This window comes from Phaethon aethereus, assembly GCF_964289735.1.
Source record: "Phaethon aethereus genome assembly, chromosome: 4".
In the NCBI taxonomy this organism is placed as follows: Eukaryota; Metazoa; Chordata; class Aves; order Phaethontiformes; family Phaethontidae; genus Phaethon; species Phaethon aethereus.
The window spans coordinates 45,563,232-45,707,410 of NC_138578.1; the positions used below are offsets into that span (position 1 = coordinate 45,563,232).

At 38.2% G+C, this 144,179-nt stretch overlaps 1 protein-coding gene across 1 annotated transcript; it reads right to left on the minus strand.

Moving 5' to 3' along the window:
* Positions 1-1,107: 1,107 nt before the first annotated feature.
* On the minus strand, positions 1,108-83,002 carry VEGFC (vascular endothelial growth factor C; the record flags this gene model as incomplete). Its single annotated transcript, XM_081999456.1, is given in 12 exon segments — positions 1,108-1,955; positions 6,271-6,601; positions 6,859-6,968; positions 11,022-11,173; positions 23,108-23,298; positions 24,682-24,895; positions 82,320-82,551; positions 82,553-82,637; positions 82,640-82,742; positions 82,746-82,794; positions 82,796-82,863; positions 82,865-83,002. Coding segments are annotated over 12 exon segments (1,788 nt in total). The 3' UTR covers positions 1,108-1,840.
* Between the last annotated feature and the right edge of the window lie 61,177 nt (positions 83,003-144,179).

The window sequence follows — 144,179 nt, forward strand, 5'->3', positions numbered from 1 at the left end:
TTCAGAGTTAGTGCAGAATAACTTGTATATAGAATTATCACCTATATTTTTAGGTCTTCTTTTAAGTGTGTTGTTATACTGGCATAAAGTTGTATTTCAATGTTAAATCATCACCCGTAGTTCTACCTGTGTTTGGTTGCTGAGGCAATATAGTAATAAAGACATTCCTCAGTATTCGTATGCCTAAACTTCACCCTATTATCTTATTTGGATAATAAATAGCTGGCCTCTTAGGAGGAACATTGAGGACAGCAGACAGACACTGGAAAATGTGAACTTTCAAACCACCTCTCATCCTGCCTGCTTTGTTAGACCGCCTCAACTCATGATGGGGGCTGAGAAATCAAAAGTAGTTTTCACTCAGTTTTAGGAACTCTGATATCTAAGGGTCAAAAATATTTATTCTAAAGTCTAAAAAAGCAACTCCCCAGCACCAACCTCCTAGGAAATAATCAGGAATAATACTATTTAATTAATAACTCTTAAGAACAGCTGCTTAGAACCAGCACTTTAGAATAATGACGTCTAAAATTATTCTTGCAGCTCTGCCTGCTCCTGTTACAAAAATCTTGCTTTTTAGCTTTGCGTGTTTCACTTCTGCACACAATAAAATTTCCATAATTTAACAACTTCCTTCCAACTCCTGAAACATTGCAAATTTGAATAAATTGTTCTATGCATATTGCTCTTCCCATGCAAGTTAAAACTCTTACCTCTCTTTAGAGTTGTAGATATTCTATTTTGCATTCTCTTTAATAAAGAGAAGTCCTGACCACTTTTTATGTGGAGATGATGCCAATCCATGCTGGACTGGTGGAAGTCCTTTCATGTCCCCATTGGAATGTAAAATGTATTATTTTCCTTCAAAATATTTTTGCACATGCATACATTTTTGACCAAGATAGCTGATTGACTACATGAAAGAGTAAAAGTGCATTAGAGCATTCTGAATTATGTAGTTGTAACTTTTCCAATATAGCCTGTAATACTAAGTAAAAAGCATAGTTGGCATTTCCACTTCCCTACTAATAACCTTCAATAAAGATTATTTTATATTATTCTTTAGGAATGCTAACAAGTAATAAAATAAAAGGTGAATATATTGGAATGTGAGTAGTTGCTGCTGTCCTTTAAACGTAGTCCTATATCCTTGGGCAACGTACAGGATCTCCAACGTTTTCATTAGTTATTAATTGTACTTGCTTTACTAGTTTCATTCTAGAGACAGAAATATCACTGGCTCTTGACACACTAAATATAACTCTCTATAATGCAAATGTCATATAAAACAGATACAAGAAAATGTCTGTAGCCTTCCTTTCATAAAAGTGCTTTCTCTAAACCACTTTGCCCCTTTTTAAGTACTCCGAAAATAAAGCAAAATGGTAGTTCCTTTCTATAGGCAGATGATTAAACATTCTCACCATTATATAATACAATTTCTGTTTTATTTTAAACATACTTTGCATGATATAAAAATATTGATCACAGTGAGCTTTAACAATTGTTACTGCTATAAACAGAAATGCTGCACAATGGTTTTAGTGGAAATAAATTATATAGTCATTATCTCTTTAAAAAAAAAAAATCACAAGAAGGAGAACCTAGGCTGTTTGGTCATTGGCAGAAAATAAGTCCTTACTGAGTTCTTTACAAAACATGAACCCCAGTTATTTTCTACATTTGCTTTCCACATCTTGAGAAAAGCACAATGTGTCTGTCTCTGAAAGCCCCACAGGGTCTCTGGTGAACATTTCATTCCAAATATTAGCAAAGTTTCTGTCGTTCCTTTGTTCTAATGGAAAGATGTACACCAAAATAGCAAGTAGTGCTCTCTTCACTAATTCATAAGTGGTCTTTTCCAATATGTGGGTACACAGCGGCACACTTCTTCACTAAAATAAAATCCAGCATCACAGCGTTTCGTTCGGACTGTACACGGCGGTCTGTAACAACTAAAGAAGAGAAAAAGCAGGCATTAGTGAAACGTGATAATTTGTATTAACCTGAAGTAGAATCTGTGCACGTCTAGATTGCCATTTCTCAATGGCATATTTAATTCATATCTTTTAACTTCTGTTTATGTCCTTGCAATCACTTTCAACTGCACTAGTCTTCACAAAAGACAATGAAAAGAATAATGAATGTTATTGAAGAGAAACAATTCTATTGCAATAGATACTCATGGATATTTTTAATATATTGCCTGGCAGTAGTCGCATTCTAATCTTGAGTAGTACTCTTTAAAGTTTAATTTTGAAAATACAGTAATATTTTTCTGTACTCAGATTGGCTTGTTATGACCTGCTGCCAGCTTAAGGTGGCAATCCCGAATCAGGTGATAATCAAATCTGCCACCTTCTTACCCAGGACTGTTTCTCACATTATTCACTAATGCAATAAGCCTAAGAGCAATTTGTCTATATATGTTACACTGTGACTGATCATGAAAATGAGAACATACTTCCTTCAAGTTGCAGACTCCTCTAGCCACTCTCTGAGGCCAGTGGGGATATATCTACAGCTCATATTGCACCTATGTGCATTCTGAAGATCAGAGCCTGCATGTTTATGATAAATCTTAAAGGACAAAGAACAGAAATAGTCCCCATTTGATTAAAATAATTTACCAGAAATAGAGCATTACACCACACGTCACATCTACCTAAGAAGCATCAGGTTTTTTTTTTCACAGATTCCTTGACTGAAAAATATACCTTATACAAAGATAGTATCTGTACTTGTCCCTGAACTCTTCCTTTTCCTATTTTCTTTTTCTATTAAAACAAGAACTTGACCTAAAATAACCTTACAATAACAATGCTAAATACTTTCTGGTGTATAATTGAGACAAAGTACAAGTCTGGGGTTTTTTTCAGATGCTGGCAATGAGTCAAAAGACAAAAGTATATGTTTGGAATTTCAACACAGTTCTACTTAAAACTTGTATTTAAATAATGTGTGCCTCTTCGTGAAACACTGATATTATGATCTATTATTATAATTCATACTTACTTCAGTTCAGAGACACTACGGTACACTATATTAAGGCAATGTCACTATCCTCTTCCCTAGGCAATTCTTGTTTCAGGCCTGTGGCTACTCTTATTATTGTTGCAGATAAGTTAATACGTTGTGTGCTTGTTTTGGATACCAAGTTACTACTTTGCAATAATTTGTTTATGATATTGAGGTCTGGATCACAGTTACATTAATTCAAGCCAGCTAGTTCAACCAAGGAACCTGGCTATGAGGAAAACAATAAGGAATGAGGAAGACTGCAAACATGACAAGTTATTATCTAGTCACATCTTGTTCGGTGTTTTCAATGTCATTAATCATAGATTATTTCACCAGTGTGGTCTCTGTAATTAAGGGAGCGACATAATTTTGTGCCACTTGATATATTGGAGATCAGTGTAACAGCTCATGGGAATCTCTCAAAGCCCTACTGATCTTTTGCCCAATAAGGTTTGGAAACAGTGGTAAAAGGCAACAAAAATCAGTGTCACTTGAGAAAGCGAGTGAACGTCACTGTCTTGCATGTTTGCCAAAGGATCTAATACTCTGAGCAAATGGGCCACCAGCAGTAGGTTCGTGCTGGGAAAAAGGTACTCTGTAGAGATGCAATGGATGGACCACTGAGCTCACCTGCCTCTTTGCCTACCTCCGCCATGAAAGTTATACCATTTCATGTACTGAATGCCTGTAAAATGAAGTAAGAGAAGGGGGCAGGGGCACAAAGCCAAACTCTTCCACCCACCTATGACATGTTGCACAAAATGAAATGCACCTATGTAATCATTAAATATGAGTTCACTTTGTTTAGGATTCGTGCCTCCTAGTGAACTGTGAACTTCAACTTAACTTACAGTCAACAGTGCTATAAAGCATGTCTCCCGTGTGAGTTTGTGACTAGCAGCAGCGAAGGTCGGGTTACTGCAGTCTTATCCTCATTTGGGACATTTCAACAGAGCGAGAAAGCCCCTCTCCTCCCCGAAAATGCTTTGCAGCTGAGGTGCCTAGCTGTCTGGCCCTGCCAAAACTGACCAAAATAAATTTTTGAGGTGATAGCACAGGGTGAATACTAGCAGAGTCATTGTAACTATATAAATGTGGTTTCCTTAGGAAACTCTGCTGAACAGTAAGACCAGGTCTTTCAAAAGATTGGGGCTGAATGCTGTTTACAGGGTGCTTTCGTGTGACAGATGTCTGGTTTGATGAGACCAATCTGAGCATGCTGGAGTGAAGATAGATGTTCAGTCAATATGTATAGTGCTGGGTGAGTCAGTGACAACTTTTTATGGTCAGTAATTGTGATTTTTTTTGCTACTGAATGCCCAGGTTTGTCATTTTGGACAGCCTAACAACTCCACAGATGAAACTGAAGTAGAAATGCTATTTTTAGTGGTGGTAACAGCACGATCACCTTAAAAGCCAATATGCTTTACAGTGGGTTTTTTCTCTTTTTCTTCCTTCCTATCCCGTGCTTTGTAAATGGCTTTGTATTCCTTTCCTCTGGAGCAGCGTATAGCATTAGAGGCAGAGGCGTTTTAGGCACAGCACATAAAAATGTTGGTGCTGCAAAACCAGAACCTACAAGGACTACTTCTCTGCAAGGGAACCGCCTAGGAAATGGCTACAGGATTCTGCTCATGTCTGGGTCTCGGGCATCTTGCGCAAAGTTATAGAGCGATACCTCAATTTATGTGGTCTCATAACAGCAATGGATCTTTCTTTCAAAGACAAACTGGATGTTGCAGGGTTTTTATTCCTTTTAGAGAAAGTTTGTGATGGACAGAGCCAAAATATGAGAAACCTATGCTCCTTTCTTAAGGAGGAGGAGAGATTGCATCAGATGTTTTCCTTGACAGGGATAACATCTACAGGGATATTGGTTGCAGAGCTACCGAGTAACATCATGTACAAATCTTTGTTTCTCCACACAAAGTGCTTAGAAAAGAGAAACAGCTAAAAGCACCCTATATCACATTGTTCCTTTAAAATACACACGGCTTCTATGTGCAGCACTGCTGGAAGTGTACACTAGAGTAGTACTAAAGCTTTGTAACGTGCTAGTGCTCATGTAGTCAGGTTGGTTTCTTTTCCTCTGCAAACATAAAAATGAAATAAAAGCTGAATGATAGAGAAGAAATGATTTCTTAGGTTTCTAGCAACTCTTGCATCCACTCAAAAGGCCAAACATAGGAAAACAGGTAATGCCAGTTATTATTAATCTTTTAGAGACTTCAACACAGGTCTCATTCCTAATATTAGAAATGTTTTCTTTATTCAAGATGAACTAATATATATCCATATCTGGCAATATATTTATGCCAACTAATTACATGTTATATTAAAAAAATACATAAGGTTCACTTTTGATAAGCAACAAATCACCACAGACATTTAAATGTCCTAAATTTCTATTTTCCATTTCCAGTGCCTGAACATTTCTGGAATTGTTATTTGCCATTTCTGTAATAGAAATAATTCCTATATATTAATAAGTGGTCTTTGTGCTCCAAATGGCATTTTTTTCTGTTTTAACAAACTCACTTTACACAAAAACTTTCCTCACAAGATATTGTTTGTTTCTCAGAACCTAAAGTCACTCACATTTTTATATATAGACTGCTACCACTACGGGTGTAGCAGTGGTGGAAGGAAAAGCTCCTGTGACATATAAAGAAATTGCAGAGTTTTCTGCCTGACCAAATCCCATTTTAAAGGATGGGTGTGGGCGGTCTGTTTTATAGTTGTATACGTCTATTTTTCACAGAAATCACACAGAGCTAAAAGAGTTTTTGTACACTCATAAATCTTCAGTATCAGTTGAGGGAAATGAAGGCTATGCAAAAATTTAGGAAGTGAAAATGAATGATGGTATCTCCAGAACTAATGCCTGAAATCTAATTAGGGATATTTGAGTTATTTGAATTGCAATATCCAGTTCCTGGGAAAAAGAGAGTGTGATTTTAAGTAGCATAAACAAAACAGGGAATTTGAACTTACAACTCATTTTCATTAAAAGAAAAAAAAACACATGAAGTAGTAGTAAGAGTATGAGAAACTAAACATGTTTTAAAATACTTACTCTGCCTAGTAGTTTCCTCTCAGAGATGATAAAAGTCATAGAAGATAAAACTGAATTGAAGAGAGGCTTTCTGTTTACTTAAGACTATAAAGCAATTCAACGAGACAGCTAATGACACAACCCAAAATTTTATACTTTAAACACAACGAAAGGGCTAAAGACAGAGTTCTTACCTGCATGTCTGGTGATGGAACCTTTTTCCTTTTAAGAAGCATTTATTGGGAGATTCTATACATTCACAGATGCATTTTGCAGGATTTAGCGGCTGATGTTTAGGACAGGTCTTTTTACATACACACTGGCACTTATCTTCATCAAATTCCTTGTTGGGCCCACAGGAAGCAGGGAGAAGTTTCTTTTTGCACATGCACTGACATGATGATCTGTCTAATTCTTTGTGAGGTCCACAGCTTGAGGGCCGCATGCCTCCTTTGCAGACGCATTGGCAGGTTTCTTCATCCAGCTCCTTGTTGGGTCCACAAATATGGAATCCTTCAGACGTGTCTAGAAATTCAGCAGAGAAGTTGCACAATTATCAGAATTTTGTCTCTACCCATCCTATATTTTTAAGGGAAGAAACGGTATTGAATTTGTACATTTTAAGGTGTTTTAAGAACAAACATATGTCCGAAGACAGGCAACAACCAGTAATAGTATCCATAAAGAAAAAGATTGGCTATTTACTTTTCATGTTTTTAATTTCTCCTTCAGGTAAATCAAAACACAGAACTACATTTAACCGTTTAGGCCAAACTGCTTACCAGAATCTCCAAGGTGAGAAGAGAAACCAAAATCATGCTGTGCCAAACATCTGCAAATTTGATTATTCCAGATATGATTTTTTGGACAGGTCTTGTTTGCCACGTGGCATCTGTGGAATGAAATATCCTGTTGATTTACTACCATAAAAACTCAAGGAAAAAAACCCACAACTTTTTTAGGTGCTAATTGTTTTTGTTTCACTCAGTTTCAAAAACCTTTCAAACAGCTTCAGCTCACTCAGTCTTATTTTTAACTCCTATCAAATCTGTTACTAATTAAGCTTCTCCCACTACAGGCGTGTTCAACCACTGGTTGAAGATACCTTCTCACATTTCAAGTTTTAGCTCTAACTTCTAGAAACTGGTATTTGTACTTTCCTAATGTAGTTTGGAAACAGATCTAACCCTTGAATGTAAGCCTCATATGAAAAATAGACCAGTATAAAAAAATTGCATGCCAAATACCTCATAGGTGATAACAGGCATAATTTTCTACGTTGATTTTTGCAGTATAAAAAAATTTTCATACATATAGACATCAAAATACAACTGATAATAGTTTCTGAATAAAGGCTGTAGACCAAATTCTAATTTCTAAAACAAAAGCAGATTATCAGGTTCCTTTCCCCTTTAACGTGAAAGTTATGTCACATTAACTGAGTCTTTCTCATCAGCCACTCCAATCCCAGAGAGCTTTCTTGAATCTAAAGATTTGGAGTTCAGCAGTGATGCTTCTTCACTTTTGAAATGAAAGACAATAAGCAAAGTAACCGTTTAATGCTCTTTACCTGCTGGAGTTTTGCAGCCAAGGTAGTGGTAAGCAAAGAAAGCAAAAAATCCTAACAGCAGGTGGTCTTTTTAAAGGACGACTGGACTGAACTTCACTAGTAGGTACACCACATAGAGAATATTTGTGTATTATTTGATCTTCCTTGCTTGCAATTTCTTTGTCACCACAGGTGACGTTACGACTTACAAGTCATGCCTAACTTTATGCACCCAGGCTGTGTCATTTATTCATTGTTTCTGTGGTATTTCTAAAATCCTCATCTGTTAAGACAGCACATACATTAGATGTTTTAAGCACTTTTCATTCCCCTGAGCACCATTACTCAAGCATTCAAAAATGCAGGTGCCGGGACACTCTTCCGTGATCATCATGCAAGTATACCGCTCCCCTTCACCACATTAAACGACTCTTTGCTTGTAAAGACGGCTGTAGTTTAACATCGCCCTGCATCGCCTCATGTTTTATCAAGCTGGTGTTTCCTGATTTCATTCTGCTAATGATCTCACTTTTGCTCCCTTCACTTGGCACATACGTCCTTCCGCCCGCCTCCTGATTCTGCTTCAGAAATAGTACGGACAATTTATGGACATACTTTTGTTTGCTTGTTTGTTTGTTTGTTTTTAAAACAGAATACAACTCACACCTGGAGCAGCCTGGCTTTAGCCAGAAGCATTTAAAACTAACTACAAAGGAAGCCAGGGTGACAGTATGAAGAAAACACCAAGTGCACATGAACCCATAAGATGACAAAGCTGACACAAAACGTAAGTTACCAGAACATGAAGAGAACAATATGTATTTCAGCGTGAGGGTTGGAGACACCCAGCAAAATGAACTGGAACTGCTTGCTTACAAATTCTATCTTGGTTGCTAGTACAGAAAATTACTGGGAGATATGGTTGAAATTTTAAAATTACTTATTATAATTTTTTAGGAAAGTTCAGGAAGCTAGAAAAAATAATCAGAGGCAAAACCACTTTGCAGAAAACTTCACTACCTCTTTCCAAATCATTGTCGACTCAACTAAAAAAATAAAAAATTTCAGCATGCTCATTTTGTTACCTGTCTGTGTCAGGACAGATTATCCCCAAGATGGGGAAACATTTAATGTGTACACCATACATCCAAAGTGCATCTAAAGCATGCTCATCAGCTCTGTAAGTGCTTACCTACAAACCATGACTGGATCTGAATTAAGTATACTGAAGGCCCCTCTGCTCCACCCCCACCCCAAATTGCTAAACTTCTAAAATAGAGTGACAATTTTCTCACTCAGTTGCATGTCTTGATGACATCCTATGTGAACAGAGAAGAGTACAACTGAAGATACCATAAATCCAAGAGGTATTCTGAAAGACTGGTTAACATGAAACGACATGCCTCAGTTCTGCAAGTACGTACAGGTAGCTACTACTTTTTAGAAGGAAAAAAAGGAAAAAAGTAGGAGGACAAGCAAAGCCCTAGACGTTAGTCATCAGAAAATATATTTTGTGCAGAAAATATATTTTGTATAAACAAAGATTGACTATTTGTATTCTATCTTACATGTCATTTCTCTCTTCTCTATAACACGTGCCTGTACATCGTGGCATAATCCAGCCTTGAATTCTTATTAGATCCCAAGTGTTACTACCCTAAAACCAGAGACTGTACTCTTAGGCTTTTCTTTTCAGTATACCTAAGAAAGTCATTACCATATTTCTGTCAAAATGAGCACGTAGACAAATACATGCACATATGCAGATCTGCCACTGTGACAAGAAAGTACATCGCCAAGTTTTACCTTTACAACAGTTTCACTAGCATTCAAACTTATAAATAAAAATATTGAGAACACTAGTACAAATTAAAAAAAAATCCAGTGGGATTCTGAAGAGCATTCAGGCACCCACCAGAAACATGTAAGTATCTTTCCTTTCCTTTCTAGAACGCAGAAGCACTGTGCTTGGGTTTTTTTGGTTGGTTGGTTGGTTTGGTTTTGTGGGTTTTGTTTTTTTAATTTATTTTCTTGTAAAAAGCCATAGATTTTTTTAAACTTAAAGACAGTACTTAACAGTAGATAAGGCCCATATATATTCTGTTCCAGTACTACTCAGTCTTACCTTTGTTGCAGCATGATTTCTTAATTCCCAGGACAGCCAGCTACCTGTGGGTACTGCTCAAAGTCTTGTAGCCGAATGCTTACTTCCCTCTAACTACAGGTAGCTGTTTCCTGGCTAGAATAAACTTTTGCACTGGTAATTACAACTGCTCTTAATCTGGGCACACTGAGAAGCTGCCAGCAGTCAGCATAATTTGACCTCATTATTGGCTCTTGGGTTTTGATTTTTTTATTTGTTAATTATGCAATTAATTAAACTATTAATAGTTTCTTTCCTAATATTTTTCTAATCTACTGTCTATGACCCATGTTTTGATGAACAAATTCAATAATTTGAATTCAAATAGAAGATAATCTGCATTTAGGTGGAACATGTCAGAAAGACATGAAAACACAGAGAAAACGACCGAGCTTACATCTCGGGGCATTTTGCACTATTCACTTGCCTTATTAAAAAGGTCTATAATTAATTCCAGTTTACCTTCTAGTCACTAGTTCTTCCATAAATCAGCTGTTAGTCTGTTATGTATTTTTGGCCTCCTAAATATTTATACATGAAATCATCACTCAGTCCTCTAAAATGAAGGGAAGGAGTTCTTCAAGCGTTTTAATAACACTTGCTTTGGAACCAGATCTCCTCTGTGACTTTTTTCATCCAAAATTGCCAAACAAATCAATATGCTATTTCTGTGGACTGTCAATTAACCTTTATTTTCCCTTCCCATTCTGTTTTGTTTTCACCTCTGGTATATGAAGACGTCCAAAAAGATTTGTAGTTAAAGGTTCCCTAAAAACAGGCCTTTTTTAAACAGTGTTTTAAATAAGAAAATATGGTTTGAGAGAGAAATGTGGTCTGCTACTTATTTGCAAAAGTAAGTATTTTTAAGTTTTCTTGATCACTGTTTGTTTGGTTTTTTGGGGTTTTGTTTGTTGTTTTTGTTTGTTTGTTTGTTTTTTTAAGAAGTTGATTTTACTGATGTTCCCTTTAGGCCTCAATTGCATTGTAGCCCTTTCCATGAAACAAACCCCGCAACCAACATTGTTCTTCATTTTTAAATCATCTAGCCCCGGTTTATCCACGGGGCAAAAATGTAATGTTACTTTAGTAACATTCTCTTCACGTAAAACAATATTGTCTCCTTTGCAAAATGCGATCTGCTACTACTACTGTGTAGTTCACCCACCTTAATTGTGAACGCTTCCAGCAATACTTTAAATCGAATTATATAGCCTTGCCCGTAATGCGAAAGGAAAGAAGAGTCTCATACTTACTGAGTTTGTGTTGCTGGCAAGGAGCGTCTTATGATAGAATGAACTTGTCTGTAAACATCCAACTTCGACATGCATCGGCAGGACGTGTGATTGGCAAAACTGACGGTTACGGGTTTGGGGCCATGAGAAAGAGGCACCGTGATCTCAAACAGCTATAAAAGAGAAAGCAAAGCAAAGAACTTTTTTTTTATAGATCAGTAACAGTACAACTAAAAATAATACAAGGACATGCAAAAAAAGCTGTAAGGAATTTAAGTTCAGGTTTTTGTTCTCTAGCATCATTCAGTGGCATATTCAATTATACTGCTAAATGATCATTATGTGCAAAACGAATACAATAGCTATGGTATGGCAATTAGCATTTTTAGTGTTGAACCCTGTTATGTGCTTGTTTGCTTACTATAACATTTAAACTAACATAAAAGAGGAAAATGTACAAAGAACTCATTTTTCTAAAGGAAATGACTTCAAATTGGCAGCCTTTTAAAAAATCTAAATCGGAACATTTGGAAGGTGCTTTAAAAAGTTGGGAAACAAGAGTAATTTAAAAAAGGGGTAAGCTACAACCTAATACATCAGTTGCACAATTACAAAAGATAGTGTAAAACAGCAATATATTGGACTTAGATCAAAACATTTTTGGGTGAACAAGTTTTGAACTGCAGCATACTATATATTTGACTTTCCAGAATTTGTATCAATGCAAATTATATGGTTACCCTAATGGAATGCATCTTGAACTATTGATTTTTTTCCAAGATATTAAGAAATAGCCACTATGAATAAAATAATCATGTATGTGAATGACTAAAATCCTAATTTTAGTGGGAAATGTAGCTCAACGGTGGAAGAGGACAACTTCAGCCATACCTTGTGGAAAAAACTGAACATGTGTTAAGAGACAAACAGTGAGACTCATTTCAGTATTCAGTTCAGGGCATCTCCTTTATCAAATTAAGAAGGCTTCACTGTAAGGCTCAAATCTCAATACTCTCCTGAAAAGTTAGTTAGGACAAATACTTTAGGTCAAAGCCTTAAAACAATTTTTTGGTAGTATTTTTCATAGGATAATAGTGCATTGTTGCCTTTTAGGCATTTAGTCACTTTCCAAAATATATTTAAGACTATTTCTGCATCTTCTGGGGACTTCGCTACCTTTAAAAACATGGTCATTAGTTATTATTCCAGTTTCAGCTGATGAGACTGTATAACAAGACTTTAATTTTTAGCCGAGATCTATTTGCAACGCTTTTTTATCATTAACAACTTTATAGTATGGCATATAGGCATGATGCAAATGTAATGAAAATATTGGTAATTTTAAATGATTCAAAACACAAAGTACATCTACAGGATGTCCTGGAAACAGTACCTTGCACTGAAGTAGGCAGGTGAGCCTGAGTACTGACAAGCAGGTAGGATGTATTCACCAAGTACCCGCAAGGTAAAAGGGCGCTTGTGTGGCCAGCAACAAAGTTCATGCTATTGATATACCTGAACTGTGCAACTTAAATCTAAACTGTATCAAGCATCAGCAACTCCAATAGATATTATCTATCTTACAAAACACATGGTGACATTATTTAGTCACTGTATCTTTAAAATTGGGAGTGCCATCATACAAGAACTGAAATGGCAGAAGTGTATTTGCAATTTATTCTGTTACAGAAAATTACAATGCTATTATTTTTGCTGCTAAAAGTACCGCATCCCTAGAATTAGTTTTAAATGTTTTTTTTTTTTTTTCCCCCCCACTAGAATCTAAAAATGCAAACTGGTATATATTTACTTCTGTAGAAGGAAAACCAAAACAGAAAATAGTTTCCTGCATCTTCCAAATACAATGAAAAAAACCTATTTGCCTAGGGAGCTACCATGGAAAGAGTTTCTCTTGTTAGACAGACTTCTAGCCAAAGCATATTAACATTTGGATTCTTGCTCCAGAGGCAAAATAAACAACACTTCTTAAAATTTTGGTCTTGAGTCATTAATAAGATTAAGGCTACAAGTCCACGCCTAGTTTAAAGTTTGGTATCAATAAAATTAATGCCTAAATCAATGTCTGCTTCTCTCGAACATAACTATCAGCAGATATACATCCAGGGTTTTCACTAAGTTCAACACAGACTTCTGGAAACAGACCTTCCAATCAATTTTTTTTAGACTTACAAACCTTTTTGGCTTCCAAACCCATATTGGCTCCTTTACCCTTATCTATTATAAAAGTTCCTTTAAATTAATCACAAAAGACATTCTTACCATGATGCCTCATCCAAAAAGAGCAATAATCATAACACAGAGCAATCATTTTCATACTAATATTTTATATGAAAATCGCTTTATGTACTTATTCATAAGAAAGATGGGGACAGACTTTTTAGCAGGGCCTGTTGCAATAGGACAAGGGGTAATGGTTTTTAATTAAAGAGGGTGGATTTCAATTGGATAAAAGGAAGATGTTTTTTCCCAATGAGGGTGGTGAAACACTGGCACAGGTTGCCCAGAGAGGTGGTAGATGCCCCATCCCTGGAAACATTCCAGGTCAGGTTGGATGGGGCTCTGAGTAACCTGATCTAGTTGAAGATGTCCCTGCTCACTGCAGGGGGGTTGGACTAGATGACCTTTAAAGGTCCCTTCCGACCCAAAGATTCTATGATTTCTTTTTAAAATATCCATCTGTTCGAAGGCCATCGTAGGTTTTGTAATAAGCACAATCTAAACAGGAAATCGGAGAGGAGGAAGGTGGTGGTGTAGATAGGAGACAGAAAGGACCACGTTTATGAAAAACAGCTTTCATTTCTGCATACAGTACATATTTGAGAAAATATATGCCGAGTTCTTTGGGTATGTGTTTTTTAAATATGGATCTTTAAACAGCTGGCAAAATTCACCTACATATGCAGGACTTGTATTTTTTTTTTTTTTTTTAAGAAGTTGTGCTTTTGGAAGGACAGCACAACTGTTGAGACCTCTGAAAATCTGGACAGCTAAGAATCTACAGCTAAGAAAGCCTTTACCATATTAAGTATCTTGTAAGAAAACCGATTCCTAAAACACATATATGAATTGAGGGACAGAACAGAGTATGGGCTTAACTACACCATTAGACATGTAGAGAGAATCTTCTGTTTTCTCCGCTCTCTTATAAGACAGTATGAACTTAACCTCATGAAATTTAACAAGGACAAGTGTAGAGTTCTGCCCCTGGGGAGGAACAACCCCATGCACCAGTACAGGTGAGGGGCTGACCTGTTGGAAAGCAGCTCCATGGAGAAGGACCTTGGAGTCCTGGTAGACAGTAAGTTATCCATGGGACAGCAATGTGCCCTGGTGGCCAAGAGGGACAAGGGTATCCTGGGGTGCATTAAGAAGAGTGTGACCAGCAGGTCAAGAGAGGTTATCCTCCCCCTCTGCACTGGTGAGGCCTCCTCTGGAGTATTGTGTCCAGTTCTGGGCTCCCCAGTTCAAGAGAGACAGGGAACTTTTGGAGAGAGTCCAACGAAGGACTATGAGGATGATTAAGGGACCGGAACATCTCTTGTATGAGGAAAGGCTGAGAGACCTGGGGCTGTTTAGCCTGGAGAAGAGAAGGCTGAGAGGGGACCTTATCAATGTCTATAAATATCTGAAGGGTGGCTGTCAGGAGGATGGAGCCAGTCTCTTTTCAGTAGTGCCCAGTGATAGGATGAGGGGCTATGGACATAAACTGCAGCACAGGAAGTTCCACCTCAACATGAGGAAAAACTTTACTGTGAGGGTGACGGAGCACTGAACAGGCTGCCCAGAGAGGTTGTGGAGTCTCCTTCTCTGGAGACCTTCAAAACCCGACTGGACGCATTCCTGTGCACCCTGCTGTAGGTGATCCTGCCTTGGCAGGGGGGTTGGACTAGATGATCTTCAGAGGTCCCTTCCAGCCCCTAACATTCTGTGATTCTGTGATAGAACTTGCTTTTCGAAAGCTGAAGTGAAAACCCACTATAGGGAGAACCGATAAAACTTAGTAACTGAAGATAAGTGTGATTCTTTGCATGGACCAAACTGCAGCTGACTAGAAAAAAGGGTATGTTCTCTTCCTCTGTTCTTGGAGTAGATTGATTTTCCATACTGCAAAGCGTAGCAGACTCCAGACCACTAGAGGTGGCAGTGTAGGACTATTGCTACAATTCCAAACCACCTGAAAGAGGTTCCTATCAGCCCAGCTGTCCTCCTGTTCAGCCTCAGGAGTACACCAAGAGAAATTTCACTAAAACACCTAAGACGTACCAATTTGTGAGCGGAAATGATGGTGAACATGAATTATCTTAGTCTACATTTATCCTTCCATTTAAACTGTGAAAGGTATTGGTTTAGACGTGAATATTGCTAACAACTCTTCCCATAAACACTTTACTGGTGCAATGCAAAAAAAGCCTAAACAATGTAAAGGTAGACTAGTTTCATTGACCTCACTGAATTACCTTCAGTTTGTTCAGGTAAATTCTCTTAATAGGAACATGTTTTACATCACCCACTAGTAGCTACTGTTTATACATAAAGTAAAACAAAGCCAACTATTTATGTTAGAGATTATATTATATTAGGTATTACATTTCTAGCCCTCACTTTTGAGAAGTGCTTAAAATGATACATGAACTAGCATTTTGAAAAAGAATGCAAACCGTTTCCTTAATGGAAGTGATGGAAGTGAAATACTGTGGTTGGAATTACTGATTTGTTCTTCCTACACTTTTTATTCCTCTGCACATGTTATTAGAATACTATATTCTGATGCATACTGAAAAAGGAGATATTTACTCTCTTCTGAAAATAAAAATATATCAAGAAGGGATTTCACAAGAAATAAATTCTTGAAAAGTAGTCTTTTACAAAAAACGTATTTAATACTCAGAATAATTCTGTTTAAATAATCTCTGGCATTTTGAAATAAGATTTATTCTAAAGAAAACCTACATTCTCCTCCCAGCTATGATAGCATCATCTCTAAATCCAATGAAGCTATTTAAATATGAGTAAACTCTCAATATACATAAGTTGGGTTTGAATTATCATCTTAATAAATCATTTCAAATTAGGTAAGATCTGACCTTCTTGAATGGTTTCTAGGTTTGTTAGCATCGCTAATTTATTTCTTGCTCATTTTCCTCATCCAATGGAACAATAAGCTCAACATCTGTTGTCACTACAGGGTATGTTTGGCAACATGTAAAAGCTAAATATCAATTGAGAAATCCACCATAAGATCTCTGTATGAGGCTGGTTCTTGACTCCCTTCTTTTCTGGCAACATTGCTAGTTGTGGGTACCATTGCTGGTACCCACATTGCCATATGGGTACCTCTTCTTGGAGATCAGATGGCTTATATTTCTGTTTGATACCTCATTCAGTAAAGGATTGATTTTACTGTATTTTGAGAGGCCCAAATCTTCTTTCCCTTCCCAACTTCAAATCAGTAGAAATTGGACTAATTCATCACAGATTCATTAAGGTTGGAAAAGACCTTTAAGATCATCAAGTCCAACCATCAACCCAACACCACCATGCCCACTAAACCATATACTGAAGCAAAATGCTATAGTCAAAAGGGAAAAGACATGTCTTTCAGGTCTGCCCAAGGGCCAATGCCTAAAGACAGACATTCAGGACTAAAGACTGCAAAGAACAAGCTTCAGTCCCCTGAAGAACATGAGATCCAACAGTAGTAGGAATTAGGGCAATTTTTTCAAAGTGGAAACCTTCTATGGGTTGTACTTTTGAGAAAAATGTTAGTAATTATGCTACATTAAACAGCAAATGAAAGTACATTAAATGAACATTGCTAGAGTTAGAGGCAAGTACTCAAAAGTTCGTAGAAAAATTCAGACTCAACTTGCCCATGCTGTCCTGTATATTTGTGCTAGCAACACTGCACTGAGGTCAGGAAACCAGTGAAAAACAACCAAAGCAATATGGGATAGCATAATTTAAGACTATTACATATAATAAAACAAAACAAATCCCAAAATTGCAGCCAAAGCTCTGCCCTAACCTCTTCCGTATGAGCTAATATCATAAATAACATACTATTAATCTCAGCATATAACACACTAATGAAAGCTTTACGTAACTGAACAGCAGAAAAACTTACATAGTTAATGCATTTCAAACAACTTAACATGTGCCACTCAGCCAGTCTAAGGCTGTTTTGTCACAGACACCCAGCTTGCAAGTCCTGCAGTCCTCCTCACCATTTCTAATATTTTTTTTTCAAAGCACTGTGTTCAGCCCTTGTTTCCTTAGGTCTTCGCCCACTATGATGATTGTCCATACCAACTTCCCCTCATTTCAGCCTAGCCAAAGTTTCCCTTTCAGCCAATCAGCCCATGAAGCTTGATTTCCCTTCCCTCTTTTTGGGCTCCTTAGCATAATTTTTAGCATTCTGGCACACAGACATCTTGTCCCATTTACTTTTGGATCAACCAGGTTCCTTCCTTCCCAACATGATAAAAGTGGGAGTATCAATGACAGGCTCTCCCTAGAAGATGGGATTTAGGTGCCCAGATCTGAAACTGCATCAGATTTTTCTTCAGCTCCAAGTTATAAAATGTTCTAGTTACAAACATATCCAAGTTCCATTTGCTTCCGAGGTCTTTTTTTAAACACTTAAAAGTATGCAGACTGTCTCAAAGATAACAAAACACACATTCCTAACGCAAACAAACAAGTACCATATCCTTTACCTAAAAGAAGGGAACACAAAATTTTTTTTCAGAGAAAAAAAAAATCCCAATTTTTTTTTTAACTGTAAAGCCATATACACTTTGCTCTCACTCTGGTCTACGGAAAAGCAGAACCACCATTTTTGCTGAAGTTTTAAAGCAAAAAGCTAAAAAGTAAGACCACCACATCAAGCTGAGTCAGATATCTGGCAGACAAAATTTCAACCCCCACTGTTTAAAGAATAGCGAAGTTAGGCTGAGAATGACAATAAAGTTTATAATGGAATATGTTGGATAATCTTTCTGTTAGGCTGCTTCAGCTAGAGTTGCTTACTATTGAACAAGACTATGTGTGACTATAAATGTTTTTTCCCCGCTTTTTTGTGTAATGAAAAAATTCAAGAGCCTTGTACAGCAAATGGCTTAAATGGAAATTTTGTGCTAAAAACATGACAGTCATTGGTACTATATGGATTTTTTAAAAAATAGTTTTGGTTGCAGGACATTTTTTTTATTATTATTTTTTAAAGGATATGTATTTCCTGTAGTTGCCATTGACAATTATCAAGACGACTTCATATCTGTCTTTCAACCTAGCCAAACTTGAAATGCTCATCTTCAAAAATGAAGGATGGCAATTTTTCTTCATACGTTTTGACTACACAATTTGTAATAAGGTGTATTTTAGGCTTAATACTTAACCTTCATTCCACTGCACCAGCCAAAATTAAATGGCAGCATATCCTACAGACCCAAATGCCAGCTTCTTATGCTTGTATTTTCTGTCTCCCAGTACAGACAGGTATTATAATTAAAGAACTTTTCAGACTAACACAAAGGTAAATTAATAATTAGATCACTTCTGCAATCATGTGCGCAACTACTACAAACCTTTTTTTTTTCCTGATTGTCATTCTTTTACACATCCATTTTTTAAATCCTTGGAGATCAGCGCATATTCTCTGTACTGTACTTCTCAGGTGAGAAGCACAGCAACAGGACACTGGGCAAAGGTGTCTCTGACTTGCTCTACCCAATCAGACTTGGCCTTTGGCAGTCCACAACCTGCAATTACTGTGATGCCAAGTGCACCAGTCCCCTTCTTCCCAACCTTGTTATTTCTTTGGCTATCCTTGCCAGAGCTGCGTGGTCCCACAGACCACGCCACATAGTAGGCTCTTTTCAGTTCCCACACGGGCAGTGCTCTTCTTTTATCCATTTATAGAGCTACAGTGGAGAACAGAAACAAGGGTAGGGCCAGAGTTTGGTCCACAACGTACAGCTCAGCATGATTTTAACCTTAAAAAAAAACCAAAACAGATATATGTGTGTGTGTGTGTGTGATTGTGTGTGTATATAAATAAATAGTCTAAGAGCAGCCAGGAATCTCTGAATGCTTGACCAAAAGCACTATCAGAATTCCTGTAAAAAAATTTTCCCATATATTTCTTCTCACTGATCCTTAGGAATGCATGTATTTTTGATTCATTGCATTGATAGCTCCTGCCTTTAGACTAGAAGAACTTCCTGCCATACTTCCCAGAAAAACTGTGGATTTCTATACAAAGTAATTCTTTGCTTCAAGTGGCTAAATTAATTTATTCAGTACTATCATCACATGTGCCAATATCCATTGTATCAGCACACATGAAATTATTATGATGACCACTAACTTCTGAAATATAATCAGAACTTCTATTTTCATATCAGGCTGAGGGAAACTTATCATTCTAGATACTTTTGAAATAGAGGATTTATGTATGTTTTTTTCCCCAGATTTACATTAACTACACGATGTTCTTCTGATAGAATGTGATTTATTTTGGCAGGTTTCCCGTAAATTGATTGACTCTCAGTTTCCGTTGCTTGTTATCTTTGCAATTCCTAAAGTGTCAGCCAAATATAACCAGCGTAACAGAGTGCAATGTGTCTAGAGAGATTTTCAAGCTAAAGATGTAAGACTGTTTGATTTCAAAACTCTAAACATCTCTATACTGGAAAAAATGAAAATAAGCTATTTGAGAAATGGTACATCATGATTATTTAGCTATCTAAGTTTATGAAAAAAATGGTATTTCAAGGCTTACGTATGATACAAGAACAGGTAACTTATCTAATGCATTACATATCTATTTAATATGCTTGGGTTCCTTATTCTATCTTTTTATATTTGAATAACTTTTTTTTCAGAAATTTTAACAAAAAACATTTAAAATTTATACTGCTGTATCTCCCACTATCAATAGTACCTACTATATCATTACAATCATCAGTTTAAAATAGGAGAATGCATGGGAAAAGGCATAATGGTAAAGCTGAAAACAACCGAAAATTCTTGTGACATATGAGTCTCCAAATTGTGTAAAGGAACACCATGTACATCTCAAATATGGCAAACAATTTCAAGCTGTGAACTTGTTTCCTGTGAGAAAAGCTCGTCTAAATCTAATTTCAAACCGCTTGGAAAGATGTTTTCCCTTGAGGGACTATGACTGTAACCATGAAACAAGAAGATTTAGGACCTTTACATCAAATGATCTGAAAGAAGCCAAAAAACTGTCCATCCTGCCAGCCAAGAAGGAGAATGGAATGAGATGGCTCTTTGACATCTGCTCGCTGCCTCTCTTCAACCTATATGCAAGTATCTATAGGTGAGGCATAAAAAAGTACAGCTGAGGGACAGGCCGTTGCTACACCATGTAGTTCCGATCTTTGTAACCGCTGTTGAATTACTCATGTCATGGAAACACAGAATAGCTGTTTGATTAATAACAAATTAGAGGAAAAGACCCAACACAACCACACCACAAAACCAAAACCCAACCAACCACCTTCCCCATAGACCTTTATCAGACAAGCCACCACTTACAAAGTTGGGCTATTGCAGTGTCACGGATCAAGGAGAAGAAAAAAATTTACTGCATTTTATGAATTAGCCTAGGGGGTCCTCAAATGTTTTCATAGACCTTGTACGACATCTAAATTAAGAAACTGTCTCATACCCAATCATGATTGTATAAACACCCTTTAGCAACTACAGAAACAGGTTTTGTGGAAAAAATGGTCTTAAAAGCAAAGCAGAATATTTTTCTATTTTTCTCTTAATAAAGTTAAGTAGCTAGAAAGGAGGAACACAGCCCAAACTAGAGAACTATTGACCTCTCTCTGGAACATCCCAGTGTTCCACATGCCAATCTGAGAACATCTGACCTAGTCCATTTTCCTAGCAATCAATGACTTGCTCCCCATAAAAATAATTTCTATGCTTAGCTCTTTTCTTTTTAATTAATTTTGATGAAAGCGGATATCAGCTTTCTTTAGATTTTGATATCTGGAACCAATGTTAAAGCTTGCCCTCACAGTAAGACCTCCAGCTGAAAAGTTAATTTCCCATTAAGCACTTTTTCTGCAGGGTGAACAGTATCAAGCTTATCTTATAGACTTTATGCACCAAAAATAAAGCTACAAAAATGGTGACTTACAAAAAATCAAAAGATGCCTGATTACTAACCATTTGTTCTCGTTTAACTCAGGATAATAAAAGGAAAACAGTAGTGAAAATAGGTGTGTAGGGTACCTGAATTCCACAGAAGGGTCTTGAATCCAATACTTTTTTCCTCCTAATTCTCATCTGATATAGGGCAAGCTGTGGTCACATAACTTTAAAAAGATTTGAGATGATGAAGAGATATAGCTATAGCTCTCTTCCTTTTTAAGGTTTTTTTTTTTTAAACTGCATTCTGTCAAGGACCAGATAAAACTGGAAAGCAGAAGCAAGATAGAAAACTCAGAGATTAAATTGCTTGCTTTTACAAAATAGGTAAGAAAACAAAACAGTGTTATTGCTGCTTTCTTCTTTCTTATAAGTCCTTTAACATTTTTCTTTTCAGAGGACTCTCAAATCTTTAACTACTCCTATAACATACCATCAGCAATGACATCAAGAACTTAAAAAAAGAAACTAAGTACTAGTGTAAAGAATTTCTACTAGGCAAAAAAATTACTTCACTCAATACATACGAACAGAAAACTGAACAGAAAGGGATTATTTACCCCAAACTGACATGGTGCTCAAAGACCAGAAAATCTGTGCTAAACGCAACAACTCTCTCTGTAACTAGACCATCCTTTATTGAAGTAAGTTAAACTTTATAAATACTTTAAAAAAAAAAAACACAAAAAGTACATTTGCATCTTTAAAGCAACTGGAATTAGGACAGTTGTTTGTGGGACCAACTACAGGCTTGAACAAAACCAATGTTGTGGTTTTCCTCATTTATGCTATTTGAGTTACATTATTCCTGTGCTCTGTGGCTGTCTACCACTAGCTCACACTTAGGATTGAAAATTCAGACAGACAGATTTGGTGAGAAATGAGGACAGAAAACGTATTTTTTTTTAAAAATAGGTTTTTTCTGTTTTCTTCACGTCCCCTTTTCCTAATCCCCTCTCAAGAAGGCTCAGAGCACGAAGAAGTTTCATGATAAAGAAATGACATTTCCATGGGCTACAATTTTACAGCTTTGCAGTTGCGTGTCTACCTTATAAACACGTACTGCATCTTCAGCTAGATGAATCTACTTGAAAAAGGAAGCAAGATTTACGCTAAAATTAGTTCTCTTCGAAGTATCATAAAGACGAGATAAAAAGAGAAAAAGCCCACAACCAACAAAAAACCTACCAAATACTGTAACAAAACCAAAATACCCAAAGCAAACGTTTTGAAGCATGACTATTTTCACATTTTGGCGGGAAATATTGTTGTAATATAATGTGATAATTGTTATAGCTACATAAAATAGAATAACGCATATATGCTTTTCCTTCAAAGGCAGCTCACAGGCTTAATGCATAATCTCTGCATACTCCTACCTGATCACTAGCCCTGAACTGGAAGAATAAAGAACATACATACACCTGAGGAAGATGCATTAGAACAAAGCAAATGGGTACATTATACTAATATCCCTTAATACAGTAAAGTTCAGTTCCTAAAAGGCTTTATTTGCATCATGTATCCTGTCTGCATATGTCCTAAAAGAGCCTTTGCTAATAAAATTACAGGCTACTTTTCCAGGGAGTGCTTGCCTCATACAGTAGGCAAATGGTACATGCCAAAAAAAGGCTAGAATTTAGTTTCATGGAGAATCTGAAAACTGAGAACGGGACAATTTTTTTTTTTTTCCCATATATATTTGAGGGGAAAAAAGTGTTAAACGTTTTCTTCCAGGCAGTAGTCTCCTCAGCTGTTTTTCCTATGTATTTCCGATTTCCAACTCTGGAACGTACTTATTTTCCTTCCTCACAGTAGCAATAAGAAGGTTTAAAATATGCATGATCATAAATGAATTTGCAACGAGCATTTGGACTATAAGAAGTGTGAGAACTTACTGTCTTGCTGATGTAATTTGTGCTGATATTCATACACTGGAGTCCTTCGCTATTGCAGCAGCCTCCACATCTGTAGATGGATACACATGGGGGTTTAAAGAAGGTGTTTGTAGTTGCTCCAAACTCTTTTCCCACATCCACACACACTTCACGTGGCATGCACTGAGTTTTTCTCCATTCAGTATCAATACCTGCCAAGTTATAGGGAATTTCACGTGTTATATAGTAACTGTTCAAAAACAATACTCTCCTGCAGTAAATTAGTAGGATTTTTTTTTTTAAGTTTAGAACCAGAATGTCCATTGCTAGTCACACCCTTTATTCAGTGAAACACACATCTCTGTGTGCTAACTTCTAGCTACTTTTTCTTCTTCATAGGGATGTGACATACTGTCATGAAGCAGAAAAGTCACAGTGGAGCTAAAGGGAACCTAACAAAGTTGGGCAGATCTTAGGACATCCATAGCTAAAGCTGCACGTGTCCTTTCTCCTATGCCTGGGGTGAGCCCCACTTTGAATGAAGTCTAAAAGTACTGCACATCTCTGCAAAGTAATCTTAACCAGTCCCACACAGTACTTCACTTGGATACTATATATGAAAAACATTAAATTTGATGCCTACACACTTAATGTGAAATTAGTTTGAATACATGTTTACTTTGTTAACTACAAGAGTATAATTTAAAGCAAAAGGTTATTATTTAGCAATTATGTAGACCATATGATTTAATCTGAAAGGTGGTATTTTTTGTGCCCAGATCTCACACACAAATTTGGGTAAACGTTTTACACAGTGTTACAGAGCCTTTTGCCAAATGCAATCTTACACTAAACAGCCCTGAGACTTGCAGCTGTACAGGCCCTTTATTATCTCCTGGAGCTAGTTTTTGTTAGGCAACCCAGTGAAAATGGAAATTTCACCTCCCTTAACATCTCCATTAGGGTACATGATTTTCAATATCATGTCAAAAAATACACCTCCTGCTATAAACCCTGTGTTCCTCTACCTGCAAACGCTTGCTTAAACTGAAAGCTAATTATATTTTTATCCAGGCCCTCTGAAACACTAGGGGGTTTTGACATATTTGTTTCAAAGCTGTTTTTTTCCGATTTCAGCGTAACATCATGACAACTGCCCTCTTGTAACAGGAAAAAGCTACACGTGGATTATTTGGCCTCCTAAAGCAGTAACATGAGAGAAGAAAGCATTACCAGCTGTGACGTAATTGCAGAAAAAGAGCAGAAGCAGTTCAATGAATCCAACTATTAGTACCCTCCTCGCTTTCTGCAAAATCATTATAGCCTCTACAAAGCAGGATTCCTTATAACCTGAAGACAAACACTTAACTTCTTATATCTGCTGAGCTAGGAAAGTAGTTTGTACCCTTCCTACAATGGATGTACCAAAACCAGCTCTGGGGAGCGATTTATTTCATTAGGCATTACATCAAATGGAACTGCTGAAGGTGGTTTAACTGACGATGCTTAGAGTCTAAAATATTTTTGACACAACTGACAAGGCTTTGGATTTTAATTTATGATGCGTTAGAACGTGTTTTGTGTCCTGTACTTACTTTTCAGGATCTCTGCATTATAGTGTGCTGCGGCAAATTTCAGGGAATCATCTGATCTTGTGTCAAAGCTGGAGTGTTCCCTGTTGTGTTGCCAACCTCCTTTCCTCAATTGACATTTGAACATTTTCCAGTATTCTGGGTAAAGTACTGTCATGAGTTCATCCACACTGGACACAGACCGCAACTGCTCTTCCAGGTCTTTGCTTGCATGAGCCTGTCAAAGTAACATGCAAGATTAATTACTTTCTCTATTACACAAGGTTTGCTGGAAACTAGCCTGAAAAACAACTCAAACATTGTAAAATAAAGTTGTGCTCAAAGGGGTCCTCATTACAAAAACTGCTTTTGTCAGTCAATGCCAACAGTACCATAACAAATACTGAAATATTTTGCTTCTGCTACTGATTCTTTATCATACTTGGAGTTGAAAACGTGCAAAAAAGGAGCTATAGAATTAAGCCTATACTAGTACAGTTTGCAGATTGAACGAAAAAAAAAAAAGGCATTTTTATTGTGGAAAGAAAAGTTTTCATGATGGCTTCCTTGGGCAGCCTGTTCCAATGCTTGACAACCCTTTCAGTGAAGAAATTTTTCCTAATCTTCAATCTAAACCTCCCCTGGCACAACCTGAGGCCATTTCCTCTCATCCTATCACTAGTTATTTGGGAGAAGAGGCCAACACCCACCTCGCCACAACCCCCTTTCAGGTAGTTGTAGAGAGCAATAAGGTCTCCCCTCAGCCTCCTCCAGACTGAACAACCCCAGTTCCCTCAGTATCGCATACTCTTGAAGTAACACCAAATTTTTGCCCATTTTCCCTTAGTCCACGAAAATTGAAACACCCAGAAATGCAAAACCAGTGAAATTAGAAAAAAAGAAGAAAATAATTCATGTTATTTTGTACCTTTTCAGTGAAAACCTTAATAAGCAAATTCTATTATAAAGCACTAATCCTTAAGTCAGTAGGAGTCAAGGATTTTGGTACCTTTAAGAATCCAAACTGCACACTCCCTCATGCTAAGAGTTTTAGCTGAAACTCTTCAGGGCTCTAAGCACTACACTGCTTAAATTGTTGTTTCAAGAGTAGCCTCAAACGCTGTGAGCCCGCTTTCTTATTTGCTGGCTCATACACAAACTCACTGCAATTGCATTTTCCTAAAAGACTCAGATTTCCATTCTAATTTCTCAATTATCTGGAAGATTCCTTTATTCTCTTAGATAAAACAACATATTGAACCAAAAGACTGCTGCTGTTCCCTGCCCAGCCTTCTCATCCAGGAATTGCTGACTTTCCAAAGGGAAGGGCAGGAAGGAGAAAGAAAAGTACTGAAGAACCTTTAGCCACCTTCTCAGCTTCCGTGACCCTTAGATGGCAGTGTGAGACACAAAATACAGAGGTGCGCTTTGTAAAAGGTGTCCAGCAACTGGCTGCAGACTCTCTACTGGTTAATACAAAACTGTTGCCCCTGTCCAAATAACACCAGGCTGTAACAGTGTAAAACGTGTGTCTAAAACTAGAAATACGAAACTATAGAAAATAAAATGTAAGATTCCTTATCAAACTCCACTATTAACAAAGAAGTCGTTCTTTTAATTCAGTGATTTTGAACATTACGTAAAACAACTAGTTGTGAACTAGCTCACCTGAACCAAAACTGCTCCTTGCCTCGCAATAAACTAAAAGCGTACAAAATGGCACATGCTGTTGCATCCACTTCCTTATCGGGTACCAAATCCATGAGAAACACCCCAGTAAGGCAGATTCACAGACCTCGTTTCTGCAACTACAGAAGCCAAAGCTAATGCAGATTTCAAAGTCACTTTATATGTCAAAGCGTTATGGAGTAAAAATAAAAACCCAATGTTTTCACTAAAGCCTGGCTAACAACAGTATCACGACAGACTACTTTGTCATGGGAGGTTTCATCAGTCAAGATATCAGTCTCAGAAACGCACTCATTCAGGACTTCATCTCTTTCCCTGCCTGCCTAGGAAGGGTCATCTATGACCCAAGCCACCCAGCAAGCAGTATCTTGGGGCCTTGCCTTCAAACGCGTCAGAAACACAGAGCATTTTGCACCCCACCACCACCGCTCTCGTTGCGGGATGCCGCACAGGTTCTCAATCAGTGGGTCACAGACAACAGTCCAAGCTGAAGAAACAACCAGTTTGGTCACCGTCTGCTCGCTTTCACCTCTCTCCAGAGGTGAAAAGAGGTTTCCTGAAAGCTGCTTGAGTAATGGGAAGTGGGTCGCTGCACCAGCGCGGTAAATGCCGGCATCGCTGATGCGTGCCTGCCACGCGATGGGAACACGCATGGCACAGTAGATCACAGCATGGAGGCAGCATGTCACAAGGCTAGATCCCAGCCTGTTATGTAAAAGGCTGATGATTTCCAGAAATGGAAACTCTGTTTAGCCATCTAGCATCTGATCCTAGGAGGTCCTAGCAAGCCATGGGGTGACGTGGAAAAAGAATCCAACCAAAGGTTCACCAACCTTTGATGAATCCCTCAAAAAGCCGTGCAGCTCACTGTAGACAAAATGTTGGCTATTGCTGTTTCAAGATATTCAAGGTAGAGGCCTAGATCATCAGGAAAGTAAGTATTGGAACTCAAAATTACTTAGTTGGTAAGAAGCTGGGGTATGGAGCAGAAAACAGGTTATGTTTGTTAGAAATAATGTGTGTTGATGAAATCCTCTTCGGTCAGGAAATCAAGTCATGTCATTTCCAGCTGGACAGAAAATTTGGTATACATGTATAAGATATGTATGAATAAAAGTGAAAACATGAAGAAACTAGTGGCTTTAATAAAGTATTGTATCAAATTTAATAAAGTATTATTTTCAAATGCATTTCTTCCTGGACACTCCATGGGCCAGTGTGCCATGTACCTACAACATGAAGTGCTCACTTAATATGAATAAAAGGAAAACAATTTCTGGAGCAGATATATAAAATTACTTTTTTTTTCTCCTAAAAGGTGAATCATCATTATTGTCTCTGCATTATTTTGTGCTTACTTTAATAAAGCCATTTGCTTGTAAAGATGGCTTCAATTCAAACTTAAAAATACACTGTGGGAAACCAACTTGATCACTAGAGGGCTTTTGTTCTCCCCCTTCTCCAGATTTAGCAAGAAAGGGAGAAGGAAATCCATACATGTATACTAAATACAGTACACACAATGCCCGGAGTTAGGGAAAAAAAGCATAGAAAATATATGTTGATTTTTCAATATGTTTCCAATTTTACCTTGACACACAGATCAATGATCTCTTCCTGGTATATTCACTGTAAGTCTATGAAAGGCATGTATTTTTTAACTGCAGCAAATTACTCTCATCTGTGTCAAACTGCTTAAAGGAACATATGTGTAAGGAGCTTGTGGAGTGATTTCATTTTGTACAACAGTCAAACTTTATTGTTGACATGAACATAAAACGAAATCTTCTATTCTGGTTGATTAGAAGAGTATGTCGTGCATACAGCAAATGCATCAGATCATTAAGGATTGTCAAAAAGAGTTTCTAAATGTTTAAGAGAGGAATACAACTACTTCTGTAAATATAATAGTTGTCTGGCAACATTTTTTATTTTGTCCAAATTTTGGTTAATTTCACAAAAATATACTGTCTCAGTCCCTACCTTCTATTCCAAATTCTTTACTCTTTCTTAATTGTGCATTGGCTTTTAGTGTAGGACACTGAAAAAAATTTAAAACCTCAAAATGGTTTTGCAATGGAAATCTAGACTTCAACACCGATTTAGAATTTATGACAAGACACAAAGAAAGTAACATCAACAAAAAGGTGCTACAAATCAGAGGAGCTATAAGTTTTCATTAATCCTATGCAAGTCCAGAATAGCGAAGTTTAGAGAGAAACAGTGTTTGTAGATGCAATTACTGTCACCAAGCTAGTTATTCCCAAATGTAATTTTGAGCTTAAACAAACAAAAACTCCCAAATAATTGTTCTATTGTCTGAAAGTAATATAACATTAACAAATGTTGCGATAAGAGAAATTCTACAACTTTCAGCACCAAAGTAATCTTTTGATAAATGTAAACAGTCCACTGATTTTCATATAATCATTTGCAGTGCACTCCACATGAAATCCTGAAAACAACTGCTTTATACAAAAGTCAAATTTTTTTTTCTAAAATGAGTTTTCCACATGAAAACCAACTGCTTTAATGTTTTACTGGCAAGACATACTGGGATCTATATTCTACTTCGAGAAAGAAGCAGCAAATCAGTATTGTCAGTGCCTGCAGAGCAAGGAGTTTTCTCTGTCCCACGTTTTCTATTTTCATTGTTCTTTTAAGTCAGTTAAGGGACTGGGGTTTATGCCTCCCCCCCCCTTTTTTTTTTTTTAAATACCACCACTGCCTTCATCAGTGTTTATCTCTGTCCTTTGGTTTGCCATTCTACTGGTTTTGTCATTTTTAGGTATTATCAACGTTGACCTACATGATCACCTAAAAACACTACAAGCTATATTCTGGAGAAAGACTAAACCTTTGACTAGCCAATCTCTACAAAATGATAGATACTATTGAGGAAAATAACAACTTAAAAATACAAGAACAAATGGAGAACACAGTAAAGACAAGCTTGCTTCATTTCACGTCTTCCATGTTATTTCCCGAGGAACAGGGGAAATGTCAAATACACATATAAATAAAACAGTAAAGCTTGATGACAAGCACAGTCTCCTCACTATTATTTATTTAACTTAGGAACATTTTATCCTTTATTTATGTTTTTCACAATGTGGCTTTCCATTACATGGTATGTCCAGTTTTTCATAAAATTATAGTTTTCAAGGGGAGGGTCAGAATACCAAATAAGCTCTGTATCCATTAACAAAATCAAATCTATAATAGATTTTCCACGCATTACATTTGTCTTTCACATGTCCCCAGTGTCTGCCTCCATTATTAATAACAAAGGTCAGAACACTTAATATTTGGCAGCACACTTGACACATAATTGATGGCGCAATGTACTATAATGGTACTATATGCATCTGCTCCAGTTCTAGTTGTCAGCGCATTTCATTTTCAAGCATTTTCTTAACAATTCTTAATAGAAAAATGCTGTCTATAAACCTCTCCACTTTAATATGCTTATATTCTGTATTTACTGACTGAAATGTATTAAAAATCAAGTAGTTCAATCCAAATGTCGAAACAGTGCGCAAACAAATGTGTATTAATATGCAAGAAAAGTATGTATAAACAATTCACATATTTTATTGTGTTTTTAATGTACTTCAGTGCTAGTTTTTCAGAAGCGAATGCCAGTAAAAAAAGAAAGTATCCTAATATCTCAGCCATACTTAATAATAAATTCAACCTTTTTGTCCCCCTCTACAATCATGCTTAGAATAGCTCTGATTTTGATCTTATATGCACCAGTTTGTCACTAGTAAAATTGAATGACTGTCTGCAGTTGCAAACTTTTAAGTTACCATTGAATATAGTAACAAAACAGTGCCTTACAGAATTGAAACGGTAACAGTGAGCATGATTTTTTGTTTCACGTTACTTTAAAGAAGTCATAAGGTCAGTGCAGTTAATTTGAACTAAATCAAAACATCATGAGAACAGCAGAGAGAGTGGAATTGGTCTCTGTTCCAAAGAGCTTACAAAGCACAGCAGACAAAGATAAAAAGTAAGAATGAAAGTATAAAATAAATAAAATGGTCTGAATTATATTATACTTTAAGTGACCTCTATTCATTCTGGCATTTTAAATACCAAGAATAACATCAGGCAAAGAAAACAAATAAATGGGGGGAAAGGGGGTGTGGGGAATGTACAAAGCAGATTGGCAAGGAAAGATAAACAAGTTTGAGGAGAGATTTGAAAGAGAATTTGTTAAAAAGGAAAAAAACCCCACACATTGGGTACGAGGATAAGCTTAAGATTGCAGAAGTTTCAGTTCTATATTATACATTACATTTTTATCCAGAACACTTTTGGAGAGGAAGATGTATGAACTGCCAGAAAATCATCCTAGGCTTATATTATTTAATATTGCTCTCCTGTTTATGAGTACAAGTATTTAAGCTGAAGTAGGTAGTGCAAAATTTCCATTTTTTTGTGTGTCAGCATTTTCCAAGTAATATTTAGATATTCTTAGAAAATGCTGAAAAGCATATCTAAGATTATACATTTGCACAAAGGCACTTATGTTATGTCCTTCAGTCAAACATTTAGCTGCTGCTGAGGTTCTTAAACACTCTTCTTAGCTGTGCTTATTCCTCAAGTACCTGCATTCCTGAATGGTTCTCAACCTTCCCTAATAAAATGCCAGTACTTTCATGCATTCAATGGGAATTACTTATGAAAATAGCCTTTTTTGATCTGAGTCTGATTTCCTTAGGAAGCAGAGAGAGAGGAAAAGTCATTCTAGTTGCTTTCTAGAACAACTCCCTGCTCTGCTGCCTGGTTTCTTTAGAAGGTCATCTTAGATGGCCAGTTCTCCCTGGTTTCTATGAGCTTGGGCAATTAAGACTCTGCTGTAGGTAATAGGGTATCTGATACAATTACAAGATGGTAATGCCAGTGCCATGACAGAAATCCATACCATCTAGACAGTCATGCACATGTAAATAAAAAAAGGAAAAGTTGTCAAATACCATTCCTGACCATAATAGAAAGCAAGCAGTTTTGAGAAAAAGCATTGGTAGCACCTTAGCCAGACATGGAATATCTGCTACTTTTTTTGAAGAAATTTTACAAGTAGATTATAGTAACAGAAAAGGCTTTGTTCTCACACACTTCAGCCTGATCTTTGAAATTTGCATTGTTCCACAGCAATAGTCTTCAATTTGTGGTCATAAATCCCTGCAGACTATTTCTAAGAATACAGCAAGCCATAATTGCAAAATAAAATACAAAAATCAAGCCGGTTATCAATAGACTCAATTCACTATTCAGGAGCTCGCACTAGATGAGCCCACAAAGTAAAGGTCAAAGGCTACAGAGCAGTCATGGAAATTTGTGGGATAACCATTTGCTGTTTAAGTGCAGCTGCATCTGGATGCTTTAATTGGTTCAGAGACTCATAGTGAATCTTCCAGCTAGCATTATAAATAGATGGGGAATCAATAAGGATTTGGATTATTGCTGGTGAAAGGCTTACATCTGATTAAGTCTTGGAGACACCAGGCAGTGCAATCTGTACCAGAGGAGATTTGTGTATTATTTTCTTGGTCACCCGCAGCTACAGCAATCAGTGGTGACAAATGTGAGGATGACTGTGACTAGGTGCATGACCAGAAGAAAGAAAGGGTTAACCATTTGTAAGTAAAAACCATTTGTAAAGTAAAAATAGAGGACAACATTTTGATGATTGCTTGGTTATCAAGGCGGCTAACAGACACGGCGATCCGATGGAAAGGAGACGTCTAGCAGCACGAGAACATCAGTGTCCTCCTGCAGCTGGCGAGGCTCTGGGGCCAGTTGTGTGTGCCCTGGCTGTGAGGCATCTGGGTTGATGCCACACTGCAGTTCTGAAGAATCTGACACATTATAAAAACTATGTGTTCATTTTGAAGACTTTTAAGCAATGAACACTGAGGAAAGCCAACCAGGCGATAATGAAAAAAAAAAAAAAAACAAACCAAAAACCTTAAATACTTAGAAATTGAACTCCAACTAAAAATTCTGGTTAACAGATCTTACTCTCTCAGAAAATGATGAAACACCAGTTAAGCAGTTTTTTAAAAATAGTTTGAATATTGCTCTTTTTTAAAAAATACTCTGCAACTTTTTTTTTTTTTCCTTCTAACAGTCAGACATATCTCATCAAACTTAGTACACAAGAATAAACTACCAGGTCTTTGTAAGATGATTGTTTATTTTCAGTCTTTACTGAGCTTTCATTAGTATTATCATTACTTTTATTAGCAACTGCCATTAGCTTTGTCAGTAAAAGCAAACAAATATGGTGACAGTTTTTGAAGAAAACTATTAACATGGTAACACTGCAATTATCTGTCATCACTTCAGCAGATGTAACAAATGCAGTGAGAATTAGAAAAGCTTGTCAGTAACAAGTAGAGATTTACTAAGCCGAAAGGTAAGGTACAACCCCTTTATTTTAACGTGAATGCCAGTCCATCCTGAGCTACTGCTTGAGCACAGTACATGTGCTGTGCAAAGACATCCTAGACCCTAATTAGTTAGTAAGAAGTAAAAGTTCTGGCCATGTATGAAGTGATGGCCTTCAAAGAAGCAGTAGGTACAGTTTTTAAGTTATGTTTTCCATTCTATGGGTCAATGGTACATACAAAAAGGTTTCACTATAAGAGCTGCAATAAGAAATTGCACATGCTTAAGAACATTTCTGAGTTATGCTGAACACACAGGCTACAGCATATGGGGCATTCTCACTGTGATGAGAGCATTTAGTTTTCAATTCAACACTCTTGTTTATTCTTTAATTTTTAACAATGTGGCTATTCATAGGACAGAAATACATGAACATGTCATCTCTTATCATTGTTGTATAATTTCTCTCACTACTAAGTAACTTTCCTTTTCACCAAGTTTTTAAAATCACTATTTGAAGCCCTGAGCAAATGTAATTAATCTGTGGTCTAAATATTTAGCAACAGATCACAGAAATTGCTTGAATTAATTATAGTTTTAAAACAGTTCTTAAAATAAATAATTTCACAGGCCATGAAACAAGATCAATTGAATTTCAAAGAAAAAGTTGAACTTTATTCCTAAACAAATGTCTTAATCTAATAGGACATTGCTGTATTGTTAAACAAGCTTTGCACAGTTTACAGATCTGTACAGAAATATTAATTAGAAGACCACCTACCTTGTCACATTGCCTATTTCAATGAATATTCCAGCTATAAACACAATACGCTACTTAAAACTCAACAAAATATTAAAGAACAATGAGCAAGTTATAATACAGCAATTCCAGTTGGAAAAAAATCTTTGGTTTAAATTATTAAAAACAGGTTTTGTGTACACGAAAAAGGAAACGTAAAGGCTTTTAGAAATCTGTGCGTTTTATTAAATTTTAAAGTTTCTAAGCGTATGCCACAAAAATTACATCGTTATCCCATTATTTTATTTAGCATCATGTTTCTTCAGTTCATTTTACAGAAGCCATAAATATCTCTATTTGATAACTCCAAGTAACAAGCCAGACTAAAGCATCACACAGCTAAGTTACTAAGCCTTTAGTAACTAAGGCATTGAATTTTGAGATTTCGTTAATTAAAAAAAAAATACCAGAAGAAGCTTTTATTTTTATTGTCAAAGTATTGTTTTATGTAAAGGTTCTTTGCTAATATAGGCAAAATAAAGATACCGTCTGTATTTTGTTAGCCTGAGGCAGGCACAGAATGCAAAGGACCTGCTACCCACTGCCCACTTGTGCCCACCCTGATAATCTGGGTTTGAAACTTGTTCCATCCTAAATTCTGTGTGGAACATTCTTTGGATCACTGTTTGACATCTGTTAGAGAATAGTTACACAGAAACAAAAACACTTGTTCAGACATTGAGCCTGTAATATTTTCTTTCCTTGCCCTTTGATGCTGCAGGAAAAAATAGCCAGACAACAGAGAAAAGCACTATCCAATCTTAATCCCAAAATTCCAAATGGATTAGAACAGTACAAAGAGAAGAAGATTTATTTTCAAGCTTTTAAGTACAACACTGAAAGCATTTTAAAAACAGAAGACAATAACAAAACCCCTCATGCACACACAAAGCCATAATCTTCCATTAAAAGCAAATTATTTAAACCCAAGAAAATACAGTACTTCAACACGTCAATATTTGAGAATGATAGAATAGTGTGGCTTGGAAGAAGGTAATTTTATTCTTCCTACGTTTGAATAGCTTGTACCAGCTGCACACTTCCAGGGATTGCAATCAGCAGCTGAAGTATTCCTCTCTACAGAAAGGGTAAAATGACGTAAGGCACACTTTTGCTTCCCCTGATGGGGTAACTTCATTGCCAGCTATGATACAAAAGATCAGTAGTTCTGTGGAGCTGTCACATCTCTTCTGAACTATGGGGAGGAAAAAAATAAGAAAACAACAAGGGTTTTTGATCACAAAAAGAGAAGTAATGCCTGTGTATCACTCAAGGAAAAAGCTTATTGCACCGTGTAAAACCTGACAGGTATTAAGAGATTTGCCAGCAAGGCATGAGAGATGGGGAAAGGCAGAAGTATCCTTGAGAACGGCAAATCCAAGAACCAGATTGAGACTTGGTCACAATTCCCTTTCATGCAACCACATCAAGAGAAATATATGTTGCCCATTATTTTTGGCTTAAATTATTCTGAATAGTGTAATTGTACTGTAATGTTTCTTAAAAAGGGTCAGGGACTGTCAGCAGTATTAAACTAGATCCTAATTGATACTGACAGGACACAAAGTAATCCAATGCCGAACACAGTATGTTATCAGAAGACTTTTTGAAGAAGGCTCGACTGCAGAATGTAGTTTTGCAAGAACAGATTTACAAAGTATGCCCTCAGCTATCAATTTCCACTGAATCGCAAGCATACATATAATCTCTGATGGAAGCTGTAGTATTGCATCTTGAAATGCATGACTATGCCATTTGTTGAAACTTTCCCTATACCACCTTGCTGAGATGCCTACATTCTTACCCAGGCCCAGAAACTAATGAAAAAAAGAAAAGAAAAAGAAAACGGATTTATAGGGATTATATATATTAAAAGGAGGCATACAGAGAGCAGAAGAAAAGGGAACAGAGGTTCTAGTTATTCAAGGCTTGTGGAATGAGGTAAGGAAGATGTTTAAAATTAAGCTAAGCACATGCATAAATCTTACCATTATATTGAAATATTTCTCATGTTAAGCTTATCTGCTCTTAGAAGTAAACAATCATTTTATGAAAAAAAATGGGTTTGTATCACTGCGTTTTGTTTTCACCTGGTCACAGAGTGTTGAACAGAAAAACTTTAAGTAAGTAAACCCAGGTATCAGGTTTGTGAGGTGAAAATGGGAGTGAGGGTGGAAAGAGATAAGAGAGTAAAAGTCAGTTAGTACCAGGATAGTGCAGCCTAACACCCCGTCTCAGGCTCAGAGCACCCTGGGATTTTATTCTTCAGAAGTAATGGTACACATCTGAAGATGACAGATTTGAGTACAAAAGGAAGAAATAATTAAATCCAAGTAAAGGCCTCCAGGCTTTCTGAATAAAATAGATCCTATCATAATAACCAGTTTCTTTAAAATAAAAGGTTCCAGAGTTTTTTTAGATCTTAGCAGATGAACGTGTCAAGAGAAATTTCAAATTCTCTAGCAATACCAGCAATCCTTGAGGAAGCGCTTTTTCAAGCATAAGAAACCACTTCCCAAAGTCAATCTGCAAAGTTCATTTATAACGATTTGCATCTAAAAGGATGATGGAGTTATGTGCACACAAAATTAATGTAGTAGAAGGATTCCTTCGACTTTTTTCCCCAGCAGCTTATTGTTAGTACCATGAAGCACACACAAATCTTTGCAGGATCGCAGACCTGGAAATTGCAATTTTGGACATACACTTGTTAATACTAAAAGCCCACTGTAGTCACTGGGGTTACCATTTACAGGACCAGGCCAGCAAACAATTTCTGTCTGTTCCTGCACATGTTTCGAGCATTTATTCTACTGAGAACTGCGATTTCCGCAATGCTGTGCGACAGCAGCTCTTTTCAAACAAAGTGGATTCAGACGCAGAGAACACATGTCGTATTAGCGTAACTGGCAGTGAGAATGACATTTCTGGTATGCTGCATTAAATTTTGTTTCAAATGAAAGTGTTTTGTTTATTTTCAATTTTATTTGAACTAGGATCACAAAAGAGGGAAAAATGTAAATGAATTAACTTTAAGAACATTTTGTTTCATATCAAAATAGTTTTAAAACAATTTGGAGAGCAATTATTAATGTAGCTTTACAAACATGTACGGCAGATGCTGGTATATATTTTTATTCGTTTACCTGGAGATTATTTCTGACATCCCACACAGTAACCTCCCTTACTGTCTTACATTTCTGAAGAGTCACATAACTGTCACCCTATATTATTCAGGACAAAACTAGAACAGTATCTATTCAATTCCTGCTTTCACCGAGAAGGAAAAGAAGAAAGAATATAGAATTTTGCTGTTCCAAAAGACTCAGATTTTAAAAGTGCAGCCTTAATATGTCTCTGCAACTATTCACATCTGTCATTTGGATCAATTTGAACTTTAACTATGGCATAATTGTATTTTTTTGGAGATGTCATTAAAAGAGACTATGCCTTTAAATAAATGTGCCCAGATGCTATGGGTACAGCTAATCACAGACACAAAGGCCCAGTCAAGGTCAGGCCGCAAGTTTGTCTCTAATTGCCCAGTTATACATTCCTTGTTCACCCAAATCTTCTACCGACTTCAATGGGATTTTTGTTTAGTGAGGATTACAGGATTTCACCTCCTAGCTTAAGTATTGCATCTATACATCACTTTGTGTAGTATGTTTCGGTTCCTTTGCTCACAGTATCCGTAGTTTTGCTAGCCCTAAATAACATGTTGAGCTTTTTAAATCTTTCATCCTTCCAAAGCCTTAAAACTCAGTTCCCTTTTGCTATACTTGACTTGCTTTTGCTCTTCCATAGTCAACATTATTGGACTTTGAAAATGAGTTACCTGGCAGCCAATGTTTGTCCCACTGCTACTATATTTTTCATTTCAAACATGCCAATTTGCTTTCAAAACCTATTGACCTAACTACCATATTAGTCATTCTGCTAAAACACAAAGACAGTATTTTTCCTACCCCGAAGTCTTTTTCTTCAATTCTTGGTTACATTTCAGCGCCTTATTAAAGCAGTCTGGTGACTTGTAGATGATCTGACCAATGCCCATAATAGCTTTTGTTGACTTCTCTAAACATTTTTGCCTGTCACAGCATGTTGGGATGATTAATTCTCAATTCCAATTTTTTTAAGATGTTTACATCAGGTCGCCTGAAGTCCTTCCTTAGTTTACCCCACAACATATGTTCATAAAACATTTTTTCATCATTATGCAAACACTACAAGCTAGACAAAGTGCCTGCTATCATTTTTTATCAGACCAGCTGTACGATTCAAAGGCAAGGGTGTTTCAAAGCTGTCAGTTCAGGCTCGTTGGTCTCTTCCTCATCCAAACTGGATGCATGAGGAAACCCAGACACAGCCGACAAGACAGTTCGCTCAAGGGCCTGCTTCAAACAGTGCAAACACAAAACACCGCAAGTTTGCCTCCAGCGTATCCCAGCTGATCTGGGGCCAAGAAAGCCCTTCTGCCCAGACCATGCAATGGGGACCTGCAGCATTACACTCTGCGAACACCTTTCCAGGGGGATGAAACACACCCTTTGACTATTTAAAAAACATAATATACTCAAAAAACAAGCAAAAAAAAATTCCCTCTGGACTAAAGGACCATCCAAAACAACAGGAGTAGTAATTATGCCTCCGAGACTTTATATGGGAGCTGATGGGACACATATGGGGCCGTATAAACTGCTGTACAGTTCATGTATCTACATAGTAGAGTTTGCTCTCGACTACAGCCCACAAAGACCACCTAGATATAGTCTTTGCTTCCTTAAGAAATACCATATACATGAGATACATATGGTGCAACCTTTATTCAAAATCTTGATCAGCTCCTAATGCCTCCCAAAGTAACGCCTGGCACGTGGACTCCCTGGAAAGTGAAAACAGATCAATGAAATCAGAAGACAACACATATAATTTGCAACGCAGTAACTCCTCATGCACATAGTATCACAGGGAAGCCAAGCAGCTTCAAGGAGCTACAGTTTAGTCTAATAACTTTATTGATTCATATTAAATTTTCTGTTGTGTTTCAAGGCATTTACCAGAAAAAATTTTAGGAAATGGGCTTTTGCTCAATACTCCCTTCCCAGGCAAGGGCTTTGAGAAAACATAGCTATCTCAAGCTCCATGTTGTATTAAACAGAAAAGTGTTAATGCTGAAAGACTTTATATATCACGGACTCAGCCTCTGGTACTGCAAGCATTTAAAGCAAAATACCAAAAAAATCCAACCAGAGCTGTCCAGGTAGAAAGCCAAGCACTGGTCTTTCCACAGGAAAATCTTATTTGACTGTCTCACACCCTCTGAACTCCCTCATGCTTTTCATCCTATTTCAGGTCCATACTGTGGATACTGTCTGGTCCATACTGTCCATACTATAGTAATGTTCTTAGTGGTGTGTTCTCCACTGTTGTAGCAGAACACTTTGATACAAATGTAGAAAAATAAAATGTGTGTTAGAGAAATACATGGGCTCCATAACACATTGTCAAGATGAAACTTAACTATTTGTTCTATCAATTGGAAAGATGCACTGGTGAGCACTGACCATTTTGATTGTTATGTTGAACATCTAGATTTTAAACAAAATTTTTTCTAATTCTTAAATGCTTTAAAAAAATTATGCCTTATGACTATTCCTATAGATTTGTTTCTATCCAGGCCAGTGGTCTTCCGCTTATGCTGGTCTTTGGGCAACATCAAATGTTTCTGTCGGCCTCAGTTTTAACTATTTACCTGATTTGTGAGCAACACAATAACTATCTGCCACAGGCTGAGAAGCTGCGAGTTCAGACCGATTTTTGTCATATGAGAGGCTGATACTCTAACATGTTTTTATTAGCAAAGCCTCTTTTCTCTACAACTGTGAATGATAGCATTTTAAGAGAGTAGGAAAAAAAATGTCATAGTCCTTTACATATGTTTCTATTGTTAAACATGTAACTATAGTTACTTTCCATCCTTTGGAGTACATGTGTTTCAGTATAATTTCATTGTCATTTGAACAAGATTTTTGGAGCTGCAGGTGAAAGATGAAGAAGTGGTTACATGAGAATCAGAAGTATTAACTGAAGTGACACACTGAGTAAAGTATATTCATTCAGTTAAAAACTCACCAGTTCGTTGCAAGCAACAGAAGATGTATAATCACTGCTCAAGTTTTGTAGTTTCTCCGATATCACTATGTGAGTGATTAGAACACTATTTAATGGGCTCCACTTTCAAGGTTACGAAATGTTCCAATACAGTGTGAAACAGTCACTGCCAGTCAACATATACACCAGTATTTTTCATGCTTGAAAAAGCACATGCTAGTCAGGAGATTTTATCAGCTATTTACTTTAAACCCAAAAGAGCACGTAACTCCTACTGATAAATAAGGGACGCAAACTCAGTGCCGAATCTGGGACACTGCTACAAGGCTACAATCAACAGGCGATATCAGGTCTGGACCACATGCAGAAACAGTAGTTAACTTTTTGGGCTTTGAGCACCAGCCTGGCCACTGCACTCTTGTCCCCCTTAGCATATACAGTAGCAGTAGAGTGCACAGCTACTTGCCAGATGACGCAGATATCAGTAGATGCTTGCATGAGAACTTCTAATTCTCTTTCAGTATCATGGTATTTGGTCACATCAAATAAGGGAAGTTGGATAACAAGAACTAGTAGATCGATTCAGTTCAAAGGATAGACTGCTGTAATTGAAATGAAAGATGTGTTCTCTTGTTATTTTATCTGTAAGCAACATGGTGCACACACATGGAGAGTATGAATCAGAACTGGACAATCCCATTTTTGGAAGGTAACAAGCCCTGCCAAGTAAGCGCACATTTTTAAACTGAACTTAAAACTACCTTTTCTGTGAATTGAAATTCTTGTGTGGCTAATATGTAAAGCCTGCACTAAGCCATGCTAGTTTGTAGCCTGCGGGCAGAGCAGAAAATGCTTTCCCTCTGAAGTGTCCAGATATATCTTTTCCATCCTCGGCCTTCAAATTTTTAACAAATGCTTGTCATTTAAGGACGCATCCCTGTTCTCTGCAACCATATGTGGTTAGCTTCCTGAGCTTACTTCCAACATTCCCTCAGAGCATTCCTTACATGAGATGCCTGAAACTCTTCTCAACAGCCCGTAAGACCAAATAACACACGTATTAAAATCAGTCTCTCAGCACTGACTGTACAACAATGCGATTTGCACCTACCAGTTCTGCCCTCAGATGGACACCAGTGCCGTCAAACTCAGCAGCCTTCTTAGGGCTAAACACCCTTGGAAGTAGTTTTAGAGCACACATGGACATTCCTTATATAGCAGCAACAGTTCAGGACACTCTCCATTTACAAAATTAGTATTTAGATAGTAACTGCAGGGAATACCTGGGAAAGGGAGCAATACTGTAAGTCTTCAGTTCCTACAGCTTTGCCCTGCTGGACAGCAATACCAAAGACCACACTCACTAAAGCCCCGTCTCAATTCTTTGAGATAGCCATGTCAGGCAAAATTCACTGGCAGGCAGAATTATACCTATTTATTAGTACATCCAAACTTGAAACAGAATTTCTGGGAAAAACAACCAAAAAAAAGCGCACCCTGTAATTGACTATACCAATATTCCTGATAAAAGGCTTCACATCTGCTAATAAAAGTAAAGTAGAAGTTACCCTTGTTATCAAATCCTGAATCAGGAAGTACAGCATATTACAAAGATGTTGATTTGCTGTTATATTTAGAGTGATTGCCTCAGGATTATACTTAACCTGGTCTTCGGAAAGCATGAGCTATCCTAGATAGAAACAGACGTCAGAAAGTGTACAGCCAGACAGAAAATATGACACACTATTCTAAATAGTTTGCTTACAATTTTTTTTCAAGGAAATATTAAACAGACAATGCAGTATAGTCAAATCCAGCAATACTATAAAAGGCACAAACGAATATATAGTTATGTATGTGCTCTTTCATAATTTCAGATTTATCACAGACATAATAGTGAGTTGCAATTTCATTATTTCAGATATATTAGTGGGTCACACGGAAATATTTTTGATGTGTAAAGGACAGACAATGTGTGGGAAGAGTTAAAGAACTGGGAAATACAATTTTCATTAAAAATGTCTCCCAAATGTATCTAAAATAGGTAAATGTAGCCTAAAATGTGAAATTTGAGTGGCTATTGCTTGTTTTTATTCCTGTACCTGACCGAAGGACATATTTTGCAAATACAAGAAAGTATTTGGTTCCTCTGAAAAAGAGAGTGGCACAAAGACATTTAGAAGCTAAAGTTTTATGACATTGCGAATGTTTGTAGCTTATACTAAAAGTCCACATTCTGGGACTCGCTCACAAACAAACAATGTCTTTAAAATATACTTAACATGTCCTGATAGTGGGCAACATTTCTAAAAAACACACCTTAAAGGACAGAACCACACAGAAAAATAGAAAATTAATTGCATCTTCTATTTTATACCTGACTCCTAATTTCTAGTTTTTTCAATACAGCAGTAATGCTCTAAGCATCCAGAATTCAATACTCCAAATGAAAGTCTAGAGAACAGATGGCCCTTAACACACGAGTAGTTGAATTGAATATTGAAAACTGCAATCTCTAAAAAGGGAACAAATTTTATTATCATTTATTCTTTTAAAGAACAAGAGTTGGCAAAGTTTATTCCAGGAAAACATTCTTTCTCCTGATATGCATATGTTTCTAAAAAGTGAACATACAGAATATAATGCAAGTTACTAATTATACTGAGTTAAGTTGTCTGCATTTGAAGGACAGATGTTGAGAACAGATTGAGAAAGCCAGTATCTGGAAAATTTCATCCCATGAAGGAGTTACTTTATTTTGAAAGACAGGTGAACTTTATCAGAGACACAATTTACACAGACAAATTATAATTTCCCAACAAATGAAAAAAAAAAAACCCTCTGATTTACATTTCATCTCTAAAGAAATGACAAAAACTGGAGAAGCCTCCGATTCTCTCGCATTGTTTTTGAATGTGCGTTATGGGGCTCCTTCCAAGAGATCCCCCCCTCCTACTCTTCCCCACCCTTCCCCTGGATCCTCAATTTTAACATCTATTTCTTTGGCATTACACCCTCTTTCCTTCAATATTGACTGAAGAGTAGTGTTTCACCTCTGATCTCATCAGGGAAACCAGAACTCCTACAACAATACTGAAAAGTTAATGGCAGTAGAATACTAGTCACCTTACCAAGTCTGAATACAAAAACCAGAAACTGAAGAACAACTCAATTTTTACAGCAGCATTCAAGATTTTGACTTTTTTTGACATTTTTGACATCTGTACATTCCCCACCGGAATGTGGGGAATTAATTTGATGGTTTCTAGAAATGGGAATGCATGTGTTATTCTTTGTGTGCCTCCCCCCCCATTACCAAATTCTAGTTTGCATAAACCAGTAACTTTAACAAAAACACTTCAGTTGTAAAGGCACAGTATAATTGTATGCTATAAACATACAGCATATTCCACTAAACTATTATTTAAGTTTGGCAAAAAGTCAGAATGGAAGCACATTTGGGGGTTGGGTTTTTTCTTTCATTCTTGTTTTTGTTTGCTTCATGCTGGCTAGCACTGCTTATTCTCTGTTCCTCCTAGAATGACAGAATTATTCAGGTAGGAAAGGTCCTCTGATGGCCAATCTAGTCCAACCTCCTGATCAAACCTCCAAAGACAAAAAAAAAAAAAATCTATGACCTTGCTGTGCAGCTTATTCCAAAACTTAATTATTCCCATAGAAAACCTTTTTTTTCCCCTTATATCCTTTTGAAACCTCTCCTGTTTCAACTCATGACCACTGTCTCTTGCTCTAACCCTGTGCACCTCAGTGAAGAGCCTAGCTCCATCTTCTTAGTAACCTCAAGTTTTGGAAAACCACTATCAGGTCCAGCCCTCCCAGACGCTTCTCATAGGGCACATGCTCCAGTCCATGTCAGTGACCCCCTGCTAGACTCAATCAAGTTTATCGACATCTTTCTTGTATATTTTTTCTTTTTTCCCCCAAAATTGAACAGAGTGTTCCGCATATGGTTTAACAAGCATCAAATAGAGGAGGATAATCCCTTTGCTCGATTTACTGGCTGTGCTCCTCTCAACAGAGCCCAGGATGCTGTCAGCCTGCAATGCTGGTAGGGCACAATCCTAGCTCACGTTCAGCTTACCATCTACCAGGAACCCCAAGTCCTCTTCTGCAGAGCTGCTCTACAAGCAGCCTCTATCATTGCAAGGAGCTCTTCCATCCCAGGTTAAAAGACTTCACATTTGCCTTTACTGAATTTCATCAGGTTCTGGTCAGCCCATTTCTCCAGTGCACCTAGGCCCCTCTGAATGGCAACCCTACCCCGAAATCTATCAGCTACGCTGCCTCCACACCTCCACCGTAGTGTCATCCAGAAACCTTATGAGGGTGCACTCTGTCTCCACCATAATGTACCTTACCCTGCTTCTGTCACTGACAAAAAAATAAAACAGGGCAGATCCCAGGAGAGGTCCCTAAGAAAAGGTACTTGTAACTGGCCTCCAAACAGAGTATGAACCATTAACTACACTCTGGAATCCAGTTTTTGCCATCTGGTTTTCTACCCATCCAGACCATAACATCCTAACTTGAATACAAGAATACTGCAGGAGACAGCATCAAAAGACTTCCTAACGTCAAGGGAGGTTACATCCACTTCTCTGCCCTCATCCACAGATCTAGTAATTTCATCATAGATGGTGACCAGATTAGTCAAGCATGATTTACTCTTATCATAACTACGTTGCCTCCAAAAGGATCCCATTCACCAGTTCCCTAAATAAACCAAAGTTTGCTCTATCAAAATCCAGGCTGTATACTTTATTACTTGCCTTCCTCACTCCCTTCAGGATGTTGAGCTCCAGTCATTCATGGCTGCTACAAGCCAAGGCTGGCACTGATTATTACTTCCTTGGCCAGTTCTTTATTTGTGAAGACAGCGTCACCCAGGTATATTGAATCTACATTACAGTGTCCCTTGACAGTCTCCAGAAATCTCCTGAGTTGCTTATATGTGTTGTGCTTTCTGCAGGTGTCAGAGAGGCTAAAGTCTCCCTAAGAACAAGGGTCTCTGAATTGCGTAAACATTACTTTGTCCTCTTCCTCATACTGACCAAATGATCTGTAACATAAGCTCACCATAATGTCTCTCAAACCAGCCCCTCATCTGACCTAATCCACAAGCAACCCATCTACTCAAAATGCTTCTTCATGTAAAGGGAAACTCCCATCTCTTTGTTCCCTGCCTGTCCTCCTATATCCGTCCATCACAGTTGTTCCAATGATGCCCTCGTGATGTGTCGGCATGCAGAGCTCTGCCTCCTCCTGATTGATTCCTAGGTTGTGTGCATCTCTGTGCAGGCAGTTCTTCCCCAACAGTCTATAAGCCTGAAGATTTGTGTTTTGCTTTGGAGTTCTTCCTCAGACTTGACCATCTGCTGAAAGTACTTTTCTGTCTGCCATCTGAATTTTGGATTCTTTTCTCCCAATAATTTTTTCCTCTTCTCTCTAAAATCTGTTTCTATCCCTCTCCATTCCAGTAAGAAAACATTAATTAAAAAGTGTATACAGACAATCTGACAAAGCAGGACTTTGCCTGTCAGCTACCACACTTCGAAATCAGCATTGCTACTTTTGCAAAAGCTGTACTGTGGTAAATTAAAATGATGAAAAAGCTGCAGAAGTCTATGCATTAGCATCTTCAACCAGTATCATATATGCAGGCAACAGAAGGAAAGGCTATTAGCCAAACAAGGCTAAAGTCTCTTCTAACACAGTGATTTTAAAGACTGGAACTGCAAACTGAAAATAGTATCTTGGATTGAGTGAACATCCATATAGGTGGAACTATCCTGCACTGGTACTCCAACCACCTCATTTAAAAGTTCCCCTGGGGATGTCTACAGATGGTAGTACTGAGATTGCCTAACCTCTTTGTTTTGCATAGGATGAAGCTTGGGCCAGGACACAGGCTCCCCAGTTAGAAGGTGCTGTTGACCCTCTCGAGGGACAAGGGTCTTGCAGGAGGATTTAGATAGATTGGAGCATTGGAAAATGATTAATGGGATGAAATTTAACAAGTCCAAATGCCAGATTCTGCACCTGGGACAGAGTAACACCAGGCACCAGTATACACTGGGAGAGGAGTGGCTGGAGAGCAGCCCTGCAGGGAGGGACCTGGGGTGCTGGCTGACAGCAGGCTCAGTGCGAGGCACCCGTGTGCCCCGGCAGCCAGGAGGGCAAACCCCGTCCTGGGGTGCACCTAACACAGCGTAACCAGCCAGTCAGCAAGGGTGATCATCCCGCTGTATCCAGCGTTGGTGCGGGCTCACCTCGAGTACTGCATGCAGTTCTGGGCGCCACAACTCAAGAAGGATGTGAAGGTCCTTGAATGTCTCCAGAGGAGGGCAACAAAGCTGGTGAAAGGCCTGGGAGGAATGTCCCATGAGGAGTGGCTGAGGACTTTGCGCTTGTCTAGTTCAGAGAAAAGGAGGCTGAGGGGCGACCTCATGGCTCCCCACAGGTTCCTGAGGAGGAGAAGTGGAGAGGGAGGTGCTGATCCCTCCTCCCTGGTATCCACCGACAGGATGCATGGGAACGGTTCAAAGCTGTGTCAGGGGAGGTTTAAACTGGACATTAGGAAGCATTTCTTTACCAAGAGGGTAGTCAAACACTGGAAAAGGCTCCCTAGAGAGGTGATTGATGCCCCAACCCTGTCAGCATTTAAGAGGCATTTGGACAACACTCAATAATTTGCTTTAACTTTTGGTTAACCCTGAAGTGCTCAGGCAGTTGGACTAGATGATCATTGTAGGTCCCTTCCAACTGAAATATTCTATTCTAGTATCTGGAAGTGACCAGTGTTATCCCTTTGAAGCTGAACTGTATGCTGAAAAGCAAGTCTAAAACCATGATTCAAAGAAGAGGTTCTCAGGGAAGGTGACTCTGCCGTACTGCCACAGAAAAGCAGAAAGTGCAGTTGCTGTAACTCTAAAAAGAGGCACAGAATGGCTTGCAACACTTATGCTACCATGGTTCAGCGCTTAGATATATAAAATACAAAGCAACAGAACCCAAAACACGTCCTAAGCCAGAAAAATCAGCCAGAGCCTCAGTTCTGCCAGGGATATTGCCCAGCAAGACATGGAAACACCAAGCAATGACGAGGATCACCAGCCTCACATTTTGCACTACAATTCCATTTCCTTGTCCAAGTCTGCAGAAAAGCTTTAGAGAATGATGAGAAGAGACACTCATTGTGGGCTACTATTTATAAGAAATTTCTGTTTCTCTTCCGGCAAGTCAACTGACTTAATATTTGCTTAATGAGTGGAGGTCACTAAAAAACCAAGATGTTATTGACACCTACAGTTAGCTCAGAGAGTCTCTGAGAGGAGGAACAGACACACATACCAACATGCTAAAAAAACCCACAGTGTTAATGTTGACTCCTGAACTGAAATACATGTCAAACAACTCCCACTGGTATGACATTGCTATAATATTGTAAAAATTGCAGGTCACTCATGGCTCCTTGTAAACAAAATACTCTCAATCCAAGTTGCCAGTTTTGAAGCCACTTTCATCTAGCCTTAATACTATGCACCTTTTTTTTTTCCCCCCAATTAAACCAAGGAAATAATCCCCAAGGTTAAAGTACAGTGATACACACATCTGTAGAGCTGAAGTACAGATTAGCCATTATTTTAAAATTTCTTTTTGAAACAAAGCTGTTACAAAACACAAACAAACATTGTCTGGTGACTACTCCTGTATCTACAGACTCTGAAGCAAGACTGTATAACTGTTGAGTATAAATTCCTATATATTGTTTGGTTGAAGAAAGTTTTTTAGAAGCTAGATCATAGCATGGAAAAGGCATAGAAAAAACAAAGATGCAGGATCAAAAGATTCTATGTTCCCCACTACTCCATGAAGCTAATTTTTCAAAATTCAGACAAAAGCAGGTTGTATAACATTGCAACAGTACTAGACTAAAACCAGAATTATTTCTACAGATAAGTTCCACTCAGTTTTAAACTCTGGAAGAAAAATGCAGCCCAACGTCTTTGCTAGAAGTGCCCACAAATGAAAAAAAAAAAAAAACCAAACCAGTCAAAATATACTTGAAGGAGCAATTCTGCCTTTACAGCTGTTGTGGCCACAGCTACACTGATTTTAGTGGAGTTCAGCTATTTACAGCAGCTGAAGATCTGGTCTGCCAATTTAAATTCTGTCTTGACTTTGAGTAATTCTGTTGAGGTCACTAGAACAGGGTTACTCGGGACATAAATTTGCCCCAAGGGCTTTTGTTGCCTAAGCTATATTTGTATTACATTAATGTATAAACAGAAAATGCCTAACAACTTCCAGTAAAGCAATTCATGTAATTAGTTTGTAACTTGTGCTTAGGTCTCTCAAGGGTTACTGAGGGTCAAATCAGGGAAACGTATTTCTGAAAAGCACAAGTCCTGAAATAATACAGCTTCAGCTTACATTTTGAAGTGGTGGCAACTCTGTCTTATGATTTCTAGTAATCTCTTTTAAGAGTAAATGGATTAAAATGATAGAATAAAATACATCTGAAATGAAGGAATACCACATTAAAAGGCAAATGGTAGTTTCATGTGTTTTCACAAACAAAAATGATTTAGTTAATTTCTGTTTAAACTCCAGAACATGAGAAAGCCACAAATAACAAGAACACAAAAGTAAGACTTTTTTCACGTATTCTAAAATGGAAAAAAACAATTCAGATGCAAAAAAAGTAAGTATTGTCTACTTTGTACTACATGTAACCTATCCTAGTTTGGAGTTGAAAATTCAGTAAAACTTGCATTATACAAAGCACATACAAGCTAGCAGGATTGGAGCCTAGAAATTAAATGCAGTGGAGTGGAGCGAGCTGTTTTAAGGGAACTGATGCCACTTGTCATACACATGAACGGAGTAGCGCTGTCTTCTTTTACAAGCAGCAGTGTGGTTTCGTGTTAAAAAGACAGAAGTTATGTAACTTGAAGATTGAGAAACAGTGTAAGACATGCATTATCTACGAGAATGCCAGCGAGAAGAATTTTTTTTATTAACTAAACCTGTCTGAGAACACTAAAGAGCCACTAAGATACAATTAAAATAAATTATCAAAGGTCACCCTGCACCAGTTGTTCATTTGGATAACTATAAAGGTAGATACCAGCCGTTGATAACTCTCATTTATTGAATTTATTAACAAGCTGCAGGAATGTGCCTGTTGCATTACATGACTATGCATATTGAACAAGAGTTTTATTTCAACTTTACTTTCTTCCATTTTACATAGTCCACAACCATTTACACTATGCAAACACGTAACATTTTTTTTTTTTTTAGATCCTGTTACATCACACATGACATTTCTCCACACACCTACTAGTTACAGAAAACTGAAAAGAAATAGTAAGGAAATGCAATATCCTTAAGATCTAAAGACGACAGATAAAGCATGATTAAGACATGTATTTGTAGCATGTAGTTCACTAGGTTTATATGTTAGTACATGAAACCTCTGGATTTTTTTCATGCTAAATATGTAAATCCCTTATTTAACAGTTGCTGACAAAGCAGGAACTTTGAAAGTGGGGATCAAATGGAATAATCAAATCTGTTTGAGTCCAGTTAACAATACAAAAACATGATGCTTCCGTATATAGCTAGAATACCAAGTGATGTGGGCAGCCACAAACCCATCAACTTTCATGGAGAAAGACAGAAATACATATTTTTGAAATATGGACAGAAATTGAAAAATGCTTTTGACATAGCTCGTGAAGGATAGCAAACCCTGGTAGTACACAGGTATTTGTGATGCTGCTTTCAGGTTGCATTATAGTCTTATGTCACAATGTTTCCAATTTGTTTGTGTAGATATATTTCTCATTTGTAACTGTAAATAAAAAGTCCTTTCAATTCAAAAAGGAATTCAAGTAAGTCAGTTCACAGTGAAATAAAAGGAAATATTATTGTTTCTGATTTATGGGGGAGGAACAGCTGGTACTTATTATGTCTATGTAGCACATCAATCACCAGCAACACATACACTCTGATAAATCTGCCTTATGTCCCTATAAATACAAAGCTGTTTTCCTAGACCAGATTGTTAGCTTATGTAAAGTGGCGCAGCTCTAAATCCAGCCCTCTATCTTCTAATCAGTTCAAATGATTTACCAGGCACAAATCTATATAGTTTAGCTTTTTACAATGTTTGGGGTTTTTTTTCTTTTTTTTGATGGTTTGTTGTGGTTTTTATGTTTGGTACTGTAGCACTGGTACAACAGTATTACCAAGTACTGCTGGTTTTGGTCAAAGTTGCAATTACAATAGATGCCAATTTGTGCATCATTAGATCTGCTACAGCATGTGCTGTTTATAAACAGACCGCAACTGGATAGTGACAAGAATAGAAAGAATAAAGGTGGTGGTAAGGACATTAACCACAGAAAGATGAGTAGAACATAGGCCCTCACAATCAGATCACCCAATATACGGGACATTAGTACCGGGAAATAAACTGTGCTTTAATTTTCCAATCTATTGAGGAAAGAACGAAGTGGAAGAGATTGCAAGCTTCTGTTATGTGCTTATCACAACTTTCAGTACAGAGGATAGAGAAAACCACTACAGAGCAAACATTTCTAAATTCGACTCAAACTACACGGGAGGACTTACTCCAGAATGTGAAGGAGGAAATAGAGTTTTTGATTAAATAGTCCATTAACCTTCAGAAGAAAGCTGATCTTCTACCTAACTGAGAGGAGCAGCTTATTGACAGATTGCGCTGAGAAGACAGATTTATACTTTTTAGTCTTTCTTTTCTTTTTTAAAAAAGATCAGTTGCAATCAGGCAGCTGACGTGATTAACACTGCAACAAAGAGCTTCAGCTAAAATGGGGAAAGCATTCTCCTGCATGTTAATCTGGATGCTTTAAAAATCAAACTACTTTGTCTAGTTTTCCCCAAGACACTTTCAATTTTGACTGAAGGAACAACAGAGCTATTAGTTGCTATCTTTGAGAAGGACAACCAGTCTGGAGGACTGGTGGTTTCAGCAGACTGGAAAAGTAAACCAGAGTTCCTACCCCAGGCTCAACTCCAATTGCACAAACACTAGAGCAAACGATAAACAAGCAAGCTGTTTGCAAGTTCTTGGGAAGTGGGAAAAGAAGAAGAATCCTTACCCCCTACCACCCAAGAGGGTGTAAACATGTGATATGGCCATGTATAATCATGTCAAATGAGTATCGTTATCTTCTTCCCTTATGACAGGGAAACGGTGCATTCTGATAAGGAAGCAGCAATAAGGATCAGATGAGTTAGGATAAACCCTCTGCATGGTACTAAGCAGCACTCTAACATTTTCACATGGGGAAGAGTCACACTTTCTCCCTGCAAGCCCAGCCTCAGTGCTCCCAGCCCCCTTCTCCCCAACTTTGTACCGTCCCTGCATGCAAATGCAGACACTAGTAAGAACCAAATAGCCTCTGCTTCTAGACAGATCATACATACTTTTAAACTCACTATTTCTGCAGCATAATAAAACTTTGCAGCCAAAATCTGCTATAGCTGCACATCAGATATTTATATAAGAGCTTCCCCCGCTCCCATGATCCTACCCCATGCATGGATTTTGCAAGGTCCGGTGGCCAAAGGGACCTGCTAAAAGATACCGATAAGCAAACTCGGCTCTTTCTCTAATGTGTTGCACTGGTTAAAGACTACAAGAAATAGAAAGAGTTGTCATGGAGCTGTACTTCCTCTTACAATTATTCTTGAGAAAAAAAATCTGTGTCATTTTTTCTGCTGGCTCAGATGCCTGACCCTTGTTTTCTTGGAAAGCTTATGACCTCAGTGTCAGTTACAAGCCTCATCTTGTCCACTCTGTAATTTATTTTGACTTTAGTAAGACTTTTTCCTTGATATTCTAAGATGTGGGAAATACGGTCTAGAAGTTACTACAAAGAGGGAAGCAAAACTGTTGGAAAACCTTATCTTACACTGTTTATCAATGGTTCACTGTCAAAGTGAACACAGCTGTACACTTGGTGCTGAGCAGTTTAACATATTAATTCTCAATCTAAGTGGTGGAAAAGGGAGATGCTTACAAAACATGCAGCTGACTGCTTTGCGGTAGGCTGTAAAACCTTTGCAGGACAGCATCAGAATTCAAAAGGAACTTGGCCGGTAAGAGAAATACTCAAAGAAAAAGAAAGGTGATGAGATTTTGTTAAGACACTTCCACTCTTGCGGATCTTTTAAGTTCTGTCCTGTAAGCTGGAATATTCAACTGTACAAACACAAATTGAAGAAGTTCCAACTTTGTAGCAGCTCTCGAGAAAAGCCATCTATAAGTCACAAGCTGAACACAAGTTAACATCTACAAGGAATAAACTGAAGGGACCATTGTTTAGACTAAAGAAGAGGAACTTGAGGAGAGTAAGAGCTAAATACAAAGGAGAAAGAAATAAGCCATCTTCCATATCCATATTATACAGAACAAAGAGCAACGCAGGCTTACATTTACAGCACAGAATATTTACATTGGCTGTTAGGAAAAAGAGTTGTGTTGAATAATCTCCTTTTCTAGATATCTATACAGGTAAGTATATAAGCAAAGTTCCCGACTTGTCTCATAACAGTCTTCCCTTTACTGTCCCATACAAAGACCTATCATGGCTTTTTTGTTTGCTTTTGATCTAGCCAGTGTCTTGCTTTTCTGACAGTCTTGTGGTAGAACTGCACCACCACAGGTGAAGTCACAGAAAGCAATCAAAACAAGTTTGTCTAATGGCAATAGATGAGCATATATTAAAAATTGCTACAAATATCCCAAAGTATATGGTACAAAATAAGGACATGTTGATTCAAAATTTCTTCTATTCTGAGGCTTCAGCTAGATTCAGTGGACCAAATACTGCTTCAAAATTCACGTGGACAGATCTATATGGGAGTTTAATTCCATGAAAAAGTGTCCTTACGTGTAATTAATTATATATTAGAAGGAAAGTACAGTTGCTTTAAAAATGCACAGGAACTAATCCAAGAGACTGATTTTTTCATTAAATGAGGTGGATATAACCAGCCATCAAAATCTCCTTCTGAAAATATATTAAGTACCTCTAAACTATTATTTTTTGCTGCAGTTAAAAAATAGCCTAACAGATGTTGTTTGGACACCTGTTCCAAAATCAGGACTCTGTCTACCATATTGCTACCTGGTGCTTTAAGAGAGCAGGAGAGAGAACAGAGAATAAAAGGGAAACAGCTCTTCTTGTGACTAATGAACCAATTCCAAATGCTTAAGGTGCAGTATCACTCTCACAACGAATATAAATACAATTTAAAATATAGGAACTCTTTTTATTTTTTTTGTAATTGTGCAAAATTTATGATAACTCAGACTACAAAATCTACTCCAACCATGTAACACCAGATATATGAGCATATATAAAGGGAACATGAAAACAGGCAAAAATTGCTTTAAGAAGTTAAAATACAAGGAAAGCCACAGCAGCGAAATATAATCTTTCAGACAGCAGAACACACTTACATTGCTGTCTAGCTACTTTTTGCATTCACGAATTCAGATATAAGCCACCCATCCCTGCACTGGGTCTACATAAACATGAATCTATGGCTTTGCCACGAAATGACCCTCCGTTCTCGTTTGCATCATGCAGATGCTCAGCAGAGGCCAGCTCTTTGTGTAAGAAACACTTGTATAGTGCCTGATTTATTGACCCACTACAAGAATCTTAAGTTCTTTTGAAGGAGAGGAAAATGTAGTCTTGAAACGATAACACGCATAATATATGCGGCTCAACGCCAACATTTCTGTCTCATACACGTAACACTGGGAATCGTTCTGAAGTTAAAGCTCTGCATTTAGAATGATGATAGCTTACTGAACAGCTAAAAAGAAATTATGGCATGATTTTAAAAATTGTTTTGTGATTTTGATAAAATATTTTATGATAATGAAATATTATCTTATACTGAAGTAACGAAAAACCTGGAATTTCATTAGTTTGGTGAAATACAAGGTGAATTGTAGTATAAAGTAACATAAAATAATATCTTGCTTTCACATGATACAAGGTAGTTTAGGACACAGAAAACCAGAAATAGTACCACCTTCTCTTAAAAACAAAACCCAGAAAAGCCAGTATGTCACTAAACAGTGCAGAACTCCACAAATCATACTTGGACAAATAAAGCTTCTAATAAAAAGAGTCCAGCTTTCAATGAAAAAGCGATTGCTATGCAAACGCAGAATCTTGGTCCAACCCCCACTGAAATCAGTAATGAAATATCCACCAGTTTTGATGGATGATGAACCAAACATATACAAGGAGTGCCTGAATCTACAGAACTAGATTGGGGACATGATAAGCCCAAGTACTGGCTTCATGACTTAGCACCCTCCAAAAATCTTCAGCCTGTTGATTATACAGAAGGTGATCTGAAGTGGAAGATGTAAGAAGAGGAAATAACATGAAGGGTATTAACCAAACTCATTCAGTTTTGCTGCCATTTGGAATAATTCATACAGTTGAGTCCACAGTTAGTCATCTGCCCAAGGAGTTTACAGGAGCACTTAAAGGAGCCTTTGCTATAGACCTTCTTTGTTTAAATAAGCCCATAATGTAGTGATAATTGATATTTACATTTAGTATATGTGCATGGCTACAATTTCTCTCTCCTACATATCATTACAGTAAGGAAAAAACATCAGCAAAAACAAATTAACCACCATGAGTAACACAAGATCAATGAGAATTCTTAAAAATGAACATTAGTAATTTGAAAACAGCTAGACCACTAACTTTAGATTGCTAATAATCAGGAAGATATCAGTGGGAAGTCTAAAGCTTTCTTTCACTTCCCAAACAATGCTTTAAAACAATTTAACTACGTTAGTGGTTTACGCCATAATATCAGAAACAGTCCAGTTGTATTTCAAGAGTTGAAAAGTTAATCAGACAGAAAACTAAATGCTGCATTTAAATAAGATGCTTTTTTTAAAACTATGATTTTCTAAGCAGCAAAAGAGTTCCAAAGTTCTAAAAAAGACTGAGTATTAATTAATCCCATCCAACACACTCTATTACATTATGGCTTTAATTTTTTAAAAAAAGGAGAATTACTGAAATCAAATCATTTAATGTTGATGACAATTTTGAGTTGCACGACAATTTAAAGTTAGAGTAAGCCTCTTTTTATGACATAATAATTATGTCATAAAAAAATGCAATATTTGGCTTTTAAGAAAGAATTCTCCCCTATAATAAAGACACTAGCACTGCAGCTCTGGCTGAGGTTACATTTATATAGCCTGAGCTCAAATGCTTTGCTGTTTTCAACTACTTAATTTCAGGGAGAATAAAAAGGAAAATTACTATTATTTTAGTCCCACTTTTAATACCATTCAAGTTTAAAGTAAAGCACTTGCTAAAAAATAAAAAAAAATAGATAGATATAACTCTTAAGCACATAATTTTAAATGCTCTCTGAAACACCTCCATATTGAATCCTAACTCTAGCTAATTTCTAAATCAATTAAAAGAGAAAGCTCTAAAGACTAACCTCGCTTTCTGCATGTGAGAAATTCCACTGCAAAAAGTATCCCCCCTATGGCCTTGGTCTAGACAGAAAACTAAGTAAATAAATTTTAAACCTATATATCAATGGCCATATTTTGTTCTTGATGATGGGCCACAAGTTGGGTAAACAAGGTTACAGTGAAGTGGATAGGGATCCACACAGAACTGCTAAACGGATGCAAAAGCTTTTCTGTCTCTCTGTTTGGATTTAAAGCCCTTTCAGCCAGGGTTCTGCTCTTGCTGTTACAAGATATAGAGCAACACAAGAACCATATTGAAAGGCCTAAATAATACCTAACAATGTTAACACAGCTGCAATAATGCAACAATTATTGCTAAGTGAGCACTAATGCATGAAACAAAATTACACACATAGCACGTTTTTTTTAAAAGTCACTAACTTGCATGTTTTTTTTTAACCATGCCAGGCATGATGTGGCAAGAAAAAAAAATAAATACACAAACAGAAACCTTCAACAGTAAAAAGCTTTAAGATTTGCCAAGACACAGCGTTTACACATTCAAACTATTTTCCTTTCAAGGTGCATACTCCAATAGCTGAACAACAGGTATTTTCCTTTCTATTCATTGTACTTGTAAAAACCTAACTCAGTAAAGGTTTGACTAAGCAAAAAAAGCAAGCTTTGTTAGTAAGAAAAGAAAATTTAAGTCAACTAAAATGTGCGATCCGCATCACCTGTTTGGGGACATTTGCTTGGCATACATACTAATTTTTAGACTCCTTGCTGATATTATTGTTTTGATTTTGGAATAGCTGGAAAATTGTTACATAACATGATATGGTATTACTGAGATTGTAGTGGCGATCAGCTCTCAGAAGTCTTAAGCTTTTAAAGACAATTTTTTTAAAGTACTGTTGAGATATCAAAATTTTTTAGAACATAAAACGCAGCTGTGTCATCTAAAAAAAAAAAAAAAAACCTCTAACCAAAAAGAATAGTGATCAAAATCACAAAAACAAATATATGGACAAAAATCTGATAAAATATATTAACTAAAAATGACTTCACAAAACACTAAGGCTAAACAAGAGATAATATTAGATATACTATAAGTCCATACAGCTCTGTTGCATCCCAGTGTACCCAGTTCTCAGGATGTCACCTAGATTTTTTGTTTGAAGATGCAATAGAACAAACCACAAAGATTGCAAATCAAAATAACTCATTTTCAGTGAGAGGTGGAAAACAGCTTGACTGCCTGCATTCATAAAGTAGTGAGAAAACAAAGGCATGTGGCAAGAGGTTTCAGGAAGGAATGAAACCTAGAACAATAGAGAAAAGTAAAGTAACATGGTTTCATAGCAAAATAGTATTTTTGACTACTACAACTCCAGCTGAGGAAGAAGGAACTTCATTTTAGCAGCTGTCTGGAAGCAGAGAAATCGTGGTTGTCCTCTGTAATGGTGTCTGTAACTCCTTATCTTTCCTGGAACCCAAAGGTCTTAGAAACCTTCGTAAAACCCCAAGTTGCTTATTGACTCAACTATCTCTGATAGTTGAAGTGAAGAAACCATACAATTGGGATTTGTGAAAGCAGATGTATAAGCTACTGCTGGGATGCCTAGGATGTCTGAAAGTCCTGCCCTCAGAGATGAGCGGTACACCGAGACAAGATACAGTGTTCCAGCCTATCCTGATTAAGAGAAGGCTATGGAGATTCATCACAGTGAAATCCAAGTACAGCAGACCCACTAGTAATGGATTCCTAAACAAACAAACAAACAACCCACAAACCCAAACAAACAAAACACAGATCCAAGTCATGAACCAAAAAGGCCAATATTTTTAAAACTGCCTTCAGTAGAAACAACATAGGAAATAAACTTGACCTTTATTAACACAAAAGGGAAGATTTTGTAACAAGCTCACAAAAAAACCCCATACACACGTATTTCACTTAACTTTAGGCACTATATAATCTCAGGTTTCCCAATTCCTTAATCAATGCAGAGAGATGAGATCTTCCAGGGGCTAATTTAGAATTTTCATGGGTTAAATTACCTCTGACACCATTCCCCCTCAAGACAGCTTTGGGTCACTAAGTTTCTAAGACAGCACTCAGCTAAATGCCTATAGATGGTGGATTGTGTTGAAATGCAACTGAGTTAACAAGCACACTGAAGTCCTCAGGTAATAACTATTCCTTTGTTCAGAATTTTGTAAATCCCTCATTTTCCAAAGATTCCTGGATTTCTTTAGGCTGTGGAAAAAAAAAGTTGACATCACTCACTAGAAGTTATTCTATACTACCTTTTAAAATAAAGAGATACTAAAAAGAAATCAAATAGCTTATTATATTTTCACATATCCCTACATAGTTACCTAATATTTATGCACTTCAATCTTTATCTTAAAAGCCACGGTGAATAAATTTGTCAGTATTTTTTAAATTTTTATATGATCTTCAGATACACACTTTAGTCCCACTAAAATGACTATTTATATACACACTAAGACTAATTCAAAGCCTACTAAAACCATTGTTAGGTCTTTCACTAATGTCAGAAACTCTGAATCAGACCTTGAATCTCATAACTACCAACAGAGCTCATGATCTTCACATATCAGGTCAACATCTCAAGAAAATTCAACTACGGAAGTGTAGCTAGGAAACATATCTCAAAATTACAATTGCTAGAAGAAAAGGGTTGAAATAATCAGTTTGCAGTTTATGTATCCAACATTACATACACAGAGATCAGACGTATACTTCCACGTGAAGCACACTTACGCATTTTTTGGGGGACTAGAACTCCAAGTGTACACCGCAGATGTAATTCAAGCCTGAATATTCAAAGTAGGCCTTCACACCAGTAGCGAGACGTGAATTAAGAAAGCCTGGCATTGTCTTCACTGTACCTACATTGCACGATACATTTAATCATGGCATTTATTTCCAATTCAAACAAAAAACGTGAAGGCAGTTTGTGCATGAGTTAACAGCAAATTAGCTACCTAGTGCACTGACCCTGAAGTGGCTGTTGCAAAACAGAACGAAGCACAGATAAAACCCTTCCAAGAAACTTCACACAGGCCTTCCCAGAGATCCATCCTGCCCCAGCTACATGCCTAGAAATGCCCCATTAGTTACCTTAAACAGGGGTTCAAGTACAGATGTCTTCTGACAAACTAAGACTGTAGCTGCTTTCTAACCCTCCCTTTCCACCGTGATCCTTAACCAAACAGCTGGTTGTTGAAAATTACAGAAGCAAAATAAAAATAGTTTCTGTGGGTCTTCACTTTCTGTAGCAATTAACACGGCTTTACATACACACGTAGATAAACTCACACATTGAACAATGCAGAAGCGGTTTTAGGGTTTGTGGGTTTTTTTTCCCTAAACAGGATGAGAATTACAGCAACCCTCGCTACCATGCCCACGACTTCTCCTCCAGGACTAGCTTCTTACGTACTTAAGTCCCTGGCTGGAGCCCACCGCTTCCCAAACAGGGAATTAGTCCGACCTGGTCTGCCCTCTGTACATGACACTTCAGCTGCATTCACAGGCTGGGAAGGGAACTCGGTGGCTGAAAGGAGCATTTTCTTGAGCAGAAGCATTTTGTATCAAGTGCTACAGGTTTTCCAAGCAGAGCCTCTTAGTGAGGGAATGAAAAAAGGAGGACAAATGCCCGCAGCAGAACTCCCATGCCACAGCTATTGTGGCCGGAAATCTCAAAAGCAGCTCTAATTTACTCGGCAGGCTGCTTCATAGCACTCGCGTTACGGGGGCTGAAGGCTGACCGTCACCCTGCACCCACCTACGCTTTCTTTGTGCTTCTCAGAAGACAAAAAATAAATATCCATCCTGACGGGTTTTTTTCCAACCTATAATAGGAAACACCTGATGTACACTGAAGAAGTATCTAACGTACTTTTATCACATACCACACAAAACAGCACTCGATCTGGCTACATTTACGTGGTCGACAAAATAAGCTGGAGATGTGTGTTCTGTCTAACCGTGCTCAGTACCCTCGGCTACGATATTTCACCATACTTAACTACACTTGCTTACCACTTTAAAACAGCAGCGTGTCCTAACATCCACTGCAGGCATACAGCTACTTGGGACTCGGCCAAGGAGGGTGGCGGAGGGGAATCTCCCCAGGAAGCTGGTGACACTGGCACACTCTGAAGGCATTTCACGCAGCCTGATAAGCTTGAGTTTTGTGCAAGGTGCAACAAGTTCTTCCATCTAAAAAACACACTTTGTGGTGGGGGGCAGTGACCACTTTTTATGTATGGTTTAGTGTCTTGAATGCTTGCCTAGGAAATGGGGATCCATTATTTCAGCACAGCTTCTACCAGAAGTTCAAAACCACCCAGCGGGTCTTACCAGGCGCCCGATTCAGCGTGCTCGCTGCCTCACTTCGCGCTAGGCAGCTACCCGGGGTCTCGGTGCCTCGAAGTTCGGTACGGATACCCCGAGCGTGGGCATGCCGGCTCACGGGATCCGGCCTTTAGCAGCTTCCTGCTCTTTTTCCCCGCTTTGTTGCCACTGAAAGACCAGACCCTTGATCTTTTACCCAAAAGTATAACCAAGAGTAAAGACTTGAGATTTGTACCGGGGATGTTGGCTACCCATTTTGTTTCTGTCTATGTGTCGATCTGCACATAAGTCTGCAAATTGGGACAAAAATATGGATCAAGTTCTGTTTTCACATTACTGCAAGCCCAGAGTAACTACTGGCTTAATACATTTATTTGGGTTGTACAACTAAGTAAATAAAAGAACGTAAGCCAAAATGAGTCTTAGATTTATAGGTCTAGTTTATGATTTTTAAACTCCTTAACAAATCAGAACAGTCACATATTTTTGGTATGCAAAGTGTATTCCACGTTGTTTAGCACACTCAGTTTAGGAGAAGTGGTGCATTTATATTTAAGCATAAAACAAATTATCTTTGCTGCCTAAACACACTACTTAAAAGCTTAATTTTTTTTTTTCCTGTTAGCAATATTGCCAAATCTTATTTTCATCTTCAAACAGAGCTTTTACTGTTTTACTTAAAATTCCTGGAGGCAATCACAATTCAAACTTTCACATATGCTTTTATACAAAACACAGCAATGACAAAAAACTCTAAAAAATGTAATACTTCTTCCAAAGCCAGAAAGGTCATTTGGACCGAGGTGCCCAAAATTACTGAATGGATTTGGCTCAGTAGGATAATTCCTTCTGCATGTAGCTACAGCTTCCTCCTTCCTGTCCTCTTTTTCAGATACTTCTAGATATAAATAAGGGCAAGCTGGAGCTGCATAAATTATTTGCACAGCTTGCTCCCTGTCATGATGTTTATGGGAAGATCACAGCTCTTCTCTCTTCACTAAACTAGAAACAGGCATGCCATGATGATACCTGCTCTAGTTTACCGATGTATGATAGATGAATGTCCGCTCACATAAAAGCGGCATGTGTGCTTGTAAGAGGACAAGTAAGGACATGAACGACATTTGCATGCACAATCTCCGATTGTGTGATGAGATATATCGCCATTACAATTATGAGACACACACGTATGTTACTCCCTGATGAGCACGTCTCGGGATGAAGTCATGTTTGGATACGTCACTTGAATAAAACAGACTGCTATTATCAGCTGATTTGACAGGAAATAACTACATTTTAGTCTTGTATGATTATACCTCATTAATTGCCCATGTTTCTCACATCAAGCGCTAAATCAGACCACCCCACCTCAAAATCAAAAGAGGATCTGACAAGCAAAGAGTCAAAGAAAAGAACAACAGCCCACAACGCCAAACTATTTCTGTATGAGAGCTGTAAAATAAACGTAAAACTATGAATGGCAATACCCAAATGATTATACACTACTTCTTACAAAACAAGAACTGGTCAAAATCTAAAGAAACAATCAAATAACAGGTTTACAATAAAGAAAAGTGGAGGAGCGGGGGGAGGTTCCACCTCCCCTCCAAGATACAATTATGTGGTGCAACTCATACTCATTGCCGTGGAGGACTCTGAAGGCCAGAGCTATAGACAGCCATAATAAAGGAATCAGGCAGACTTGGAGTGGGTGAGTATATAACTGGATAATAAACTTGGTGGGCTAAAGTTGCCCTGGCTCGGCCCTAATCTGCTGCCTGACGGAAGTCAAAGGATAAAACTGGAAAAAAGCATCTCACCACTTCAAGCGCAGTCCTTCAGTATTCACAACACAATCAGATGAAATACTAACCCAGATGGACTTCAGCGTGATATTTCCAATGTTTTTAGTCTGACTACAATTAAAACAAAAGAGCATTTTGGTACGTAATACTATATGTATCTGTACAAAGGTATGCTGCTTGGAGGGTCAGGTACACCAAAGAAAGACCCTCTACTCCAATCTCCTGCATGCAAAGGCCATTTTCATCTACATATCTCAGCACTAAATCAAATGTTTTAGAAACATAAATGCTCCTACCTGAGAGCATCTAGACTTGATGATCAGAATACTAAAGTCACCATTTCCCTTGACAGTTTATTCCTAAGACTAGTCACTCTCACAGTTCAGAAGAGGAAAAAAAAAAAAGCACTACCAATGTCTCTGACTTAAGTTTTTAATTTCTGTTATACCTTTTGCCATGTTACATTTTCTCTTTTCCAAAGATTTCTACATGGTTTTCTTTTGATCTGCAACTCTTTAAAGCTCTCACTAGAAGTTATTTTCTTCTCTCCCTTTTCATTGTTATGCCTCGCTTTCCTCCAACTCAATTTTTCAGTGCAGGTTCATCTGTAGACCTCAAAATTGGAGACAGTAGCTCAGTAGCTGTCTTGCTAGTGACACACACAGAAGAGGGGAGGAGGGTATGCCTCTGCTGCAACTCACAGGTGTTCCCTTCTACATGTGTGAGGTTCTTATGATCCTTTCTCAGTAACACACTCTAATCAAAGATCACATAAAAATGTACTTACTATGGCTCTTAAATCTTTCTTCTAGTACTACTTCCCATTATTTAGTCTTCTATCTATGTAACAAGTATATTCAATCTTAAATACTAGAAGGCAAATCAGTTTCGTTTCAAGTATCATAAGTTTAAAGACTCATTATTTTGCATTGCTCGACTCATGATTTTTCACAGTTGGGACTGCCAGCATTTTACTACAGCAGGGTGAAAAAAGTCTTTGTATGTGATGTAGCAGCTAACAGTTACATAGGAAGTACTTCTGCAACAGTAAATATATGTTTGTTTATTGCTCTCCCTATCTTTATAGGTTGTCCTTTTATAGGCCATATAAAACACTATTGCAGTTTATTACTAAGGCCATTAAAACTAGCATGGTATGACAGTTGAACTATTCTTTACATTGAAGTTTCCAGGCTTTCAAGACAACATTTTCTCTGATGCTTTGCTTCTGCCAGTACTCACTGCCAATCATAAATGTAAGGCCTGAGAGGATCAGGATTATCATGCTGAAAAATCAAGGCACTCCACTGGATTTGAAATAAGGTTTTTAATTGATTCATTTCCACTTTCTTTTCTAACAAAGTTAAACAGTCTTTTGCCATAAAAACATGAATGGAGAATACAGGGAGTTGCATACAGAACTGCACTTCAAGTACATATCACCTGGGGTTTTTTTTTTTGTAATCATGGTCTACTAAAAGCATCTTTTTTCTATTAAAAGCGGAGTGATACATTATGTTACACTTCACAGTTTGGGGCAAATATGAGAAAAGGATAGGGTAGCTGTCAAACACTTCCGACTCCAATTAAATGAGTAAGTGTGAGAGAGGTGGCTCAGGTCTCACTTCTCCACTCAGAATAAAACACTTATTGAAGAAGAATGAAGATGAAGCAAGTGGGTAGGAGCAGGAGCAAAAGAGACCCCAACTTCAGCATCTGAGTTAGCAGAGCATAGACAATTGATTCATTGGCACTGCCACAAAGATCCCCAAGTATCTAAAGGTACATTTGTGAACAGTCGCATTCAGTTACAGAACAAACTATAGAACAAGTTATAATTATGCATGTATTTATTCCTTGATCTGCACAGACTGAGAGACCTGGAAAACTACTTAAAGGTATCAGATTAATAAAAGGAAGGTTATTAAGTCAATTACTTCTGCCTTGTGCATATCTTTTATCAGCTTTTATACTCTGAAGTGATATACAGTGCAATACAGTATTTTAAGTGAGAGGAGCCAAAGTTAACCCAACTCAGCCTACTATTCATCCACTTCAGATAGAGTGGACACTGTCATTTGGCTGCATAGTGAGTCAGGCAGCTAACAACTAGAACAGCTTCTCTAAACAAAGACACGATTTTGGCTTGAAAATATTTCTTCTAAATAAAAACAGTTCTCCTCTTGATAACACACATTTGCTGCACTTTACTAGATTTCAACAGTATACTTATATATGAGTATACAGACTTAAAACCTTGACATCTACAAAATATTTATAAACATAGGAAGTTAATAACCTGGAGTCTTAACATACACCTCGGTATGGTAGTCTCATCAAAACTATAACGAGTACAATATCTAGCTCGTGAAAAACAGTTTATCCATCTGCAATTAGAGTCTTTCCTCCACAGTTATCAGAGTTGGTAAAAAAGTTTTAGGCATTATGTAAAAAACAGGCAGTTAACAAAAAAAAGGTGGAAATAAATACCTATTTTTAAGACTATTTCCATTTTAAATTTGTTTTCCCCATGATTCCGTCTTTTCTAAATTGTAACTGACCTACTGGAAACCAAACCATAAAATTAGAAGAGATTATTTCATGGAAAAAAAAAAAGAGTAATTTTACTTCAGCTGTAGCAGAATTGTTAGCTGACAATTTTAAGTACACGTTAATTAACTTGAAAATAATAACACATATTTTAAAAGATCTATGTGCGTATATAGATACAGACACATTTCGTGTATGTGCATGTTCATGTTTGTGTGTCTATACGTTTAAGGGGGGGAAAAGCATCATTATATTCTATAGTTAGACCTAAATTAAAAAGCATCTGGATAGAGAACAATACATTAAAATAAAACTATATGACCTCAGGAAATTCCATACTAAAATTATCTCTCCTTTAATTCCACTGTATTAGCACTGAACGGGAATCAAGACAACAGCTGGTGTTCGGTATCAGATGCATTGCTCTAATATACAGGTGGGTTTTTTTTAAATTAAAATATATTTTAGACTCTCTCAACATAGAATATGTTATATAGCGTTCCTATTAACCTCAGTGTCCAGCTACATGTTGCTGGAGATGCAGGAATAATTGGACAGCAGTTCCCATCTCTTTCCTGCTGCTGCTGCTTTTCTTTATCCCCTTCTCCTTCAGCCACTTGCTATTTATAACTCCACACCAACTGATGGGATTTAAACAGTAATCAAAGCTTCAGTACTTCAGCAACCTTTCAAGCTTGGTCTGAAAAGTCCCTCAGCAATTTCAGCAAAGAGGATATGGAAAACCCTACATGCAACTGAAAAGAGCTGCTCTAGTTACACAAGATAAACACGCATGCACACACTTATTTCATTCAATGCCCCCCCGCCCCGTATGCCCACTCGAAAGTGGTAACTTTTGAAACTTGAAATTTCTGAAGAAACCTTGAAACTGTGGCTGACGAGGTCATGCCATGTATTCCTTGTACGTGCCTGTCGCTGTCTTTTAGTTACAAGAGGAGTTCAGACAGCGTGACTCAGTTGCTTAACCTTTAAGCAGAGGAAGGGAGATAAAGTGAACCAATAATCAGAGATGTTTTCCAAAGAATTACTGCTTCCTTCAAGGCATTTTCTGCTCTAAGGCTATTTTTCCATAGGACATTGCGAAGTGAAAAGAAAATAGGCCCTCACAGCTGAGTTAACAGTACCACTGTGAGCTGAAGTTATTGATCAACAAATGTCCTAGACTACCACCCAAAAACCCGCCCACCTCTACTCTTTCTACCCCCAACAGCTTATTCCTGCCCTCCCACAAGTCCTTCCCTCCTGCACAGACACAAACATATATGAAGCCAAGAGTTAAACCAGCCTGAAAAAGTGGTCCAACCAAGTACCCCTTAGCCCTTCACACATTCCCCCCACGCAAGCTGTCATTCAGATCACGTTCCCGACTGCTCCCCAAGCCGATCCCCATATGCTCCTTGGGACACTTGGGAAGGGACAGCGCGGGGGACAAATAAACAAGTGGGCGGTGGGAACGCTGTTTGGGCTCGCAGCACCAAACTACATGGGTTTAAGCAGTTAACTTCAGCTGGAACTACTCCAATTTTTCCACTTAAAAGACCTTGTTTCTAGTTGTTTATTCAAACCTTTTGACAGAGTTTAACCTGAAGCTTGATTTTTTCACTGTGGAACTCTCCTAATGCCTGGTTTTTGTCCACATTAAAATAGTGCAGCCTCCTCAATGAAGATTTGTAGCATCTTAGACAGGGAAGCATGACCTGGAGTGACAGAGAAAAGAAAGAAAAAACATAGGGTGCCTCAGGGGCATACTTCGTCATCTTCAGCATAATTTGCCCAACAAATAAGCATCATAGCTTATGAATTTCCAGTAATGACTGTGGCAGATTGCTCTGCTAAAACGCAAAAAGGTTTAACAAGTGATCAGTACACCTTCCCTGAAGCTGCTGAACAAGACTCGCTGTGCCAGTATGTGCTGGATCTCAGAGAAGAGAGTGCGAGAAGCAGGAGAAGTGGCTATGATCTGAAGCTAGCGAAGCAGATGAGTGGGAGAGAGGACACCAAAGAGGGACCTGGGATGGCATTGAGTTTTCTATGCAGAGGCAAAGAACCAAAAGAATCAAAGAGCTGCGACAGCCTGATGCAGCTTTGTTGCTATTTATTCACATGAGAAAGGGCAATTGAAGATTAGGATGAGCACGTAGAAGAGAGGGAAGATGTCAAATCAGTTTGATGAAGAGGAGAAGCAAGTAGTAGAGAAAGCAGCAAGGAACTGGAGATAGATTTAAGACACAGGAGTTGCTCAAGAGCACAGGTGAAAGAAGCCTAAAGGTACAGCCGTCTGTTCCCCACAGCTCTTTTAGTATTTACACAATGCTGCCTTCAATGGGCAAAACACACCCCAAGGTCTTAAGACAGGGGCTTCCATCTCTTCAGCTGGATCAGTTTCCTTACAAATTCACAGCTCTCAAATGAGGTTCAGCACAGCTAGCACAGGCTGCTGTGAGGGAGGTGGAAGCACTTAAGCTGGTGCTGGTTACCACCTCCCAATACCAAGCCCCATTCAGTCCGGCGGAGGAACAGGTTAAAGTAAGGAGGATGGAGCGGGCTGGGACATGGGGTGACAGTAAGCAGCAGATAAGGGAAAAGGCAGCACTCCCATGCTTTGGGAAACTGGTCACACACACCCATGCCTACTGAAGACTGTACTCTGGACTCGAACGATAGAAACATGGACATTTTCGTTGATTTTTTTCAATGTCCCTTAACATCAGGCAACTCCAAAAAGCATTAGAACATCACAAAAAAGGCAGTTTTTAATTCTAGCATTGTGTGATTTCTGAACACTTGATTTTTACTGAAGTGACAAACTAATTTATATATTCATATACTACACACATTTACAGTTGCAATGCCTGCCATTACTACTAGATTTATCTTGGCTCTAGGCTAGCGTATTATTTATGTGGAATGACAGCAAAACGTTGATCATAAATCTTCATGTCGCAGCAACAGAAAGGTTTCCAGACACTGAACTAGTGTCACTGAAAGATCAAGTACAAAGTAGAAGGTAAACAATATTTGTTTATATATCCTTCCATTAGTTTAGTAGGGATCACAATCACTAGTTACAGTAGTTCTACAGAAATCGTTTTGGGCAACTACCTCCACTCAACATTAATGCAAATAATAACCCACCAAGGGATGGGCATACAAACTGTCAGCATAAGTTTCGGTGCTCATGAGCTGCATGAATTTTGTTGCAGTAATTAACCTGCTTACAAATATGTCATTAACCAGCTCACCCTCCTGCTACACAAAACACAACCACAGTACTATTTAATCACAAAGAAAGCAGAGTTGGAGCTTAATAGTTGATCCTGGGCCACTTTCTGCAGGAAGCATAGCTGACTAGTTAAATTAGCAATTTGGTCCAGCATTACCAGTCCTTCACTTAAATATTTATTTTAATTTTGTACGTATACATGGAAAAAAAGTGGCAAAAAAAAGTAGTCAAGATCAGATTATGTTATACTAAAACAAGATTTACTTCCCTGTAAGGTTTTCCCCCTCATCTTTTACTTCCATATATTATAAAATATAACAAGTTCAACAAGTATTTTGCTGTCAAATAAAAAGTTCTGTTTTACTCAAAAAAGCAAAATTGGTTTGCTTAATAAGACCTACTAAATACCCTCATTACTTGCAAAGGTTAAATGAAAAAGACACTTTTACTGGAATAAACCGTTCACATTGGCAGTCACAAGGATATATTTGTGAGGAGGTAACATACCCACAAAAGAATCACTGCAACAGGTACCTAGAATCATAGTATCATAAAAGTTGGAAAAAACCTCTAAGATCATCAACTCCAACCATCAATCCAACACCACCATGCCCACTAAACCATGACATAACTACTCCTAACTCCTTTCTCTACAGAGTAAAGCAGGATCTGTCACTAGAAGTGATTTACCTAAAAAGTTTTACTTACCATTTAAGAGTACTCATAAGTAAACTGTTGCACAGTCACTATAATCCAGCATAAACCTGTGCTGCTACCAAAAGGAGTACCCTCATTTTACCTCCCCCACACCATCTTTTCCAACACCAGTAGAGGGAGGAGTAAGAATTAGGAAAACAGGGACAGGCTTCTGGCTGGAGCACCCCTTCTACCGAATTTATGCTGCAAGTACAGCCTTATTTACCATAGCCCAGATGCAACGCAGTAACTTGTTACTCACACACACTACCTTTTTCAGCTACTATGGCTGGACCCAGAAAAGTGTGACCAATTACACCTTTAGATCAGCGCTGCTTATAGCAGTGTAATTATACTAGAAAATTTATTTATTGCAACAACTCTTAAGTCAAACCACTGCAATTTCAGTTTAAAAAAAAAATATCCTTTGTCCTTCCCAGGTACAGCTGTGCCAGAATTTGTAATGAAATTAAAAAAAAAATGTCCCAAAGAGGGTGGTAGAAATTTCTCACACTGTTGTGATCATCAGTCAGTAGAACTAGAAAGGTTGTGGGGTTTTCTTATTTGTTTGTTTCCTTTCAGTTTCCTAGAAGACTTTGAAGCCAATATTGCGGTCCAGGTAAAGTATTTCTATTTCAGAGTATCAGGTTGCTGGCTGCAAAATAATTCTGATTTTATGAAAGGACATTGGAAAATAATTGGTAAGCAGTGGATAAGAGTAGTTCCACAGAAAATTCAGCCACTTCAATGATTACCAAAATGAACGTTTATTAATTCTGTTTTTCTTTCAAGAATGCTACTCAGCTATCAGTGCAAGTTTTATGATAAGCAATTCACTCCACATCTTAGTAAGACTTTGCATTTACTTTAAAACCCTCAACACTGCACTGTAACTGTAAAGTGAAAGGGAAATTCCTATTCTAATGAAACCAGTTAGCTAATGAACAAACCTTCAGAATAAGCTTTCTGAAGCTCAGAAATAAGCTGGCTCAGAATAAGCTTTCTTTTTAATAGTTTCCTCATTAGGCAGTTGGCAAGTTAAAAAAAATATACAGTGATTATAAAAATTTAAGTCTTTACAAAAGCTTGTGTTAAACAGTCTGTAACAGAGATTTTGAGGAATTTGTTATGCGTGTTATTTATGGGAGGAAAGAAAACAAAAATCAAAAGATAAATAGTTTTCACATTTGTAATAAAGAATATGTAGAATAATAGCAGAATTCAATAGGTAGCACAAATGTGGGACAAATATTTAGAAGAAAAACCTGAAGATTATCCAGAAGAACTTCAATTTTATTAAATATATTACTTATTAGATAATACCTCAAAGAAAATCATAAGGATCTAAACATATATGCCTCAGGGTGACAGTTAGCAAGATGCAAATATTCCTTGGACAGAGCCGCATGTGGTACTTCTGTAGTGAGGGAGAAGAAAGATGTCCCAACACCACGAAGAAGGAGGAACAATGAATACAAAAGGGAAAACAAAAATTACCCTAGAGGACTTAATTTTCTTTGGGTGAAGACAGCGGTTTCTAAAGGGGTAACACTGGCTGGCTGCTAAAGCTCACAATATGTCTCCTTAGCTGAAGGGTTCCCTTTAATTCCCTTACCTTCTCCCTCCTCCTGGAAGAGAAGAAAAGGGAATTAAGGGAAATTTTGGACCTAACTGTTTAGGAGCCAACTCTATCACCTTCCTCTAAATAATCCTGCAACTCTTCCCACACTTGTATATGCAGTAGAGCATCAAAAGCAAGTCAGAGTCTCCTGGCTTATGCCCCTACTCAGAGCACTGCAGCTGTGTTCACCAAGCAGCATTTGGAACACAACACAAACAAATCCATAATAAGGGTTCGAGGCCCCATAAGCAGCTCAAGAGAGCTACAGATTTTTATTCTGACCTGGAGGGAAAATACTGCCCAAAGCTGTCAAAACCACAGGCAGAAATCAATTGAAAACACATCATGATGTAACAAAGGTCTAAAAAAAAAAAAAAAACAACCAAAAAAACAAACAAAAAAACCCCACACAACACCACACCAAAAAAAAAAAAAAAGAAAGAAAAACAGGTGGGGGGGACAGATGGGGAGAGATGCTGACATTGGACCCAGTACCTGCGACTAACCAAAATACAACACACCTTTATATTTAATTCAAATACAGTATTAAAGAATTAAATTACACAGTTATGTTTCTTTAGTTTGGTCTTTGAAAATTTCAGGATATATATGCCAGATCCCAAAATAAACAGCAAATTTTATTTTCTAAGTGCTAAAAATAACTTTTGTGCCTGTGTAACACACAGGAATCAAGGAGAGAAGTAGAGAATATTAACTGTAGAATAAGTCTTTACAGATATCACAGGTCACTAAAATCAGGTAAGCTACACTGCACCTGAGCTGGCACCATCCCAGCATGAAGTAGCTCAGGATCTACTGACCGCTCATGGCACCTTCGATATAAAACTAGACAAATCCATGGACAAGAGGTCCATAAAGAGACACTGAAGGGAAGAGGCAGGGGGATGTCCTCTAATATCCTCAGTCCAACAACTGTGGCTGCTAGCAGTGTACGAGGGGAGTGAACTGCAGAAAGCAGCTAAGCCCAAAAGCTCTCCCCAGGCAGAACAGCGTGCGCTGCTGAGACTGACAGAGGCCAAACACTTGTCTAGGCAGACCCAGTGGGGTATTTCTTACATACTCATGCTTTAGGAGATACATGGCTAGGCTTGACATATATCTTAAAAATTTGCAGCCATGGGTTCCTGATAAATTTGCTTAGTCATATGCACCTAGTTAGTGCACATAACCAAGCTCTCACAAATCTTACCTGACAGTAACTTCTTATTGTTAACAGGTGTAAACAACCTTTACAAGATTGTTGGCATATTTCACAGATGACTTTGAGAGCTCATCTCATTTCTTAAAAAAAATCGTTAAAGACATTAAATATACAGCTCATGGTTTATAATTCAGAAGATAGCTAGTCCCATTAAATCTCTCACTGTATAAATGTGACAGGCAGAAAAACACATTCAAAGCATAATGAACACATAGGTTGAATAATCCTACATCGTCTTGAAACAGGCCTCCAAAACCAGCTTTTATGTGTGTTTTGAGAAAGTAGTAATAACTATGAAATGCCTTCCCCCACCCAATTCTTCAGTATAAATATGGGCAGTTCTTTAAAAAAGGGATTTTTATCATACTCGTGCCTGACATGATACAAAATACTCTCCAATCAAGACACACTTTTGAAATAAATATGTAAGTGGAATTATTAGGAAAGAGAACAAAACATCATTGTGTCCCTACACACATCTGTGGTATCCCACATCCGGAATCCTGTATGCACTCCTGGCTCTACCCTCTCTTTGTTCTGCAGTCTTAAAGAGAATTGAGAAAGGTATGAAGTCAGATGATCAAAGGTAAGGAACAGCTTCATTACAAAAAACAGGTTATGTAAGTGAAGGATCCTTAGCCTGAAAAAGAACAATGGAGGGGAAGACTCAATAAAACCACAAGCAGCATGGACAGAAGTGTTCCCCAACTTGTCCAGGACAAGGACTGTGGAAGTTTCATCCACAATTAACAGGTGTCAGGCTCAGGATGAACAAAAGGAATGGTTCTTTCAATTTTAGGGCTTGGTTGTTGTTGGTTTTTTTTAATTTACTATTATATATATTGAACAGAAAATCCACTCAAAGTCAAACTTCTTGATACAGAAAGGTGATGATGTCAAAAGCTTCTGTGTACTCAATAAGCACCTGGATAACATGTAGGAGAAGGCAAGTGAAAGCTATTAAGTAAAAGAAAACAAAATAATCCCCCCACCCCTCATCATTTAAGGCAAGGAAGTCCACAAGCTGCCCTACTGCCAACAGTTTGTAGCCATGTACTGACAGTTTCCATTTCTTTGCTCAGAAGGAGGTTGTCAAGTAGGTCCTGTAATTTGGCAGGGTCTTGGATGGTAAGGGCATAAATAAAAAGGAAAGAGAAAATCCAGCCAAAAGAGCTAAGAGGTACTGGAAGAGCCAGAGAGTGGCTGTAGCCAGGTGCATGTTGCCATGGTTGCCCTTCCACTAGGCAAAACATGATGAGCCTGCAGACTCTATGAACATCTGATGCCTGCTCTTAGGGTTTCCAACTGAAGTCCCCAGCTGGTCAAGGAATGAGTAGCAGGTACATGCTTGCACACCAGGGTTTCAGGGTTTCTCCTAGACATGGCCTGTGGGATGCAAAGGTGAAGAAAAAGCAGCAAGCGGAGTACAAATCTGCCATGCCATTTCCATGGGATGGTTTGAGGACAAATCAGCTGGATGTCACACAAGCAGCCGCCCACAGGGGAATCAAGCAGGACAGCTCAGAGAACAGAGGATAAAAAGAAACTTTTGGGGGCCAGGACTCAGTGGGCACTGTTATCTTGCAGTAAGAGACATGCCCATGACCAAAGGGCAGCCTTCACTTGGAAGGAACTGGGGAGAAGGTGTGACAGATTCCTCCTCATCATGTGCTGTGCATGAGGTTTCCAACATCATTCTCCAAGTCATCTTCTGCCACATCAGTGGGGCACACTGTGCATGTTTAGTGGCAGCAGGGGCTGTCCAACAAGACTGCCCGTGTTAGATACTGTTGAAAAGGGCATACAGGGCTCACCTGGTCAGACAAAATGCCTGGTTCAGCCATTCTTCTACTCTTATGCAACTTCAATACTCTAAATACCATAAGCCAACTAATCATGGAGTAAAGCAGCAGCTTACAGACTCAAGGGAAAAATACAGATCATCTGTCTGTCATAAGAGATGAGGACTTGAAAAATGTCATTGATTTTCTGAAAACATTAGCAAAGATATCCAAAGAGTTTCATTACTATGAAGAGTTTTTTTATGGTATTAATCTAGATTAGTAATGACTGTTCAGAGTTTGTCTAATTCTTTAGTTCTACCTGATGCAATAGAACAGCCTAATTCTTCCTTCCTTTGAACTATGGTCCTGCCCTCTGAAAATCCTTCACTGCTCCTTCCCCTACTTCCTGTTCCAAGATCAGGGTTCAATGTGCCTTTACTACCTTAGCAGTCTGTCCACAGATATTTCAGAAAGGAAAATACTCAAAACTCCTCTACAGCTTTTTACTCCTTTCATTTGTTTTTAGTGATTTGATCACCTGCTGGCCCAGCCACCTGGAGAAAAAAAGAGAAGCAGGATTCTCATTAAAGATCCTCATCATTTTCACAGTTGATGATCAGAGAGAAAGAGGCAGCTCTTCTCGGGTAAGAAAAATAAAAGCATTTTTTCCACACATCATTTTCCATGCCTTTTAGTTGTACAGGCTGCATTTACTCTGACTTGAGTGCCATGGTACTGTAACTGCAGAGACAACCCTTTATCAACCAGTTGGCCACTCTAAGGCAGCCTGATCTCAATCTGAGTCCCGACAGTTCATCAAACCCACCTCCCTCAGCACAGACCCAGTGAATTGCCTCCTAAGACGGGTCCTGACAATCTCATCTGCCCAGTACTATTAACATGGCACTCCTGGCAGGCAAAAGAAATTGCACCGCAGCAGCCAGGAGCTGCCCAGCTGCTGGGCTCTGCTGAGCCACAAGAGGAGCCCAGACCTTTCCAAACTGTGTGTTCAAAAAAGTACATTCTTATGTCTCAGGGTGCACTTGGTAACACAAGGCAGAAGACACAAACACAGCATCACTCCAAGGAAGTGAGCAAGGAGACCCTTGGAGAATTTGATTTTGAGCCTAACCTCTTGGCTTCTGCTGCCTGACAGTTTAGATGAAACCTCCATGAAAGGCCATGAAACTTTACAAAGGAGATAGGCCAATGCCCACCATATTCAGTCATGTCGGTGGGATATTTAGCAGCTGTTAATGTTCTCCTGGAAGCTGTGCCCTGCACAACAGGGTTCTTGGTATTGTTAAATGAACCAATATTTTGCTCTTCTCTAGCCAGCCAGAAACACTCCCAACTGGAAAGACAAAATAATTGTCCATCACTATCTTCCTTCCTGGAAAAAACACTTCATGTTTACTGAACCTATTGTGATTCAACAGTGCAAGCCTGCTGATTTCTAACAAGATTGTGTCGTTTCCTCCAAATCACAGAATATTTCAATATTAATGATACAAAGGAAATAAAATTTTTAAAAGTCCTTACAGCAAAGAGATATTAACATACATGAATAAAATGAAACAAAGTAAATGGTCATATTTGTACCACAGCAGCACTCTGCCTGTTACGCAAGATTTGCTGGGGAGCGGGTGGGGTGAAGAGGAAGTCGTAGGCTCCGTTTTAATTTGGAAACATCTGTCCCTAGGCAAAGGACAAACGTCACAAGGCGCTACCTCGCAAGTTTATTTCTAGTTTCCTTAGACAGTTAATTACACTGCTAAGCTATCCGTAAGTAGCAATTCTATAAAAATGATACATACAGTCTCCATCGAGAGTCTTGGTACTATCACATTTACAGGCAAAGTATGTTTCTGTCAAGTGTATCTGAGGCCAGTTACAAATATACGTAACTGGAATGATTAAAGTTATGCAATTTTCCTTTCCTGCATTATTTCTAAGAATAAATAGTAGGAGTGATATTCTCTAAGGAACAGTGAGCATGCGAATAAGCAGAGGTTTTATGCTCAGCAGTACACCAGATAATGAATGATCCTTTTAGGGATACAAAATAGAAACATTTTCTTTGACTTCTAGTGAAACCTACTTTCATGGTGTCCTCCTAGTCTCCAATTCCCAGCAGCCACAAAGCTGCTGCATAGCGTGCAATACTTAGCAGTTGTTAGTCAAGAAGAATGGCAAGGTCAAGACTGAGGTGAATTCTCAGAACTCCAAAGGCAAGATTTTCAAAGAAAATAGACTTATTTATTTTTTAAAAACATCTCAAAATGACTTCCAAGACTTGTGGCAAGGAACGCTCTCCCTTTTTTTCCTAAGTAACAAACAAAACCAAAGCTGTTCAAGCAAGTTTTACCTTACAGTTTTCTTCACTTCTCAGGCTTCCTGTATTTGAGAGAGCCAGCACGGCTTCACCAAGGGCAAGTCCTGCCTGACCAACCTAGTGGCCTTCTATGATGGAGTGACTACATCAGTGGACAAGGGAAGAGCTACGGATGTCATCTATCTGGGCTTCTGTAAGGCCTGTGACATGGTGCCCCACAACACCCTTCTCTCTAAATTGGAGAGATATGGATTTGATGGGTGGACTGTTGGGTGGGTGAAGAATTGGTTAGATGGTCGTATCCAGAGGGTAGTGGATTTCTTTCTCCATGTTAAGTTTCTTTAATGTCCATATAGCACAAAGTGAGACCACCTACGTGGACTGTTCATGGAGCTCAACTTTGTTCGAGCACTTTCAAGTGCAGGTAAGTGTGAATCCGAGTCCACAGATCCCAGACTTGGTGATTAGGAGCTCCATGAACAGGAGAAGAGGTTCACAGCAATGTCCGTTTGGGCTTGCTTTGTGTCACAGGGGACCCAGAGAAGGGAACTCGTGCACATCACCCTTGCACTGCATCCTCAGCAATAATCCCCTAAGATCGGGATTCCAGTCGGCAGAGCAGGAATGCAGATCCCATCATCTGCAGACAGTACACCTCAAACAACAACCACCAGCCTTTCTTTTCTTCACATGATTTGTGTATATGGATCCCACACTTGCAGGGCAATAAGCATTAGCTGCCTATTTGGAAAGGGGTGAACGGCTCTTACTTGAATCACAATTGCAATACAGCCCTACCAAAATTAACATTTGACCTGAAAGTAATAAATACCTCAACCTCTAAAATTGCCATTCTTTGTTTCTCTAAAGAGATTGTTCCTTGAGCAGACTGCAGAGGTTATTTATCAGATGCATCTCTCTTGGCCAATTGAAAACAAAAACACCCACAAAGCAAACAAACAAACAAACCCCAAATATTTCATTGTCTACACAAACACGAGTAAGTAGACAGCAGCTAACTGTGTGAAGCTTCACTTGGCCAGTTTTTCCTCTTGGCTTTAAGTATTGTGGCTGATGCAGCAAGTACACTCTGGACAGCTGGAGCAGTCCACCACAACTACACTTGATCTGATGAATTCTGCAGTCAAAGAAAGATGAAGGACAGCTAGAGTGGTTTTGCCTCTTCTGAATGATCTCTAGCAGGATATCTACTGTTTCTGACAATCTTCACAAGTCCCAGAAATTTTCACACATGCATGTAGAGGGTTAGGGGGTTGCTATGGCTCTCCTTTGGAAAAAAAAATAAATGAGGAAATAGCCAAATGCTGTGGCTGTTCTCAGAAGCAATCCCTTCCACTGAATTTCCCTCTTCTCTCTCAACAGAGCACAATTCTTGAATAAGGAAAGTCAAAGAATTCAACTATTTTGTTGTGTAAATGGTTTTGCTCTAGATGATACCCAATTCCTGAAACTACTTATTTCACAACGCTGCCACAAGCGGGTAGGAGTAACACAGGGGATGCCACACTTGTGATACCAGAGAGAAACACCTGTGCCCCCCGCTCCCCGAAATCCTTCTGGTATCTTCCAAGAATTGTCTGATTCTTTGCCAATACTTTCCCTTGCCTAGGATAGAAAGCCCTGCTCTCTTCAACAAGGAACAAGAAGGAGAACACCTCCAACAGTTTTTAAGCTGCATCCTTGAGGTCAGGCTATTTCACCAACTAAGTAAGCCATTACGTGAACAGTATGGAGTACTACAGGGTTCAGGATAACAGCAGTATCAGATAATTAATGCCATTAACTTCCCCAAGCAATCATTTTTCATTCAAGTTAACCACAATCAGGATCCCAAAAATTTCCTGAAGATGTACTGACTTAGTAACTACATCTCAGAAGGTAGCATATTCACCCGTACTCAGCAAAGACTACAATATAGCCAAAATGTACTAACTACTACTATTTTTTTTCTTCAGTTATCAGAAGGTTTTTTTTTCCCTGTGTTTTCTCCCAAAGAAACACCATTTCTTCCCCTCAAAGAACATCATTCCTCTTTGTTACTTTGCTAAATAGAAGCCTTTTACCCAAACATTCATTCACTCCACCAGCAACTACAGTCTCTAAATATTTGTAAGGAGTTATAGTCATCTCAGACAAGTCAGGAAATGTCAAAAGAAAAACCAAATTACTAATGAGCTAGAGGGATTGATTTACAGTGATTACAATGGAAGAGTTGAAGAATAAATGACTTACGGTTTAGCTATTTCCTAGCTAAAATCTGAAATGCAACAAAGAGGGTGGAAAATATAGTAACACATAAATATTAAGTCATCAGAAAACTTCTGGTGACAGACAAACACAAAACAAGGAAAAGAAGTTGACAAATTCATATACAATAGGAATCCAACAAACAATCCCCCACGGTCCCCCTAAGCCATCAATGTTTTAAATTAAAATTCTGTTGCAATTTATGCAGCTATTAGTGCCTTTGAAGCAGATACATAATACCAAGTTCCTCTTCCTGTATATGCTTGTCACTTAGGTTAGAAGCTAGGTGGAATTAAAAAAAAAAAAGTATTGTATGTTTATAATAGGTAATGAAAACAATCATACCTTTCCTACTCACTAAACAAAACAGAACACCTTGCCAAACATAAAACTCTGAAGAACCAACTCAGACTTTGAAAGAAGTTACATCTTTCAAATAATAATCTTGCTTGGAATTTCTCATAATTCACTCTACAAACAGCCGTAGCACATTTTTCACGTTAAACAAGGATACTACACTTGACAGAGCACCAGTCTGACTTCAGTTGGTTTCCCTTTGTTCCAAGCATTTTGTTTTAATGAATCACTGACCACATTCAAAAAAGCAGCAGCTGAACATAAGGTTCTAGGCAGACCTCCTTAACCTGGGTGCAGGGTATCAATGAGAGAGGATTATTACCACCACCCTCAGCTACAACAGCCTGAAGAGCAAGTCCTGGTTTATTTTCACTAAAATAAGCAGACACACACCCTTGAAGAACATACAAGAGTTTAAACATGCACTGAACCTAAGCGAGCGTAAAAATAATAGTTTTTAAGGGATGTTTCAGTCAGCCTCCAAACTCTGCAGTTAAAGTGATCCCCAAAGCTTTCTTAGAACTTTCAGAAGTGCGGTTATTTGTCAGCAGCAATCCCATGAAATCCCTCACAAACACACAAGTGTGCTTACGCAAGATACCTAGGAATGCACATACCCACACCACGAACTAGAAAATGCTATGAGCTTAGTATTGTACTCTACTCACACAAAAAAGGCTAGGCCAAGGTTTAATGATTAAGTTTGCAGAAGCATTGCTTAGTCTTCATATAGTTTCTATTCTATTGCTTATGTTCATCCTGTTGTATCTGATACAAATTGTGCTTCTAAAAAAAGACAGCATCTTTGTGCCTGTGTGTGTCTGAAAAAAGAGGGTGACTACCCACATGAAAGGGAAAGTTGCAGCAGACAAGACAGCAACAGCAGGAAAAACGATAACATTCTCCCTTACCTGCTGAATTTAGTGCCGCTTGAGTACTGGGAGTGAGGTTTATGTTTATTTTCAGAGCAGAAAACGTAGCCCCATCTCTCCCCAGTGCATGTAACATCACAATGCAGAGTAAGGCACACTTCATAAACCTAGAGGTAGCCATAAAACTGATGGGGTTTAAGATAAGACCATCAAGGTACAGTGACAGGCACACTGCTTTTCCTCCCACTGCCACGCTAACAGCATTTAAACTCCATTAGACATCAACTATCAGCGTGTTACGATTAGGTAAGACTTACAATAATTCTAAAATAATAATAATAAAAAGGTATCTCAGCTGAGGTAGCATCCAAATAAACGGAGCTCAAGTAAGCGCACCTATTTTCATTGCAAGAAGCAAATCACAGCACAAAGACTGTTCTGTACTTTACTGCTGTCTGTCTAAAGAGGCCGCAATGCCACTTTCAGGGACGCACTTTCGAACAGGCAAACACATTTTAAATTGTTATTCCCATTCTAATACAAAACAAAAAATTATTTGCATAAATACAGCTTTAAACCTCTTAAAACCACACAGGACAATTGACCAATATTGCTTTTATATTGCAGGTTTGACTATGCAACAAAATGTAGGTGCAGCTACGGCAAACCCTCCCAGCTGTGTGGCTTCCTTCCAGTTACTGTTACCACACCACCGTTAACCATAATAACCTACTCCTGCTGTTGTTACCCTATGACTGTTAGTGCAGTCTAAGTACATGCTACTGTCACACTTTCATTTCAATAACCTAAGAAGTTTAATTCATCCTCAGAATGCCTGTGTGGTCCCTCTAGTTCATTTTGAAATTTCCAGCAAACAAACAATACTTATTTTATGTATTTATTTACTTTAAATGCTTTGCCCTCCTAGGTAGACAGTATATACTCGCCACCATATTCCCAATTCAAAACCAGGTAAAGAACAAGAGCCAGAGACTAAACGCATTGTAAGAGTTATTAAAACATCCACAGACAGTACAAAGAGCTAAATTTTCAAGTCACCGGTGTCGCACAACTGCTCACCCTCCCCTCGCTGCAGCTGCTCCGAGCATCCCTGCTGGGTGGTGGGTCCCTGCCAAACTGAGAGCGCTCTGGGGGCAGGAGGGGCCGATTCCCCCAGTCCCACCTTTAAGCAGAGAGAGAACTGAAATACCAGGTCGTCTTTCCCAGAAGGCCACCCAGACGGAGAGAGGGAGCCGGGGGCCGCCCTGCCCCATGCCCCGCTGGAGAGAGGTGGGGTGCGGCTGCGGGGGCTCGCCTCATCAGGGGAACCCCCTCGTGCTGCAGGAAGTCTGAAAGAGGTGATTTACGGGCAGGATTCATTCCCATCCCACTGAGCAGACAGTTCAGCTGAAAAGTATTAATCTGGGCCCTGTAAGCTTGTTAAATAATGAACTTTACCCTTAGGCTGAAAAAAAGGGGGGAGGCAGTGTTGCACAAGCTTATCAGTGCCCACTTGCTGCAGAACATGCCCTTGCAAGAGCTGTGTATGAAGAACTACTACTATTTATATCTGTAACGCTTCCAAGTTGCTGCAAATCTCTAGGACAAGATTAATGCGTAACACTTAGCTGCATAAAAACACAATACCCTTATTTTCTGCCCAGCGTTTCCTCCTGTGTTGGAAGATCCTCTACTTCATCCACACTTTTTAAAATGGAAGTTTAAAGTAGAAGTTCTTAAAATCAGAGTGAACAGAAATAAAGATATTGTGTAAAGAGTTGACCCAAAAGGCTGCATGACCTGCACTGAGGCATCAGTTTAATCTGCAGCAGAATGGCATATGGATAGAAAGTAAAAACAGAAGAAGCATAACGTCTGTGAACACAAACTCAAGGGATCATGCATTTTTCACTGAAGTTCAGAAAGTTCAAGCAGATGACTTTTTACTGACAATATAATAATATTTTCCTTGAAACAATTACTTACAGTTTACTTAATACTTTCGTAATTACTTCAGACATTCATCTCAACATTCTCTCATCACAGGAACAAATACGCACAGTACTCACACACTCAAACAGTTCCAGCAAAAGCAATAAGCTCACAACTAAAGACTTCCAACATGACTAAATCTGCTTGGATCCAGAGTCATTCTCTCTCTGTCCCTACTACTCACCAGTAGTCAGGCACAACGACATTTTTCTGTTAACGTAATCGCTTAACACATGCTATCCCACTCACTTCCCGGTCCCTTGACCTTTCTTCCTTTGGTTTGCTGACAGTTCCACTTTTTTCCAGGGAGCACTTGCACTTCTACACGACACAGTACAGTGGCAACTCCCAAAGGCTTGGAGGTTTCTTCAAGAAACACAGTGACTGTCCACAACACATGCACGGGAACATACGGCATCGCTTAGGAGAATACCCTCGCTGTCAGCTGTTCCACCTCAGCAGTTTAAGTGTATGAATGTGCACCATGCTCCAGTTTGGATTCTTTCTACCTTTTTAGCATTTTGAGGCTTTACAGCTTAAATGCAGTAAATAACTGACTTAGAGCCACGGGCTGGAAAGAGTTGAGGTATTTTTACCCTTCACTAAGTTTTGCATTTTTTTTATAAATAGTCTAAGTGATAAGAGTGACCAGCTATACTGATTTTGCTTTCCTGTTTTTAAATACTTAAGCTTGAAAAATACTTGATAAACACTTAAACAATATGATCATTGATAGCATACCGTCATTCAGAAAGTTATTTTCATATTATTTGAAAAGCATGAATTCTGTGAACAACATATGGTCTACAACAGTTTAAATACCTGAAATAAGTACGACTATAAGTATGCTATCAAAACTTGACTTCCCATGTAGTTAGAGTAAAATCTCCCAAACTTCTATTCAGTGTAACAAACAGCGACAGGAAAAAAAAAATAATCAGAATATCAGCTTAACTTTTAATCCACACACTTCCCCCCTCCATACTGAAATGAATAACAAATAAGCTGGGTCATGACTGCTTTCAATAAGTAGGTCAGAAATCTTCAAAACAATGAGACGAGGATAAGAGTTGTTATAAGCTCAGACATCAAAGGTCTTCCTAATAATGCCACATTGCTTATACAACCACATACTATGCATCCTTTCTATGTATCAGCATACCGGGAACTGCAAAACCACAAGTACCAAAGGTACTTGAATTCTACGTTACGAAACTTACTATGCAACCAAGATTAACACAGAATTGTAAGTATTCGTGACTGGAATCTGAGAATTTAAGCCCAACCTTCACCGTGCGCCTGGGCAGAATAAAAATTCTCAGACTGGAGCGTCACCTTACACCTCCCGTCAACTCTGTCACGCAGCAGCGACTCATCCAAAGCGTCAATAACTCTAAGAGACTTTTCAACAAGTGGAAAGTCTCGGGTTTTGTCGCCATCGTCCCCCCACGCCTCCCTCGCCGCTGCGCTCCCGCGCACAGCGGCCGCCAGCCCTCCCGCCCGCGCTCCGCGGCCCGGCCCGCGGCCGGGACCCCGCCGCTCCGCCCGTACTGGAGCGGCCTCGGTACCGCCTGCCAGCGCCAGGGCGGGGATCGGCTGGAGTCGGCGGGTCGCTGCCCTGTCCCAGCTCCGCTGCAAACGGCGGGGCCGCGGCCGGGACCGCTCCGCGCCGGGCAGCCCCAGCGCCGCGGCAGGAGCAGAGCCCTGGGGCTGTCTCTGCCGATCAGGTGTTTTGCGTTTCTTTCTAATCCCCCGTGCAACCTTCCTTCCAGCAACCCTGAAAGCCCAGACAATTTCTTTTTTCTCCTTAACCAAATCCTTCCTCCACTTTTGAAGAACCCCCCGCTTAAGACGACTTCTCCCAAATACTCTCTTCGGTGGGATTTCCAAGCGGTCCGTTCAAAGGAACTCGGAGCCACATGCCCAGAGGAGCGAGCTGGCATCTGCAGCGGGGGCATGGGCTTACCTTGGCCTCCCCCGCGTCGGGCTCCTCCTCGTAGTACCCCTGGCCGGACTCGTAGGCGGCGGCGGCGGGCGGCTGCCGGGGTCCCAGGAGCACGGCGCCGGCAGCAAGGCAGCAACCCAGGGAGAGCACCCCCAGCAAGTGCATTGTGCAAAGATGGCAGCGCGGGCGCGGAGCGGGGCCGCGGGGCAGTTGGAGGAATGCAGGCGAAATTATGAGGCTCCTTCTCTTCCTCTCCCCCCTCCCTCCCCTCGCAATATCCAAGGCAGTAAAATCCGTGGGATTGAGAAGATGCGGTAGCAGCAGCTCCTAGACGCCGGCAGGGGAGTTCCCAACTTTCCCAGCCGCTTTGCAAATTCTCACCAAAGTTATCCGGAGTTTGCCAGGTAAAAAACCCACCAGGAAACCGGACATCCGAGGCTGCGCTCACTCAGGAGCAGGGGAGGTAGAAAGCGCAGAGACGACGAGAAGGAGGAGGGAAGGAGGGAAAGAGAGCGAGCCAGCGGCAGAGCGGGACCGAGCGGCCGCTCGCACCCGGCGAGTTCCCTTCGCCCTCCCGCGCGGGCCGGGCCGAGGGGCTCCGCGCCGCTCCGCCCGCCGCGGAGGTCTCTCCAGACGCCTGTCAGCGGCGGCGCGGCCGGGGGGTGCGCGGCGCCTGGGGCTGCGCGGCGGCGGGGGCCGCGCATGGCGAAAGCGCCCTCTGCCTGCGCCTCCGCGCGGCGAGAGGGGGCCGGCGGCGGCCTTCCGCCGCCTCCTCCTTCTCCCGCTGGCGCCGCCTGCCGCGGCGCCGCGCCCCGGGGCGCGGACCGCACCGCTCCGCACCGCGGGCAAGAGGGCGCCCGGGGCGCGCCGGGTGGCGGCTGTGCCGGGGAGGAGAGACGAGCAGGCCCGAGCCTCCCCGGCCCAGCGGGCACAGCTGGGGCCCGGCCCGCCCCGAGCGCCTTGGCTCCGCCACGATTAAGCCCGCTGTAGGTCCCAGCCCCGAGGGGAAAGCCAAGCGCTCGGCTTGTTTCGTTCGGCTCCGAAACCGCCGGCTGACGTTGGCTAAGGCGCACACGGAGCCTTGTCTGAAATCGTGCGAGAAAGGTTCAGTTACTTGCTGAGCAGTGTTGGCAGCTCCACTTGAGAGAGTATAGCAGCGTTGCAGCTTTTTTTGTCCACACAGAGAAGAGTGTGCTGTGTTAGAGTACCCCGAAGCGTGCGCTATTTATCTGTAGCCTTCCTATCAATGACATCTTAAAGCCATCTTTGAACAGAAGTTACACCCCATTCAGAGCCTTAAATAAAATAGAGCATAGATAACTGTGTTCCAGTCACACTGTGATTAAAAGTTGTTTTTTTTTAAAAAAAAGCCCAACAGCAAACCCAAAGCGGATTGCACATTGCTAACAAAGTAACACCCTAGAGCCTACTCAAATCTCAGCTATGTAAAAGGTTACATTCCCTGTACTATTATTTTTGCTTGACGTGAACAGTTATTGAACCTTGTGTAAACATTTAGAAAGCTTTTCAAATTGCTCTGCATCACTTTTACACATCTTTTGGTAACAAGGCTATATGGGAACAAACTGTGGGGGCAGATCCTTGGCTGCCTTGGCTGGGTGCTGGCAGCCTGCTCATGTTACACTGCTCTTATTCTTTGGGAATCCCATTATGTAACTATTCAGGGAACGACATTCTGGGACTTTATGCATAAAGGTGGCTCTAGCAGGCCTTTAGGTACCTCCTGTTGTTTCAGATTTATCCTTTATCATTTTCAAGACAGTATTTCGACTTGCTGGTACACAAATTATTTTGATGCTAGGAAGTAATCACTTAATTTGCAATCCAAATGAAATCTAAAGTTTAAATAGAGCTACATTTAAAAACAGTTTTCATAGTTACTACAAAGTTATTAAAGGACTAATGCAGTCACAATGCAGTAAAGCAATTAAGCGAACAGCTTAAATAGCAGAACAGCTATGAAGATATAAAATAGTATACATAAATTAAGAAGCCTATTGTTCTTCAGTGGACCCTTACAGCACTGCAGATCAAAGCATAGGATTAAAGCCTGAAGAGTCCAGGATGCAAAACCCATCTAAACAGAAATACAGCATTACTGCTTTGAGTTTAAACATGTTAAAATTTCTCAGAAACATCACAGACTGGTGTAGAAAACAAGTTCTTTTGCAGCATGCTAATAAAACCCGCCTGACAAATCATGCACAGATAATATTATTTCAATAACCGAGTGCCACGCAAGGAGCGCCTCCCCGTAACGAAATCACAAAACAGGATGGAACATACCGCTCCTGCTGTGCCACCATAATATCAGCTGGCTTCATTATTTGTTCCCCAGCACTCTCATTCTGTCCCTTCCCCCCGCCCCGATTCATAGAACATCCATCACGGGATCAAAGGCTTTTATGCAAGAGAGCATTTCCACCAGCTGCTCTGTACAGCAAGTTTAAAGTGTCATAACTGAAAGCTGGTAATCATAGTCTCAGTGCCTCAAGTCACAGTCTAATACTAAGGTTTTTATTAAGTGGTTGAAATCTATGACACCTTATATCTTCTGTTTGCCAACAAATAAATATTCCATTGGCTCTGGGTGACTTCAAGATTTTCCTCAATTCAGGCTATATTTCTTTCCATCCCATAGAAGATGGCTAATTTAAAGGTTTGCTGATTTAAAAAACTTTTCTCCTTTCCCCACCACCTAATGATTAATATTCTTCCTCTTGTCTTCAAACTAAGCAGAAATCAGCCTACAGAACTTTAAATTTATTGTCCTAAATGGCACTCAGTACACTGGCAGTGAACCGACCTTATAACACAAATTAGTAAAGAGATATCCCTAGTAGTGTAGAGATACAGGTCTAGGTCTTGCCCTGTTATGTTTCAATAGCAATGATAGCTACTATTGACAAAGGAAATTTTTTATGTCAGAAGTAAGATTCCTTCAAATGAATTCTCTTGATGTTGTTTTTAAATTGCCTTAAAAAAATCCAAACCCCCAGTCTGTTGTTCAGGTTGGTGTAACATACATCTGTCAAGCACATTCCTCTCCTGTGCCTAGACATACCTGTTGCTTTCTGAAATGTGGATGTGTTTAAATACCTGTTTCCTATCTCCATTCATGGGCAGTATGAAAAGTCAGAGAGGAACTGCTAGAAGAAACGTGAGCTAAGACTGTGGAATAGAAAAGTGTCAATAGCAGCAAGAAAAAACAGTAGCTTTCTATTGTAATTTGGTCTACTTGCTTATTTTAGAGTTAAGTGTTAATGTTAAATGTTTTCTTTTCACAGAATGTCATTTCTGTTCTCCTTACATTTAAATTTTTTTGCTTGATTCAGACAATCTCCTTTGCATTCTTAAGTAGACATATAGAAGCATGCCTAAGAGTTTAAAAAAAAAAAATCACAGACAGCATGGTTTGCTTTTGTTTCAACTCTTACTGGCGAGTTTTAGGGGAATTTATATTTAATGTATATCTCAAAGACAGCAAACATTGTTCCCTGAGTGCAGCAACTCAAAAGATTGTGGAACTGCCCAATCCAAAAGATGAAGGCACTGTGATAACCTTCAGTCCTTAGTTCCTCTAGACATAAGACTCCCCTATGTTTCCTCTAATGCTTAAAAGCATGGGAGGAAAAAAAAAAAAGGATATTGATTAGTGTCTTAAATATCAAAGTCCTGTGCAAATACTGTAAGTGAGCCTGATGTCCATAGGGGGAAAAAAGAAAAAGGCATTTCTGATTCAGTGCCAAACTACTAGAACAGCTGCTCATTAACGCATTTTCTGCCAATTGAATCTTTCCATCCCAAATTTTATTACACGTTTCTTATATTGCTTATCCACTTTGGGTAACCAGTTCTATGGAAGAGACACTTAGCTACTGAAAAATGATGGTGCAGTGGATTTCAGGCTGTAGAGTCCACTTCGCTCCTGAAACCCTCTTCTTTATATAAAACACATATGATTTAATGGAAACAGTTAGGAGTACTGCAGTTTTACCGATTATGTGCATAATAGCCTTATTCCTCAAAAGCAGATTTTAAAACATATTTTTTTGTACAAGCCCACTTTTGGTATTTCCTTACATGATCCTAGAAAAGGATCTAAGTGTGGTGGCTTGAAGATCAAACTCGACCAAAGTCTTTTCCTTGACTTTGATCAGGCATCCTCACTGTAAAACTTCACCCATGAGAAACTTCTACATCAAACCTCCAGCTAGGGACCCTGAAATGCAGCTTTACACATTCATTTTATCTAAAAATATTGCCAGGATGAATAATTTCATTCCAATGAGAAAGATGTCACTGCTGCAAAATAATTTTCTGCAATGCTTGACCTAGCAACCTGCACTTTTTTATTATCTAGAAATTTCTCTTTCATTTGGTATAAAAGTTGGTACCTCTTGAAAATTAATTAACAAGACAAGAATCCTTGGTCTTCAGCCCTTTGACACTGGCTGATATTCAGGGATTACAGGATTGTTGGGAATTCTTTGTTCTCAGGTATTCTCATTCTAAACTGTTAAAATCAAGACTATTGGCATCTAACATTAGAATTTCTCTGTGCTACAGACTGGATGACTGCAATAGTGTAAAACCCTTGCAACCCTTGCTATAGCAAGGGGTTAGTCTGGTGCAAAAATAGACAGCAGAAGGCAGCATCTGAAGAAAACTGTTTGAATTCCCCAGAGCAAACTACGTATCTCTAAATCTGCCCTAAATTTAGAATGGAGGAAGCCCTAACACGCATTTTATTCAGCTGTCTTACATTAAGATCTTTCTCTTTACCATAGATTTTCTTCCCACTTGTGATGTAAGGTCTCATACAAAAACAGGTATGCAGAGAATATTGATTTAACATCCTGTAAACTAATTAATCTCTCCATGTATTCATGATGTTCATTGTTATAACCTCTGACTATAAACAATAAAATGACTGATTGTAAATTTATGCTGCTTCTCAACTGAAAGCTGTGCGCAGTCTAAACTGTGTCTAACTGAAGCCATGTCATTATATAAACAGATTTAGATTTAGCAAAACACCTTAGCACTTAACAGCACACGACCGCTACACATACAAACTCTTATGTTACATTCCTTCCCACAGTAGTCTTCCAAGTGACAATCTACAAGATAAAGAATGTATTAGAGCTATAAAATTTTGGAATGTAACAGAACAAAACAGTCCTAAATCAATTCAAGAGACATTTCTATATAATTGCTAAAATAATGGCAAGAATAATTATTTCTATGAAGAGATGCAACTACAATTAACTTTGTTTCTGCCTACATCTTCTCCACTCATATATATTCTGCTGCATTCCCCCCTTTTTATTCAGTGCTTCAAACCTTCTGTTCAATATTTTGGCTGTTCTGGAAATTAAGAATATGCTAACTCTTCAGATGCAACTTGCTGAAGTATTAAAACTTCAGAAAATTGTCAGGTGGTATTGAGACAAATATATTACACTATTCTGGGCTTGGAAATGAAATATTACTGATTATGATCCTCATTCTTCCTTATTATTTAATAGGTTTTCCTTACCAAAAGTAATTTCTTCTCCTGCTCTTTTTATAATAGCCTTTTACATATTTGAGCACTTACCCTTCCTTACTTAGTCACCTTGTTTTAAGCTAAATAAGATCAGTTTTCCCAACATTTCTGTACAGCTTTTTATTTTGTTAAAGTTCTGCTTGTCCTTATAACTGTCATTTGAATGATCTTCAGTTGATCCAGAGGTTCTTCGAAAGATGATGCCCAACACTGAAAAAGGGTACTTCAAAATTGACCTGTGTTGAGCAGAACAAAAAACCCCAACCCATTCTTCTGCACATGTATCCCCATATATTATTTGCCTATCAGGCAGATTCATGTTCAGCTTGCAATCAACTGTAACTCCTGGATATTCTTTTTCGGAGGATTTTCTATCCAGCTAGATATTTCCTTTCCTGCAGTTGTAGATCTGACTCTTCCAGTGTAAGTGGAGCACTCACATTTCCCAACAGAATGGTGTCCACTATCTCCCATTTTTTTCCAGTCATTTCTTGACTTTATCAAGATTATTTCCAATTTTAAGCCTACCTGTCTGTGCTGTCCTTGCTAGCTAGATCTCATCTGTAAAGGGAACAAAGTAAAGGTGTATTCACAGAATCACTAAGGTTGGAAAGGACCTTCAAGATCATCAAGTCCAACCATTAATCCAGCGCCACCATGCTCACTAAACCATGTCCTGAAGCGCCACATCCACACGTTTTTTGAACACTTCCAGAGATGGTGACTCCACCACCTCCCTGGGCAGCTTGTTCCAATGCTTGACCACCCTCTCGGTGAAGAAATTTTTCCCAATATCCAGTCTCAACCTCCCCTGGCACAACTTGAGGCCATTTCCTCTCATCCTGTCACTGGTTACGGGGGAGAAGAGACAACTTCAGGTAGTTGTAGGGAGCGATAAGGTCTCCCCTCAGCCTCCTCTTCTCCAGACTAAACAACCCCAGTTCCCTCAGCCGCTCCCATAAGACTTGTGCTCCAGCCCCCTCACCAGCTTCGTTGCCCTTCTCTGGACACACTCCAGCACCTCAACATCCTTCTTGTAGTGAGGGGCCCAAAACTGAACACAGGATTCAAGGTGCAGCCTCACCAGTGCCAAGTACGGGGGCACGATCACTTCCCTCCTCCTGCTGGCCACACTATTCCTGATACAGGCCAGGACGCTGTTGGCCTTCTTGGCCACCTGGGCACACTGCCGGCTCATGTTCAGCCGGCTGTCAACCAGCACCCCCACGTCCCTTTCTGCCAGGCAGCTCTCCAGCCACTCCTCCCCAAGTCTGTAGCATTGCATGGGGTTGTTGTGGCCAAAGTGCAGAACCTGGCACTTGGCCTTATTAAACCTCATACAGTTGGCCTCTGCCCATCGATCCAGCCTGTCCAGATCCCTCTGCAGAGCCCTCCTACCCTCCAGCGGATCAACACTCCCACCCAACTTGGTGTCATCTGCAAACTTACTGAGGGAACACTCAATCCTCTCATCCAGATCATCTATAAAGATATTGAACAAGACCGGCCCCAGAACGGAGCCCTGGGGAACACTGCTTGTGACCGGCCACCAGCCGGATTTAACGCCATTCACCACAACTTTCTGGGCTCGGCCATCCAGCCAGTTCCTCAGCCAGCAAAAAGTAAACCTGTTTAAGCCACAAGCTGCCAGTTTCTCCAGGAGAATGCTGTGGGAGACGCTGTCAAAGGCTTTACTAAAGTCCAGGTAGACAACATCCACAGCCTTTCCCTCATCTACTAGGCGGGTCACCTGGTCCACCCATGCTGCCCTTGACTCCTTGTGGTCAGCAAAAGCGTTGTTAGTGACCTATTGCAAGGTTTAGCTGAGGGTCAAAACTTCCCTCCTGAGGCGCTAGTTCAGACTGCAGGGTTTGCTTCAGCCCATCTTACCAACTCAGAAACCAAAAATGCCCAAATGTGGGGACATTCATATCTGAGATTCTTGCTTAGTCTCATCTTCATTTTTCACAGATTTGAAAATAGTTGATTAGTTTAAAAGTTATGAAAGAGAGGTTTGTGATTTGGGTTGTGTTTTGGTTTGCTTTTTGCTTTGGGTTTGTTGGGTTTTTTGTTGTTAGTTTTGTTTTGTTTTTTTTTTTTTTTTCCCCTCAATACACCAGGTAGTGAAATTCCAGAATTTGTTGTTACAAGAAGTTGGAGGTAGACAGCTACGAGGTTTAAAAATGGATCAGACAAATTAATGAAGATCAGAATCATAAACGGGTTTAAAAAAAAGGGAAAAAAGGTAGGAGTAGAGGAGTACAATGTTGCATACCTAATTCAATTAATGCAGATGCTGGAAAATTCTGAAGGAAGCGGACTGCAGAAGCAGACAGTCTTGTGTGCTAAATAGCATGTTCAGCTGCAACTGCTGGAGACGGAAAACTAGATAGACAGTCGAGACAGATGGTTTATCTGAGCCAATAGGACATTTCGTATATTTCAAGGGAAACTGCATCAATTTCTCATTGATTCAGGTCCAAACCACAAAGTAAATTTGTCCTTGCATTTTAGTCTCATGTTCAGACCACGTACACTTAGTCATAACAAAAATACTTATTTTTACACATCATTATTGCACCAGAAGTCAGTCCAACAGATTGGGTTGGAAGGAAGTACACAGGAAATCCAATCTGTAAAATATTCTTTATCATCTACAATGAAAAGAATAAAAAGAGTGCTATTGCCATCATTGTTGAAACTAGATTTAATTATTCCCTCTTAAAAAGAAAGAGAACCTAAACCAAACCCCATGTATCTGCTTTTTGGATACGTATCACAGAAAAAGAGTAAAGCAGTAGATTTTTGTTTTGATTTGCTTTTGTTGTTAAACAAATGATAAGACAAAGCAAAACAAGAAACCTACATACCAATTTTCGGTCAGGAAGTTACCATTACTAATAGTTCGAATTGGCATCATGCTTAACTTGGTTACTAAGAAGCTAAACAATTGCTTAATAAAAACCATAACATGTTCCCTTCAATGAGTTGTATGTTTTGTGCTGAATCAAGAGCGTTATTGTTGCTATCAGACCTAAGGATACACCCTGAGCACAAAACCAGAAGGATGAGGAGCCACCATCTGTAAGAACTCAAATTCAATACCTAACCTTTTCATTTTCCAGAAGCTGCTAAAAAAAGAAAAAAAAAAAAGCAGTGACAAAGAATTAAAGAACAAAGGTGCATTGATATGCAGATTGCATCAGAGGCCACAAGCAATTCCTTCCTTCACACTCTGCCCAGGAAATTTCATTTTCCTAGGCACTCAACACTGGGTGATACAGATCCTAGTTCCCTGCAATATACTGAAAGCCATGCCAATTTCCTCCCTTTTCATTAATGAATTTATATAATAAGAGACATTTTTATACCAGTTCTTGACTGTTTCTTCCTTTCAGCACAACCTGTTAATCTCTCTGTTTTTGCCAGTCTCTTGACTTGCAACACTTCAGGCTAGACTAGCAGCAATGTGGAACCAGATCACCATTGGGCAAAGCAGCCTTCAGTACAGCACATTTGCCATCATTCTGGTTGCTTATCTCTTTGTAACCTGAATTTAAGCAGTTACTACTGATCTAAAAAGCAGGTAGCATGCTGGGCCTAATCTATTTTTAAAATTCCTGTCCCGTCACAAACCTACAGCTATACTCCACAGGGACACTTCAACTAATCTGTCCCAGCACAAAACTCTTAAGTGCAAAGGGTAGAGCAACAGACCACTTTCAGTAGCAGGTTCCAGCTGTGGAACTCAACCTAATCTTCTCTATTGATAATGAATATAAGCCCGAGTGTATTCAAAACTAAAACCAACCCCAGCTTCTTCATAAGACTCCCTGCAGCATAACGGTATCTTCCCAGGGTAGCCAGCTGATCTGGATAGAGGAGGAAGAGGTAGACACATAAGCATTAAAAAAAAAAAACACCCCGCAAACCAACCAACAAAACCCCCCTAACGTGTAGATATACTATTAAAAACAAATAGGGTCCAAAATATGGTTTATTGTATTAAAATAATTTTCAGAGATGCACAGAAGTCACCTTTGCTTACCTTTTCTGCTTAAAATTTCGAGTGGTCAAAATGCCGGCTTTGTCATCACTTTTTTTTTTTTTGGAGCCAGGTTTTGGTTTTCCTCCCTAGTAACCCCAGCAGGTTAGTCATAATTGTGTTCTAGTCTCTTTGTATAACTATAGGGCCACTCACAGCTATGACACCCAAACTGGACAGAGAAGAGTCCTGGTCATACTTCTGTCTTATTTTCTGTTCCCTTGAGATGGGACCAGTCAGGAGCCGCGCCTGTGCTGTGGAAGGGCTGCGGGATGAGGGAATGGGCTGGTGCTGGGTTCTGAGCTGCCCCAGCTGCAGAGGTACAGCGCAGGTCAGATTGTCGGAGAGCCTGGTGAAACTCAGTGATCCCAAAGTATGTGGCACTGCTGCTGCCTGCTATAAGAGCCACAAGAGAGATTATACATGCTGCACTATAGTTTTAATAGTGTTTTTATGCTTATGAGGGACTGCAGATAGTAGAGGGCCATAGCATACACTTCTTGCTCTTGGGTTACTCCTAGTAAGTCTCTAATCTCTTATAATGAAAGTAGATGTTTATTGGTGGATCTTTGGAGTTCTAGTATTCTAACGAGCACCATTCATCTGATAGACTAATATTTATAGTCCACAGTTTTACACTGAAATCAAAGCGGCCAAAGGGAATTAGGAGCAATTATTAATTGTAGTTATACCATTTTACATTTTAATAGGCCTCTTTCAAATAACATCTGATTTTTAGAAGTGAATTTTCCTTTTCTTGTTCTTATCCAAGTATGTTGACAATCTATGCAAAAAGGATGAACACTCCTTTTCACTTATATGGGAAAGAAATATATTCATGTAGTGATATTAATAGCAAGGCTGTTAATATTCATAGGAGGTCTTGAAAAAATCCTTTAAAATTACAGAGGAAAAGTGTATTCCCTTTTTTTCAAGCAGAACTTCAAAGTCTAAACATTACAGCACAGTAGTTTCAAGGGTGTTTCTGTGTATTTATTGTGTGACCTATTGTTTAGTTAAACTATGTAGCAGATGCCTTGTTAAATAATAATGCTGAGTGCCAGTAGGAATAAAACAACTTTTTGAGTTCAGTCTACTCTCAGTCAAGGTCAAAAAGAGCCAGGACTAAAGTTTTCAAAAGCTTACCCTAAATATACAATATCAAAGTTCAAAATTAAGAAGGCTCATTTCATCAGTCAGCTTCATGTTTGCACAGCAGTGGGAGTAATTATAACACTACTTATTCTTTCAAGTTGGCTTAAACACTTGACCTTATAAGTAAACTCCTTTCCCCCCCCCCTTCCTAAAATCAAATGCTTTGGCTTTGCATCTTAACAAAAACAGAGCTGCCAGTTTGACATTTCAAAGCACATTTAAATGTTTTCTTTCATTAAAAAGTTTATCTTATAAAAAAAAGTTTGTCTCAAAAATAAAAATTCACAGACTATTTCTACTAAATTTTTACCATGCAAAGATAAAAAAAAAGTTTTTGCTTGCTTGACCTTTTCTCCAGTCCATCAGTTGAACTGTATTTGTTCCAGCCTTCACAATACACAGAAATCCCCGAATTCATGCAAATGCCAGGATGCCTCAAGGGTACTGTTGCCTTGATAGTTCTCTCACATCATGCCAGCATTCACTGACTCCCATGGGGCCAAAGAATGTGAAATCCAAAAGGAGAATTACAATTGTTTTCAACAGTAGTCATGTGTGGGCAGATATTCAGCAAAACTAACCGCACCCGGAAAGAGTAAAACAAATGGAAGAGGATCTCACTTCCCTTTTGTCATCCCAGAATTAAGGGTCTAAAGCCAAATGTTTGGTTGCCTATTACAGTCAATGAAGAGCAATAGGCCCCTTCCAAAGGCGAACTCATTCTCCATTTCTTTGTCACTTACTTTAGGACATGCACTAAAATACATTTTTCTCTGTTGGAATAGGGGGAGATTATGTGCTAACTTTGAGATCTCTAAAGTTACAGAAGATAAGTCTCATGCTGAGAATCTGCACTGGAAAATCTGTTCCTAGGGAGTCCCAATACCATAAGGGGATGTTCAAGAAATATAGGAAGAAAGGGGGCCAGGAATTTAAATTAAGGCAAATAATTTAATCTATGAAATTAGCCTCAAACTTGGCAATTTGACTATCAAAATAGAACAACAGTAATAGTGGCATACTTGCTAAAAATAAAAGGAGTGTTTGATTGTTAACTGACTTCATGCTTTCATTTTAGATTTATGTCTTGCTTATTCTTTAACTCTTTATTGAGCAAAAATTGAAAGGTATGATAAATCTCAATTTTTAGACATGTCAGTAGGTTTTGCTGGAGAATTATCAAATTAGTGAATAATAAAAAAAAAAAAAAATCACATTGTAATTGGTTGAAGTCAGCCTAAAAAGTTACAACGTGAAACTAATGTTATATTAGAAGATGATTAGTGATTTTCCATAAGAACTACTGGTAGTTGTTATTTCAATTAAAGTTTTGCAATTATTTTTTTTAAACACTCATAATACTTACAAACTGTATGTGAAACAGCTTGTGGTAACAGAGCTATTTTTGCTAATTCTGAGAAACTCAGAAATTAATTCTAAGTCACTATAGAGACTGAAAATAAAGTATTATTTACAGCAGTAAAATAATTTTTTTTTATTTATAGCCCATTACTTCTCATTATAGAAAGGTTTTCCTTTCCATAGGACACAGTCAAACACCAATTTATCTAGACAATGATTATAGCAAAAGAGCAAAATTATGTTGACTGTCAAATATCCTATATAGTACAAAGTCCTTTCCTCACCTCCATCATCTGTATTCATAGAATCACAGAATAGTTTAGGTTGGAAGGGACCTTTAAGTTGACCTTTTCTGAATTGTCCATAGTTAGAGCTCTTATAGTCAGGGACAATATCCATTGGACAGAGGTCCAAGTCACACACTAAAAAGTTTATTTTTTCCCCTACTTGTATCTGCAGTAATCTTTTTCTCCAAATTTCCCATTTTCTGATGTTACTTTATCTGTTCCACAGGCTAGTATGCAGTCAAAGGCAACCTCTCAAAGCCCGTGAACTCAGCTATATGGGAAAAAGAAGGAACAGAAGAGAGACAGGTTATTTTTTTCCTCAGATCGGGCCATTAGGTAAGTGCAATTCTTGGCTTCTCTAGCAGGGGATCTCTATACAATTGTCCATGAAGAAGGCAGAGTTAACTCATAGAGCTACTGAAATTATTTTATACAGCCAGATTTTATGCATTCTGTCTATACATCAAGCTGGAGGGCGAGGTGTCAGGGGAAGGAAACCCCAAGTCTAGCATGTGCTAATATAGCAAGCAAATTAATATCTAAAGTGAATACTTTGACATCATTTTGCCTAACAAAGCTGCCAGCAGCAAGCAGTGCTGCCATAGATGATTTGCCAGAGCATTGTGTAGATCCGATCTAGGGTTTCGATGCTCACATGTCCATTTTAGATCCTCAATGCTCTCATCTCTCCCATGGAGTGATTTCTATTCAAGTACATTGATTTCTACCTGAGATAAGTTTCCCATCAAAGACATTTGGACTGTCAAAATCAAGCAGAATAGAAATAACATATTTCTAGATGACCTGAAAGTTTGACTGAATTCTGGGATACAGTCTTCATGTTATGAAATATGCCATAAAGTGTGCGAGGTGCTCTATGAAGTGAGAAATTAAGCTACTGATTAAATGAAGGCAATCTCATTTTAGACACAAGCAGGGTTGGAAAAACTTAAAAAGTTGACGCGGGGCAAGAAATGTAAAGAATAGATACCAGGTCAGAAAAGAAAGACACCCTACTTTTCATTTCATCAGTATGACATATTTTTAAAGAAACAGTAATTACTTCATTACTACTAGAGTAATAATTTGCTCTTTAAAAAAAATTATCTAATTTTCAAATTCTGAGATTACTTTCTCAGGGAAAATAAGTACAGATTTAGTAGTTTCTCGCGAGGAAGTTCATGCTGTAGACATTGAGTATAAATACACCTAGAAGAGTCTTCAGAACCCCACGATGGGGCCTTGTGGTTGTTTTGTTGGGTTTTTTGTGGCAGGGTGGGGGGGTGTGTGTGTGTTTTTGGTGGTGGGGGGTGGGTTTCCCCTCCAAAGAATACATATTAATACATTCTCATTTTATACCCCTACCCGCAAAATCCCAGACAACACCTCCACCCGCTTTTTTGCTGACAATCTTATAAACTCTGAAAACTAAAAAACAATTTGTCTCTTTCTAGTTAAGAGAACCTCTCTCATAAAAGACTACTTTGTGAGAGAAACTTGCTAACAATTTTGGTGATGTGATTCATGTGTTACAGATAGGTCCAGCTGACTGTCTCATGGCTCCTTTAGTTTTTTCAGGAATAATGCATTCAAAATAGTCTGGTTACCAAAGTGAGCAGATACTGCTCAAGAAATAAATGTTACATAGTATTCTTTAAGGAAGAAGAAAACTTAGTTATTGAGCAGATACTGCCACCCAACTGGGAGTTGTTAACCTATAGTTTGCTCATTGAAATCACCATGGTACTGCTTGAGGAGGTGAGAAACAGGAAGCATTTTACCCATAATTATAAAGTCTTGCAATTTGGAAATACAGATAGTTGAGACAAAGCGTGTTCCTCTACATCTATCTCATCACAAAGGAGCTCCTTTGATTCAAAAACATAGCTCTGACCATCACTAATCCTGGCCCATTTATACATGACTGATTATATGTCCAGATCAGCTTTTTGAAGCCTGTTGTGGAATGGTGTTTTCATTAAGAGTCTCAGAATTTCACAAACTAGCGGAGAAGCATGCAGTTTCCTTACACACATAACACTATGGTACTCCGTACACTCGGCATATATTATGTGATGGTTTTCAGCAAACCGGATGTGAAAACTCCCCACAAGTTGACCTCTTCTGTTAAAACCAAATTTATGGTTATAATTTAAACAGCACTGCTTTTCCTTTGTGTATCTCAAAATAATGAAATAAATGGAAACAAGACAACTGTATTCCAAGTATTCTTTCATTTATATAAAATAATTACTATTTAGCTATAAGTGGTCTGATTTTCAGAAGTATCAGGTTTTAGGAGAGCTACTAAGTTTAGTTTCTCTGAATGTAACACTTAGTTTCTCTAACATTTGAGACACAGCTTAGAAAATTCTGCCTGTTACCTCCATGCACATTCTTCTCATTACAAAGAGCAAATGTCTACCTGTGGATTAAGAGTTTCTATACTTATCCACCCTAACTTCTGCAATAAATGCAAACTGCTCAACTGAATAGTGGAGTAGAGAGAGAGAGTGCCAACTGAGATACAGCTTCCACATGAGAGAGCAGCCCTGCCGAGAAGGACTTGGGGGTACTAGTGGATGAAAAGCTGGACATGAGCCAGCAATGTGCACTCACATCCCAGAAGGCCAACCGTATCCTGGGCTGCATCCAAAGCAGCGTGACCAGCAGGTCGAGGGAGGAGATTCTGCCCCTCTGCTCTGCTCTGGTGAGAAGAGAAGGCTCCGGGGAGACGTTATTGCAGCCTTCCAGTACTTAAAGGGGGCTGATAAGAAAGATAGGGTCAAACTTACTAGCAGGGTCTGTTGCAACAGGACAACAGGTAATGGTTTTAATCTAAAAGAGGGCAGATTCAGACTAGATCTAAGGAAGAAATTTTTTCCCCAATGAGAGTGGTGAAACCCTGGCACAGGTTGCCCCGAGAGGTGGTAGATGCCCCATCCCTGGAAACATTCCAGGTCAGGTTGGACGGGGCTGTGAGCAACCTGATTTAGTTGAAGGTGTCCCTGCTCATTGCAGGGGGCTTGGACTAGATGACCTTTAAGGGTCCCTTCCAATGCAAAAATTCTATGATCTATTCTTCAGAGGCACTGTACTTTTAATCTCTATTTAGAACACTGATTTTCTCTGATAAAATTATGAACAGATAATAATTCCACTGAAGTTTTTTTCTCCTGAATTTAGCTGGTCTGCCACAAAATAAATTTCACAGCTGTGGTAGTACTATTCTTTTTATAATGATACCATGTATGTGGCCTTCATCATTACATAATTAGAGTAGCACATAGCCTTCTTTTTGCATTAACTACAGAGGCTTATGCTTGATTTTTATTAGTACAAGACAGACGTAGCTGTTTTTTATCTTTTTTGCCACCTACTTGAGGTAGTAATTCTAGGAAGTTGCAAAGACTACAATTACATTATGACATTCCTTATGTATTCTTACTTCAAAGAAGAAAAAAATGCGTGAAGTAACATATCCTATTAATCACAGAGATTTGAATTCATCTAATCTTTCTCTATAATTTTGGCTGGAAAGCTATTATAATGTCAAATACTATTAGTGAAGCCTTAGCTACTCAATATACACAACACAAGTTCTTGCATGAGAATCGACTCAGAGGTGTAAGACAATAAAAGGGCAGCAGGGCCTGTGGCCTCTGCTCTCCGATTCACCAACATGAAGAAAAAGTGAATTCACTTAGGAGCTGTCAACTCCAAAACGTCTCAGTTCAACATGATTTCACCAAAGATCAAATGGAAAAAGCTAATCTTGTTTTCTAGACACTTAAATCCCATTTTCCCAGGCAGAGTTACCCCCTGGTTTGTCCAAATGTGTCTTAAACAGAATATCTTATTCTGAAGTGTCTTTTTTTTCCTAATACAACAGACACAATAGCACTGAATACATCAGTGTCACAGTCATTCTTTCAAAAGATTAGGCAGAAGGCCACAAGAGTTCTATGAACGTAGAAAGCATGTCACTAATACTATTACAGTGCATTTATACTTCCTGAAAATATTTATTTATACTTGTTTATCAGAAATTTTCAACTTGTTAGCCTCTCATACTTTCAATCATCCCGCATGAGTAGGAAGCAACACAAACATTTATTAGATCTGCTGGGGCCTCTAAGGTCTTTTTGCTTTTGTTGAAAAAAAGATTGACAGGAAAGCAGTTTTACTAATATTTGGTATTTTGTACATGAAAGACATCCTGCTGCTCAGTCATATGCATGCTACAAGAATCGTTAAAATGAATAAAACATGTAGCCAAAACATTGCTTAAGACGTAGTAGTAATACAGATTCTACAAATACGAGATTCAAGTAGGTATTTCCCCTTTTGGCATCTGATATTTAACTGTGAAAGCATTGCTTTGTTCTACTGTAAAGATTCTTTTTCTCCTCTTCCATGATTTTTTCCTATTTCCCTTCAGCAAGATTTTATTTTCAATTCAAAGACCAAGGTGTTAAAAAGAAGAAAGTATCTGTGTTGTACTTCATTAGCAGAAAAGTTTACCAAGTTTTTATCTGTGTATCTGACTGAAGTCACAATGTTATAAAAGGTTCCACTTTGGATATAATTTAGAGCCTTGTGTTAACTATTTGCTGGCGGGGGGTGGGGAAGGGTATTCCAATACTACTACAATCCAAAGTTTAACAAGAAAAAAAAAAAAAAATCAATAACAAAATTTTCCACTCTCCCCACTGAGAAGGTTTCATTCCTTGTGCTTTTTAGGCAGAACAGCACATGATGAAGAAACCTACAGACATTTTGGTTTTCAAATGCCCTGGTCTTGACAAAATTGAGAGCAACATAGCTCCATCACTTTGTGTTGCAAAAACAATCTCCGATTCTCCATCAAGTTCAGTCCTGTATTGAAACCAAGGGAAGGGCTCCTTTTTCCAACTTGGCATACTCAGCAACATATCTTTCTATTTCTTCATTCTATAGGAATGAAAGTGTAATTTAAGGACAAGATGAGGCTTACAGTAAGTTGATTCTGTCATTATAAAAATGCTTTCTTTTCCATTTAAAAATTAGTACTTATTTTGAATAGAAGAAAGGAAGCCAAGAATCTAGGCAGGTAATACTATCTTAGCAAGCGGCTCCCACAAAAATACTCCTTTTTAAAGCTGTTGTAACTTACAGGTGTGCGTGTTCAGAAAACACAACTGTTTGTTTTCCCTCTTTTAAAACAGGACTTCCGCCCCCACCCTTGCCCCTTTAATCACAACTGAGGGAGCAGGAAACAAACTCTCATACAACTATATGCCTCTGGAAATATTTATACTTAGTTCTGAAAACCTACCAAAACCACCAAAATATTCCTCCTCTCCCAAATAAAATATATAGCTTAATGTTTTATCTTGCAACATTGAAGAGGAATAGTAATAAAAAACACTAAATAATAGGGGAAATCAGCTAGAAACCCAGGATTTTTCTCTCCAGATACCTAGTATTTACTAGAATAATATTTTTTTTCTTTTTAAAAGAAATTTAATAATTCCTCTTTGAACCTAATATAATCACAAATTTGTAAAGGTGATTTATCAGGGTTTGCAAAGCCATAAAACTTCGTTAGAAGCAGGGTATTCATATCAGCCTCTGTAAAACCTCAAACAATACAGCTGCAGAAGACTACCAGGAATCTGCATCAAGCCACTACAGAGTATGAACCAAAAACCAAAACAAGATATTACCAAGTTTCTTTTCTTTGGTATCAGATAAAATGTCATCTTTATCTGAAACGTCAGTTCTTACACAATCGAGTCTTATCCTCCAGGCTCATGCAAAACCATCACTTGCTTCTATCAGCAGGTAACTACTGTTACATGACAAAGCATGTAATAAGTACAAATTGAGAAAGATGAGAGTGTATTATTTTCAGGGGTCATGGACAGTGTACCACCTTAGCCCACAAACTTAAGGTCCATCAGTTTGTAAGATTGTACATTTAGTTGTTAAATTGCATATTAAGTCATTTTGATGACATTGCATTGATCAGAAAGAGAAAAAAAAAAGTGAAATGTATAGTTTAGCATTACCAAGAAAATGTAATCCTAGCTGAGAATTGCCTTGTGTTGATTCTGGTATTGAATTCTCCAAAATGAATTTGGGACAAAAACTTTGTCTGAAAAAAATAGGGAAAATGCAAGGAAGAAAAAACCAAACAAAAGTATGAGGCAGAATAAGGTAAGGTAACTAATAGACTAATAAAAAAATAATTAATTAAAAATGACCTCAGTTAAGACAAAAGCAAAACCACCCAAAACCCCAGCAGTGGACAGACAAAGAGATCTTTATTTTACCCACTTAAAAAAATGAAATAAAGCAACTATTTAATCTCTCCTCACCACAGTATTTCAACTTAAATTACTAAGGAATGAGAACTAAGTGAGCAAGAGAGAAGGCACTAATAATCATAGTAATAACTCAGGCAGCATGCATCAAAACAAATGAGTTATTTTGCTCATATCTAACAGACTAGTAGAATTTTCTTTTTTCTTTTCTATTTTTAAAAGGTGGATATGAAATATATTGTTGTCAAAACAGTATAGCTATGAAAACTATGTAAAATGTCAATGACGGAAACCAGTAAGGACCTGAAAGAACCCAAGCATATATTATGTAAAAGATGCAAAAGTCTGTTTCATGTAATATGCTAGTCATTTAAAAACCAGCTGATCAAATCAACATATAGTTGCCTTTCTAGTTGATATAACCTGTGTAGGTTAAATAAGAAATGTCTAAGAATTCTTGTGTCCCTCAAACTGCTAAGCAAACAGTTGCTACCTACCATCCAAACCTAAAAGCCACCAGAAAAAATAGCCTGCATCACTCCCAAAGAGAGAGAGATTGTTTTGCAATAATGATCTGTTTGATCCAGAAGTGATCAAGAAGCAATAAACAACAAACTTGTAAAACTTTTTTCAGACAGCTGTATCCTCAAAATAATGTTTCTTTTTCAGAAAGGCAAGACATTTTCTTTTCCAAGAGGTAAATTCTTACATCATGTGCAAAATGTTTTCCTGTTAGGTACCCTCAAGTATTTCTGAAATAGATGCAGCTTGTATGTTGAGTGAAAATACTGGGGAAAGAGTGTCTGTCTAGCCTGCTATCTTGACCCTTACAGTGACCAACAGCAGGTGCCTGGGAAGACGAAGGCAAGCACATAGCTATACATCCCCAGAGTATCTTCTAGACCTCAACAAGTTGCAGCTCAAAAACGTCTTCAGCTTAAATGATATCTTTTTTTTTTTATATAACAGTTCTTAAGTTATTTTTCTTCCAGGAATCTGAACTGTAATCCTTTGAGTTAATGTAAATTTTCACTATCCATAACACCATGCGCCAGCTCAATAATATGTAGTGTGAAGAACCATCTTCCTTTCTTCCTTGCTCTGCTCCAAATACCACTAGTTTTACTTTATACCTCTCAATCCTGGTAGAACTGAAATAAATCCCCATCCACCTTCTCTGCTACACGTCTGATTTTGTAAGCCTCCCTCCACATATTCCTTAGTTTTATTTTTTTTTTTCTCTGAAGGTTCCTAGTCAGTATGCTTTTCCTTCATGCAGAAGATAGTTTTGTACATTTGATTATCTTTATCATCCTTCTCTTTTTCATTCATAACTGAAATGAAGAAAAAAGGATTGCATACAGTTCTTGTATGTTTGTTGCAGATTCATATAATCACTATGGTGTTTTCGATTTAATTCCTCTATTACATTCCTATTAATTCTTAACATTTTTTTCTTTATTACTAATCAAGTCAAGAAATATTCTTTCGTTACAAAGTTTTGTAACCTATGGTTACAAAAATTTGCTCTTGAAGAGAAATCTGAGGAAAAAAACCAAATCTAAACCACCACCAAAAAAAGATGCTTTCAGATTGCAAGAAATACAGTTTTTTATGCTAAGCCTATAGCTCACTGTAAAGTTACAGATGCTTGACTTTAGAATTTAAAAGCAAAGATTCAGTGATGATTTAAGAAACTGCCCAATTTGCTAGTATCACAAAAACTGCCCTTGGCAAGAGGTAGTTTTAGTGTTTTTAGGAGATCATTCTAATGCTGCAATGACTCATTCTTCCTAAGTCTTATCTGACTCCTACAGACCATCCAGAAACTTCTTATGAGCATAAGCTTCTTAAAAAATGAAGACACATTAATACTTTAGACCTCCACTTTGTGCATAACAAGAGACTCAAAACTGCATTATAGCACCTGAAGGGAGCTATCAGTACTGTTGCTGCCAGAATATGATCGGATGCTACCGTTCCTGTCTTTTTTTTTTTCTTCTCCTTTTACCCCACTGGACTGAAAGCATTTTGCTATGTAATGGACAGTAACTTATGTTAAACCCCTGTAAGAGCCAAGGGAAGAAAAATACACTTGCAGTAGCACATTCACCTTCTGTAAGGGCTGAAGGTGAGGTACTAGTCAGCATATCAGAGGCCGTTTCGCTTGATGAGCAACTGACAGTGACATCTGTCAGAGTCATTCAACTGACAGTCATTTCTGGAAATTTATATTCATAGGCAAAGATGTGTATATGCAAGATAAAATATTCGGTTGGGTTTGTGGTTAAGATGTCGTTTGCTGCTGCCAGCTCTCAAAAGATTTATGGTTTTCAGTTTGAGTTCCCTATTACCCCATAAAAGATGATTTTAAGTGCTCTTCACTTAAAATTTAGGGTTAAATAACAGAAAATCCTAACTGACCAAGTAAGATGCAGTCTTGTTGCAAGCCCAGTGTTGCCTTTACTTCAGGCATTTGGCTTCAGAAAGCTTAAAACAAATAAAAAACCCGATGGAAGTTAAGAAATGAGAATACTTAATCTAGCAGAAATATAAGATGACCAAGAAAGTACAGCAAGTACTAATGAAAATAAGACAACTACTTGTGATTAGTGACCATGATACTGAAACAACTCATCACTACACGTCTCCTAGTTAGATATAGATACTCTTTTTGAGGACATGTTCTAGTTACAAAATTCAAGGTAACAAATTTTTTACATGCTGTGTTATGCTCGTCTGATCAGATCAAAATCTGGGGAACTAGAAATTTTTTTTTTTTTTTAATTCCTTTCCCCTCCTCCTGCTCCCAGTAAATCTTCCTAGAAAACAAAAATATTTACTCATTCATACTATATGCATTTTTTCATCAGACGACCTTGCTCTCATAGCTGAGAAAATACAAAATATGTGGCAGGGATCTGAAAGGCACCTTTCAGAAGGTATTGGTATGAAAGTGTCATATTTACTAGTACTTTTTGGCATCAAAATAGTCAGCAAGAGAGGCTATAAAACAGAAAATATTTGTTACTGTTTAAGCCCACAGCACTCAAACTTGTAAGCAATATGGACTCAGAAATTTCAGTATACTTTTAGTTGCCTTCATCTCACAAGTTCCGTGCATTTCAGGTAAGAGCTCTAGCTATATTAATTACCAAGCAGCCAGCTGTGGCTTCCCATGCTTGCCACTTTTCTGCTTCTGTTTTTCAGCTGCTCAGCAGGGAACATAGATGCAAATACAGTTTAAATGACATAAATGGATCTGTAAGCACTGTTGAACTAGCAAGATAATCCGTCCAAGTGAGTGGTAGCCAACAAGCGGGTAAAAAGCCTCATCTCTGCAACTAAAGCCTCATCTCTGCAACTTTACTTCTTGGTTAGTATTTAAAGTGCCTCTGAGGCCCTACCTAACAAGAAGAGTTCTGAAGCAAATACTAAAACCGTGAACTTTCTAGAAGTGGAATGTAATAAAAAAACACACCAAAAACAAGTCAAGGGCTTCTATTACCTTTTTGGAATCCTATAGCATAAGATACTAATACATTTAAATGCACGTCAAGTTATACATTATGCAAAATTGACCAGTGTGTGAAGTCTTATGATGGCAACATCATCCGTGGTCATGGCTGAAATTCATGAAGTCTTTTCCATTCATTTATTCTAATATAACCATTTAAGAGTAACTAATAGCTGTTACAGAATGAAAATGCTCAAGTAATATAGTCCTACAAAAATTCATTTCACAACCGATTCCCTCAGCTGTACTGTATATTGCATTGCGTTCTGCCCGCACTTTGTAATCAGTGTTGTTCCAGAGGAATACAGGTGTCAGAGACATGGTTGCTGGTGCAATGTCGTGCTCAAGGGGAGGCTGGGGCATGAGCTGCAGAGAAAAATGAAGTATTCACTCCTGCTAAAAGTAAGGAAACATTATCAACTTATATTCAGGATATCATCTACCTAGACATTTCTCTCTGCTGGAGCAGGATGGGAAATTACGGTACAATTTTGGCAATAGATGAAGAACAGGGCTAATGCAAAAGACAGTTTAGCAATCCTAAAAGAGGAAAGCAACGGTGATGGTTGACTCTGTAGTAAAAAGAATGTTTTTATTTGTTTAATAACCAGCAGTTGCATAGTGTATGGCCTGTATTAAACAAAATAGAAGAGAGAACTGCAAGACTAGACAAGACTCTGAAGTTGCCTGCTGCAACTCCCCAGGCAGTAGTGTGCACCATCTAGCAGGACTTCATAGACAGAGACACTTCGAGATCTTAAAGCGTTCATAAAAGGCAAGTCCTAAAATTTGCCTTGAAAATCCTCTGTGAATGCAGAAAAACACTAACATGAATCTATTTCTCATAACTGAGCATCAGACAACATTTTCCAAATTCTAATGGAAAAGAAAGTGTAAAGTGAAAGACTCCATTGTACTGAGAAGATTGGTAATTTGTCATCTGAAGACAAGGTAGAACAGCTAGAAAGAAGCCACACTGTCAGTGCAAGAGGTGGTAAATGCAATACCAATGCACACTAAGAGCATAATGAAAAAAATACAACTGATGAAGCACAGACTCCCCCTAAACCCCTTCTAGTTTTCTGTTTTCTAATCCTAAGAGTCTGAGATAACAGAGAGAAAATTGAAAATGGGAAGAAACATATTCAAATCACTATCATGAGATGATTTACCGTATATGAGTTGTTAGTAAGTATTAAAAAAGTGATGGTAACAGCATCAAGGAGCAAGCAGTTAGGAAAAGCAAAGTACAATGCTGTTAGCTCATGAGTTAATGAACTTCAGTTTACTGGATGTAGCCTCTAAAAGACAAAGAAAAGATATTGCAGAGGTCTGTTATATACTGCCTAACCCAAAGATTAGAATGATTTATTGCTTAAGCATCTATGGTATATTGAGTAAAGGAGTTACCAGGGCATTCAGTTTAGGTTATACATACTAGAATCCTGTATAGCAAATCATTAGAATTTCTACAAACTCTAGATAATTTTCTAATACAAACAGAATCAGGTCCAACATACAATCTTTCCAGGAGACTGCAGATTAAACACCAAGCCAGAAACTGGTTACCTAGGGACTAGTAAACATGGCCTGTTTATATTATGGATGAACAGAGGACATTTCCAAGTAACACCCTCTCACTCATTCTCATGTATCACATACATCATAAGTGTTCAATGATCTAGGCATAATGAGCCAAAGTTAGCACTAGGCTAATAGTACTACTTCCAAGAGACACAAGTGTTTATTTGCTATGTGGGCCTGGGAACTCGGGTCATATTCCTAGTCTTAAAATGACAAATAGCATTACAATTATGGGTATCTTCCAAAGTGAAAAGCAGCCCACATAGTCAGACTACTTGATTTTCTTTAAAACTAAATGGTAATTTAAAGTCAGCACTGACCTGTAAGTCCCCATCTCTTCAGGGAAAATTAATAGCTGGACCTAAGCTATGAAGGACTGAGCGCCATGTATAAGAGATAAGACATTGTCAGCTATAACAATTAAAGCTAAGCTGTGACAATCAGTAAATGCAGGCATGCCATGCCTGTCTCAGAATTACAATTAACCTGTTTATCTTAAGTAACTTACTTTTCATCTTACATTTTCCTTGTAATACTACACTAGTACCTACTGTCAAGCATGTCATGCTATGCAGATAACATGTGGTTAGAAAAGCACATTATATTCCAATTTACAGTGGGTTTCTGTATCAATGGCAACTTAATGTTATCATTGAAACAAATAAAATAGCAATGTGAATAATTTACAAACTGCATACAGAACTGCATCCTAGTTTTTCTTTCCATCTAAGTTTGTCAGTTGTCATCCTACCTCTAACCAGTTTGAATATAACAATAGCTTCAAGGGGACAGAGACCTTTTAAAATACCATAAAAAAATACATTCAACCCCATTGTTTGGAACTGTTGTTTAACTGCACAAACACCTGTTCAATCACAGGGCTATATATGATAAGAAAATATATTTTCATTAATTTCATTAAACTAAATATTTTTCTGAGGTTTACTTGAGATAACTAGAGAAAAAGTGAGAAAAGCAGCATTAATAATTTACAACAAGGTGTAGTCATGAATTAAACATATTCACTTCACATAGACTACTGCTAATTATTTACAGTCACATTCAATAGTGATGCTTTTGCTTGCCCCAGCCCTTGATATAAAAGCTTTAATAGTCAAAATATGCTTTTCTTTAGTCCCTCTCTCCGTAAGAAAAGGTTGCAAAAAAAGAGATATGTGTGAAAAGTTTGAGAAGGAAGTAGCTCAGAGATTGGGCCCACATAAATTATTTTATTTAAGTTTTTAATCGGCTTATATGCCAAATCAGCTAAACATACACGTAACCAGAGCAATGTGGATACTCCATTTCTGCAGAATATCCATTAAACACCAAGTCTGGATGACTTATTCTAGAATTGCTACAAGGTGCCAGGTGTGAACTTTTATCCAAATCACAGTTCACCGTGACTCGCCCATTGTACGTTGTGCCGTTTCAACTGTACGCAGTGAAAGAGACCAACAGAGCTGCACAAGAGAAGCCCTTTGCTGGGATAACGTCAAGGAGGGCTTTTCTGCTCAGAATTGAAACATAAACAATAAATAACAAATAAATTTGAAATAAAACATAAGTTTGTATCTTGAACAACTGACGGATAAAAAGCCTTGCTCTCCCCATTAACCCACCATTTGCTAGTTCCACAAGATAATCTGTTTTTTGCTCTCAAGACCCTATTTTGATACCAGCCTCCATTCATCAGTAGTGAAAAGAAACAAACCTGCAAATTGGATACCTAAGGAGATTTGATTGAGCACTCTCAGAACTATTTTGCTTAACATGGATTTAAGCTATATATTTCTAACAGGGCTCTTAATAGCATAGCGGTAGTCTACCAAAAATGGAATGTTATGAGAACTGACACAGAGCCCCAAGGCAAAGGGGATGACCATTCAACTCGCCAGAAAAAATCTCATTACCAAGAATCTTGAGAGACCATCACACAGTGGTTAGCATACTTCAAATAAAAAGAGTTAAAATGTTGCTCAGGTCAAACTTAAGACTGGGAAGGAGACTGCACTAAAAATCCCTGTTTGTGTTCAAATTTTTAGCATATTTTTGGATTAATTTCCCTCGCTGCCTGATCCAGCAGCTGCAGTGATAAGTTCCAGATCATTTGGCAAAATCCTTTCTTGCATCTGAGATATACCTGAAATTCACCAAACTAAGTTCTTTTCTCAGGTAACGTGTAAGATATTTATATATACTGCATTATTGCAAACAGAGATTCTATGGAACACAGAAAAACCTGCAAGACTAATTACCATACCCAAAGCCGCACAGGTCATTAAAGCCATGAAGATAAATACTGTCTTTGAAATCACAGTTTAGACTACTGCTTACACAGTAACCTAAAGCAACAAATTATTAGGCAAGTATCATTCACTCCTGAGCGCTTGATTGTGACAGCAAATGTATTTTTTATTCACACTCTAGGAGGCCAAGCAGTCCCTGCAAGGTATTAGTTTTAAAAGGAATTTTTAAAACAATTACTGTTGAGAGAAGAGACACATAAAGCTGCAGGGGCACAGCACAGGCACATTCAAAAGGTTTTGAAGTGGCCAAACTTTATGTACACAAAAAGGCTAAACATTTCTTGTTTCTGGGTCACAGGCGATCAAGACCTTTGACCTTCAAGCTATAGATCTCTTACGCAGGCAAATTACTTACACTGCCATACTTCATAAACAACAGAAGCCCTAAGTGTCCCACCAGGCATTACAAATAGGGTGGGGTTACACTTGCGATAGATTTGATTTGGATGGAAATGAGCCTCCCTGGGAAGTCTGCTTAAGCCTTTTAAATAACGCCTGAGCAGTGGCATGATGATTTAGTTTTAGAATTGTAGATAATAATGCTGCTTTGTTGTTTTAGGAACTTAGCTGGTATGAGTCACCATAAACATTCAATTCAGATTTATTTTAAATTAGAAATATTACACAGCAAGTGAAAAAGGAAAAGACATCAACTCTCCATCTCTAATTTTGTAGAGTGATTTTTGTTTTAGCCAAATTCAGTATTTCGCTACTTTCCCCCTATATGGTCAAAAATAAATCTGATGTGGAAAGAGAATAAAAATGTAGGTTAAAATAGCAGCTTGTCTAGGTATGTCCATATTGCCACTGAGTTCTGAAGACTTCTTAGTTTTATGTATTCATAGCCTAAAATAAGGTAACTTACATCTTAAGGAGCAACAAGAAGCCCACACTTTCACCAGAAGAAAGGAGTCATTGCTCTAACTCACTTTTCTCCAGCTAGTAACATATATATATATATATAAAAACGTCTAATATTTCAATAGATGATAAAGCGAGAAATGGGATGGTTCCTGTTGGAACCTCACCCTTTAAACTGCATTACATCTCATTTATTTCTCCTTCAACTTAGTGTCTTTAGGAACATTCCTAAATCACCAATAATTAATAGATTCATCAATATCCAATACCCTATATTCAGAGGGATAAACAGAAAGAAGTCACAGGACAACAGCCTATGATTCAGTAGTACATAACTTAGAATGAAAGAGCTAGGGTGAAAATCTTCCTTCTACTATTTTAATCCCTAGTGTGTGTTTTAGCCTGTTAGAAAATTAATAAACAAATGTTGAAGCATGCTCCAGCCATATTAAGCACATCAATATATGTAGTGTCATGGTCATGTACCCCAGATGCAAAAGTCACAAGATTTGTCCTTCCCCTGAGGAGAGTAATAAGTCACCAAATTCAGTTTATACTTTGAACTGTTTTTCTAGAGCCGAAAGAGCTCCTGAAACAGCAACTAAAGGTTTATTGGGCCAGAAACAGGGAGCAGAATTAAAATAAAAATAAAAATCTAGTGAATGGGGAACTCGCTTGGGAGATGGGACACTGACATCATATCCTTTTTTTCATAGGTTTAGGCAACAGTAACCATGCTTTCTCCTTGGGTAGGTAATACAAAGTTAGACACATTATTTGACTTAATTTTATTCAAAGTTTAGCACTGATATTTTGAGAAGACTATCCTAAATGGCTTAACAACATTAACAAGATGTTTAGGAAACATATGCATTAAAGACTGAGTTTTTTCTGTCCTTAATTTATAAATGTTTTTTCTATTTCAGATGCTGACAGTTGTTTATTTTAAAAAATCTGGCCATTTGTAAAAGGAAAAAAAAGAAAAGAGCTTATCCAACAGAGGCAATTGAATTCTAGCAATAGAGTGGTCAATTTCATTTATGTTGGTCTTTCTAAATCTAAATTATCACAGAAAATAATTAGGTAATTTTTACAATTATCTCTAATGTAGCAGTTGTTTCTTGAGTGCCTGGTACTATTTGGTTCTTATTCTACTACCTAGTTCAGCTATTAAAATGTTCTATAATTTTATTACCTATCTTCCCTTAAAGGAAATCCACATAGCTGATCAACTTGTGACTTCATATTAATTCTATATGTCTACCTAAAAGAGGAAGGGCTTGTCTAAGTTTTTGATGGCATTTATAAAGCTCTTTCAAAATAGTACAGCATTTAGCTTAGGCTTTTAGGTAACAAAACTTCCTCTCTTATTTCACATAAGACCTTTTCATCTTTAACATTGTATGGTGACTACCTTTAAGAGTTGAGCAGTATATGTAAAAATAGCCTTATCTGTAGGTATGGAAATTAATAGCTTTCTGATCATTATCAAGTTTTTTAATTCAAAAGATGAGTACTTTTGAAACAGTATAAGATACTAATTTGAGAAAACACTTGATCACTACATAGTAGGAATCTAGTAAGTCAGATAACATACAGGCTTGAGCAATATTTTGAGCTTTTATAAAGCTCTTAACTTTTCTGAACACTAATTAAACTGTGACATTCAAAACAAAATGAGTTCTCACGCTATTAGATTTCTTAATGTTAAGCAATATTGGGTTTCCAATTATGTCTTTTCACTGTATGCACATTACATCACGGTCAACAATATTATGGTAGAAGTGAAATTTAAATAGATGTAACAAAATTAGATACTACAATAAGAAGTATTCCATTCCCAAAGAGTACTCTGTTAGATAAATGTAGGTCCTGTAAAGTGTAATTTAGCATATTTCATAGTTCATCTTTAGAGTCTAAATAGTCATAAGATCCTATTTGATATCAAGGAAATGAAGGAAATGTCACTTCAAAATTCTGTTAATAAAATATTGAAATAGGCTATTTTTGAGATATAAATATGATTTCTGAGCAAGAAATTAACAAAGAGTATGTATTTCCTAACACCAAAACTGAGCTCTCTTCCATTTTTTGGTTTCATTAAGCTCTAAGGAAAAATTTAATAAATTGGAACTATTTAACAAACAGAAGAGATAACAGGAGGAAGACATGGTAGCCTTTGAAAACTGCTGCAAAGATGAAAAGCATTCTCATTGCTCCCAGGTATAAGACAAGAAGTAATGGTCCTGCTTAGCAGAAAGGAATATTCAGGCTAGAAATTTTCTAAGAAAAACTCAGCACCATAACAGACTGCTTGGAACAGCTGTGAATTTTTCAGCTATGGAGGTTTTCAAGAACACTGCTTGGCAAATTCCAGTTAAGAATGCCACAGGTGTAGCTGATCCAGTCCGAGTGCTAAGGACTGTATTAATTGACCTCAACCTTCTTGTAGCTATATTGCCTAAAATAACTATAACCAGGACAGTTTTTTCCCCTAAATAAAATGAATAAAGTTTAATTAATAATGAATGAAGACCTAAAGTCTTAGATCTTTTAAATGATTGCTTTTTAAAATTAAATGCCAACATAAAAACACATCACAAGTATTGTAAAAAAAATTTTAACAGAATCTTTCAAAGTGATTACAAAAAAAGTTAATCAAGAAATGTATTAAAATCATAAATGATCTAAATTTCCACAACTTTTGACTATATGCCAGATTTCTTAAGACTGATCATAATTTTTATTTATTGCTGCTTCCTTTATGGACTGACAAATCCCACTCAAAGACCAATGTTTCATACAATGTTCTAAAAGAGTCCTAGCAAGTTCTAGTGAGAGTAATACTTTTTTTTTTTTTCTTGCTGCAGTCTATTTATTCTGCGGTATGACACATAGCATTATCTTAGTTACTGAAGTAGCTTGTAGCAATGCTAAAAAAAGGTAAGTTTAATTATCCCTAAATTAGTTTAATCCACACATAAAGTGCTTAAACATTTTAAGCAATTCCAAGCTCTTAAGAGATGCCAGTTTTAAAGTGGATCAACTAACCCATTTATTTCAGTTGTCTATTTACCAGCCACATCATATTTTACTTCTGTGTTTTGCCTCTTTATTAAATACTGAAGGGAAATGTGTGCTTATCTAGGAGCCTTTAGTCTTAAGTCCTCCTCCCTGATAAAGAGACTGCCTTTTTCCTCACTGACTGCCTTGCAATCACAGACCACCTTAAAAACTGGGAAGAGAACTGGGTTTAAACAAAGTGAATGATTCTTGAAAATTGATGTCCTACTGCAATGCTCGTAAAAATTCATCATAAAGCATAGTGACAGGTTCTCTGTCCATTTGGATCTGCTAAAGGATGGTAAAAAAGCATTATGTTTCATTTACTTATTACAATGCTGAACATGAGCCAAAAAACCCTACAGACTGGCAAATCTTACACTTTTCTTGCAAGAAAGAAATTTGATAGCTCTAAACTCCATAAATTTAACAGTATTATTACCTTAGTATTGACTAAAAATGAAACAAAATTTGATATTTTAATATGTGACAAACACAGGTATGCTTTACATGATGTATTAGTATGTGATGATATGGTAAGGGTGGCACACATGAATCTCATGTCTTTTGCTTCTAGATTAATATCCTCAGAAGTATTTTTAAATAAATGAGTGCCTTCAAGGACAATACACAAGGGAACAATTAAAGAGGCAAGAATATTATCTTCAGAGGCATTCTTTTATCTGATTCAGGATTAGTGTATTCCAAAACAAACTGAAGCGAGGTGGGTGTTGGTCTCTTTTCCCAAGTAACTAGCGATAGGACAAGAGGAAACGGCCTCAAGTTGCGCCAGAAGAGGTTTAGATTGGATATTAGGAAAACGTTCTTCACTGAAAAGGGTTGTCAGGCATTGGAACAGGCTGCCCAGGGAAGTGGTTGATTCACCATCCCTGGAAGTATTTAAAAGATGTGTAGATGTGGCACTTGGGGACATGGTTTAGTGGTAGCCTTGGCAGTGTTAGGTTAACAGTTGGACTCGATGGTCTTAAAAGATCTTTTCCAACCTAAATGATTCTATGAAGCAGGTATGTCTTTATGTACCAAAAAGTACTCAGATGATCACTTAAGGAATACTTGTTTCCCTTTCTAGCTCTCACGTTTCCCACACAGTCACCTAACTGTATTGCTCTATGTATAACATTCGCAAAAGTTTTAGTACATGAGTTACTATTAACCCTTAATAAAGAAATATTTGGGTTGTTTTTTTTTTAGCATATCAGAGTTGTTTAAGGAGATAACAACATTTTAATATTCAGAAACAAGATTTCTCTTTATTGTATTTAACGTCAAGTCCGTGTCCCCCGCCCCCTTACTGCAAATGCAAATACATGTGGACTAACTGTTTTGGTATCTTTTTTCTGGTTAGTCTTTTTGGCCAAAATTTTGGCTGCACATAAACATCCCAGACTGTTAAGCTGTATAGGATATGTATAATAGCACTAAGCCTGACAAAAATAAGAGATTACATTCTGCTTTTTTGTGATCTCTTCCACTGAACTTTTCCAGGAATCAGGAATATTAATTTATGAGAAATCTGGTTGCACAAAAGAAAATTCAATATAAATTCACACATCATAATAGTATTAAAAAAAAAAATCTGTTTAACAACCATAGCAGTGTTTGTTAACTAGTTACTAACCTGACAGATTTGCAGATGGGGGGGAGAATCACACAACTACTTTCTGTGTATCCTTTCCCTGTGTCTAAACTTTAGTTGCTCACCATGAAGGAGAAAAAAGTATCAGATTACAAACTAGTACATTTTACACAATGAAAGTTATCTTTTCATAGTATGCTTTGTATTAATTTGTCCAAATCCACTGAGCAGGGAACAATACAGTAGTTACTTAGATGTTCAGGTCACTAATATTTAATAGGAGTATAAAACAGGATAACAACCTAAAATACTTATCAATGCTACAATCTCAAAGACGAAAAACACCTTTCTAATAACTGTATTTCCACTCTGAGAAGAAAAAAAGGACACTTTTCACAGGAAGATCTCATTTCATTTAATTTTTTCTCTTCACTTACTCCATTAGTTTTACCCCAGGTACTGATTGTCAACTGAGGTATAATTTCTTTCAATTGCCTACCCAACTCCTGTCACTTTAAAAAAAACAAACCACAAACTAAAACTAACTGGGGCACTCAAATTGCATTAGAAAACATCTTCTACACCTATTCAAAATTCTTTTAAAAGTAAAGTGTATCAAAGTACTATGACTGCCTGCATTTTGACCCAATCACCAAATCCCAAAAGATTAACATGACTTTTCACAGTTCCAGAGATTACCCTGGATCTCATTCTATCTGCCTGCTCATTCTAGAAGTATACTCACCAACGAAAAAGCTATCAGGAGGAAGGGAAAATGCTTTGAAATTGTCTAGATAGCATCTGTTTAAACCTGTTTTCCACTTGTAAAATCACATTTCTCTAACAGCAATCGCCATTAGCGAATTATGTAGTGTTGGACATCAGGAACAGGAAGACTCATTCACCAAAGGCAAAGTAGTTTCAGTAACAGCCGTCTAACTAAAACCTTATTATACAGAGCAAGGTAATAAGCTTAATTGATTTTGGTGGTTTAGGAAGAGAAAACAGAGGCCAAACTGTAAAATGGTGCATTTATCTCAACATCAACAGCGCTGTACTGATTTTGCTTGCAAATTGTCAGTATACAATTAACAATATGTTCACTCCCATTGATCTAGTTTCACATTTCAGAAACGTCACTCCTTCAAAAATGCTCAATTATATTTCTTTTTCACATATGCATATTTCTTATTCACAATCTTAACGTTACTTTTTCCTCCATTTTTCTATTTCAGACAGTTCCCCTATTCTCCCACCTAAAGATTCTAATAGGTAAACAAAGCACTTACATGGGAAACAAATATTCATTAAACGTACCATACATCACAAGACTTACTCCTACTGAAATAAGAACTTTAGCAATGAGTATAATAAAACCGGGTCCTAAATGCACATGCATGTGTGAGGAAGTGCTTCCTCCACAACTTACGGACTCATTCCTTTTAAGCTTTTCTAAACTTCCTACTCATTACAGCAGAAACTTTGTCATCAGAAGAAATATTACCAATATTAGTTTACCACATTGTTATGTTACCTTCATGATTAAAACTCGATCTGTTTTAGACTGTTCTAAACCAGCTAAGTACAATTTGATATTCCTCCAGTGACTAGATCAAATTCCTTTCAAAAAAAATTATTTTCCAAACTTTTTTTTTCTCTCCAAAGTTGAATCCATATTTTCTGGCAGCACTTTAATTGAAAAATGATACAGGTATAAACCATTTCTGGCACCATAATTTCTCCTACAGATAATGTTAACTCTCTGTTCATATTAACCTTCAACTCACTCTTTTTCTAGAGTACTGAAACATTAAACCATTAAAATAAAAAAAAAATCAACAAACCCAATTCTTCTGCAACTACTGTAAAGAAATGAGTACCAATGCTGAGAGACATTTAAAGTGAAACAGTCATTAAAATTCACAAGCACTTCTTTACCTCACTCCTACTTACTTCAGCTTCTATGTTATGTAGCCAGAACTTTACAGTAATGCAAAAAGGAAGTAAATTTTAGCTAAACATACTAACAGAAGGCCCTACTAATCTAAGCTGTTTTTCAGGAAACATAAATCCACCTATGTAACTACTATGTTAGGGGTAAAAAAAGCCAGCATTTATACAAAGAAGTAATCATTTACTCTAGCCCTAGATGGATATGATTTAATCCTTATACAAATACAGACTGTAAGAAACAAAAAGAACCCACAACATACTTATCCAAGCTTCTGTAGAAGAGATTGCTGCATTAGTCAAGCTGCTAACCAATGGATGTGGAAGCCAACTGGAAAACTCAGACAACCGTTGACTCAAAAAGCATGCGATCGCACCACAGCTGGGCAGCAGTACTTCACCGGCACACAGGAATTAAGAGTAAGTGTCAACACCTGAATCTTCCTCTCCCTGCTGCTCAGGATAAACCGTGATTGCCTGGAACAAGAGGTCAGATTAAGGACAGCTGGTTCTTAAGAGTCCTACTGGAATGGAATAAAGCTACTGACTCTGTGTTGAAGTAGGAGGTTGGTTAGTACTGATTATCAAAGCTACTATATTTTTTTATTAATCTAAAGCAGTATAAGGACTTTTTATATAACTCAAGGATGCCTGGGGGATTTCCTAACAGAAATATCTGTGCAAAATAGTGAGGGAAAAGAGTATGAAGGTATTATTCTTTAACAATTGTTTTGGCTTGTTTTACATGTTTTTTTTTAAATTAATTTTGTTGTGATAGTGATGCTGATTAGTTTGCTTTGTTTATTTTAAGTATATGAAGGATGTTACAGTTCTAATATGGACACAGTAGATAAATGTGGAAACCAAATTAGGTAGATTATTTACATACATATGAGGATAGTAATTTTTACTGGAGCCACCTTACAAACTGGTATGGTATTTGAACTGATGAGCACTCTTTGTTACTGAGATCACAGAGAATCCAGACTCCACTGAGATTAAATACTTCATATGGATGTTTATGTGGTTCCTCCATGTCCCTTATTTCTCCAATTGTAGAATTGGCTTTGTAAGGCAGACACCAAATACTTAGTATGTTATTTACAACCTCCACCTTCCCTGAAACTGAGCAAAGTATGCTCTTCTCTCTGCTGAGGTGAACTATTTCTTAACTGCCAATTTAATTTTTAATAGCAGTTTCAGAGCATAGCACTTAGTTGCAAAAAAAAAAAAAAAAGGCAATTTGCATAATGTGGTAAAAGAGTTTCTCATGCTGTGTTAGAACATCTCTTAAATACATTTAATTTCACAATGATCGCAACTGCATCCCCCAGGGAGCCACAAGCATTATTGCATGGGGCTTTGCTCCAGAAAATGTTTAAGCATATACATAACTTTCAGTTTTCTAGTTTTATTTGCTTTACTAGGTATGTTCTTGACCTTAGAATTGCACTCATACCTAGGAACTTTGCTGGACTGGAGCCTGGCTGTTGCTGAATATGGTTGTCCAATAATGATGTTTTAGTATTTCCAGCTCATAGTTATATGATTTCATGTGCTCGTCAGCTTTTCAAGTTTAAATAAAAATAATGTAAAGGCTTTTTTCTACTAGAAGATCTTTCTGCAAATACTTAGCCAGCGAAGTGCTCAGCCAGCCAGACAAGAATATGCTCTGATCATACAACTTGTTTTAAAACAGCCCAGGAGCTCTACCATAAGACTTCAAGGCAGAGTTAAAGTTTCACAATAACTTCACTGTTATTGTGAAACATGACAAAAAAAAAAAAGACTCTGAGCTTCATATAGGAAATCCTCAGGCTAACTGTGTGTGAATCTACATGGTGCAAATCAGAGATGAGACTGAGTCCTGAAAGGTGCAGAGTCATTGTGCTTGCCCTAGTTGTTATGTCCCCTTGTAATGTTAACTAGCTTCTCAGTTTTAGGTAGTTCAAGAGTTTCTGCACAACTTTTCCACCTGCGAAGTTAACATGAGACTTAAGATACAGAACAATTAAAAGCTTGGTCAATACCAGATATGTCTCATTTTACAGTGGTCTTCTGCAAATCAGCTATGTATTTTTATGTGACAGATCAGCAGAATTTTTTATGGAACACATGTTTTCTGTTTTTCTTACTTTGATTTTTCCAGCTCTTCTTTTTCACTTGAAACTACTGTCCTTTTTAAGCACTGTTTGCTCTGATGATTATTTTCTACTTTTCATTAGAAGAAAAAGAAAATTATGCAGAGTGCACCACCTTCCTTCTTCCATGGGAAGACCTTCAGCCTTCATGCATACGCTCTTGGGATATTTCTCATGTGAGTCCCTGAGCAATTTGTACACAAGATTTTGTGCAATCAACAAGAAAACTGGGAACTTATTGAAGAGACAAGACAAAAACCAGCTGATCTAAACCCATCAGTAACATCTAAATATTTTGAGGTATCTTTCTTAGGGTAGTGACCTTGTACTGCTATGTGCCTGTTAGTAATGAATAAATCATGTTGGTATTTTTCTCTTAACCTTTTACATATCCAAGATATAAATCTTGATACTTTTTCTTGTTTGTTTCCTTATTTATGCAGAGTAATTGCAGCTTAGTTTCTAATAAGAAACATTTCTTGTTTGTTTTTATCTGTTAGAGAGTGTCAGGAGGTGATAATGAAGACATGCTTAATCACATTTCTATGGAGATGTGTCCCAATTATGTTTAACTAAAAAGCACTCAAAATTGTCCTTGCTATATCATCTTGTATTCTCATATATTACTATGTGAAAAATACCATGTCACCTCTTTTGTTGTTATTCCTTCTAGTAAAGTCATACCAAGGAATTAAGGCCAGTCTACAAAAGATATAAAAACATATTTATGTTGACATCAATAAAAACATCCATCACTACTTTATAATTAATTGGACTCTTTTGCTTGACTGGGCTTTTATCTTTAGCTTGCATGGCAAGCATCAGTGATCTCTTCAGTGGCACTCTTCATTCAAGATCACCAAGTGTTACTTTTTCAGTTCCTAAGTAACTTTCTTATATAATTTTTAATATATATTTCAACATATTCTTGAGATCTTTTGGTAAATCACACAATACAAATTGTCCCTCCTCAATTGAGAAAGGACCTCAGTAGCACCTTTTTTTTTAAGCCTGCCTTTCTTAAAAGTAGTGACTTTGTATTATTATATACCTGTTACCACTATAGAAATAATTTTAGGATCCAAAAGGGACAGTATGTCAACAGTCACTTGTACGAATATCCTTCCTTACTCTTTCTGTAGTTGCAATTTTTGCAATGGAGCTGAGAGTCATATTTGATTTGGAGAAGTTTTTAAGTAAGTAAATAGATATGTGTCTAGATTTGGATATTGCTGCATTTTCCTTAATTGCATGAGAGTGAGTATAAAATCACCAGGTACTTCCTGACTGTTCAGTTCACAAATCATCCTGTTGCAGTTAAAGAAAACCCAGCAAGCAATCAGAACCCTAATCTTATGTAAGTATTTGCCAGTTCCTTTTGGGAAACGTGAGTTTCACCTAAATTTCATTTATGTAAAAAGAGTGAATTTTCCTTTTTTATTTCATTATATGACAGTAACTGTACTGTTAAAACTAAAAAAATACCTCAAATATTTTGTTTTAAATTCTCAGAACTGTAGCTTCAACTACAGCTTTGGGCACCTAAGAAATCAATTTCTCTATGGAAATTTACTGTTCAAATAATTCTTTACATCTATTCCTTGTTTGTGAGAACAGGTATATTAGCAATAGCATAGACCTTACTGTGATTTATCTCCTGTACTGGCACACCTAGGAAAAGTGAATCTCAGTCATACAGGACTGATATTCATCTGCTACCACTTTCTCAGCATTAGCCCAGGTATCGTAGCTCTTTCCAAAACTATTCAGTCTCCCTTGTTAAATAATACTGTCTTCTGCAAAATAAAAAATGTATGGTATTTTTATCCCTGTGAAGCATCTTATGTGCTGAATACAACCCAAATGACAGTGTGAGAAAAGAGTGCCTCCAGAGGGGTGTTGAATGTGCATAAACATATACTCTATTTTTCTCATAGCACCTGCCCAAATCCTGTTGCTGACACGTCAAGCGGTGAAAAACATTTGACAACGTAACTCTCCAGTAAGTCTTGCTTCTTAATTCTTAGTAGTGGGAAAAGTTCTCTTTCTTGTCACAAATGCTTCTGGACCTGTAGAAAAGAAATGTTTTTCATGCTTCTTTAAAGTGACCAGCCAGTGTATCCATTCTTTAGGTTCTTCTATCCAATCTATAACTCAAAGGACAATAAAATTGTTCAGCCTCTGTCAAAACCAGCTTTCTTAGGGGCACAGACTCCTTCAGCTTTCTTCAGGACCTCATGATAATTTTTTCTTATCTTCTATCTGAGCAGCAAGTGCAACTCCTAACAAAGCCATAAAATGGAAGTGGGTTTAATGTAAAAATGGGTATGTCTGACCACTTTTCCTGTCCCCTACAACATAACAGAATTACTACTTTTTAAGGAGATTTGGTAGTAACAACTTCTAGAGAAAAACATAAATTCTTCCCTATTTTCATCTTGTTCTTGTAATAGCTGTTTGAAAATGTGATTGTTGAGGCTGAAAAAGAGAAAAACAATGGCAGGCATGGAAACAGTATTCTGATACATAAAAAGGGAAGGGAATAATATATCCTCCATATGTACAGAAAACAGGCAAGAAGCTAGAGAGTTGCATTTGTCATTAGAAGATTCCAATGGTAGGTTATAATTAAGTGCTGAAATATGGAGATATATGATGTATGTCATTGGGTTTTTAAGCCTAGACAAGCATCTGTCAGGAATTACATACATTTTAGCTGACCCTATTTACGGACAGGGGTTGAGCTTTCTGAGTTTTTAAGGTCCTTTAATTCCATGCTTGCTACTTTCCTCTAACAGTTTTCAGTAAGTTCAATAAACACCTTAAATTCTTCAGCTTAGTCAGATACCACAAAAAATAAAGGCAATTCTTGAATATTCTCCATATTCCCTAAAAGTTTCAGCTTTTTACTCTTTCATTTTTCCATTCAGGGATTTTTTTAATATTGGTTTCCTCCTGTACCATTCATTGCTCACAATTATATGTGACCTGAAGTATGTAATCTTTCTGGGAAAGAAGAAACATGGGCAGAAAGATAATTGTAGAAGATTCAGTGAAAACTTCTACTCAGTGAATGCCAGCTATCAAAACCAAACTGTTAAAATGTAATATTCATAGAACTGTATTATTTTGTGTACTCTGAGTTAGACAACTGTACTCTCTGCTGACTGTCTTTGGAGGGGAGCGTTGCCTGCACATGACAAAAACTTAGCTTTAGATTGACCTAACCACATGACTGAGGGATCATCTGCAAGCATTTCTGAAGTAATGCCTATAGGAAGATTGCTTTTCATTCAGTGAAAAAGATTTGCAAAGGGAAATTAGTGTTATTCCAATATGCCAACCAAAATAAATGGCTTTTCTTATTTGCAACATGTTAGAGAGTATGTATAATTTTCTTGGTGGCATAAGGGTGTAAAATGAGACCTGACTGATCTGTTGTTCAGTTGAGATAGAGTGACTTTCTGACACTAAAACTAAAAACGATAAAATCAAATAGTACATAATCAGCCACAGCCCAGAAGAATTATTAGGCACAAGAAAAAACCCTTGTATTGGAAAGTTCCAACATAGAACATGACTGCCAGAAGAGATGATAGAATGGGGCATGGTATTCATATGAACGACAGATTTTAATTTTTTTCCCCCCTTCTCTATCTGAAATACAATTTTCTCATGCTATGAAGCTGTAAAATACTTAAATACTCAAGTTAATAAGAAGAGAGTAGAATTCCATATTTTTCAATCATGTCTTAGAAAGATAGGGAAATAATAAATAAAAATGTAAAACGTTGAGCAAGACATATGAATTTAATCGGAAGATTACAAGAACTCATAACTAGCTTCTAAACTATGAAAACTATGTTTGGTAATGCTGATGAGAAAGAGTTTTTCATTAGGTATTAACACCACTTTTTTATTAAGAGTACTCGCTCTTGTTAAAATAAGAGTTAAAAATTACCCCTGAATCCCCTGTGCTTACTTTAGTGTGCCCTGGGCACATTTTGAACTTTCATAATGCATTCAAAATTTTGTAATATTATATACACTACTAACCAAGTACCTTTATAACAATTTTATTTAGAATTATGAACTCAGTGGCTAAATATAAGTTTTAATTCTGCTAAGAATTCTGGCAGCATTAATCATAATTCCTTCTTCTATTTTCCCTGTGGAAGGAGGCAAAAAACCATTCCAAGGACTCACAAGAACCACCTAGGTAAGTTCCCATCTTTTTCTCTTCTCAGTAGAAAATCTTCTCTTATTGTGAAGATGGATGTTGACTAGAAGCCCTGTAGAGTCTTATGTATCATAAAATAAATTTTAATCATGAGTCTATATTTTCAAAGAATACAAATTTTTTCTTCCACTCAGTCTTTTCCTAGAAAATTTCGTTCAGGTGTTGAGATAGATATTTTTCTTTGTTCTATTGTGAATAATAATTAATTTACTTTCAAAATACAATTGTGTTTGTCCCAAACCATTTTTGAATTTGTAATTGGAGTAATGAATACCTTACACCTTAAAGAAACATTATAGCATGATATGATATTCCTTGGGCTAGCTGATCTCTCAGGGACAAGAGAATTTGCCAGGGACATAAGAGCCTGTAGGAATGCTCTCTTCAGTGAGAAAACGGTGTTTTACCTGTCAAAAGTAAAAGGCCAAAAAGTGCTTTGGGAATTTTTCTCAATATCTTCTGTTGACATTCTTCCAAGCTGAGAAAATAACTAAGCAAGATGTAAAAATATGTCCCACACCTTTAGAGTAGGTTTTAGACCTGTAAATTAATGATTTAGCTTAGGAAGCTCCCATATGCATTTTGCCTCCAGTATCTCATTCTCTCCATTGCTCTGTTCACTCCCGCCCTCAAGTCATATTGATGGGGACATAAGAGGAACTATTCAGTATTTATATCACAAAGTATTTAGAGTCATGTAGTACACAGACATCTGTGTAAACCATGGATTATGTTTTCAGGCAGAAGCCAGGTAGAAGCATGATTCAACATTTGCTGTTGGATGATTTGTAAAGCTAGAAAAATGAATGTCAGGGAAAACAATAGGAGCCAAACATGCTGAGTTACATCCCTCTTCAGTCTTGTTCTCTGGCTAGCTTTACAGGGATGAAGAGCCTCAGCATAGAGTGTTGCATCACATGAGAGAAAATACAGATTTATGGCTTTTCTTCTTTGACTGTCTCACAGTTCTCAATACTGTTGCAGATTTATTTTAGGTCTTCTGTGGTACAGTGATGTTTCTTCATGATGGCTTGACTAACTGTGGAGCTCAACTCTGCTTTCTTTTGGGACTGCATGGCTCAGAAGGTCATGGGTGTTTTTGTGCTTGGCTAAATCTTAAATTGCTAATGTCAGTGAGGATGAAGGGAATAACTGCAGCTGGTATGCCTTCCTTGCATTATTTTCAGACAAGATCCCTCTATACATTCCATAAATGCTTTCAAAATCGGTTCCCATTAAACAAACCAGCATGTGCTTAGGGATTTCAGTAGCTGGCTAAAAGTAATTTTCTTCCAATCAAGTCAGTTTTAAAAGGGTATGTGTTTCCTCTATTATAAACATGCTGTTATGCTTTGGAAGACAAAGCCCTAGTTTTCCTCTCCCCACTGCTCCCTCCCCTTCTTGAGTATACCCCCTGCTCTGGAATGCCAGACTTTTTATTCATGTCTTCTTTTATTCCAAAGTTTTCAGAGTCATGCCATATCAGTGGGAACAGTGAAATCAGGCAGCGTATCATAACTTTCACTTAACAACCACAGCTCAAAGCAGAAAAAGATATAGAGTGCAGGACTGTGTTTCTTGAAGGTACAGAGTGTGCAAGAATAAAGCCTTTCTCCCCTCTTGCTACATTAAGTTCGTATTGTAGAATTAAAAAAAAAGTATGAGATAATTAGTAGAATAATTAATAACATAATGAATGGAATAAAAGCATTTGTTACTTTATACTGTCTAAACAGTTAAATTTTATTTTGGTGCAAATACAATTATTGTAATGTAATAAATTTTATTTTTTATTCAATAAGAATTTACATGGACATGCTGTAGAATTGCCATTTCTAATAAAAAAAAAAAAAGAGAGAATTTAGGAACTGGGATGCCTTTGAATTATTGCAGCTACAGAGTTTGAAGGAAAACCCAGGAAGATTGAACTCTTTTTTTGTTTTTCTCATGACCTGGTTTTTATTCTTCACAGGCTTGTGATTTGGATGAGAACCATGGCACTCCCTGAACACATATCTAATTTGGACTGTAGTGTATGCCATAATATGTCCCAGCAGGAAGATGTAAACACTGCCACAGAGAGTAAGAGAGGGAGTGTTGAGCGGAGGATATGAAGTAACACTGTTTATTTATGTTCCAGATCACAGTAACTTAAATACTCTTCTTTTCACATTTAGTAGCACTAATGATACCTCTTACTAATATTAGTGTGGTGCACTGCCAACAGCTGGAGGCCAATGCATTATTTGAGAGTTCAAGGACAAACTACGGAGTATAATCCATTTAGGGACCAAGCTTTATTGCCCATTAAATGGCTGTTAAGCTGCATCAGAAGACTGAAGATTTTTCATGTATGTGTGCATTGCTTGAGGTTAAATTTCATTTTAAAAAGGAACTTGTTTTTTTTTCTGATAGAATGTACATATTATGCTTTTAATTGAAAAGCCTATAGCTCATTCTGATTTGATATACAATGTGGGAAAGATTTTCATACTTATTTCAGATTTGTCATCTTATAGTACATTTTTTACAAGACAAATTTTTTTTAATTCATTATTTATGGATTTGAGGCTGATAATTTTGAATTTCACAATTATTTTTATTTTGTTTAGAGCAAAAAGTTACCTAAGCAAGAATCACTGGCAAAACCTCAGTAACAAAATACGTATTGACAACTACAACTAAAAGTCATACTTCTTACAGGCATATTTTAGGGACCATATACACTCAACAGAACGCCTCCCTGAATTCTTGAAATTGGTGTAGTTATGAAATAATACCACTTATCTGCTCTTTCTACCATGCAGTTTCAATTGGGGAAGGATTCTTTACATCCTGTTCTAAACCACTTTGCTGTGATTAAGTTTAAGAGCCACTGGGGCCCTCTGGGGATAAAAGTAGCTATTCAAGTGCAAGGTCATTAGGAAAACCTGGAATTTCCAATATAGTTGTTATGCCTCCTGTTCGGACAGGTGTCTTTAAAAACCTCTTTCAAGAGCCATGATATCTTACGTGCAGCAGCCCAAAACAAAAATTAGCTGTGTTACTACTCAGTTAATGGCACAATGGCATCTCGATTCCAGACATAAAAACAATATGATATGAGTACAAGGAATGTGGATATTTTTAATTTACATTCATAAATTATAGGTTCATTAATTCATCTGGGAACTCTGTAACAGGTCATGATTCCTTTCTTACCAAATTTGGTTTGGTACACAAGAGGCAATTATCTCCATTCTTAATGACAGGGGCAGAAAATGTCTGATTTCATTGAGCAGTTTACAGCAGATGGTAACACCTCATCTAGCTTGCAAAAGAAACTGAGACTAGAACAACATTCATGAATGGTCCTTAGTTATCAGGCTGTCCTAATCCTCACGCCACCAGTTACTAGTTTAAGGGATACCCTCACCTTCCTCTCAGTAACCATCTTCCTCCTCTCAAACCCTATGAGTAAACAATTAAAGGACTATTGTATTTTTTCCTTTCTGCAAACTAGAAAAAGGTCTTTACCTAACACTTCTCTAAAGAACACAGTAAAACAAGTGGCTAACATAAACATTCTCCTTGTTAGTAGATACAAAATGGTGAAAGAAAAAAGGTACTATAGAAAATTATTCTGAAGTACTAGTAGCTTTTTTTAGAACTTATGAATTGCTACAGCACCACCCTGACTAAACCAAATATTCTTTGACTTTTGAAATCTAGAGTCAGATCTTATTTTTACATATTCTTGATTCCTTTCTTAATCAATGGAACTCCTTGCTGGAATAAGTGCTATTTCTACAGGGGAAAGGTTTATAAAACTAAGTAATCTAACAGTCGAGTGAAAATACAGAATCCAACGCATCCTCACCCCAAGTTATATCAAGATCTGAATTGTGCACAAAGTGCCTAATTTTATTGTTTCATTATTAGCTTCTGCCAGTAAATAACACATTATTAGCAGTTACATACGCATCTCACAACTGGCCTGTTGAAAGCCTATAATAGCAATAAAATCTGTTATATTTTATAATAAGATAATGAGATGATAAATAATGAGATATATGATAATGAGATAGGCACATAGAGGACAGGGAGGTGATTCGAGACAGCCAGCATGGCTTCACCAAGGGCAAGTCCTGCCTGACCAACCTGGAGGCCTTCTATGATGGAGTGACCACATCCGTGGACAAGGGAAGAGCTACTGATATCGTCTATCTGGGCTTCTGTAAGGCCTGTGACCTGGTGCCCTACAACATCCTTCTCTCTAAATTGGAGAGAGATGGATTTTATGGGTGGACCTGTTTGGTAGATGAGGAAATGGTTGGGTGGTTGCAGCCAGAGGGTTGTGGTCAATGGCTCAATGTCCAGATGGAGATCAGTGACAAGTGGTGTCCCTCAGGGGTCCGTATTGGGACCAGTACTCTTTAATGTCTTCATCAATGACATAGACAGTGGGATCAAGTGCACCCTCAGCAAGTTTGCAGATGACACCAAGCTGAGTGGTGTGGTTGACATGCCTGAGGGGTGGGATGCCACCCACAGGGACCTGGACAAGCTCAAGGAACAGGCCCATGTGAACCTCATGAGGTTCAACAAGGCCAAGTGCAGGGTCCTGCACCTGGCTCAGGGCAACCGCTGGTATCAATATAGCCTGGGGGATGAAGGTATTGAGAGCAGCCCTGCCGAGGAGGACTTGGGGTGTACAAGTGGATGAAAAGTTGGACATGAGCCGCCAATGTGCGCTCACAACCCAGAAAGCCAACCATATCCTGGGCTGCATCAACAGAAGCGTGGCCGGCAGGGCAAGGGTGGTGATTCTGCCCCTCTACTTCGCTCTGGTGAGACCCCACCTGGAATACTGCATACTGCATCCAGCTCTGGAGCCCTCAGCACAGGAAAGACATGGACCTGTTCGAGCAGGTCCAGAGGAGGGCCACAAAGCTGATCAGAGGGATGGAACACCTCTCCTATGAGGACAGGCTGAGAGACTTGGGGTTGTTCAGCCTGGAGATGAGAAATCTCTGGGGAGACCTTATTGCAGCCTTCCAGTACTTAAAGGGGGCTTATAAGAAAGATGGAGACAGACTTTTTAGCAGGGCCTGTGGCATTAGGACAAGGGGTAATGCTTTTAACCGAAAGAGGACAGATTTAGACCAGATCTAAGGAAGGAATTTTTGACAATGAGGGTGGTGAAACACTGGCACAGGTTGCCCTGGGAGTTGGTAGATGCCCCATCCCTGGAAACATTCCAGGTCAGGTTGGACGGGGCTGTGAGCAACCTGATCTAGTTGAAGATGTTCCTGCTCATTTCAGGGGGGTTGGACTAGATGACCTTAAAAGGTACCTTCCAACCCAAAGATTCTATTATTCTATATGGGTGTAGTATTAGCAATAGACAGATGCATAAAAGCACCTATTGTTTAAGCTTAGTGATTCTCTTTGTGTAACATATCACTGTGACCAGTATTGATTAAAACTGAACTGACTCATTTGGGTTGTATCGTTCAGATATTTTTGATTTAATGATCCTTCACTGCTAGGGAATGAGAGGAACAATAATGGACAGGGAGTATTTGTTTTGGTTTCATTTCTGTTAACAAGAATTGAATCCAACTGGCAGAATATTCTTGCTGTTGTTTTCCATGAAATCTGGTCTATCCTTTGCACGGCTGTGAGATGGAGGTTGTAATAATTGGCTTGACAACAAAAAAGCAGACATACTGTCTGTCTTGAAGATCTTATTATAGATAACTCAAAAATACTGATCAAAAAAGGAGTTGTCCTTTACCAAAAAACCTTTTACTGAAAGCTACCAGCTACAAAACCCCTCTTTGAAAGCAATAAAATAATAATAAACTTATTTGAAGGGTAACCCTGTTAAGGGTTAAATCTATATGAAGGATAAACCCGTTACTGTTAAGTATTTGTATTCATAGGACTCAGAGGAGAAAAGGAAAATTTGAGAGTTCATATGAAACTGTAAGGATGAGGAAGCTATTCCAACTATAGGAATACCTTTCAGTAGGGCCCTAAGTGGAAAGTGGAGTGTGTGAAAAAGAGACAGAAGAAGGAAATTGGTTGATGGAATGAGGGTAACAAGGAAGCACTATTGTGAACAAGAACAGAGTTACATATGGTTGAAACTTGAACAGACCCTTAGAGATAAGGACTAAGTGCTCAAAGAAGAAAACAAGTCAATGCTGAAATTTAATCAAGATATGAGTGCTAAATGCAGATATTCAAGTTTTTGCTGCCTCAGTGAAGTGGAGATCAATAAAGTAGAAATGGGATAGGCTAGGTGACTAGTAACTAACAGTCACATAATCCCTGTGTAAAATACAACATGGTTTTAGCACCTATTCCTACATTATTATTTTAGGAAGCTCCTGAAAGCTATCCCCATTGAAAGATCTACATCTAACTTGTTCTTTGAAAGTCCATGCTGCATCCCTGTTACCACCAGATCACCTGTGGTGTATCCATATGAAACTCTGGCTGAGCTGACCTCAAGGATGTTGGCTATACAATGCTACTAGCAGTCACACTACAGATTTTTATCCACCATGTTGATATTTGACTCCAGCATTGTCCTGTTTCAGAAGACTTGCCTGCCTTGGTCTGTCAGTATTTGCGCTGACATAGTGCCTAAAGATGTACTAATGAGCTAATATTAACACCCTAAATGTGACACTGATGAAGAACACTTGCTGAATTTGGCTAAAGTTTCTCTTTTTTGATGCTCTTGAAAGACACAATCAGTTTTTCTGGTGTAAAACTATTAGTCTTATGGACTGTACTATGAAGTTACACTAAATTCTTTTCTTTATTAAGATGTTTTTATATCATAATGGCATGATATGCATTACATATTTAGAATATAAATATTGCACAAATCAAGAGGAAGAAAACTGAACAAATGCAATTATGACAAAGCTAACATCCCTCTGACTTCCTCTTGGTTATCATGAATACAGTTATATCTTTAAGACTCCAGTCAGCTGTGTCCAGCTGTTTTGTCAGGACACGTCATTAGCAAATTCATTACATCAATGAAAAAATGTATCTATTTTCTTTTTTTTAAAGAGTTTTGTACACAAGAATAGGTAAGAAAATGAGTGTCAAAGAACTTTTTTTTCATGTTGTACAAAGTGTAAACATAAAAGAGTGCTATGCTACTTCAAACAAATATAAAACTATTTTAAAAACATTTGGTGTGTTCTTAGACTTCTGCAAAAAAATGTTTCCTTTTTCTGATTTCTCTTCTGCGTTCACACAGACTTAACAGGCATCTCCTGAAAGTATTTTTGGCTAGATAAAAGAGTTTTACAGCTCTGGGGAAAATAACCTTACTATTGCTCTTAACTATCCCCTTGATACTTTCATAAAAATGTTAGACCAAACAGAATCTCTCCAGGAAATTCCTAAACTCTAACCTTTCAGGGTCAGAGAATGCAGCAGACAGTTTGTTGTCTTGAACAGTGACCTCAGTGCAGTCCTACTCCAAACAAACTTTTAGATGCTATCTATGTATTATCTCAGGGGAATTCAGTGCTAGCCCTTAGAGATCAACAGTAGCACTTTTTGTACCACTTTCTTCACTTTCTACAAAGAATGAGGAAATGACTTTTGAATCCATTAAGTTTCAAGTATGTTGTAATTACTGATTCTCTTAGAATATTTGGTAAATGCATACTTTAAAAATGTAAATTCCCTAATTATGGGGAAAATTATATCTAGGAAATTATTTTTGATAAGCTAAAATGTGCAATATTTCAGTCTTTATGTTGTTAATAATTCTGAAGCTAGAGCATATTTTGTACATAATTAGGATATTACAGGAATGAAAGAGATTTTCTGGGTCACCAAGAACATTTCTGTTTTAATACAGAACATGTTGTACAATCTGTTTCATAAACGTAGGAAAAGTCTTCTTAAAACCAGTTTTAGAAGAGTCCCGTTCTTACTTCATATCATTATCAGATAGAATTTACCTCAGTATTCTTAGATGAAATACAAATTTGAAAGCCTTGTAGAAATCACTGGCTTTGTTCTTTTATGGAAATAAACCTCTATGGAAAAATTCCTAGTTTGACCTTTTTTTGAGGTTTCAAATTCTGCCCACCAAAACTTACATAATGCTTATTATTGCATTAACATACAAATTATGTAACAGAAAGTTTTGCCCATATATTTATCATTCTAAATTAAAAAAAAAAGAATGTTGAAAAAGCTGTATACAGAGAGGAAATTATTCAGGGGGTTTGTCAGATGCACTAAAGCCATCAAACTAATAACTATTGTTTGTCTGAAATAATATACTAGAATTATCATAAGGTTCCACAATAATAATGTATTCTTTTTGGTATAATTGAGTTTTCAGTCAACAAAAAAGAGAGACACTCCTGTGAATTCTTGAGGCTTCTCAGGACAGGACACATTCCAAACCTTGATCAATCTCTTCTAGAAAAATTACTCAATGACATTTCTTGCTATTTTACCCACTAGTTTCTCCCAGAAGGCCAAAACTTAAAGATCTCTGTACTGCTCCAGCTGTAAAAGCACATCTGTCAGTTTAAATTAGACAGACAGCTTCCTATAGTCAAGGGGCAGACTAATGCCATTAACCTTCAAGCTTTACAAGAACTTTCTGGTGTTCAATTTTCACAGCATGTGAAGATGATAAATACCATGAAGAGTCAACAAAGCACATAGTATTATTTGTAAGGGAATTTGGACAAAAAAATTTTTTGAAGTTTTCATAATACTTATAATGCAGATATAAAATTTTAAAAGTATGCATTTACCAAGTAGTAGATTTTGAAGGAGAAATATGTTCTTTGTGGCTTACTGTAATCTTATAAGCCACAGCCTAGATGGGAGCAGTATTCACCTGGACAAGAGAAATCTCTCTTGAATCTCTAAACCTTGCAGTGTTTGTAGTAATAGAAAACATATCTATGTCTTTGCGGCATTCTTACCTTGATAGCCAGGTAGCAGGAAGTGGGAATCAAAACGACCTTTTTCCCCCTCTACATTATAAGCTCTGTGCCTGAAATGCCCTGAACATGATAGGAACAGCCTAAATTATCTGGGTAGCAAGGAAACTTGCAATGTGGTAACTACTGCACAGTACTAGATTACATTATTATACTTTCCTGTGCCTTTAATAGTTTAATAAAGTTGCAGATCCTTTGTATCTGTAATTTATAGGCCTCCATATCCTCATAACAGATCATGTCTTAAACAACAACCACATCACAAAAAGATGCTTGTCACTGTCACATATAGCATAGCTCTCATGACAAAGGTGTTTGGTTTTGGTTTTTTTTAAAGATACATGTGTGAGCTAATGCATAGTGGAGACAGAAATCTACAAATTAACTGCTTGAAAGAAGCAAAATGTTTTCTTTGGAGCAAAGAGGGAAGTGTATAACCATAAGCATAGGTAAGTTTAGTAAAGCTGGAGTTTATATATGATATTATAATATGAAAAAGTATAGAGAAGTAAAATGGAGAGGTTCAATAATTTAAGCATTGCAGCCACCCCTTCTCTAAAACAATAAGAACATACGGAAGTTTCAAAATACATTAATTGACTATATGCATTCTTCTTTATTGCCTTTCAATTTGCACTTAAGTTCGATGTAATAAATAATTAAAACAATGAGTTCGGTTTTAAAAGGAGCTGATGAATCCTTCTGTGAAGTGCAAAGAATAGAATCCCCGTTCCCACTGACTCCTGTGCTATCTAAGGACATTCAATTATTTGACTAAGACCTAAATGAAAGAAATTTTGCAGACAGCTAAATGCAGAATGTTGGAAAATTGGCCCTCAGGAAAAAAAACCTAGATGTGTCAATGAATATAGTAATGTAATTTTTTGGTTTTATGAACCAGACATATAGCTCAGTCCTGTGCAGTGTCATTCATTACTCAAAACTGCCTTTTCAAATTGGGTCTCTGATGTAAGAATTCAGATTCAATGATCAGTTGCCGAAGTTTTTTGGTACACTTTTAAGACTATTCCCATGCTGCTAATGAAATATTATTAATCACGCTGTTTACCTGTCAGATTAGTCCACTGTTGCCAACAGCAAAACTATGCTCTACTGGAGATTATTATCCACAAGGTAAGTGAGCATTTGTTGGACAATATTAGTAGTGAAAGGAGAGGAAAAACACAGCAGCATAAATATCGCTTCATGCTAAAGACAGCATGAGCTAAAACACTGTGATTTTAAAAAATCTTTTGCAAGCCTTTAAGAAACATATAACAAAAATACCAAATACTTCCAAGTTAGAAATATTTTTTTTAAGAGTCAACAACTGATGAAGTTCTTATCTTTTTATCTCATGACTGCTGTCTGCACAATTTTGTTTCTCTCTACCCTTAAGCTTATCATTGATGAGCACGCCATACATCTTGTAGAATGAACTTAATTCATAACAGTTTGATAAAGCATTGTCAGCTAGAGCCTAAAGAGACAGTTTGGATCCAGCAAGAACCACAAATTATCACTTATTTTCAAGATGCAATATAAATCCAGTTTCTACCCATGTTCTATATGGGTACATGTTATCTTGTACTGCATACTTCTGTAGCCTCTACAGGCCCATTATCCATAGTATCCCATGAATCTATAAGAATTCATAGAATTTCTTGTCAAACATGGTCAGTTTAAAGGAAATGGGGAAAAAAGCTCTTCCACAGATGACAGAACTAGGGATCAAGTTTTAGTAGAATGGCTGTTGTTATCTTGCTGTCTTTAGCTAAAGAACTTTACCACTAGGCTACAAGGCCTGCTTGCTTTTGTGACATTCTCTCTGACCTAGCTAATTTATTTTTTTTTCCATATCAGAATAGTTTAAATAGGTGGGATGGAAACTGTACTTATCTTTTCATGACCTATATGTTGGTCATTAGGACAGAGATTAAAAAGCTGAGAGAACTTAGTTTCAGTTTTCTCAGTAGAAATAGTGTATTGAATCTGGGTCTTTCTTATCTTAGGAGAGTGCTTTAACCAGTAAGGTACTGTATAAAAGCCAAAGTGAGAGGGCATCACTATCACCTCTTCTAGACAGGTTTTGAAAGAAAGGATACAGGCAGCTATCTGAAGAGTAGGATTTAGGCTGTGAAGTTTGAATGGGAGGAGGCACCTCTCTGCAACACTGAGAAAAACACCTAAATACAGGATAAGGATTTGAATTAAATCACATTCCTGTTTTCAGGATTATGTTGGGCCAGCAGGAAGTGGCTCTCTGCTCCAAGTGTTGTTGATGATTTCCTATGCACTGTATAGGAATTGGGGGGCAATGAAGTGAGTTAGGCACAGAGCTGCTCAATACTGTAGCATCATGCTTGTACATTTTTTTTAATCTAGTTTTAAGTTCCATTCTAAATATTACACAGGAAAACTAGTAGAACCAGTATCTGCTGAGACACAGTTCCTTGCCATAACCACAAGACCAACGTTCTTAATGAGAAGCTACAACAGATATGAGTCATTGTGGTTGTGGTTCTGCAAAGTAACATTTTACCTTCTAATTTAATAGTTGTCACATTATACTTATGTTAATTTGTACTTTTGAATAATGTTTTGTATTTAACTTATGATTTTTTTCTCATATTACTTGTTTCAGTTCTATTTCAAAAGAAAAATATTTCTTATAAATTGTATAAATACATCTAGAACTAAACAAAGCAGTTTTTCATGCTTCTTAAGTTAACATTTAAACTTTACTGTTATGATATTTCAAAATATTACCAATATTACATAAAGCACATACATGCAAGTAGCCTTTCACTAGAATAATATTTTTAAAGTCTTTATAAAACATGTTGAATACTCTTGGCATGCATAAATTTTGGCTAGATGAAATTACTTCTAAAGGCTGCATCTCACAAGTTAGACAAGTAGTTATCAGTAACCCAACATTAATATATGTTTTGTTGTTCATTTACTGATGCTCAATAGTTCATAATTTTTCTTCCCACTTTAAAGGTGTCTGGTTTTCCATTCCTAAACTCTTAGAGAATTTTCTTAGATGCTTAACTACTAGAATGACATAAATTGCACTAAAAGACTCCATTAAATAAGAAAACAGACCTGAATTTTTGATTAGTTAAATATTTGGACAGCTCGGTTTAACACTAAATGTCTACATTTACCAAGTCAGTACACAGCGGTATCTGCCATAATAAAAGAGTAAAAGGCATTATCTTGAACCCCACAGTGTGGTAACTGTTGGGAAATGGGCTCTCTTTTTAAGTAACGACAGCTGACCACTAGGCACTTTTAGCACAACAGAAACATAGCTGGGTTTAGTCCGTACTGAAAATACAGTCTGAGTTAATTGAGTTTGCCTGTAAGCAAACATCTCTAATTCTCTTGCTAACCACAGCAGGAATTTTTATGTGTCTCTTACATATTATCAGTAATCTTTAACGGAATGTCTTTACAGCTACATAATCTACAAGAAGTGCCAGAGAAGTCTGTCCTTTTGCCCTCTTATTTATACCTGATTGCTTTAGAATCATTACCAACTAATGACACTAAAAACTGTGGTAGATCAAACTGATACAATGGTATTCTTGTACCTCTTTAAAAACAATTTACAGATTACCCTCAAATCCCTCATAATTTCTTCTAGCAAAAACCACACTGAATCTCAGAAGAAATGAAACACAGCAAATGTGTTTAGCAGAATTTAGAATCCACCCAAGCATTTGCTTCTCAAATGATGTTTCAGGCTACAAACACATGTCTGTTTTTCAGGGAGGAAATCCCAAATAGTCCCTAAAGAAAGAACTAGTTTCTATATAGTTAGAACCCATTCCCAGTAAAAAACTATTATTTTAATTTGAGAAATATTTTGCACTCCCAATCTGAACAGGACTCTGATGTACTATGCTATCTGTAGAATTAAAGTGTACTTTTCATACTTAAAATAATTTTACTATCCTGAGTAAGAGAACAGACATTTCAGTAGTGACCTAATATACAGAATAGAAACCAAAATCCTTCCATACTATACAAGCGGGTTTCCTGAAGTTGTTCTTTACACTCAGTACCCTTTCCTTTTGTTTACTCTTCTCCAATGTTCATATCATTTGACTATGAAAGAGGTTATTTTTATACTAAGCTATAGAGTTTTATTTAGATAGCGTTATGCTTCTATATTATGCTAAAAATGAAAACAAAGCAGACTCCTGCTAATTGAATCCTCAAATGTCACAGAATACCACAAAGGCCAGCACTGCACAGCAACAACTAAAAAATTTAAGCCTCACATATTCCAAGTGCTCTCAGATGCTTTTTTTCTCTAGCGGGGGTACAAGCAAGCAATACAGTTTACAGTTCATTGTGTTATCTGTTATATTCAGTATATGCAGCAGTTATGCTGAACTGTGGTAAGAGAAAACTAAGTAACCAGTAGCATGCTACAAGCTGAATTCAAGCTTTGCCAAAAATAATGTACATACTTCTGCATATTTTGGCTGTACACCAAACATAAAACAATTTGTACTGGACTATTATTTGTTGAATTAGTTGTGTTATCCAGCTACAGATTTATTTTCTTTAAAAGTAAGATTGCATATTTTCTTTTCATGTAATAAGATGATATGTCATATAGTATCAAAATACCAGAATATGAGACAGCATCACTTGGTATTATGTAACATTCTAAACTTAACTGTTTCTTTTATAAAGAGTAGGAAAAGATTTAATTGCTTTAGGAGCCTAGCTGTATAAAGCTAAACTCTGTTGACCATAGCACTCAATGGAAGCCTTTTGTAAATTAAAACCATTGTTTCATTGACATATTATGTAAATAATTGACACTACATATATATATATAATAAATTATACATGGCATAAGGTATGTGATATGTGATGTATGATATATATGATATATACGATATACAATATAGTATATAGCTTACAGTATGCAGTATATAGAATCTAGTATATATAAATATTATATAGGTTGATCCAAACCTGTTGAAGTGAGAAGTTCCTAAATTAAGCTTCCTTAAATAAACTTTATTCAAGGTCTTAGATAAACAAGGCATGAATGGTGCTTAGAGATTCCCAGGGGCAACAGATGAAAGAAAAGCGGGATTTCATGATCAGAAGAATTCCTTGATATTGGTATGGGCTCCAACATGTTAATATCAGAATAAATCCCAACCATAACTGACATTTTCTGATCTCCATATCTCTTCTATTAGTCAAAACTCAAGTATTTAACACAGGCTGTAGCCCACATATGGTGACCAAGCATAGAGAGCAAAAAAATGTATTAACTACTAGCCAACAGGGAAGGCATGAAACCAAAGACAAGTATCTTCACACTCAACAAAAAATAAAAAACAAAACCAAAAACCACCAGAAATTGGAGAAGAACATTAGTTTTCCTCCTTTCCTGGATACATAATGAGTTCTATCAAACGGAATAAGAAACATAATCATCTGAAACATCTTCATCCTGCCTTGCTGAAACATCTTCATCCTTGCCTGTTGATGAGTGACCAGGCTTCTCTGCTGGCGTGTGAATTCTCTCAGGTTGAAGATACAGTAAACTTATCTTGCAGTCACAGGTCAGCCTGGGGAACTTAGTTAATCACAATAAAGCTTACTGTTGCATATGTTCAAAATAACATTAGGAGTCTTCAGACATGGTGCAGCACCTAATATAAGTAGTGAGATTTAGATGTGACTGGACAAATATGTAAAGTATCTACAGATTTAACCTTAAAATCAAATAAGAGGCATTTTGGCCCCTACCCTCCAGCCTTTATTTGATTCTTATTGTTGCTGTCCGAAAAAACCCCAGGTGGTTCTCCCATGTTCACCTATCAGGACTGGTCACAGATGTCTCTTTTTCCTTTTCTTGTATCAGCTCACATTCTGTTTTTTTCTCTTCTCTCACAGTTTCTCACATAGCTCCCGCTGGCTCCCTCCTGGAATTAATGATCTAATGGGCACCTTTGTCTTGTCTCCTGAGTGCTCTCTAGAGTTGTGAATAGAAACCTGCAATACCACCATCCCTGCCTTTCGTAGAATCATAGAATCATTGTGTTGGAAGGTTACTTTTAAGGCCATCTAGTCCAACCTCACTGCAGTGAGCAGGAACATCTTCAACTAGATCAGGTTGCTCACAGCCCTGTCCAATCTGACCTGGAATGTTTCCAGGGATGGGGCATCTACCAACTCTCTGGGCAACCTGTGCCAGTGTCTCACCACCCTCATTGTCAAAAATTCCTTCCTTAGATCTAGTCTAAATCTGCCCTCTTTTAGGTTAAAACCATTATCCCTTGTCCTAATGCTACAGGCCCTGCTAAAAGTCTGTCTCCATCTTTCTTATAAGCCCCCTTTAAGTACTGGAAGGCTGCAATAAGGTCTCCCCGGAGATTTCTCATCTCCAGGCTGAACAACCCCAAGTCTCTCAGCCTGTCCTCATAGGAGAGGTGTTCCATCCCTCTGATCAGCTTTGTGGCCCTCCTCTGGACCTGCTCGAACAGGTCCATGTCTTTCCTGTGCTGAGGGCTCCAGAGCTGGATGCAGTATGCAGTATTCCAGGTGGGGTCTCACCAGAGCGAAGTAGAGGGGCAGAATCACCACCCTTGCCCTGCCGGCCACGCTTCTGTTGATGCAGCCCAGGATATGGTTGGCTTTCTGGGTTGTGAGCGCACATTGGCGGCTCATGTCCAACTTTTCATCCACCAGTACCCCCAAGTCCTCCTCGGCAGGGCTGCTCTCAATACCTTCATCCCCCAGCCTGTACAGATACTGGGGGTTGCCCTGAGCCAGGTGCAGGACCCTGCACTTGGCCTTGTTGAACCTCATGAGGTTCACATGGGCCCGTTCCTTGAGCTTGTCCAGGTCCCTCTGGGTGGCATCCCACCCCTCAGGCATGTCAACCACACCACTCAGCTTGGTGTCATCTGCAAACTTGCTGAGGGTGCACTTGATCCCACTATGTCATTGATGAAGACATTAAAGAGTACTGGTCCCAATACGGACCCCTGAGGGACACCACTTGTCACTGATCTCCATCTGGACATTGAGCCATTGACCACAACCCTCTGGCTGCAACCATCCAACCATTTCCTCATCTACCAAACAGGTCTACCCATAAAATCCATATTTCTCCAATTTAGAGAGAAGGATGTTGTGGGGCACCAGGTCACAGGCCTTACAGAAGCCAAGATAGACGATATCAGTAGCTCTTCCCTTGTCCACGGATGTGGTCACTCCATCATAGAAGGCCTCCAGGTTGGTCAGGCAGGACTTGCCCTTGGTGAAGCCATGCTGGCTGTCTCGAATCACCTCCCTGTCCTCCATGTGCCTTAGCATAGCTTCTAGGAGGATCTGTTCCCTGATCTGCCCAAGCACAGAGGTGAGGCTGAGGGGTCGATAGTTCCCAGCGCCTTCCTTTCTACCTTTTTTAAAAAGGAGTGCAATGTTTCCCTTTTTCCAGTCTCCAGGGACTTCATCTGACTGCCAGGCATTCTCAAATATCATGGAGAGTGGCTTGGCAACTACATCAGCCAATTCCCTCAGGACTCTGGGATGCATCTTGTCACGTCACAGAATCACTAAGGTTGGAAAGGACTTTCAAGATCATCAAGTCCAACCATTAATCCAGCACCACCATGTTCCCTAAACCATGTCTTGAAGCACCACATCCACATGTTTTTTGAACACTTCCAGAGATGGTGACTCTACCACCTCCCTGGGCAGCCTGTTCCAATGCTTGACCACCCTCTTGGTGAAGAAATTTTTCCTAATATCCAATCTAAACCTCCCCTGGTGCAACTTGAGGCCATTTCCTCTCATCCTATCGCTGGTTACGGGGGAGAAGAGACCAACACCCTCATTGCCACAACCCCCTTTCAGGTAGTTGTAGAGAGCATAAGGTCTCCCCTCAGCCTCCTCTTCTCCAGATTGAACAACCCCAGTTCCCTCAGCCACTCCTCAGAAGACTTGTGCTCCAGACCCCTCACCAGCTTTGTTGCCCTTCTTTGGACATGGTCCAGCACCTCAGCATTCTTCTTGTAGTGAGGGGCCCAAAACTGAACACAGGATTCAAGGTGCGACCTCACCAGTGCTGAGTACAGGGGCACAATCACTTCCCTACTCCTGCTGGCCACACTATTTCTGATACAGGCCAGGACGCTGTTGGCCTTCTTGGCCACCTGGACACACTGCCGGCTCATAGTCAGCCGGCTGTCAACCAGCACCTCTAGGTCTTTTTCTGCTGGGCAGCTCTCCAGCCACTCCTCCCGAAGCCTGTAGCATTGCATGGGGTTGTTGTGAGCCAAGTGCAGGACCCTGCACTTGGCCTTATTAAACCTCATACACTTGACCTCTGCCCATCGATCCAGCCTGTCCAGATCCCTCTGTATAGACTTATGTATGTTCAGGTTCCTCAGGTGGTCACAAACCTGATCTTCTCTTACTGTGGGAGGGACTTTGCTCCCCCAATCTCTGTGTTGGGGTTCATCCACTCAAGAGGTGTGGGAAGAGACACTGCCAGTGAAGAATGAAGCAAAGAAGTCATTCAATACCTCAGCCTACTCCTTATCTGTTGTTATCAGTTTACCAGTCTTGCTCATCGAGGGGTACACTTTCATTGACCTTCCTTTTCTGGCTGACATACCTGTAGAAGACTTTCTTATTATTCTTTGCATCCCTTGCCAAGTTCAACTCCCGCCATGCTTTGGCCTTCCTGACCCCATCCCTACACAACCAGGCAGCGTCCCTGTACTCTTCCCAGGATACCTGTCCCTGCTTCCACTGCCTCTGCATTTCCTTCTTGCCCTTTAGTTTGACCAGTCGGTTTCCACTCAGCCATGCTGGTCTCTTGCCTTCCTTGCCTGATTTCTTACACCTGGGCATCAAGAGCTCTTGCGCTCTACAGAAAGCATCCTTAAAGATCTGCAAGCTCTATTCTGCTCTCTTGTCCCTGAGGGCAGTTTCCCAGGGTGTTCTACTGACTAACTCCCTGAAGAGCTGGAATTTTGCTTACCTAAAATTCAGGGTCCTGACTTTACTCTTTGCCTGGCCCTTGTCCCTCAGGACTGTGAACTCCACCAGTGCATGATCACTGCAGCCCAGGCTGCCTCCAATCTAGATGTCACCAATTAGTTCACATGCATTGGTGACCAACAGGTCCAGTATGGCATCCCTTCTGGTAGGGCACAGGAATTTGTCCTCCATGCACTCCAGGAGTCTCCTGGATTGCCTGCAGCTCGCTGTGCTACTTTTCCAGCAGATCTTGGGGTTGTTGAAATCCCCCAGCAGGACAAGAGTCTGCAAGTGCAATGCCTCCTGTAGCTGGAGTGAAAAGGCTTCATCAATAGACTTCCTTTGGTCAGGTGGCTTGTAGTAGACACCAATCACAATGTTCCATTTGTTGCCTCAGTCCCCGATTCTTATCCATAAGCTTTCAACCTGCTTGTGGCTATTCCTCAGAGACAGCTCTTCGCACTGTATCCATTTCTTGATGTGGAGGGCACCTCCACCCTTTCTTCCACACCTGTCCCTTCTGAACAGCCGGTAGCCATCGATAGCTGCATTCCAGTTGTGGGATTTGTCCCACGAACTTTCAGTAATGGCAACCAGGTCATAGCTTTCTAGCAGCAAAGTGACTTCCAACTCTTCCTGTTTGTTGACCATGCTGCGTGCATTGGTGTAGAGGCACTTCAGCTGGGCTGTTGGCCGTGTCTGCCTCTTAGAGCAACCTCCTTCAATTCCTCTGAGGTCTTTCTCTGGTGCAACAGGCTGAGGGGCTTCGCTAGCACCCTGTCCCTCCAACCTTGGTGTGTCATCCCACAGCTTGTTGTCTGTCCAGCATATTGGACCTTCAGTTCCCCTCAGAAGGGAGTCACCTACAGCTATAACCTGTGTTTTCTTCCTCGTGGAGGTGGTCATGATGCAAGGGGTAGGCCTTTCTGACCTTAGCAGCACTTCTGGTGTCTCTGGACCATCATTGACTTGCATGTCCAGAGCCTCATACCTGTTGTACAGAGGCACTTGGGGAGGCAAGGTGGGCAAAGAGGGTGTCTGTCTGCCACCACGAGCATGGACATGCCTCCATTCACTCCTTCCCTTTAGGCCTTCAGCCTGGCAGAGGGAGGATACAGGACCCCCTTGACCTTACGTTTTTTCTGGTGGCTGATCCAGCTTCTGTCTCAGGGAGGGCAAAGCATGGTTCCTCGAGTCGATGTCTTTCTCTGACTCCCTGATGCTCCTTAACCTTTCTACCTCCTCTCATAGCTCTGCCACCAGTCTGAGCAGATAATCCACCTGGTCACACCTCAGTGGAGCCTTTGCTCTACTGTGAAGCATCTTGCATGCATGTTTCAGTTTTGGTACAGTTCCATGCATTCCATCAATCCATCCCTTTCCCCGCTGTATTCTCTGCTATTGCTGTGAAAGGAGTAACATCTACTAATGCCTATGCAGTCCCAGATTCTTCCTTTCTTCTGTTGTTTGAGGAAAACTAGACAGGCTGTGCAGTCTGGTGAAAAGTTTCATGGGCTAATGATTTACATGCTCATTTATGATCTAGGAGGCAAAATTCTAGTCCTAGTTGTGTCTGTGCTGTGTGGGTAGAGAGTTACAGAGAAGAGCTTGAAATTATATAAGATAGTAAAGAAAAGCTTAAAAATGGACTTTGCCATAATTATGAGACACTACCGAGGGTACACACTAATGACTGGCAACCTGCAGACTAGGGAAGAAAGTGCTCAGTTCATGCCAGGAATATTGTCACAGCCGTGGGATATTTTTGTTGGAAGCATTATTTCAGTTTTTATTGGAAGCTTTATCTGAAGTGATAGTCAGAAAAGTGGGAATAAGAAATCCTACTGACTCAGTATGACCTCTGCTGGCCAGAGTCCTACGTTAGCAGGAAGCAAATGTGCAACTCAAATGTTACCTTCTAAAGGCCTGTTAAACTGGTCATATATTAGCTTTGAGTAAGGGTCAATTAATAACCCATATATTTGCAATAAATTTCAGGCTGCAGCTGAAAATTTATGGCACTTGTTGTTTCAGAGTATGAGAAAATTTATAATAAAATATAAAGCAAAATCTAACCTGAAAAAGTTCATTTTTTAAAATAGAATGTGTTCAGCAAGTAAATATAGTTGTGTAGTGTAATTTTACACTACACTCAAAATCAGCAATTTGGCAAATCACCATAAGGATTGTAGCAAGTTATGGTCATTCTCAATAAATGAGAAATATAATAAATAGAAGTACTATATTTTTAATTTTCAGTAAATAAAAATAGCTCTTTCACTTAGATAATTAATCTGTTTCTGCTATACTCGCATATATATCCTATGCTTTGGGTGTAGGTATTTTGTACACAATAAATGATTGCCCATTTCTTCACTTCTTCAAATCTGTGTACTTTTAGGATCTTAAACTTTTTAGAGATGTGAGTAACTATCTGTCAAGTCACTTCATAGACAAATGAAATGCATTGTTAAAATTTTATTGTTAGTAAATTTCTAGTTAAAATAATGGTAATTGTGCCTCCGTCATCGTTACTCAGTATTTAATTTTTCCATTGGTAAGTACTGATCACGTCCTGGCAAAAGCTAGAGGAATGTTTCAACTATGTATAACAAAGAAAATTGCTTTGACACCTAAAATTGCTAATCAAACAGCCCAAATGCATGAAAGTTTATTGATTTTCAATACTCTGACTCTTTCCTGAATTTAAGACTAATTGGTGAAAGAAGAATAAGCAAAACAGTAAAAGAAATTACTGGAGTGAGGTCAGCAGCTTCTGTCTCATTATGAGGAGTTTTGTTAATTACTGAAGGATAAAACGTTATTTATGGGCTAGATTCACAGAAAAGTTAGAGAAAGATCACAAATTACCTAGCTGTGTATTTAAACTTTTTTTGTATTTAAACTTTACTCCAAATTTTCAGTCTCACTGTCTAACCCTGAGGGTACCTAAAATCACTGAATGTGTATGCTTCTGTGAGTGAAGATAGCCACGCAGTGAAAAATTTGGGGTTTGGCATACCTAGAAATGTCCAAAATTTAATTGAGCAAGCAGTTGCTTAAGAGATGGGAAAAGACCTTAGTAAACTTTTGAGTTGTATTTAATTTCCAGGTAAAATCTGATTTGGCTAATAGACGACTGAAAAGGCGGTTTGTGAGCATGTTTTGACTGCAGTGCTAGGTCTCTGATGTGTAAACTCACTGAGTTTTTGAGCGTTAGGCACAACTGCCATTTTTAATAAGAAAAGCTCAGGCACACCTAACTGCAGGATTCTGGATTCTCATCTAAACAGGCACCTCAACTATTGGCAGGATGAGGGAGATGTCTTCTGAGCTTTGCGTGTCTGAAAGTGCAGTGTGCAGTGCCTTGCGGAGTTATTAACTTGTACATCAGAAGCAATAGTATTGTGCTGGGAATAGCTTGGCACCTGACTTAATTAGCCCCGTTTTTCCGGTGAAGTATGGCATTGAAACTGGTATCCCCCTCCAGGTATGAGTCTATGTCTGGGACAGAATCCTCTCAGGCTCAAAGCTGGGCCTCAGCTCAGTAATGGAGTGGGCTTTGGTGTTCCTATTCTACCTGACATAGTCCCCTATTCAGTGCATTCAGAGTCATGTTATGGTATCGACATGATCATGGGAAGTTATGATTCTGATATACGCTGGCACACCTGAGCCAGTTTCACACAGGGAACAGAACACAAAACACAAGCTTTCAAGCTTTAGGACATGCAAGGAAACAGCAAATTAAGGCTCTTGAAGAGTGTTCACTGGCTGCTAGCATAGGATAAAGCCTATGCTGCTCTCTTTGCTATTATTAATAGTCACAATAGCCAGATTAAGATATGATAGAGTATCTTCCCA